Below are 107,349 nucleotides of genomic sequence, written 5' to 3' on the forward strand. Positions count from 1 at the left end.
TTCCTCTATGGGGAGCAATGCAACCGCTATGGGGGGCGCGTTGGATTCTGGGGTATCTACTACAAAATCGAGCTGAATATATACTCCTCGCTTAGCTAATATTGATGGCCCCGGCCGCCCCGGCCACGGTCACGTGCTGTTTCACCTCCAGGTTTCGCCCACTTGCGACGTGTCGCACATTGCACGTGACATTTCACCTCACGTTTTAAAGCTCCGCACGAGTGTCAACACCCGCGGATGTTTGCACAGGTACCTGCAGGAAAACATCCGCAGGTTTGACATCCGCGGATACAGGTATCCGTTTCCCACGGATGCCAAGAGTACAGGTATGACTCTAGAAGATCTTAATTTTCATTATCTTCTATATATTCCAGTCACTACAGTCTTCTTATGCCCTGTAGTGTCCATATCAGTATATTACTTGATACTATACTCTATATAAGCTCTTAATATTGTCAATATACCTCAGTATCCTAATATGTTATTCAAAATACCCGTGGATAACCCGTGCAGGTACCCGTATCCATGAGTACAGGTACCTGTTTCCCACGGATGCTGCAAATGCAGGTATTGGTTTTGAAGCCTAAATTACCCGCAGGTAGAGTACAGGTATTTATCCGTGACACTCGTGAGAAGCCTTATTACGTTTTATCCACCTCCCCGCGTTTGAGCTCGTGTTCCAACCGTGCACGACGTGTTCGAGCCGAAACGCGACGGCCATTGGGTGGTTTTGTGTTTCCTGGTCGGCCTACCGCCGGCCCGGTCGGGTCACGTGTCGGCCGACGCCCGGGCAGCCCAAGGCTGTCGTATTCGTCGTTCCAAGGTGTTTCCAACACCCGTCGCGTAGTGCGCGCGACATCAGTAGAGCAGATTAATGATCAATCAAACTCTAACCGATTCAAATCCTAACTTTTGTGTGTGTGTGTGTGTGTTCGGGGGTTCAAGTTGCAGGAAACAACTAACCAAATTCAGAGATGTTCAGGGACGTCTCCAGAGAGGTGGAGGTGTGAGGGTGTGCAGCCTGGGGCGCTGCAGTAGGCACGAGCCTTAACGGCAGTAGGCCTCACCCAAAGGAAGACCCAATGACGGGGGGCCGTGGTGGCGGAGTGGGGAGCGGAGCCATGGCGAGGCTTAGTTATTTGAACATAAGACCGAACACTGACGTAGGTTGGGGACACCCAAGAGGTCCAATGGGTAGAGGTTGCAGGGAGACCTCGATGAGCGACAGCCCAGAGAGGCTATAAGGCCATAGGCTCGAGGTCTCAGAGGAATGTGGTGCGTCCACATCCGGAGAGGTCTCCGATGGCATTAGTGATCCCTGATGGCATTAGTGATCCCTGATGGTGACTCCGGAGAGACTCCCAGAAAGGGGTGGCCATGGGAGTCAAAGGCTGGGGACCACTGGATGCGGGATGTGGTGGGAGAAGTGGAGGAGGAGTGTGAGGGTGCAGGGATACAGAGACGCGGGTGGAGACATGGAGACGCGAGTGGAGACACGGAGACGTGCGTGGAGATGTGGCGCTTGATGGGATCAAGTGACGGCATCAGGACTTCCCCTGACACAGGGGTCTGAGGAGGTATTTATAAAATAGGTTTTGATAACCTGTAAGGGCAACCCCAGAGGCCTGAGATCAAGGTCCTAGCAGGGGAGGATCCAAAGCGTGAACATTGGCAAGCAAATACAAACAAAGCTGACTTAGCGGGGGAGGATCCAAAGAGAAGAAACTCTAAGGGTCCATGTGCTAGGTAGCTGACTATATAGCTGCCACTGTTGAGCACAGAAGGCTTGTGAATTTCATAGGCAAGGTCCTAGGGTGACTATCAGGAGGGTGTTGACGGATCGGTGATTGTGCGGGTGAGATGGAAGATCTGAAACAAAACCACATTTCAATGATATTAATTCACCTATTGCTGATGCCAGTGCAGACAGGGATTTTTCTTGTTTGAGAGACATAGACTTTCAAGTCTATAGTGCATGCTTAACTAAATATGCCTTTTATTCTACACTCTCTGTGGGTATTTTGCTTACATGTCTATGGTCTACCAGCTTTTTATAACAGCCTGAGCCCTGCCTCAAATATTGTAGTCAAGGTCACAACTTATATACCAGGGGACACTGTGTTCAGCACATGGCACAGGCATGATAGAATAATTTTTGCTAGTTTTTGCAGTCTCAACCACTGGTATAGTGATGGTCAAGTCCGGTTTGGTCCGGTTCTTGGCCCTTTTTGGGCGAACACCGGACCGCCGGTTCGGTTCAAAATCGGATTTAGCCGAACGTGAACACCGACCGGCGGTTCGAACTGGCCCTGAACGGGCACCTTTTGGCCCAAAATGCCCAAACCTGGCTGAACCGAGGGCCAGGTTCGGTTCGGAAAGGCATTCGCCGAACCTGAACGCCCAACACGCGTTCAGTCTGGTCCGGTCTGGGTTCGAACCGAAATCCCAAACCAGACCTGGCCATCACTACACTAGTAGTGAGCTGTCAATATGACTACTGGTAAATAATGCCGTACCTGTCAGAATGTCTTTTTCTCTCTCTTTGTTTCTCCATGTTCCACCCAGGTTACAAGTCCAGCCTTGACTCTATGAGTATAGCTGTTTGAGGGCAAGAAGCTGATATAGCAACAGTCCCCTTCTCACGTTCATTTATGGGAGGGCTGTGGGAAGCACTCTGTGAGCCCCACGCACGTGTTTCACACTTGCCATGCTGACAACACTGCAAAGCGTCTACCAAAACCAGTTATGTTATATCCTAACAGGGCCATGTGCGCTGAGCGCCAGTGCGAGCACAGCAAGACCAACCCGTTCATCGCCATGAAGGAGAGAGAAAATGCATGATGCTCAATGTGTGTCGGCATCGAGTCGTGCTAGGCTGTTAACCCTGGGCAATCCACACTCCTTCCCTGATTGTCCATCTATTGTCTCCAAATTACCCATGTCATTTTCCGGAAGATTGTTAAGTGCCATGTCGACCAGAGGGACTAGAGTCGAAGTTGGAGTTGGAACAGAATCAAAGTGGGAATGCACTTGGGGGCAGAATACCACAGAAGGATGTTTGGGTGACCAGGGCTTCCAGTTGACCAAGACAAGACAAGACAAGAGAGAAGATGACACTGGAGATGAGAGACCAGCAATGTTAATTTACAAACTGAAGTATAAGATAATACATCAAAGTATTTACAATACAAGAAGTAACAGAAACGGAATAAGGGATAACAAAGTAAGTAACGAGTTTAGAACAAAGTCAAGTAAAGTGGAAGGAAGTTAGTTACATACAAGGAATAAGGCATAGATGATTACATAGATCATAAGTCGGAGTAATTGGAAATGCTCAGTAAATCTTCATTGTGTAAAAACCAGATACCGGAGACAGATTTCGAAATCAAATGCCGGAGTCGGCACGGATATAACAAAGATGGTGTTTATTGATATTACAGTATATTGCCCATACTCCAACACCAGTGTGTAGAAAGTAATTACAATCTGAAGCCCATGCACTTGTGTATGAACACAAAAGCAAGCCATCCTGAATATTGATGTCTAAATCTGTCAGTATATGGATAGACAAAGCATCCAATCCACCCAACACCTAACAACCCTGTACTGTCTGCCTCTCATAATATAGCCACCAGTCAAACCTATCATCCAGGAGATACTGTGTTCAGCCCACAACATAGGTATACCTCAGGAAGCAGTCATTTCCTTTTCCCTGTCCTTAGTTTTTGCATGTTCAGCTCTGTCAATCTCCCCAGAGTCCAAGTACCTATATAAAATGTGCAAGTGCAAAGCACAGACAATGCAGCAAATAGGAAAATGAGAAAATATGATGATGATGAGCCAGAGACCAACAAGTGAAAGCACCATAGTGCCAGATTAGATATCTACAATTCTAGATATGGACAAGCAGTCTCCTTTAATAAAACATTTCACCCACCCACCAGCCCTGTGCACTATCTGTCCCCATTATAGGCTTGTTGCTGGTATATATATTATGGTTAATTTGAAGCCTATATACTAAGGAAATAGTTGGTACAGAATGAATAATCATCAGGAAAACTCAATCGGCCTGGGCATCCGAGCCGTAGCTGTAAGTATTTGAAAAAAGTCCCCGGATATAACCAGGGGGTAACGTTTTCACAGGACCCGGATACAACCAGGCCGTGGTTCTGTCCAGCACAAATGCCTGTGCTGTCCAACCCTCGGCCTTTGTCGGCATCACTGCTGATCCATCATCATCACAATGATCACATGTGTTGATCATCGGGGGAGCCGTTGCTCACCCGCCATACTTCCCACCCATCATCACCCATCTGCCAAGCGCCACCGCTCAGCCGCCATTGATGGCGCATCAATATAACATAAGCACTGCTTGTTGCGCCTGCCCTGCTGCTTCAATGCATATATACTATGAAACTATTTGTATTATCTAGTTAGTTCCCTTGTGGATCAGCCTTGGCAGACATATTCCAGGGGCACAGGTTGCAAGGACAAGCACAATGGGAAAAAATGATGCAATATGCAGGTATTAGCACTTAATTCTCAGCTAAATGAATACCAGTGTAGTGTATGAGTAGCAGGAGCATGCAAGATAATATATAGTGCTGGAAAGGCACTTAGGAACAGGTGGGATTCAGCATTGGGTGTATATTGATGCAGGGTAACACGGTCACATGATCTGTATTACAAGCGTGTTTCTGACTGTATGTGGGGGACTTGTCACTACTATGAGGGATTAATATGCCTGTGGAGATATTTAAAAATGGATTGTACAGCCTGCTTAGCCCACAGCAGACCAGGCCTTCCAGTGGCCTGCACAATATTCTGTTTATTCTCCCCTTGTATAGATTGGGAAGATGACTCTTTATACCTTAGAAATGACATGAGGTGGAGAGTACTGCATAGTACCCCAGTTCAAACTCAAATTTGATCCCAAATACCAGTCAAGAGGCTGCAAGGAAAGCATAGTATGTTCTCCTGATGGCCCATCAAAATATTTCTCTTTCCTTCATTCTGGCTTGCCATAGTCCAAATCTGTGTTGGGAGACCATAGTCAGGTGTTCCTAGCCACAGAACCCAAAAGCAATGAAATTTATTGGTGGGACATAAATTGTAGCAAGTAAAAAGTGTCGGGCCATACATGTTTTTGAACTTCTTGCCTAGTGCTGGCCAAATATGATTATATTATTTTGTGGGCATAATATATTATAATCATATCATATTCAGAGCTCCGACACAATAATATATTTGTAGTATAGTATAATCATATTCAGCTGCAAAATATGAATATGTTATGAATATATTCAACTATAATCCTAGTATGCATATATGCTGCTCGAAAAAAAAATTAATACATAAGATACATGCTGGATTGTAAGGGCAACTTCGTTTTGGGCCTCTCTAATCCCAGCCTTGGATACATAGGACTCTCAAAATACAATCAGGGCATTGCCACTAGTATTAGGTTGACCATTAGACACTTCATTAGGGGTTCTATACTACATTTAATAGGGAATCCAAAGTGATCACTCCTGACCCTAGGAGTAATGTATAAATCAGCATATATAATAGATAATATGTGACATTTATCAGAAGTAGGGCTAACTCAGACTAAGATTAGTACTATGACTGACTACATGCACTGAGAAAATAGCTGTGATCATCCATCTTACTATAGTTGAATATTCTGTGACTATAATATAGTATAGTCATAACATAATATAATATATTCAAACATAATCATATTCAAGTGATCCACTAAGGGCATAATATATTCATAATATTCTGAATATATTCAATAATTAATCAAACATAATATAATTCTGGCCAGCACTATTCTTGCCTACTTTTCACAACCTTGCAAATTACTTCTTCCCTCCTGCCTTTAAAAATCCAAGAAAAATTAGGGACCATCCAAACACAGTTACTAACAAGCAGTACTCATTTCCAGGATCATTGGGCCAACGGGAATGTCATTACAGTCAATTTAATGGCTCCCACTTTTGGAGGCGAGTTCGCGACCTTTTGAGGCGAGTTCGCGACCACCCTTCAGTGCTGATTTCCGCGGTCCAAACACCGTCAATCACAGATGCGGCATTCGATCTGACATTGACATCTATTCAAATGTGGCCTAATGTCAACATGTACTCGACAGATCCCACATTTCCGACTCTTCTCCGACTGCTTCCCCAGCCCAGGAGCCAGCGCAAGGGCAGGCACAGCAGCCAGCGAATGGTTGAGTGCAGACGAGAGGGCGGCACCGCGGGCACCGCAGGGCGGGTTTGAATTTGATGGTCATTGGATGGCGAGCATGGAAGCAGGGAATGCCGAGGAGGTGGTGAGCTGTGGTGAGCAAGCGGCGTTGGTGCGGTCTGCGAACGGCATTAACGCGCACGGGAGGGTGAGCCCAATTGTGTGTAGCTGTGTTGCGGGAACCGCGAACCGCGAACCGGAGCGGCGGGCGGCGGGTTGACACCGAGCAGAGCGGGAGAGCGGACGGCCCATAAGTGCGGCAGGCGCTGCAATGAGCAACGCGGCCAGCTGCAGGCCAGCGCCGAGTGGGAGGGTCAGGCAGCTGGCCTGCTTCCGATGCGGAGGCACATGGACTCGGAGCTGGCCACGCTCGCAATATGGAGCCCGCGGAGGCAGGAGTCAAGAATGCGGCGGCGAGAAGAGCGCCGGCACCGTTGCCAAGGCCGCCGGGTTTGCGTAAAAGTAGTCGGTGGAGCACAAGTCATGTGCGACACGTAAGACGCGCCGAAGCGCCGAAGCAGCTGTTATGCTGCGTATAACCAGAACAACCAGTGCCTGGTTAGAACCAGCTGTTTGCGAAAGCGGCGGCGTGTCTGGGCACCCACCCATCATCCGTGATGGTTGTGGCATTGGCCGGACGGCCGAGGGTCGCCTGATGATGGTGCTGGTGATGCAGATCAGCTGCGTCGTGTGGGTGCCTGGCGACGCCAAGTGGATACAACCGGCGCCTGGTTGTATCCGGGTTCCGTGAAAACGTTACCCCCTGGTTGTATCCAGGGAATTTTCCAAAGGTGTCCAGCCACGGGTGGGCATCCTGGTGCCAAGGCTCCCAGGCCGGTCCCAGGCATGCCAGGCTGCCAAAGTCTGTCTGGCCCCATTATTGACATAGCAAGCGCCAGAATTTATTTTGGCGCCAGAATTCCTCCAGAATCTTAACAAGGTGGTTCCAATGCTCACCAATCCCACTAATTTTACTCCAAATTATGATAGAAAATAGATATATTTGACTGTTCTATAGTACATGTTGTAAAACTATACACATGTGCGAACAGCTGTCCCTCCACGCACTCCAACTCTCGAGCTGAACGCGCAACAATAGGCCCGCCGTCCCGATGCTGCGGAAACCTGACCTTCCCATTGTTCCTTGCTGTGGACACTGGGCGCTAGGCAATGGTGTGAACGGAAGTCGCGGGGTCGGCCGAGATCAGAGTGAGGCCATCTCGAAATTGGAGTGAGGCAGGGGGGACGGTGGCGGAGATGGAGGTGGAATTAGACGCGGGTAGTCGTCATGGATTCGTGTTGGCCCGATTGTGCGAGCGAGGGATAGAGTGAGTGAGAGCGACATACGTTCGTTGCAGATGGCCAGTCTACATTCAGAAGCTTCAATGAGGGAGCGGACAGCGAGAGGAGGCGCACCTTTGCCAATTTGTCGGTGGGAATGGAAGGCCACCATGACCAGCCCTTCCAGGAAGAGAGCAGCGAGCCAGACGACATGGGCCGCCAATGCACGAAAACAGGCCGGAAAGTGGGAACGCGAGAGTACACACACACACTCCACCTAGGTTCCCGTCTCCGTCTTTGCGCGCGGAGGATGAAGACGATGTGCTGGAATATGTTAGCACGAGAGAATGTCGGGCAAGGGTGGACATACGTGGCATAGACGGGCCATGCATCCGAGAGGCAATGGCCGAAAATGTTTGTGGTACTGCAGTACAGGTCAAAAGGAACATCCACAAGGAGCGCCTTACACAGTGGTGCGAGCAGTGGAGGTGGGGAAAATGGAGGGGCAGTGATGCTGGACTTAGAAGATTTTCGCTCCCTAAATACTGGCAGATTGCATCAACTTCTGGCACCAGCAATCACAGCCAAGCCAGCTATGGCCCAGCCGTGCCACATTGATGCCAGAATTCGCATGACATTTGCCAGGCGTGCCAACCACTCCAGGCGGATGGAGTTTTGCGGATGATCATGAATAATGGATGACCTGAGGCACTTGGCCTGAGTTCAGCACTGTTACACCATGTCACATGAGTCACACAATATAACAAAGGTAAATGGACCTATGCAAACTTGGGTGTAATAAGTCCATGAAAATGTCACTGATTTGAATGTATTAAATGACCATTTTTACCTGTTTTTCTCGCGGGAACGAGGCCCGGGTGTGGGCATTGAAGAAACTTTTCCTAATCGCAGGCTACAACGCAGAAACTTGAATCCGATTACACCGCTATATACACTACACCCGAATCCGCGAGCAAGTAAAATAAATATTTTTCAAGTGTCCGCGTTACGCGGCCTTGGTCTCCGCACTGAAGCTCCCCGGGCCGAAGCCGCGCGGGCCGAGCGCGCCGTCCACGACCTTCATCATCGCGAGCACCTTCTCGTCCTCCCACTTCCGGCCGACGACCTGCACCGCGACGGGCATGCCGGCCATCTTCTCCGCATTGTACGCGGGGCTTTTCGCGTGGTGCGCCGGCGCGAGCGGGGACCCGCCGAGGTAGAGCGCCTTGTACACCGTTGTCAGGGGCATGTCTTTGGGGGGAGACGTCCACTCTGGCGTGAGGGCATCGAGCGCGGGGTCGATGCGCGTGACGGGGAGTACGCCGACGGGCGAGTTCACGACGTTGTACAGCGCCGTGGCCGAGACTATTTGGAAGACGCCGGCCCATGAGCCGAGCGGGATGTGCGGTGTCGCAAGCATCGGCGCGATGATGCCGTCCAAGTTGTGTTTGTTCCAGATCTGGTAGTATGAGGAATGTGAATGAGAAGAGAGACAGCAAGCCAACCTCAGCGTAGAACTTTGTCACGTAGTCGTCCCGGATGGCAGTCCACTTGAACAGCTCCTCGACAGACTTCTCGCCGTTCGCCTTGAGGAGGCGGCCGAGCTGCGGGTCCTTGAACACGTTGTTTGCGGCCCAGACGATCATGTTACGGATGAACACTGTGTGACAGTGAGTCGCAATAGACATGTTGAACGGCAATAGTTACTCGGCAGCCGTGGCATGGACGCAATTGGCTTCATCGCGTCGTCGATGGGGTCGCTCCCCGGTCCGGCGAACAGCGTGCGGTACCCGTCGCCACCGCATAGTGCGAAGTAGATGTTCAGAGCCGTCTCCGCTGCACTCGTTCAGCAACACCTAAAGCGTACATAACCAACCACTTACGCGTGGGAATCTCAATCTCAACGCACTCATGCCCCTGCTTCCTCAGTGCCGCCACAGTCTCTTGGACCGCGCGTTTCGTCGCCGGGCTCGCTTTAACGTAGTAGTCCGTATAGTAGCCGAATCGCAACCTCTCCGGCAACTTAGGCTCCCGATAAGGGATCGGCGCGACGAGATGGCTGCGGCCCGGGACACCCAAGAGCAGTTTCGCGAATACCTCGAGGTCCTCGACGGTGCGCGCCATTGGGCCAGCCACCGAGATAATGCCGTCGAGGCCGGGGCACGGGTCAACCGCGCCAACATATGACACGCGCTGCATCGACGGCTTCAATGAGTATGTCCCGCAGGAGGCGGTCGGTACTCGGAGCGAGCCGCCAATGTCAGACCCGACACCAAATGCTGAGCCATCCATGGCCAGCAGCGCAGCCTCGCCGCCGGATGACCCGCCGGAAGAGTAGAATGCGTGGTAAGGGTTGTTGGTCGCGCCCCAGACGGGGTTCCCGCATTCGAGCGTGAACAGTGTTTGTGGGACGTTCGTTTTGATTATTGGGATGGCACCCGCAGCGCGTAGGACAGCGGTAACGTCGGAATCGGTCGCGGCAGGCTTATTGAGCAGCTTGCTGTACCCCATCGAAGAGTCGTACCCCCTGATATCGACTGTGGTGATTGATTAGCTTATAAAATGCGAAGACCTGGCTATGTCGTAGGCTTACATTGGTCCTGTCGAGTGTAAGTAATGCGCAAACGAAAGAGAGATGGCTAAAACACACCTTCATGCTCATCGGCACACCATGCAGCACACCCCTCAGCTTCCCCGTTTTCGCAAACTCATCATCAAGCGCTTTAGCCTCCGCCACCGCATCCTCGAAGAGAACTATAACAATTAGGTCTCACTCCTTAATCTAGCCAAAAAAAAAAGACGTACTCTCTGTGGCGCAATTTGTGGCCCCCTGTGCCACCGCCGCCCGTGCGATATACGCTTCCACCACCTGCGAGGCCGTCCACTCGCCTGCACCAATGCGCCGCACAATCTCTATCGCGCTCACCTTTAAGTATGGAGCATGGGAGGCGGAAGCAGCGGGCGCGAGAGAAATGGCTTTAGAGCGGGCAGCGAGCTTCGGGGCGGTGAGAGCCTTGAAGTCCGGCATCGAGTAAGTAATAAGTAGTTTGGGGGAGATAAGGGGAAAGGAGGGGAAGGGGAAGATGGGAAGTGGGCGTATAAGACAGCGAATTTGTGGCTCGACAGACGGCGATTAGGGTGGAAGCTCGGGGAGAAGATCCCGCCCGAGCGAGCCCTGGGCATCCGCATATCGTCGCACGACGGATGGTAACTGGGACGCGTCGCGAGTGAAACGCTGATAACGCGTAGCTAGTGGGCACTATAGATAGTTCCTAGTGTGCGATGCGATGCGACGCTGGTGACTGCCGGCGGACCAGCGTGGGGGATCCGACTATACAGAGCGGCGCTCGTGTCAGAGCGGTGTATTGGCTATCTATAGATAGCACGACTGTTGATATCATGATAGCCCTGTAACAGCCTATCAGCCCTTCGCTGTTGAAGAATTCGAAGCCCAAAGTGCTTACGCCGCAGGTAATCGTCACCGCCGTGGACGCAGATGCGGATACGCGGGAGGCTAGACAGCGGGGAAGCTAGCTGCAAAGAACCCAGGATCGTCTGTCGTTGAAGAGACGGACGGACAGATAACAGATAGCAGTTCGGCGATACTCTGCTGACAGGCCCAGCTGCCAACTATGGCAGCCATAAGCACAAACAACGATGTCGCAGATGCGCCATGGACACTAAGCGGAGTTTGTCAGCACACAACTAGTACTGAGCGGGCACTCACTCCGTAGAACACGAACTTCGGCGCCGTCCCCCTCATCGGCGCTTTCGTCGCTCCTTTCTGCGCCGTTGGGATGGGACGGAGGCAGAAGACGAAAAAACGTGGGAGCCCATCTGTCATTGAGTGACTGATCATCGTGATATGTGTGACCGCATGACTGATCACGTCAGCACTTCTTTTTCTTTGCCACGTCGACCGACCTTTCCCGCGACTCACGAGGGTTGGTGGACTTGCGCACGCTGTCCGCCGTCCGTTGGAACAGAGATGGGTATGATGGGCGGACCTCCGTGGTGGCGCGCTCCGACCACTCCCTTTACGAACTCACCACTTCAACTACTTGCCCCAGGCCTTCCTGAGCACCGGGGCCCGATGCTAGCGTGAACACCGCGCTTAAGCTTGTCCTATCTCCACAATTCGACCAGGCGACAATATACGATATGCCAAGCTGCGATACGTGTACCAACTTAGGTCAATGGGGAAGAGACTAGTACTGCAGCTCGCACGGGCCGATTTTCGGTACGTGTGTCGTCGGTGCTTATGCATCATTCGATGACTAAACTACTTCTGATTCCAGGTGCTTGATAGCTCGGACCCGGCGTCGCTCGGCGGGCTTTCGGCTATAAGAGAGCCGGGGGAACGAGCGGACGCGAACGAGGAGATCTCGAAGCACGAACAAAGACACAGAGTGGAACGAAGGAGGGGCAGAAGGCGTCCGACGATGCTTTGTCGAGTTGGCGTTGGTGACGGTTGGGCGGCGACTTCTCGGGAGCTCTCAGAAGGCTTCTCACTGAGTTAACCTCCATAAACCGTCCGCAAACCGCCGATCTCCAGCCAACGATGCTCGTGCCCTCTCGTCATCTCATTCATCGTCCATCTCATTCTGCACCAACTTCGACAATTGTTTGCGGCAAGGCAGATCACAGTTTTCGACGAGCCATGCGCTACGGTCTGCCACCGCTAGCCGACATGCCAGTCTGCCCAGCTGTTGCGCATTCGATTCGACACGGAGTACATGCCCATATAGAGTAAGGATCACCGAACTCTCCTCGACATCATTATTGGCCATAACTTCTGCCCAGTCTCCGCGTCCGAGTCAGGCCGGAGAAGCCCACGGAATATGGGCAAGTGGTCGCTGGGTTACTCTTCCAACGTCGACATTCGAGTTCACTTCAACCGCGCCCATCCGCTCTTCCTACAAATTTAAAACAATAATGTCGCTGTCGCTACGCCCGCCATCGTCTGACGACTGAAACGACGAGACACGGGCTGACCGGACAGCCCGACACTCACCCCATTCATTCTCGGATAGAATACCCTCGCAGACTCTATTCGTGGTATGCATCCGCCTCCGCGGCACGCCATGATCTGCAATTGACTGATGGCGCCAAATGTGGAGGTCGCTGACAGGTCGCGGCGAGACACTATCAGCGATGTGCCACAGCCTGACTTCCTATGTTCCATCCTTGCTTCGCGGCGCGTGGGCTCCTCTTATAGCACCCCCGCGCATCGCAAAACGAGCTTCCCCTTCGAGCTGCGTCCACATCCCGTCTCTCTTTTTCTCCCTCTTCGACTATTGGCATGTCCGCTGAGGCGTTTGACCCAAACCCGACACTGGGTGGGTTCTTTATCTCTGGCAGGCGGAAAGCCGGCGCGTGGGGACTGCAGGCTAAGCGATGTAATTTGCAGGCGCGCTCCTTGTCGGCACCTTGGCTGGCGCTGTACGTTCTCTCGTTATGGCTGTCTCGCCCACGCTGATCGAGCGCGCCCTAGATTCTTTTTGGTGTATGCCTCCTCTTCCTCCTGGGTCTTTGCAGGAGTGGCTACTGACCGAGGCTGGGTAGGTTACAACCGTCCAGGCGTACATCTATCATACGCGGTTCCCCGATGACCACTGGATGATCAAGGCCACCGTCGCATTTATCTGGTACATATCTACTCCACTTTCCCCTGTCCTGACGACAGATGCATATGGAACGCGCTATCTAACCGAGTTTCCAGGGCCGCCGAGGCCAGCCATGTCGGCGCTGTCTCGCACACACTGTACACCCTCCTCGTCACCGACTACGGCCACCCTGAGGCCCTCCTGGCTCGCCCACCGCGCTCCATCATCGGCTATATATTTATCACCGTCACCGTCGCTGTCACCGGTACGCCCATTACGCATTCACTCTCAGCTCAACGATGACGAATCCTCCACAGTCCAGATATTCTTCTCATACCGCATCTATGTGCTATCTAAGTCGCGCATCATCCCGTACATCACATATGCGCTCTCCTTCGTGCGCTTCGTGCTCGGCGTGTCGCTCTTCTCCGTCGGGCTCAGCGTGAAGAGCGTCACCGAGTTCGGAACCAAGTGGCAGTGGCTCGGGGTCACCATGTGGAGCCTGAGCGCCGCGGAGGACGTCACGATCACCGCTACACTCGTGTTCCTCCTCTGGCGCCAACGCGGGAAAGTGCACAAATCGTGAGCTCGGTGCTCTACTTCGTCTTCCGGGGGTTGACCGCGTGCAGGACGACTGCGTTCTTGGACAAGATCATCATGTGGGCCATTGGTGGGCCCCCATTCTTGTGCTCGGCCGCAGGCTAACCTGAGTGTAGAAACCGGCCTGATGACCTGCTCGCTCTCGTTGATCACCGTCATCCTCGTGCGTTACAATCTCTGACCTTTGGCGTTGGGACTCATTTGTGCCCGTTTATAGTTCCACAGACGGCCCAACGATTGTGCGTAAACTCCCGCTTTCGTCTCCTGATATTAACCCACTGATGACAGTTATCTGGATCGCATTCTCCACGATTGAGGCCCGGAGTACGTCTGCACCCTGCTTGTCTTTATTTCCGGCTGATCTTCTCTCCAGTGTTCTCCAACTCCTTGCTCGCGAGGTAACTACTCATCTGCGCGATTTGAACTACTCTAAGTCAGTCACCAGTCTCAACTCCCGCCACGTCCTCCGCGAGCTCCGCGAGGGCGGCTCGAAGAACGGAGGCGTCCTGTCGCTGACCAACACGGTGAATACTACTGTTGTCCATCCCCTTCAACTGACGCCGCGCAGAACTACATGCGGCCAACTTACGCGCCTGGACCGCCCACGATCTCCGTCGAGGTACACACGACGCACGACGTCGAGCGCGACCTCGACTCGGACAGCTCGATGCGCAAGGGCTCGGCGTACTGAGCGCGTCGATGCTGTGCGGGGGCAAAATCATACCCACGGGTTGACTGTTAGCCATGGACTGTGTTTAGTTGTTTATGTTTATTCGGATTGTAACTACTGGCGGCGGTAGGATAGGGTAGTCTGAGTGTGTAGATAAGTTATCGAAGTAACTATGTACCGGAGGGTTTGAATATTGTGGAACTTGGGTTGACCCCGGCCGGCTAAGTATATGTAATATATAAGTTCCTTGAGCCAGAACCCAACGAGTACAACGAAAAACTGGTGACCTTGCTTGTATTTCCCATTCAAGTCGTATCTCTCTCCCTCCACAGGTAAGATGTGGGTTCTTCCTGCGTTTCTCCGCTCATCGCATCGTTCGGTTTCCAGTCACCCTTGCCGGCCGGATCCGATCGTCATGATCAGCGGTAATTCGGCGCTGTAAATACCGCCCATCGCCAAGGTATTTTCATGGACATGAATCGGTGCATGTGGCCACGGCGCCACATTATGTATATCCATGTGATCGATTGTTAGATAGCTCTGATGCGAAAAGGACGGGTCGAACGTTCCACCTGACATTCATGGGAATCCACGCGGCGCCAGGGAGGCATTTGGAGGTATTTAAGAGAGGCTTCACCAACTTCGACCTTGCTGTCTCTCCCTCAATCACTTGTAAGCTATTTCTTAGTATGCCCTTTGAAGGTTTCACATGCCTTCAGAGCTATGGGATTTGGAAGCACACTTACCAATGGTATTCAAGATGTTTCTGGCTTTCTGCCTATCCTGGGAACTGATCAATGTGAAAAACATATTGGCTCAGCTCTGGAAAATGGCTATCTTTATGCTGCTGCAGCTCCACTATCTATATTTGGATGTCTTGGTATTGTCAAGGCCTCCCTGGCTATTTTGATTGCAAGCATCAACTGGCCTTTTCATGGTGCCAAAGTATTGCATGATGGAGGATTTGAACTGGTAGGCTCTGTAGCCTCTATGATTGGTATAAGCAGCAATATGCCACTCAACTACGAGGCTGAGATGCGTGTGACCAAATGCATATCTCAAGGCCAAGAGAACCCCAGAAACTCATATCATACCACAATATTTGCATTTGCAGAATGGAATATCTGCCTGACTGCGGTAGCTCTTGTGCTTTCCTGCTTTGCATGGACACCCTACATCCTGATTATCATTCACAATCATGGCAGGTTTCTGGCATGGGTTTTCCCAATGCTGCGTATCCTAGGTTCTCTTCTATGTGCTCTTTCAACACAGTTTGTACTGCAACAGCAGATTAAAATGATTCTTAGGAGAGACAAATCATCTATTGAGCTGCAACTATATAGGAAGCGGGCACTCTCAGAGCCTATTGGTGGATATGACCCCAAGTTACTGTGGGGCCTCCGTCTCTGTCTGGTAATTGGCAGTGTGTCCACCAGCATTGGATATATTGGATGTTTTAACCTTGTTCAGTCTGCAACATCACTGGAAACATTTTTGTGGTTGGGCTTAGAAGTGTTCTTATGTTTGCTGCGAATCTTGCTCTGGTCATTAAATCCTGAATGGGATGAAACTATGTTTTGTCTCTTGGAATTGCAATGGCCAGTCAAACCACTGATCACCACAACATGTAACATCAGATTTGAGGATATGCTGCCTAATCAGAACAACCCACAAGAGTTTGAGAGCATTCCTCAAGAGCACTTTCTTGATGCACTACAAAGCATACCCCACCTTTCAGAACAACAGAGAACATCCATATTAGTTTCTTCCATGACTTTGCATACATTATTGGCTACTTCAGGAGTTGTCAAGGTTTTGAATGGAAGGCAGGGCAGCTTAAGCAATTTAGGCATGACAATAGTTAGGGACAACACTTCCCTATATCTCTTGGTCACAATTGTAGAGAGCATAGCTAGCAGATCAGCAGAGAATGTTGTTCCCACAGGTTCTGTTATTGTCTACAAGCAAGGAGATGTGCAGCCCTATGGTATATTTGAAGCTAGATGTTGTGAAGTCTCTGGGCGTCTTCAGGTAAAGCTTACACCGCCAACGAGTTTCCGGCTATGACACAGCCGGAAAACTCCCGGTGGATACATCTGATGCCCAGCTGGTTCCCGGATCAGCGCCACATGGTTACCATGTTTGGTCGCAAATGGATCCACTCTGGGTCCAGAGTGTCTGGAAACCAGCTGGACATCCAGGGAGACACCCTATAGCATATTTGGTAGGGTATATATACAAGCCATCCGATGGTCTGACTCCATTAGCTGAATGCAAATGAACAAAAATTAGATATTATTACGGGGTACTACATATGTACATGGCCACTGTAATACTACCACACTCGCAGTGCTTGCAATGCTTACTCCGCCGCCAAGCGCAAGCAACGAGGCTGCTGAGGCCACAGCTGTTGTCGTCCTTGAAGTCGAGCACGAGGGCAACATAGTCGACACTGCGGCAGCGGCATGAGTTAGCAAGTTCCTCGAGCAAAGTGGCGGAGCTCACCGCCGAGATGATTGAGTTTCACGTGAAACGGCCAAGAGATCGGTGCGGGGGTAAGTTGACACTGGCCACCGTTCGTTGTTCCAGCACAGTGACCGGCCAGCGCGATGGGGACCGGCGCGGGCAGGTCCGGCATGACCCACACGAGCGCGATGAACACCCAGACGCCCGTCTCGATGAACATCCCCGCACCCGCGGACGACAAGTCCACATACTGTGCGTCCCATCATCAGCAGCGTGCCCACTGGGAAAGTGACGCTTACCAGAATTGCACCCTCTAACTCACGGCCCGCTCAAGGAATCCCACCAGTTGTTGCGAGGTTGCGGCCCTGGCATCTTGCAGAACCTAACTGCTTCTGTCAGGAGCGGTTAGCAGGGGAGGGAGGCACACACCCGATGACAGCCACATGCTTATATCCTCAAGCTCATCCAACACCTGCCGGCCAGCCCTTGGCCCGTGGGAGCGCGACAGCATGGGTGAGGTGGATGATGAGCTGAGTGGTGAGGTGGATGGTGAGGCGGGTGGTGAGGCAAGGGGGAGAAGAAGGGGGAAAAGAAGAAAAGAGGCTGAGTGTTACGGAAATGTGACGCCCGAGAATTTTCATGACCCAATATGGGAGCCGGATCAAATTACGGGCGCTCGATCGCTGATTCTAACTGTCAGGTACCACCTCAAGTCCAGTGTTGCCAGACCGGCCGGCCCTAAAGTCATCTTTTGTGGCTTTAATTCTTTATTGAATTTCTATAACATCTGTAGCTGTGGACATAATATATAGCAGGAAGGCTGGGTTACAGACAGACACAGCACGTGGATTCCAGCTGGAATTTCCAGCTGTGGGAATCTGCTGGGAATCAGGTGGAAACCAGCTGGAACCAGATGATAGGTTATGTGGACACCAGCTGGAATATTCAGCTATATCATAGCTGCGAACACTTTGGTGGTGTACAAATTGGTTAACATTCCCTGTTAGAGGGATCACAGAGGAAATCCTTGGCATCGTGAAGGATTCAGCAGGAGAAATTTCAAGTGCTCTTGAAGATCCATCTATTGAAAGCAAAAGAATGAATATCTCTCTGTCTGGAAAGTTCAAAAGTATGGATCTAGGTAGCATGATACCTATCTCAGTATAAAAAACTGCTTTTGTACATTTGACAATTAGTTACCTCATATACTGGGTTTTTAACCACATAAATTGTGTATGCAACTGCTTTCTGACTTTAATCAATAAGTATGAGGAGGGTGTCATACATGAGGCATGACATATATAAACTTTCATATCAATTTGGAGTCCATGTTGACTCTGTTTTCTCTTATAATCTGAAGTACTTACAGACAGTGCTCCCAGTGCCCTGGAATTCAGAGGTAAGGCTACAATACAATACTTAATATATTGACTTGTAACCCAATACAACCCATATATATATACAGGGTAGCAAAAATTTTCCGGGCGGCTTGATGAGGTAAGTCACCGCCGGCCGGTGACAGCCTGACGGGGCCGATGACAGAGGGGCCGGCCCAGTGAGCGAGCCGCGCATAAATGCCGTCCAGCACATCAGAACACATGCTCATAGGCCGCACATGTGTCTGCGGCTACTGCTGTGGTTCCGGGAGCCCGATTCACGTGCCAGACACGTGTCCGGGCATCCCGGATATGTCACGTGCCTGTTTCGAAACCGCGGTCGGGCCGCAGACATTTCAAAACTGACACCTGTTTCGAAACCGTTTCGAAACGGGTTTCGAAACAGGTTCAACTCACAGCACCCTATAGTATAGAGTATATACTCTATACTATTGAGTGTTCTCAGAGGTATATATAGGCAGTACTGTAGTATTTTACTTAGTTCACATGTCACACTTACCATAAAATTCGATGTCACACCATTTTGCTCAAATTTGTGTCCCATAAAGGCAATTCCTGACATTTCTGGGTGCAACCTCCTAATTACGCAATGATTCGAATTCAATTTTTTGTATCAAATGTCACGCCATTTTTGGTATTTGAATTGATATCAAACCCATGGATGTTTCCTTGCGGGTACCTGTGATGCTTTGCATTCCCATAGCTGCTCCTATCTCAGCAGATATTCAAACCCTATACTGTACTATTTTAATCAATTCGTCACCTGCCAACCTGCGTGACATGTGCGACGAACTTAAACTTTCGTCAGGCCTTCCCCATTAGGGAATTTTGGCGCCGGAGGCGCCGGATCGGACGGAAAATTACCATATATGGACCAATTTGGGGCCAATTTCTGCCGGATATGCGTGACTGACGAAAAAATTTCGTCGGCTTGAGCCCTGTGTGACGCGTGACTGACGAACTGATTAAAATACTACAGTATAGCAGCAATATTCCAGAGCCAGAGCCAGAAATAGAATGAATAGGATGCTCTCCAACAAGCTATAATATATATCCTGCAGGACAGTCACCCAATCTCAGAGATTTGTCTATGGTGCAAAAATCCTCAATGAGGAAAATTCTGCAATGCCAACTTGTGGAAAAGCAGAGAAAAATATATGGTTGTTTCCATCTTATAGTTGTTTCCATCTGTGTGTATCGATCATTCACCCTAAGCAGGTAGATTTTTAAGCTAATTAGGTCATTTGATAGTATGTGGTTGGTGTTAGCAATAAAAAGCAACCTGAGTATATATTAGGTTGAAAAATGAAATGACAAAATCTTCACAGAAAGCAGATATATACAATCCACCTATGTACAACCTAAAATAGGTGACCAATGCTGTACTGCCAAGCAGGCTGCAGTTTTCCCACTTCACTTTTTTTTTTTTTTTTGACAGCTTCAAGAATGAAACCTTCACCCAACCTTCACCAACTTAGCCAGCGGATCAGTTGACATATTGGGGGTTTCCCATAAAAACAGCGCCCCAAACCAGGACTTATTTGCGACAAATTTGGTGCCAAAAACAGTTACCCAACTGTACTCAAATCTACCAATATGATGTGCAAGTTACCAAATAAGGTAATTGCTGGTCACGTGCAGTCAAATCAGGGCCCTTGATTTATGCAAAAATTGGCTCCATTGTTTTGTACCTACATTTGTTACAAATAAGTCCTTCTCTGGGAGCCGTTTTTTGGTAAAAACCTCGAAGTGTGAAGCCCTATGTGGTAGCATTCATTTTAAATTGTTTTAAGACCGCCAGCCTGGGATTGTGCCGTCCTGCCGGTAACTTGAATTTGGCTCAAAAAACATCATTCACAACCACAAAACCATACAAAGATAACCAGCCCCCGGTTGAACGGGGCGCCCTATGCCTTCTGGGACATCACGATTTTGAGCAAGAGGGAAGCGGGATCTCTATCCAACACCCATCACAGACCACGTGCAGGGGCCCTCCCCCCCAAATGAGGACATATATCCGGGATGTGTCGCTACTGCTTACGCATGTCATGACAGACAGTTGATCGGTGGCCACTCTCTCTCACTCTCCCTGCTTGCTCCCTGTTTCCTTTCGTCTGAGTGAAGAAACATAGTTGATGTAATATATCCAAACATACCTAATTTCACTCAAGAATGAACTACGAACGATTGAATCCCTCTTAAATGTGTTTCGGCACTCGTCGGCACCGGAAATCTACAAGGGGAAATGTCTAAGTCACAAGATCTTATGTGGTTGCTTGATAGAGATCCCGCATCCCTCTTGATTTTGAGTTTCTGCTGGCAGGGTTCCACAGCCAAGCAATTGATAGCCGGCGCAATTCAGCCTGAGTACATGCGGGAGCCTCTCCGCGGAAGATGTTGCGTCTGAGTCCAAGTCGTAGATAAGCTGAACATATTATATGTCCCCCGGGCCCAAAGAGGGCTCAGATCCTCTAAAATACAAGGGAAATAGACGGTTTTCATATATCTGTCGAGATTGAAATTCATCCGGAACTGCCGTCTCGCTTAGCGTACTCCGTGACACCCGACATGATTTGATGCGGATGATCAATAACTGCTCTTGACCTTGTACCGCCATGATGCCACCGTTGTCGCTGAAGCCACAAGCCGAACAGTGCCCAGCACCCACTCGCTGGCCCGAGAGCGAAGTACTATCGAGCGCCCAAGGGGCCGCCGTCGCTTCCCACTTGATTCCGTGCGTTCTAGCGAGCAACGGGTCATGGCCCTTCCCTGACGTCCTCCCTGCCAGCTCATCCGAACACACATCCGACCTCCCGCCTCCCAGTCTCCCCGAACTGCCATTCGACGTTTGGTCGACGGTTTTTGAGATGCACAACGCCCATTGTCGTGCATCCGAGCCTCAGTCGCCATCCGAAGAGAGCATTGTCAAGACCCGCCGCGTTATGATGGCACACTACCCGCTCATGGCTGTCTCTCGCACATGGAGAGACATCGTCATGTGGACAGCCAGCCTGTGGGCGTGGATCATGATAGAGAACGACGTCGATGCAGCTGCTGCAAAGGCCGTCGTCCGAGTGGGGCGACATTTGCAGCGCTCGAAGCTGCACCCGCTGCACATCTTCCTGTCCACGAGCGACGACACTGCGGAATCCGCGCCGTCCAGCCTCATCGAACGCATCTTCCGCGAAGCCCATCGTTTCCACACGCTCGACCTCACCGATGTATCCACCAGTTGGCTGACAGAGTTGCGCCTCCCACAGCTGGAGTCGTTGGCGTTGCGACAGACGAACGGCAATCTTGGCACCGATCCAGGCTCCACGGAATTTTGGAATGCCGTCGAACTTGCACCACTCCGGCACTTGTCCCTACAAGGCATCTATAACGGCTTGTCACTCATTATCAAGCATACACTGTGTTCATCCACCCAAGGCCACTGTCATGTATCGCTCGACATGTTGCAAGCCCCCAACGTGGTTCTGGCGCAGGCACAGCTGGAGCCTACATTCGTCAACCTGCGCGACTTGTTAGCGCTTGAAAACAAAGCCTGGCAGCCACAGACACTCACCGTCCACGGCAAACACCGGGGGATCCTTCAAATCATTGATAAACTCCGTTTCAACAAGCTCAGCCATCTCGTGCTGGATGATATGGCCCCACCATCCCCATCTGGGATTTTCCTCCACGTGGATCGATTTCGCGTGAAGCTGGAGGACATCCTATCCCCGAAGTACGCCCGTCTCCAGCGGTTGTCGTTGGAAAACACCAACTTTACGCTGGACTGGCAGGGAACGATGTTGCCTGCTATCCTACGGCCGTTGACGCAGCTCCAGCGGCTCGACGTCTCCGACCACGTCGCCCCCTCGCCATCAGGCACTGGCACAATCCGAATGTGCCGCTTCCCGCTGGCAGGACTGCTGCTCGCAGCGGGGGACGATACCGGGCGGGGTGTGCCCGCTGCGGCATTCCTGCCCACACTGGATACACTCACGTACCGCGTGGGCGCACGCATTGCGAACCAAACAGCGATGTTCCCGCCCGAACTGGCCGCGGTATTTCTGCGCGATGCGACGACGACGGCGCTGAAGTCTGTCGCGGTGCTCGTGGATGGGTGGAAGCGCCTCCGAGAGCATGATGCTCCATCGGTGTCAGGGAACTCGACGAAGCCACGGAGAGTTATGCCTGGTTGGACCACCTTTGTGGTCAAGGGGCTTGAAGCGGCCGATTTGGGGGAATCACAATTCCCGCCATGGTTTACAGAAAGGCTCGATGAATGGAGGGGGGGCGCTGTGGAGGTTCGGTTCGAGTAGTTGACAAGGTTGATGCCTGATACTGTACTGGTAGGCTACGTAGCAAAAATAGCAGAATTCTGGAGGCCTTAAGATATATTGTTGAGATAACCAGAGTAGAGGTCAGCAATGCAGGTCATTAGAATGTAAATTCAATAGAGGGGTTTAAATATAGTATTAGGTAATAAGTTATACTAATAACTTATTACTTGTCATTCATATGCACTGCAGACATTGTTTACGTCTATGAAAGGGGCAGGTGACTACATTATTACTCTTATATTAAAACTTGCCTGCAAGAACTTAATGCACGGAGGAAGTCAATCTCATTTTTTTTTTCTCTCTCTCTTCTCTCTCTTCTAATCTCCAAGTTCTCCTACCCAAACAAGTTACCAAGGGCAAGATTTCTACTCTTCCTCCACTATTTGCTATTTCCAGATCATGGATTATGATTTTATCAAAACTATACGGAAATAACGATCCAAACAACCGATCGGCCGCCGACGCCGATCATCGCGTGATATAAAATTTCCTGTGACGGTGTGACGAACACGTTTTGCTCCTAACGCCCACATGGACAACCTGGCGGCCGAGCTGGTGGATCTCATATCCCGCTGCCTGGCGGTACACGATGTGTACTCCCTATGCCTCACAAATCAGCGTCTCTACGCGGTTTGCCAGCGCGCGCTCTACTACACCATTGTCGTCGATACGCGACGAGCGGCGCGGACGGTGCGCTGTCTGGAGTCGGTGGTGCGGTCGGCGCGGTACGCGGAATGTGTCAGAAATGTGTCTGTGTGCGTGACCGCATCTCACAATGCGGCGCCTGCTAAACGAGTCACAGTCCGTGTTTCTCTGTCGAAGACATGTTCGCTGCGTTCCCGCGTCTCACGCTGCGAGCCCTCCGGAGCTGCGCCCGCCTCGAACTCGTGTCCTGTTCCAATGCGGAGGACTTTGCCGCCATGCTCATCGGGGACGGGCTCTCTATTCCCACGCTGCAGGCCTGCGCAATGCCATACCTTGGCCCGGCATCGACCAAGTTTCTCCAGCGACATTCTGCGACATTGCGTCACCTACGCGTCATCACCAATAACACGCTCTTGCTGTCGCTCGGTAACCAGGACTCCGATATGGAGCTGCTGCAACTCCCCCTTGTCGAAACGTTCCTGGGGCCGCCGCTTCTGGCGAGCCTTTGGCTCCGCCACTCCCGTGCGATACATGTAGTTCTCACGTGCATGAGCAATGAGGCTGCGGGCCCGCTGCTCATCGGCGTCCCATCGAACGCTTTCACAAACCTGCTTTCACTCACAGCGCTCATGAGTAGCTGGGACGCGCTCCTCCTACCTGCGCTCGTTGCATGTGCGCCACGCCTCCAGGTCCTGGCACTCTTCTACAACGCGGAGTCTGGCACCGGTGACGGTGAGGGATACGATGCAAGTCCTTCTTTTCCGTGGCTCAAATCCCCCATGACGGCTAATACCTTGCAGGCGTTTCTCGAGTCGATGCCACTGCCCGGCTTTAGGGAGCTAGTGGCCATCCACATCAAGATCCTCCCGCCGGCCGCGGCAGCGCCGCTCTCCCACGCGGATTTGGCGTCTGCGGTGCTCGGCGAGCTGCACCGCGTGCGCCAGTGGGGCGGGGCGTGTCCGGCGCTGGCGTCGGCGAGCATGCGAAACGGGTGGCAGTGGATGTGCCTCGACAGCGCACTGCAGCTTTGGGTCATCCCCCTCAGCATCAACTTGACGCAGGACGCGCCGGCGGGCCGGGGTGTGGACGTCGTCGCCGAGGTTTTGCTGAGTGACGCGCAGCATGTCAGCGGTATGGCGAAACTCCTCGGGCAGGGCCCGGGCGCGACGGCGGCGGCGGTGGCGAAGGTGAAGAAGACGCTCCAACCCACGGAGCGTATGTTGGATGGCATCAACGAGAGGATCGTGTGGTGAATATTAGCATCGTGAGGGTCCAATCCCGTTTTGCTTCATGCTACGAGGCTAAAATCATACACAGTTTCACTGCCGGGTCTACAAAACCTGCGCATATCTTGCAAACGAAAATTACACTTTTTGTTGGATGTACGAGACGTCGGAACGAAGCGGAACGCATCGCAGGCGGGCCGGCGAGACCGCGCCAATCGGGTGCGTCCCGGTCTGATGCGGAGCTCACGGTGCAGGGGCACGCGTCGGACGTGCTGCGATCGCTGTCGGTGTCCTGAGTCTTGTTGTGTGTGCCACGACGTCAAGACGGGCTGCGCGTACTGTGCGGTCTCTGCTAAAAAGTGGCGGGCGAGTCCGGGGCAGCTCGTATCAAAATGTCAACGCCACAGGTCTTGGATGCTTGGCGACGGCGGCTGCAACTTGTGTAGGCCGGTACCGTAGAGGGTCAGAAACGCGGTCGCTCGCTGCTCGCGATAGGCTTGCGCCTTTGCTTCCTCTGTCAAATCAGCGTCAGCAAGTCTACTTGCTCCGAGCATGTCATCGACTCCGGACACGTCCGACTTGCGCGTAACGCACATTATGACGCGACAGGTCCCATCAGCGAACGCACCCGGCTATCTATAGCAAATCTGCATACGAGCCTCGTGCCAAGCGATCTCGGGATCGGCGAGAAACGGATGCACAGGCCAGGGCACGGTGCACGTGAGAACATGGTATAAATCTTTTTCGGGTGGCGACGCTGTGTGTGCCTTGCCTTCCGACGACCATGGACGCGCTGCCCCTCGAAATGCTCGACCTCGTATCGCGCCAGCTGCCGGTTGCGGACCTCTACGCCCTCTGCCGCACGAGTCGGCCCCTGCATGCCGTTGCCCGGAGGTTGCTCTACCAGACGGTTGTTGTGGACACCCGGAAGGCCGCGCGGACGATACGGTGTCTCCAAACTCTTGCTGGGTCCAGAGAATATGCGGTCTATGTGAAAGAATTGACTGTGTACGTACTTCGATGCTCCCCGCTGTGTTCATTGACCCGGAATCCACAGTGAGGAATGTGCCCCGGAAGGCGTCCACCCACTAAGCGGCTTCCGCCGCCTTGTGTTGCGGGCCCTCGGGAACTGCGCCCGGCTCGAGGTCCTCTGGTGTCCGGCCTGCGAGACGTTTACGTCGGTAATATCACAAGGCAACCTCGCCTTCCCCGCCCTTCAGACGTGTGCGCTGCCGTATATCGGTCGCGACACAACCGCCTTCCTCACGCGCCACGCCAACGGTCTGCGGCACGTGCGCGTCCTCACCGCCAGCCTCCTCGTGCTCAGCCTCGGCCTCTGCGACACTGAAATGCAGGCACTGCGTCTTCCCATTGTCGACACCTTCGTCGGGCCGCCGATCTTGGCGGAATTCTGGCTCCGCGACGCGCGGGTTCGACACCTTGTCCTGATGTGCATATGCGACGAAGCAGGCCCGTTCTTCCGGCGGGTACCCCCGCACAGTTTCGCCCAGCTGATATCGTTCTCGGCCGTTATTAACGCGTGGGACACGCATCTGATGCCGGAGCTCGGGCGCTGCGCACCAGACCTGGAGTTTATCCAGATATTCTGCAGTGAGTTGTCCTCGTGCGCGCCTGAATACGCGGTAAACAGCCTTCCTCCCCGTAAAGCATCGCCATCTGACACTTAATCCATAGCAATTCCTTGACTCCGTAGAAATCTCGCTCCCCGCGTTCGCCCAGCTGCGCGCTTTGCACATGCGCGTACTTGATAAACCCTCAAAACACGCCGATTTCACGCCGCTGTCCAAATTCTCCCCGTGCATATTCGGCGAGCTGCACCGCGTGCGCCGCTGGGGCGCCAGCTGCCCGACCCTCGCGTCGGTTATCCTACACAGCCAATGGCGCTGGAAGTGCCTAGATCGGGACCTGCAGTTATGGCTCCTCCCGCGCGGCGTGCATACTGAACTCGCGATGCACATGCACGTGAGCGTCGCGGCCGTGACGCAGCTGTTGATGACGGACGACCGGAACGCGAAGGGCATGACGCACCTTCGCCGCGGTGGGCTGCGCGCGTTGGGTAATGCCGCTAGCGCGGCGAATGCGTGGTTGGACCCGGTGGAGAAGACGGTCAAGCATGTGGAGGCGTTTTTCTGTTAGTCGCAGCGGACATTGTACAGTTGAGTGGTTTTGAGGGCTTACATGAACACCTCTTTGGAGTCTCCAGCCAGAGCTTAGCCGAGAATCTACTTCAACCTTCTACCAATAAGTTTCAAAAATAAATCCGTTGCCGAACAAGGGGAAAAGGACAGAGAAGGAAGTGAACTATGAGCTCAAAAAAAGTGAGGCCTGACAAGCTTTCTCACTGGTGTGAGAAAGAACAAGAAAAGCAAGAGCCCTTCAAACTGCTCTAACTGCAACCAAAGGCTACAGCACAACCAGAGAGGGAGAAGAAGAGGAAGACTTTAGGAAACTCTGCTGTGGGGGAAACTATATGATATGATATGGAAACTAAACTAAAGACAGGCTTATATACCCTACTAAATAGGAGCTAGGAGAAGGAACAGGAACAGGAACTAGAAGGAAACATATAGAAACTAAGGAACACATAAAGGGAGAGATCAGGAACAACTACCAAATATGGACAAACAAGACCAAACAAGCAACAACAAGCCAAAGGCTTGTCAGGCCTCTCTACATCGCCATAGACCATCTGAGCCTATCTGGAAGGATTTCTTTTGCATTTTTTATCTATTCTTTGGCGTGCTGTGAGTCGGGATTCGGCGACAACTCAGCAATGTTGAAGATTTGATGCCCAATATTAATTGCAATATGTCATTCTTTGCCAATTTAAAATGAAGAATCCGGGACCTCCCTGATTCTACCTCAGGCTACTCTTCACTATACTAGTAGCACTCAGATTGGGCAACAAATAAATAGCATAATGCCTGATTATCCACCTTACCTTTGGTAATAAATTAGGATAAAATTTATCTGTGCAATATCATTGATAGACTGATATTTACATCACAATTTCTCGATGAATTTGGCTGAAACTAAACAGAATAATACATAATTATCTCGGGGTGCCCCTCGTCGCGCCTTCTTCAGGTGCGGCAACCCAAACCATCTTGCCTGGGATTGCCCCCCCCCCTGCCGATGTTCGCTCAATGGACATCCTCGACAAGGTGATCCAACAACTCAGTGACGAGATGTTAGCGGAGTTGATCACCCGCTACATGGACACAGCTGCCCTGTCAGAGATGCCGGAGTCGATGCCCAGAGAGGATTTTGTCCCCCACGTGTAAAGTTTTTTTCAGTTTATGCTGATAGCAGGAAGAATTATGTATTGTTCTGCTTTATTGGAGCCAAATCCACCAAGAAATGCAGTGTAAATATCAGTGTATAAATTGCTCGCTAGAACGCACAGAATCAAGTGGGAAGCGACGGTGGCCCCTTGGGCGCTCGATAGTACTTTGCTCTTGGGCCAGCGAGCGGGTGCTGGGCACTGTTCGGCTTGTGGCTTCAGCGACAACGGTGGCATCATGGCGGACAAGGTCAAGAGCAGTTATGAATCATGCACATCAATTCATCTCGGGTGTCACGGCGTACACTAAGCGAGACAGCAGTTCCGGATGAATTTCACAAGGGGGGTTCAAGATTCACAACATGGATATAGGGTCGGAAAGTTTTTTTCCGTCCCTCTGGGGCCCCCCCTCCTGCCATATATAGTAATATATTCTCACAATCAACATCATGTTACCACTGATGTAATCAAAAATTGGGATAAAAAATTCAACCTTTGTGAAACCTTTTTTTGCAAATTTTTTTATATATGTCTATGTGTGTATGTGTAGGTATGTATGTACCTGGAACATTCCAACACACATGGCAAGCTATATCAACTCTTCAACATGTTCACCCCTCATCAATTGCCAGACAATGGGCCTATGACAGAGTGGGCTGTCCAAGCTCATGGTCCTGAAAGTATATAGATATAAATATGAGGGTTGTGAACTACAGAAATTAGAGTGTTCACACTCTCTTTTCAGTGTCTTTACACCCATATAAGGCTCAAATCTTTCATATATAAAAGAAAACCCAATTTTTCTGGGCAACCTGGGGCATCTAGACAATCTGGGAGATCTGTCCCCAATAGTGGAATGAATTGCCATTCAAGTTGTCTATGACTACTGTCCTATTTCAAACAAGTGTCCGCGTTACGCGCTACATTGACCAAAAAAGTCCTGGTCAAAAATCACCATAAATCAAAAGAAAAATATTTGGTCCCAAATTTCGAAAAAGTGCCGGACACTTGATTGAAATAGGACAGTATCTGTGAATGTCTAGGGGACCCTGGAGAGCGGGCTGGAAAAGTGCTGTGCAGTGTGAGTATCTGGAAGTGGTCTAAATTCGGACCTGGCCTCTGGGAATCTGCCAGTGGGAGATCTGCAGGGTCCAGGTACAGATCATCCAGAATCCTTGTCTCTTTTACAGACCCAATATCGTGGCGGTCGTAAACTCCCTACGAGAAAATAGGGTCTGTTGGTTACCACGCTGATGTGAGGCTGTCAAGCGTTATTAGATAATATCAGTCAGCTGATCTGTCAATCACTCAGTTATCAACGTGTTTTGCAACGCGTTTGAGTGCATTAGAGGTGGCTTGAGCCTACAATTAGTGGCTAGAGGATGTATATTCCCGAGCTTTATACCAAATACTTGCTGCAAAAGCCTTCCAGAGGTGTCTGGCCATATTTAGCATCCATCATCAAGTTAGTCATGATCGTGTCGATAGGCACGTGACTAGTCCTCTCAAGTCCAATTCTTACTATTTCTGCAATTTTGAGAGATGTAAAACTGGGGAGTAGGCCTGTAGAGTAAAATTTCAACAGCTCTAACTTGATTGACACGTCCATTTTATCCACGTCGCGTGGGGCCCAGCATATCGAGAGGCACGTGCATTTCCAAAACGGGTGATTATATAATAACGCAGGATCCCGGTTGTTGGGACGTGGTTACCACCAGACTACCAGAATCCCCCAGAAAAAATTGGTGACGCCAACTCGCGTCCGCCGCCCAGCCTGGTCCAGCGGCACCGTGCCGCGTCGAACGCACGTCCCACAGCTCTGAAGTCTGGACAAGTGTGTGCCAGTGGGGGCTTCAAGTTATTGCCTTGGCCAAATCGGCACCGGCGGCCAGATAACGATTCACGAAACGACAATGACAGCAGCAATACAGTAAGTACGGGGCAAGGCATATGCTACACGATGGGGGATACGGACTCTCGGGGGTATACCAGGCATTAATATATTCAACAGCAAAGCCCTGCTCACTGCACGAGCGCAATATTCAGCGCGCCCAGCATGACCTCCCACGCGACGTCGAGCGCGGCCCAGAGCCCCGCATCACAGATCCCCAGCGCGACGAGCGTCTGCCAGAGCGCGCGCACGTGCGCGGCGCGGCGCAGCAGCGCGGCGGGGCTGCTGTTGCTCGCCGCGCAGAGGTGCGCCGCGAGCACGTGCAGCGTGGGGCGGTCCGCGAGCGCGGCTTCTAGGGCAGGAAGGGGGTCAGCGTCGGCGAGGCGGGTCAGGAACGCGGCGGGGAGGCCGGGGAGGAGGGCGGCGAGCACGGCGTCGAGGCGGGGGTTGTACAGCCAGTGGTGCACGATGGCGAAGGCGGGGACGGAGGGGAGCGGGAGTGGGAGGAGCGGGAGGGCGACGGTGTCTGATTCGGAGTCTGGGCTAGGGGCGGGCAGCGGCGCGAGCTTCGTGCAATGTGCAGCCAGGAGGACGGAGTGAATAGGGAAGACACTCGCGCTCCCATCTGAGCCCTTCCCCGCCTCGCTCACCGCCAACGTATGCGTGGGCAGCGCCACCTCCACACCGTCCACATCCACGGGCCGGATCGGCACGGTGACGCGCGCGGGGAGGCCGGCCAGCGGGAGCGCCTGCGGCAGGCCGGCCAGCAGCGCGATCCCCGCGCGCATCGTGGGGGCCTGCGCGCCCAGCGCGTGGCGGATGAACGCGTCCGGCACGTCCTCAGCCCAGAGCTCGGGCGCCGCGGCCGCCAGCGCAGCGCGCGAGATCACGTCGAACGCGGGGCGCGCGAGCGTCCGCGGGAGCTGCAGCGCGGGGGTCGTCGTCGTGGTGGCGGAGGAAGAGGAAGAAGGGCGGAGGTGTGACATCGTGAATGACGTGGCGTGACGGTCGGTGACGAGCGGGAGCGGGAGTGGGTGCGCGAGCATGTTTTCGTGCGGGGAGCGGTAAGGTGGGGGCGTCTGCACCCAGGCGAGGTGTCTTTATATATCCGTCGCCGCTTCCTATTCCGGCGCCAAAGGCACTCCCAAAACGAAAAAAAGGACACAAGGCGATCAGGCTGATGGCCCGCTCGCCCGGGGCGGAGTTGCCTTATCCGGACAACGCGTGGCGTGACTCGTCTTTTTTGCGCTGTCTCCTTCCGTGACTCCACCCACCGACGCCGCCCCGCCGCATAATGACCCCCGGCGCCTGTTGCGGGGCACATCTGCGCTCATCGCCAGCCCCGGGGAGGCGCCCTTGTACGCAACGATTGCATCGATACGGCCGCGTCGTTCGGCGGCACTGGACCCACACAACACCACGAGGTCGGCCCTGCCTGACTCGCATTGTATTCATCGTCTTCTGTCATTGTATTTCAGGCATTGTATTCCTTCCTGTCTATGTTTCTCCGTCAACAACCGCCCTTCTTCCGCCGCCCCGCCTTCCATTCCCCCGCCCAATCCGTCCTCGTCTCTAGGATTAGCGTGCTGTGCGCGTCGTTATCCTTATCGCTCTGCATTCAATCGGCGGAAGCTCTCGCGCCCCCCGGGCCGCGTCAATGGCGGCGTCATCCTGACTCTCAAGAAGCAACAGCTCTGCTCCTTTGGGCGATTAGGCGCGCGGCCGTCATGATCAGCTCCTGGGTCGCGGCGAGAGAAAGGCTAACCGCCCTTAGCCTCTCTCCGCCCGTGGATCCTATTTGCGGTGCAGATTCGATCCCGCACCGTGCACCGTGGCGCTGGCAAAGACGCTGGCGCGCTTCGGCGCTTCGCGGGCGTCTGTGCATACTCCAAGTTCTTGCCTCGATCCAGCCAAGCTCTTTCCCTGCTCGACACACCACCCTATCTCGCGCCCCTCGTGGCGACCCTCTCGCTTCGACCCAGGGCCCAGGCGCGGCACCTTGCGCGGCACGCGGCACGCGGCACGCCACACAACGCACCCCCGGGCCCATCGATATGGTATCCCGTGGGCCGTCACTGGTCAGGGCCGCGCATATTAATATCCGCGCGGACATTGGCAGCCCATCACGGCGTCTGCCACTCAGGGCTACGCCGCGCGGCACGTACTGGTAAGTTATTGTGTCCTCGTTGTGGGGCCGCCGCGTGCCCCTCCCCAAAGTCTCCCACAGGTTGTGACGCAATAAAGGGCAAAGAGGGCGAGAGACAGGACTTTGCGGTATCCTTGGGGCGTCTATCAGAGCGATAGAGGTACCGACCGTACTGTGACTGAGGTGGCTTGTGTCTAATGAGGTGGCTTGTGTCTTCGCGACTCGGATCCGCGGGAAGCTTAAGCTTTCCCCTGCCCCTCCGTCCTCCTCAAGTCAACCGACCCTGGACAGTGGACCTTTCTGTGTCCCCGGCCCCGGCCTCGTGGCAGCTACGCCACACAGAAGCCGATGCCGATACCGATAGTATGCGCATTGCGCGGTAAGTATGCCAGTGGGCCGGATTGGCGTCGTATCACCGCGTCTGTCACCCAGATTCGCTCTGCGGCTTATTGTCTTGCGGGTTGTGGGCCCGCCGCGTGGCGTTGCGTACAGATTAACCGCTCACGGGGCATGGATCCAGTCAAGTTGTGTGCCTCTTTTTCACAACTGGTATATCCCTCTAATTCCTCTAGTTCTCAATCCCCTATGCCTATATATATACTGTCAGGCCTATGAGATTGGCTAGGCCATTATGTGACAAGTCACAACACCATCATAAGGCTGGTGAACATACTAACAACTTGATATGGCCTGACATGTGTGTTCGAAGGTTGCAGGTAAAGCTCCGCACGAGTGTCAATATCCGCGGATGTTTGCACAGGTACCTGCAGGAAAACATCTGCAGGTTCGACATCCGCGGATACAGGTATCCGTTTCCCACAGATGCCAAGAGTACAGGTATGACTTTGGAAGATCATAGTATTTATTATCTTATATATGTTTCAGTCAATACAGTCTTCTTATGTGCTATAGTGTCTATAGCAGTGCATTACTTGATACTACATCCTATATAAGCTGCTTATAATATACATATACCTCAGTATCTTAATGTTTTATAGGAAATACCCGTGGATAACCCGTGCAGATACCCGTATCCGTGAGTACAGGTACCCATTTCCCACGGATGTTGCAAATGCAGGTATTGGTTTTGAAGCCCAAATTACCCGCAGGTAGAGTACAGGTATCTATCCGTGACACTCGTGAGAAGCCTTAGTTGCAGGTACATACATACCTGTATACACATACATACCTGTATACACATACATAATTTTTTTCAAAAAACAAATTTTCACAAAGATTGAATTTTTGATGCCACTGTTGATTGCATCAGTGATCACATGATGAGCAGGAGGGGGGAGAGGGGTGAGGGTCGGAAAAAAGCTTTCCACCCCTATATCTGTGATTTGAATGATAAACCCTCCTTGACTCAGGCCCTGCCTTATGTTGAACTGAATCAGCACTTTGGAAAGCTTCAGGCGGCGCAGATCATTATATACTAGTAGACAGAGTCAATAAGGGAGATTGAATGGCAAATGTGGGCTGTGGAACTACAGACAGCCAGCAGTGCAGTGTGCACGTGGCCCTGCTCCATTACGGAAACTCAAAATTGTGATGTCCCAGCAGGTATAGGGTGCCCTGTTCAACCGGGGGCTGGGTATCTTTGCATGATTGTGTGGTTTTGAATGATATTTTTTGAGCCAAATCACTGGGAGGACGGTATGACCTGGCGGTATACCAGCCTAGCTGGGAGTGCTTGAGATATGCAAAATTAAATTGCGCAATGTTGACTGTTTCGCAAGCATTTTGACACAAAATTTCAAATTGACATGTGATAGCTTTTCACACCAAGAAAGGGCAATACGCTGACAGCCATGAGCGGGAACATGTCATCCAGTATCGAAATGAAGTGTCAAACCCTGGGTTTAAAAACCCTTTTTCTTTGCCCTTTGAACCTTTTATTCTGGCCCTGGTTGATAAGATAAGACAAGGAGAAGATAAGATGGTAATTGGATCATCAGATGTCGATGCTGATGTTGATTGACAGCGTGGAGTTGGGCATGAGGCAAACAGCACGTAAAGGCATGGCTAAAGTATGACGTCATTGCCTCTCGTATTAGGCATGGTAAACACATGGTAGTAGTGTATATAAGTAGAGTAGATTTTGTCTTGTACCCCAGTCTTCGAATTCCATCATCTTTACGATATCTTTTCAAACTGGCATCCTCTGAATTGGTGTTGTTTGTGACATGAAGTGTATCTTCCCGGGAAGCTGTGTGCGTTCACTGATTGCACAGCATATTATGAGGACAATGGGACACTGGTGCTGCCTCAGCTGCCCACTGATGAGCTTGTAAATGGAGCACATCTCAAAACTAAAACTAAATGAAAGGGGCTAAATAATTTATTTTTAATGCTCCAAATACTTGAGAACATTCCATACTTTCTGGAAGACTGATTCTATTATTATATTAGTCTAGGAATGTCTAGAGACCTAGAAAGGCCTGGAATATCAGTTCTGGACCGCCCTAGTAGCACAGCCGCAGAACTCCAGCCTAAGTCTGAACCAGAACAAAGGCTGAGTAGTATATAAGGGGCTCACACATAGTAGATAGAGGAATAGTGAACACCCTAGGAAACTATTAGTTGTGATGCTACTACTATCACACTAGTTAGTTTTGCTGTGGGTATGACTCGGAACAGTGATTTATGTCAGAAGACTGTGACAGTGGTGTCACAATTAGTGGTTTTGCTGAGGTTACCAACCTTTAGCAATCCTGTGTATAGTAAGACACAGATATAGTGAACTTGTGCATAGTAAGGTACAACCAGTGAATTTGTGTATAGTAAAACACAACTATAGTGAACCCAGTGCATGGTAAGGCACATTCAGTGAATTTGTGTATAGTAAGATACAACTATAGTAGATTGGCTACAGTAACAGTCAATTTACTTACCTGGTAGTTGAGTATTGGTGCTCTTCTGCTAAAAACCCTCAACAAACTTTAACTCTCCTGTTATTCTTTGTTCATCTTTGAAAGTTCTCTTTCATTACAACATTCAACTTTTTAAGTTCCACCAGGGGCACATCTGAATCAGTTAGTTATTTCCTGCAGCTCAAATCCCAAACACAAGCACACATATTTTGGATTTAATTTAATTGGTTATATTCAATATCTAGCTACCTAGCTTATTTCCTCCATGTATTACCACAGACAAGCCTGTTCATGTCATAATTGGGGCACCTCGTGTTGAGGTGTCGGAGCTGGCTGGCCTACCTACGCCCACGCCGGGCTGTCGCTGGGCGATCTGCGGTGTCCAGCGACACATCTTTGATGTGCGGGAGGCCATAGAGCGGTTTATTGAAGCGCCAGAATGGCTACAAGCCTGCGGGACAGTGGGCTACCCAAGGCCTGCGCCTAACCGGCGGGTACCCGTACCCATCCCTGTGGGTATAGGCCAAGTGTGGGTGCGGGTACGGGCCACCCCGGCCAAGTCTGTGGGTGTGTGACAATCACTACCCATGTACCCTTGGGTCAGCTACCCATGAACGACAGCACTCAAGCCGACAACGACATCGTCTGCATCAACGAGCTGCAGCCCTACTTCATTTTTTCCCGACCCAACCATCGGAGTAGCTTCCGGGACTGCAGCATCATTGTCGCTCTCATCGGAAATGACGATTGGAGCAGGAGCCGTAGCCGGGGTGGATGTGGGAGCGGTCGCGGGAAGGTTTTCGGCGGTGAAAAGGTTGTCAACTGAGCGCCAGTTCATGATGGGCCCAGTCTTTTTTGCCGCTGCTTTTGCTGTTGGACGTGGGACGTACTCGGGGCGACGGCGAAGGTCTTGATGAACCTGGGTCATCGCAATCGTGGTCTGTGCATCTTGACGGCTTCGATCTTTAGAGTTGATCTTGGTAATAAAAGACATTGTTCGTTCCTCTGGCATCGACGTTGGGAGGATGGAGACAATCTTAGATGCGACAAACTGTTGGTGTAGTCAATCACTGGACACGCAATTGTACAAGAAAGATGATTACCGCAAAGATGGCAGCATCTGGGTCCGCCATAAGTGCCGTATAATAGTCGAGCAAGCAAGTCCATGCAGGATTGCGTGCATTGAAAGGAGCCCGCTGCCTGGTAAAGCGTTCACATTGGGACTTGAACGCATCAGTAATTTCGGTGCTGTCGTTATAGCGATCGAAAACGGGGTGGTAACGACCACTGTTCATCTCCTCGTAGAGAAGGTCAAGCATGAATTGACCGCACTCCACGTAAGCCGGTATTTCCGCACGCAGGTCACTGTCCGAAAGGACATCAGAATTACCAGTGTTTTGCGGAATTGATGACGCGGAGTTGTCCAGCTGATTAGCTACGCCGGAACGGAGGATTGAGCTTTGGACTAAATCTGCCGATGAGGTCAGTATTTCAATACAGGCCTTGTCGCGACAAACCGGGATCCAAGAAGAAGCCAGTGAGGTAGACGGAGTTACAACCGAGCATCTGCTCCACGCGAGCATTGACGGCTCCCCGAATCTCTTGTTGAACGCTGACCGGGATTCCCACTACATTTTCTTCGAAGACCGTCTTCAAAACCGCCGTAATGGCGACGTAGAATTTCCACACATCACCGACAGTGGTGTGAGAGCTCTCGAGACACTTGATGGCGCGCGCAATGGGCTCCAGCACCGAGATCAGCTGCTTGAGATGCATTTCGAAAGTTAATATCTCGGGCAAGCTGCGCATCCATGCCAACTTCGACAGTTCCTGTCCGGAAATCAGCTAAATACCGAGCATAGACGGCAAAAACTTACCTCAGAGCCGGTCGTGTGGATGATATCAAGATGGAACAGCATGCGGATGGCCTCGAAACAACGAATGAGCGAATATGCTGTGTAATACATCGTGCCAAAGCGTGTTTTCCCGATTTTTTCGAGGCCTTTGTTGATGTAAAGCACGACACGCAGCGCAGACAGATGGGTAGCTGCATACGTAGACTGCGAGAAGAAGGTAATAAGTAACCGCATGCGCTCAATGACCTGCACAATTTGAGTAAATATTATACAAACTAAGACGACGCACAGGTTTGAAGTGCTCGATACGACAGATATCCTTGATAAGATTTGACAGGTGGTGTGGCGGGTCGAAAAGGGAAAGGATGGCAGGGTGATCTTGCTGAATGAGCTCGCGGGCAACACGGACATTACCCGCATTGTCGGATACCACTGCAGCAAAGTTCTCGACGCCAATTTGACTCATAACCTGGCGAACGCAAGTTAGAACGAAGAATTAGACAGCGTGACAGGTTCTTACCTTCAGTAGAACATCACGGATGTGTTTACCGGTATGAGACACACCAGAAGCCTCGTCACCCCGGATGAGGTACGACTCACGCGAGATGGGGTTTGTGATGTGAATATTGTACACCTGCTGTCCTGCCATGGTTCCGCCGTCTGTTGAGATAGTCAAGTTGGAGACGACTCGTAACGACTCAATGTTGTCAGCCGTTATTCGCGCTGCCTCACGCTGGATATATGAAGCCATCGTCGATGCACTGTAGATACCGTGATTTGGGGCGAGTCGAGTGAAGAACAGGCGAGCAGATGGGCGATCAATGGAACGAAGTGATAACCCGGCATCGCAGACCCAGTTCAGGCATGCGAGGTTGTTCTCCCGCCTGCGCAACTGGTCCGCCTTCTTCTTGTCAGCCTTTCCAGCCTCCTCGAATGCCGCAAAGAAGTTCTTCTTGCCCACCCCCCCGGCCGCTGTGCCAGTGGCCGCTGCAATAACTGTCGAGAGGGCGCCTTGTTTGAGGTTTCGTTTCGCCTCCGCTTGAAGCTCGTCTGAGATACCGTGACAGTGGTTGGCAGCATGCTCGTAGACACGATCACTCTTGCGAGGATATGACCAGCTCTCTTTGCAGCCAGTACCGACGCATCGGTCGCGCCTCTTGCCAGTAGATATGGTCTCGCAGGGAATAAGGAATGTGTCGAGTATCGAATTGGTTGGGGCGCCTTTCTTGCTGCGTTCGGGAAGCTCGATATCGCGAAGGTCGTTGAAGTCCCAATGGACCTTAAAACAACTCAGCGTGAATACGACGAGCATGAGGGCCACGCACCGATCCCTGCTGGGTCACCGCTTTTACCCGGTCTGCAGTCGCGTCACGACGGGCTTTCTCCCGATTTTCTGCGGTTTTCTGATGCTTCGTTGCTTCCTTCTCCGCCAGCTCGTCTTGCATAGCACGTTTGCGTGCAGTGCCAGCTCCTTTTCGCGGCAACTACGTTGGATAGCCGCTCAGATAAAGAGAAGTTGTTAGAGCTTGATAACGCACCGGAACATTCGCGTTCGCGAAGGCTGCCTTCGCCGCACACGTTAGATCGTCCACCCACTTTACCAGCAAGATATTATCCCCCCCACTCCCGCTAATATTCTGTCGAATGACCGTGGCAACAGCTTCAAGGTGAGGGCCACGCGACTTGAAGGTGATGACGGTATTGTTTGCGCGGAAGCCGAAGGACACCTCGAGGTCGCGATTGAGTGCACTTTTCTCGGAACCAAGGTCGTTTACGACTTCTGGGTCTGGCACGTAGTCGATGAAGTTGTGTGCGGTCCCAACAGGTATGGTATTGGGAAGATGATTGAGTAGATGCTTGAGGTTCTCAATCTCATTGTTGTAGTAGAGATAGCCGGTAAGTTGAATGCCATTGGCTCCCGAAGTCTTCGAAGCCGATGGCATGGCGTCGCGAAATGAAGGAAAATTTTAAGGGGTGACGTGATTGACATTGAGTGACGTGTGTGCCGTGCTGCCGGAAGATCTTCCCACGGCTGTCCTGTATTGAAACAGGTGATTTTCCCCAACCGTCAAAAAACCTGGTTTTGAAACAGCTGTTTCAAAACGGGCTTTGAAACACGGGTTGAATCCTGCACCCTAAGTTTGAAGGGCTCTTGCATCTCTTGTTCTTTCTCACACCAGTGAGAAAGCTTGCAACAACCCATGAGTTAATATTGGTCCACACCATGAAGGCCCATACCTTTGCAAATACAAAAATTTTGTTCCTACACCAAACTGCACACCAGATGCATATCGCCGTGTCGAACGGCTGCCGCCTGGGGCGGAGGCGGAGGATACGCCTGGCCTACCCGCAGCACTCGCAGGATGGAATGAGCAACAATACAGTACGTGGAGCACTAGGCACTGGACACTCGGAGGGGCAAGAGACAACGTACATGTACAATCAAATTAATACATCAAGATTACGCGATTCCGACGTTCCGGTATATACCCCACGGCGCCGGTCCTACACAATTCATGCTCAATCATACGCATATTCGTACAATTATCCGTCTGAGTCGCGATGCGCATCAAGTACGCTCAGACGCGCATCTCCTTGACGGGCTGCGCGATGCGGCCGCCCGCCGCCGCGCCGAGGCCCTTGACGGCGTAGTTGGGGCCGGCGCCGTGGCCCGGGTGGCTGCGCGTGCGCTTGCGGGCGTGCTCCGGCTTAATATTATGCGCGTCGGGGTGCGGGGGCGCGTCGTAGTTGTGCGTGTGCGACGGGGAGTGCGGGTGGGGCTGCTCCGTGGGAGAGTGCCCGGGGGCGGACGGGCGGGGGTAGTCGTCCGCGGGCTCGGCCTCGGCGTCGTTAGTGGGAATGGCGGGGGCTTGGCTGCGGGGAGTCAGTGAGCATGCAGGGGAGAGGAGAGAGGAGGACGACGCACGGCGCGTGGTGCGGGCGGTGCTGCTTGCCCGAGATCGAGTGCCGGCGGCCACCGACCTTGACTAGCTGTCGTCAGCGGACTGCACCGAGCTACGCAGAGGGGGATGCTCACTGGCGGGGGGGTGCGTTGCGATGAATGCGGCGACGTCAGCCATGTTCGCTGGCGGCTGGCGGCTGGCGGGTGTAGTGGGGAGTGTGGGTGTGGTGGTGGTGCGGGGAAGAAACGCGGTATGCTTGGCACCCTGGGAGCCGCGCGGAGCTTTATATAGCGCGGGTCATGTGGCGCGTGGAGCGCGCGAGTGACGCACGCAGGGGGCTCGGCGGTGGCGCGGATGCTCGAGAAGAGGAAGAGACGCGGACGGTGCGCGGCCGGGGGGCTAGAACGGGCCTCGACCGCGTCGCGCGCTGTGATGAGCGTGGGATCACGAATGATGGGAGGGCTCGGGCGAGGTCGGAGGCGACCCGGATGCTGCCGGCGGGCCTAGACCGGGAGTCCGGGTTTGCACCTCGCGTCGAGAAAGCTTTGCCGCGCTTCCGGGACGGTTAAGTCTCGGGCTCGGACTGCACGGCGCCGATGGCGACGCCACGTTGCGTGTCCACAACGCATATCGTGCCGGCCCCGGCCCCGGGGAACCGGGAGGCACACAACCAACACACAACTCAACTTGAATCCGTGCCTAGTGAACGGTCAACTGGCAATCCGCACGCGACCACGCGGCGGGCCCACAACCCGCAGACAATAAGCCGTGGAGCAAATCCGGGTGGCAGACGCCGTGATGTGCGTCCGCGTCCCGGACCGTAATGTGTGTATCGTCTGCATATGGCATATCGTCGATCGATAGACACACCGTATCGCGTGCCGGGCCCGGGCTTCTGTGCGGCGTCAGGGTACTGTAAGGGTCGGGAAAGGTTTCAAGGTGATTAAAGATTTCGAGGTTGGGTCCTTGGAGTTGGGAGGACGATGCCGGGCTTGAAGATCGCCATAGGCGTTGTTAGCCCTGGAAGCGACCACAGACTACAGGTCTGCAAAGCCGGTGCCTTGCCAATAACCCAGTCCGTCGAAAAAACGGCACGCGGCGGCCCTACAACGGGGCCAATTACAAGTCAATGGGCAGAAGTGCGTCGGAGTCTGGGTGGCAGACGCCGTGATGGGGCGCGACCAAGTATTAGCCGGCATCCGCCCTGAGTGTATCGATGGGGGGGTATCCGGAAATGGGTGCGTTATGCGTTGTGTGGCCCGGGGGCGGCCACGAGGGGACGCCTGCGGGAAACGGGGGTGGTCACTGCCAGGCGGCCGCGGAGGAAAAAGGAAGAGGCTTGCGCACTGGCAGGCGCCCGCGAAGTCACTGGCAGCGTGCGGGATCGAATCTGCATCCAGGTTCTGCACCGCTAGGCAAAGCTAACGCGGCCGCGGCGTAGGGACGTAGGCTGATCATGACGGCCCGGCGCCTAATCCGCACGGCCACGCCCAAAGGAGCAGAGCTGTTGACTCCAGAGTCAGGATGACCGTGACGCCGGCGGCGGAGGCGGAGGCGGAGGCGCCGATTGAATGCGCGATAAGGATGACGACGCGCGCAGAGACGAGGCCGGATTGGGACGGGGAATGGAAGGATGGGTGTTGACGTAGGCGGCGGAAGAAGGGCGGTCGTTGACGGAGACGGAGAAACATAGACAGATCTGTGGGAATACAAGGAATACAATGCCCTGCCAGGAATACAAGGAATACAATGCGTGGCGAGTCAGGCAGGGGCGTGGTGTTGTGTGGGTCCAGCAAGGGTCCAGTGCCGCCGAAAGACGCCGCCGTATCGATGCATCGATCGCTGTGTGGCGCAGGGGGTGGGAGTCCCACTCAAAATGGGCGCGGGTGTGCCCAGCATAAGCGCCGGGGGGTGTTGTGCGGCGGGGCGGCGTCGGTGGGTGTGAAAGCAGCGCAAAAAAGACGAGTCAGCACACGCCACGCGTTGTCCCAATAAGGCAACTCCGTCCCGGGGGAGCGGGCCATCAGCGTGATCGCCTTGTGGCCTTTTTTCGTTTTAGGAGTGCCTTTGGCGCCGGAATGGGACGCGGCGACGGATATATAAAGACGCATCGCCTGGGTGCAGACGCCCCCACCTTACCGCTCCCCGCACGAAAACATGCTCGCGCACCCGCTCCCGCTGCCCATCAACGACCGTCACGCCCCGTCATTCGCCATGTCACACCTCCGCCGCCCTTCTTCCTCTTCCTCCGCCACCACGACGACGACCCCCGCGCTGCAGCTCCCGCGGACGCTCGCGCGCCCCGCGTTCGACGTGATCTCGCGCGCTGCGCTGGCGGCCGCGGCGCCCGAGCTCGCGGCCGAGGACGTGCCGGACGCGTTCATCCGCCACGCGCTGGGCGCGCAGGCCCCCACGATGCGCGCGGGGATCGCGCTGCTCGCCGACCTGCCGCAGGCGCTCCCGCTGGCCGGCCTCCCCGCGCGCGTGACTGTTCCGATCCGGCCCGTGGATGTGGACGGCGTCGAGCTCGCACTGCCGACGCATGCGTTGGCGGTGAGCGAGGCGGGGAAGGGCCCCGGCACGGACGGGCTCGCGGCGGTGTACCCGATCCACGCCGTCCTCCTCGCCGCGCACTGCACGAAGCTCGCGCCGCTGCCTGCACCCAGCCCCGAATCCGAATCAGCCACCGTCGCCCTCCCGCTCCTCCCCGCTCCCGCTCCCCTCCGTCCCCGCCTTCGCCATCCTCCACCACTGGCTGTACAACCCCCGCCTCGACGCCGTGCTCTCCGCCCTCCTCCCCGCCGGCCTCCCCGCCGCCTTCCTGGCCCGCCTCGCCGACGCCGACCCCCTGCCCGCGCTGGAGGCCGCCCTCGCGGACCGCCCCACGCTGCACGTGCTCGCGGCGCACCTCTGCGCCGCGAGCAACAGCAGCCCCGCCGCGCTCCTGCGCCGCGCCGCCCACGTGCGCGCGCTCTGGCAGACGCTCGTCGCGCTGGGGGTCTGTGATGCGGGGATGTGGGCCGCACTCGACGTCGCGTGGGAGGTCGTGCTCGGCGCGCTGAACCTCGCGCTCGTGCAGTGATGTTGATGCACTGAAAATGTGTGGTATACCCGACAGTCCATATCCCCCATCGTGTAGCATATGCCTTGCCCCGTACTTACTGTATTGCTGCTGTCATCGTCGTTTCGTGAATCGTTGTCTGTCCTGCTGATGCCGATTTGGCCAGGGCAATTAGCCCCCGACAAGTGTTCAGACCTGACAGGCGTTCGACGCGGCGCTGTGCTTCCGGAGTCTTGACTGGGCCAGTACGAGCAGTACCGGCGACGGCGAAACGGAAGTTCGCCACCAGTCGTATTGGTACGGTGCAAAAGGCGAGGGATAACGAAATCAGTGGGAGTGGGACTGGTCAAGTCCGCATCACTCCCACTGATCAGGCCCAGTCCCACTGATCAGGCTCGCTTACCATCTGATCAGTGGGATTGATGCCTTTGGCCTTGACACCGCGTGACGCCGGAGATCAAGCAAAGCGCTGCCTCCGCGGCGAGCGGCAGCCCGCGGCAGCGTGGGGTCCGGGGCGAAGCCCTGGTCGGGGTCCGGGGTGGAAAACCCCGGCCGTCGCGCCCAGTGTGGAACCAGATGGTTGAACCCGGGAACGGCGGAAAAGGGGAAGAAGGGGGGGACAATGCTCCGCGCAGCGGGCCCCGCGGCGAGCAAAGCCCCCGGCAGGGTGGGTCCAGGGCAAGGCCCTGGTCGGGGTCCGGGGTGGAAAACCCCGGCCGCCGCGGCCGGCGCCGCAACTGGTAGACCCGCGACAATCCCGTTGATCAGTGGGACTCGTGCATGTGTCACATTTGACTGCACGAATCCCACTGATGGGACATGAATCAGTGGGACTGGGCAGGATCAGTGGGATTGGCCCAGTCCCAGTCCCACTGATTTCGTATACACTCGCAAAAGGCATATCATCTTTTTTTTGCTCTCACATTGGTACCGCTCTTCAAGTTAACGATCTTGCCGCCTCGTGGACTAATCACACTGTCAAGTTTCAAATTTCAACTCGCGGTGGTAGGGCTCCAACCATTTCCATGTACATACATTTATACACGGTTATAACCGTTTTTATGTTCATATTCAAGTAGAGGGGGCAAAGAGGGGGGAATACAAGCCGGTACCAGTACTTGGAGACACAATATATATATGATCAAGGGCAGATGAAATAGACAGAGAGGGAGAGAGCAACGCACGACGATCCACCTTCAATCGGGGTTTTTTTTCTTGAAAATGCATGGTTCAAGTTCCTGCTTTGTGGACCCACAGTCAGTCCTGCACTCGTGAACGGTGGCCTGAGCCCACAAACCATGAGGTTCTCCATGCTCAGTTCTGCTGTTCTGCCCCGGCCCGGCAGCAACGGGGCTCGAGGACTTACAAGCCTGAGGTCGTGCCATCCTGCCACTGGCAGTGATTTGGGCCAAAAAACATGATTCAAAACTACGAAATTATTGCACATAACTATAACCAGCCCCCGGTAGAACAGGGAGCCCTTGGCCAATCCTTTTCAAATCTTCGCAACGAGGGAGGGCCGTGCGCACACCGCACCGCTGGCTGTCTGTGATGCCACATACTGTCGTATTTTACTTGTTTCGAATGAGTCAGAATGTCACGTGTCACACCACTCATATTATACAAAAAAATTTCGTATGTCACAGCAGTTTCCAAATTTCCAAACAAAAAAAATCCCACTCATCACGGAATGGCACACAGGTGCATAATGACCCTAATAAATATCTGGTCAGACTGGTCTATTATTATCTATATGGATTGGAACCAAACTCAGTAAACAATACTTAGTACACACTTAGGTGTTGGCATGGTCAATAGCCCTAAATATAATGTTTTATGGTACTGAGTGCAAAACATCTTGGTATCCCAATTAGGATTAGTCACATTTTACAGCTTTTGTTACTAAATTGTGACTTTAACAGCTACAGCAGTGACCCCAGAAATGCAAATGTGGAGCAAATAAATTGCTAAGGCCAGTGCCAAACATGTGCATACATTTGCACGACATCTGCTTAATATAAGAGTAATAAGATGCCTCCAAAGATGGCTCAGATTTTCTAGGGTACAGTTTTCAACAATGATCCATTGGTCAAGATCCACAAACTGATTCACAAACTGATTTATCAGTTTTGCCTATAGTCTCCCGAGAATGTCGGCTTAGGGCTTATGTCTGTGACTAGGGAAAACAATCTACTAAAAAAATTTTAAGCACTCCTAGAGGGACCGACCGACTGTGACATGCGTGACAATTTCCTATTTTGGGAGGTGATCTCCAGGGTCACATGGTCCAGCCAGCAGATGAGGCACCACAAGTATGAGACCAAGTTTAAGTACAGCTAGGAGTGACTTGTTAGTGCTATATGCATTGAATAGACTCAACCTTGTTTTCAAATTTCAATGGTCAAATGTAGGATTTGACATGCTCAGGGTCACAAATCAGTGACTAAAGTGACCAGATCTGGTAATTCACTAATGGGAAGGCTGCGACTGGGAGTACAACTTCATACACACAGACTAATCAGTGTCTACCAGTTAAAGAGAATGTCTAATGAGCTATGTAAGTACACCACCAAACCATCAGCATACCAGGCTGATGTCAAGCCCAGACATCAGCGGGATGTAGGCACTGGTGTTGGCATGATGCCTGCCTGTGATCAGTGTGCCATCGGACCAGGAATATCACATTGATATCCCGAAACTGTATGTGGCACATCACAGCACAATATTCTGCCAACTGTTTCCCTCGATGTCCAGAAGATGACTGATGCACAAGGCACTTGGCGTTGTTTGGCACTGAGAACCAAATCACATCATCAAACTTCTGTGACATTGACAGCAAAAATTTTGTCTGGTCACAGGACTCTCTCTTTTCTATTTCCTCCCCATCTTAGTTGTCGCCGCCGTATCGGTGTGCTGGCTGTCCTTGTCTCTGCTGCGGGGGCTGTCTGCGCCGGGCTCCTCGCGCTTCTCTGCGTTATGACAAGCACAAGGGTGTGTTACCGCTGGTGATTACTCTCTCTACTCACCAGCAACAGATGCAGATGGTGAAGGGATACCAGTCTCTCACCACAGCAAGACCACTCTGAGTCCACCCTGCTTGCGCCAGATCTGGGCGGCTTCTATCACCCTCGCGGCCGTTATGAACTGCACCGTTTGTGAGTGCTAAGTCCTTGCTGATCGTCGAGGTTCTCCGTTGCGGGTGAGTGTCATTGTTCCTCTTTCGAAACACCAACGGCTTGCTAACTGCTACGTCAGATTGGAGCGCAACATTCGCTCATTCCTCGTTGGCGTCCCCTCTGGCCACAGCAAGTCTGCGCAGGCCTCCGACTTCACCCATGAGCTCCCTCTCCCACCAGGTATACCCTGTTCTTTCCAAAAGATGTGGGCTACTGCCACACCCTGTAATACAAAAGATGTTGGGAACAGCTAGGCTGTAAAATAAGAATCGATTTTTATAGCATTAAATAGGTAGATATGACTAATATAACACCATATATAGTAAGCTAATCACCTTTTCTTCAGGCCGATGATGCGGATAAACATTAGGACAAGACGGTAATACAGAATAATGAAATTGATGGAATGATATGTTACATCTCATGTAACACCATAGATCCATCAAAACCATTAATCTTCATCAAAAATGCTTCCACATAGCAAGACATAGCTAGATGCCATCAATCCCATCATGATCCATGGCCCAGAAAGCTTAAAATAAATTAAAAAGTCGAAAAATATTAGAATAAACCTGAATTTCTAGCCCTTGCCAACAACTAAAGAATGATGGTAATATAGCTAACAACAATAATTTTCGGAGAGCAGCTCAGATAACAATGCCAGAAAGGAAAAGGAAGTCATACAAATGAGCGCAAGGCGCGCAGGTGCGCGACAACATCCTGCTTGCTGAGAAATAGTAACTATAATTTGAGATGTGTGAGAAAGGCAGTCAAGCCTTGAGTCCTAATCTTTCAAATGATGTGCTTAGAAGGGCGCAGGGTTTGTGGTATAAGGGCACAGTCACACACCGGACTTCCTCCTATCTCAACTCCTTCGAGGTTAACTGAGGGGGGAAGCCGACAAGCTAATTAGTTATAACAGCAAAGGGAATGAGTCAAGCATTGCGGGTCCACCAGGAGATATGGTGAGGAAGGGTGGGCAGCGCAGTCTGAGGCATGACGGCAGAAGGAGAAAAAAATGGGCTGATGTTAGATGGATCAAAGATTGCTATCACACCATTTGTCACACCGAGCAAATAGAATACAGTAAAACCAGTCATTTATTTTCACAACAAAAGATAAAAAGTCTAAGGGAGTGTTTGCCACTCTAGTGCATTCTTACGCCTCAGCGCCCGACAGGAGAACAAAAGAATCTGCTCATGTTGTGAGGTGGCTGCCCCGACTCGATTTGAACTAGGTATGCATCCACTATCCAGTCTCCTGCATGTCATGTAGACTAATAGCACGAGTGGATAAAGTAGCTAGCTGAGCTTCTCATAAGTATTTCTTGTCTTAGACAACACTTATCTGAAGCCTAGACCAAAACACATCAGGGAATCCGCCAGGTAACTAGTGCTGGCCTTGAATATTATATTACGTCTGATCATTATGCCATATTATTATTATTATTATTATTATTATTATTATGATTATATTATGCCTAGGGGCTGGAACAAATATTATATTCTTCTATATTATATTGTATTACAATATTATTATATTATTATTATGGCTCCAGCATAATGTATTAGACAGTTTGCAAGGTACCTGGTGGCCGAAATGCATTGCAATCACCAGTGGCTCCAGTGGCTCCACGGTGATGTCACACAGCTCAGAACAAGACTAAATTGTCATGAACAACACCAATTCAGAGGATGCCAGTTAGCCAGTGAAGGCAAGCAAGAAGCACCGTGAAAAGATATCGTAAAGATGATGCAATTCGAAGACTGGGGTACAAGACACAATCTACTCTACTTATATACACTACTACCATGTGTTTACCATGCCTAATACAAGAGGCAATGACGTCATACTTTATTCATGCCTTTACGTGCTGTTTGCCTCATGTCCAACTCCACGCTGTCAATCAACATCAGCATCCACATCTGATGATCCAATCACCATCTTATCGTCCATCTTATCTCCTCCTTGTCTTATCTTATCAACCAGGGCCAAAATACAAGGTTTAAAGGGCTGTCAGGGGAAACCCTGATGCCGTCACTTGATCCCATCAAGCGCCGCGTCTCCGCTCACGTCTCCGCGTCTCCACTCGCGTCTCCGTGTCTCCACCCAAGTCTCTGTATTCCTGCACCCTGACGCTCCTCCTCCACTTCTCCCACCACATCCCGCATCCAGTGATCCCCAACCTCCGACTCCCATGGCCACCCCTTTCTGGGAGTCTCTCCGGAGTCACCATCAGGGATCACTAATGCCATCGGAGACCTCTCCAGATGTGGCCGCACCACTTTCCTCTGCGACCTCGAGCCTATGGCCTTATAGCCTCTCTGGGCTGTCGCTCATCGAGGTCTCCCTGCAACCTCTACCCGTTGGACCTCTTGGGTGTCCCCAACCTATGTCAGCGTTTGGGCTTACGTTCGGATGGCTGAGCCCCGCCATGGCTCCGCCCCCCACTCCGCCACCACGGCCCCCGTCATCGGGTCTTCCTTTGGGTGAGGCCTACTGCCGTTAAGGCTCGTGCCTACTGCAGCACCCCAGGCTGCACGCCCTCACACCTCCACCTCTCTGGAGACGTCCGGGGACGTCTCCGAGTGACCCTCCTGTCGCTACCCTCCAGTGGTCATGGCTGGCCGCCATTCCCATTGGTCCTTTCCGACACTCTCCGGCCCTTGGGCGAGACCGACTCCTTCCCTCTCCGCTCCATGCCCCCCCCTCTCCGTTTCTGGCCGTCACGTCACGGTCACACACCCGGAATCGATTCCGATTCCGATTCCGATTCCGGTTGTCACGGTCACGGTCACAAGCGGAGACGCCCAGAGGCAGTCTGGACCCCCCGAAGCCCTTCCTGGGCCTTCTAAGGATGCCTGGGCTCTTCCCTTGGCATCATGGTCCCAAACCTGCCTCTCCGGAGCTTTGAGGGCTACTCGACACTCACCTAGGGTCCATTAGCGACACCTGACTTCTCCCATGCGTCATTCGTCGCTATGCAGTCACTCTATCATTACTCCGGTCACTGGTATATAGTAGTGCACCTGAGCAGAGGGCTCCTTGGCTTGTTCTCTAAGGATTCCCCCTCTGCTCAGGTGAGTCTGTAGCGTCCCTTCCTGTTGTAGTAGTTTCACTAAGGATTCCCCCTCTGCTCAGGACTCTGATTTCGAGCCTCGCGAGGTTGCCCTTACAAGGGCGAAGAAAAAGGGTTTTTGAACCCAGGGTTTGACAATGCCCTCTACATAATCAGACCCATTGAATATGAGTGATTATGAATATCAATATAATATATTATACCCTGGCCATAATTGATTATATTCAAAATATACCAGCAAGCCCTTCAGAGTCTTTGCAATATCAATGACTCTCAGCAGTAAATCAGCCAGGATGACATCTGCGTCCAGCCCTGACAGAAGGCTGAAGTTGACCTTTACATTATTGCCCCAGACTTTGATGACACTTTGGGCTGGTAAAGGTATCATGATTAACCTAGAGTTTTGTTTAGATCAATACTTTGTTGTGGGATATCCAGGCTATGTTATTAATCTTAGTCATTGCTGCAAGGAGCATCTCTGTAGAGTGCCTGTTCCCCAGCATCAAGCATGGGATGACAGATATATATGCTTGAATAACTGCAAAACTGGTGACAGAACCAATCATAACCAAGGAGTGGTTGAATAAACCGCAAGATAAGGTGGATTATATGCACTATGTACAGACTTGTGAAGCTTGAATATAATTGAATATACTCATAATATATTCATATTCTGAGCTCAATTATGATTATGAACATGAATACAATTATTCATATGCCCCACTAAGGAGAATATATTATGAATATGAATAAATTATGAAATTTTCGTATTCATAATCATAATTGGACAGCACTAAATCATAATTCCAAAAGAAATTAAGCCTGGCTGGGGGGACCAGCTGACCGGCGTCCACGGGCGCTCCAGGACACAGTCAGACGCCTGCGTGTGCGCCGTATTCCACGCTTGTGTCGTTTCCACAGGCATCATATCAGGCGACCAGACGATACAGTAGTCAGATGTCATGAGGTAGTTAATTGTTGAAGAGGTCGATAGGAAGCTCGAAAGATGCCGGTCGTAGTGCAGCGGACTATGAGGGAGTAAGTTTTGCGGTGGACTGTAGAGTGTAGTGACCAAGAAGAAGCCACGTCATCCTGAGAAAATTTACGTATCCCATCAATTGATCACCAGAGGCATCAACCGCTCTTGTCCGCAACGACCACCTCGACTTTACCGCTCGCTGGTACTTGGCCGCGCCATTATCGCATATGTCCCCAAAGTCGATACAGAAGTCCAAAACCGCTGTACCCAAGCCGAAATACGGTCTACGGTCACGCACAAGCGGGGGTGGCTGGCAGGACAAAGAGACGGCGGCGCGATTGAAGATGCCTAGGTCGGTCGGTTCCGCATTGAAGCTCTTCACAAAGATCCTTCGAATCTAACCGCAGCACAGAGGGACACCGCCGACGACTCGACGGGGCTACTTAGCACTGTCTCGCGCCGACCGTGCCCAGGCGCGTTTTCTGTACCACGAATGCGGCTTGGGCACCAGCGACATCGCGTTTCTTCTCAAGTTCACGTGGCAATCCGTGCGCGTTGTGGTTCGCGGCCTATATCCGGGTATAGCAGGGGAGGAGCAGCACGACAAGGATTACCTCGATGCCCAGTTCTGCGCGGAAGCTCTCCGGTTGAAGGTGCGTGCCTCCCACAGCCAACGGTCACTTACAAACGGCGGAAATGTAGGACATTCCCGATGGAGAACGCTTGCCGGTATACTTCCTGGACGGAGCGCCTCGTTTGCGAAGCCTCCGTGCCGAGGAAGACCCATTTAGTGAGTCCCTGGGCCTCTGTTTCCTTAATAATGCATAATTCGTCCGAAGCTACAGGCAGCCTCCGTAGAGGAGATACCATCCGCCCAGGAAGATGAAAATGTGGCCACAACAGAAGAGCTGAACCGGTCCAGACAGCCCTCGAGCTCCCCACCAGACTTCGCCAGCAGCAGCGCCGACACGTCCTCCCTGCTCCCGTCCTCTCCGGAGCCCCGGACCGCCCTTGATGAATTCCTCGAAAGCGGGGTATCACCACACATATCGCTCTCCCCTTACCGCACGCTTTTCGCTCTGATGGGCATCGGCATGAACGAGATGACCGCCATGTCCCTCTGGACACGCGCAGAAGTCGCCGAAGTCCTCAACCGCCTGCTCGCCCGGTGGCCCGCACCTGCAGGGCGCCGCGAAATCGCGGCAGCGGCTGAGCCGGGCCTCTCCGCGTTCCAGCTAATCGCGCTGGAGAAGGCCGTCCTCGCGCTAAACCACGCGGACCGGCTCCTCATTTCTGCCGGGCTGTTCCGCTGGTGTGTCCATCGAACGCCACCGCGACGAGTTTTTGGCCGCGGGGCTCACTGCCATCGACGGGCTGCGCGCAATGGCGGCATGGGAGGACGATGATATTCTCGACACGCTGCGTCGCTTATTCGAAGGTGTTATGGATCCGTTCGTTCGAGTTGTTGGTCGCAGAAATGGGTGTGCGGCGCCGAGTATATACGAGAGTAGTGGGACTGGGACTGGGACAATGGGACTCGAGTCCCACTTTTCCCAGTCCCAGTCCCATCCCCGAGGGCCCGGAGTGGGACTCAGTGAATCAATATCATCCGCGTTGAGGGATCGAGACATGTCGCATCACGTCGGTTGCGGCGCCGGCCGCGACGGCCGGGGTTTTCCACCCCGGACCCCGACCAGGGCCTTGCCCTGGACCCACCCTGCCGGGGGCTTCCGCTCGCCGCGTGGCCCGCTGCGCGGTGACATGAGAATGTGCGGGCGACACGTGGCACCACACATCTTGGCTCTTACCCTCATGGAGCTGCCAGCTGAGCTCATCGACGCCATCGTTTGCGACGTGAAGAGAAAGGACGATCTCAGGTCGCTGTGTCTCGCCGCATCGTGCTTTCGGTTCCCCTGTCAACAGCGCCTCTTCGGCACGCTCAGTATTTCAAGTTGGGAGGGTAGAAGGGGGACAAGCTATGCGCGGGCAGCCGTGCAATTCGAGCGCTACCCCCACCTTGCTGCGCTCGTAGGCGAACTCAGAGTCTCGCTCAAGAATCCTCGAGCTTATCACAGTCCGTATACCTCCGCCCACGACTCGGACCACGATGCGGCCCGGCTCGCCACGCTTTTTGCACGCTTTACCGGCGTGTACTCGCTAACCATATCCGGTGACGATGGTGCGTGGTTCACTATGGCCGCCATCAACAGGGCTTTCGCTGATTGGCTGGTGCTCATTCCACCCGGCACACTGCGGAAGGTCCGCTTCTCACATATCTGGGTCGTCCCGCGCCGCATCATTCGTTCCGTCTTCCGCGCGCTGGCGCCGCACTCGCATGTCGATTTCGACGTTGTGACGATTGAGGATATTGCGTGCGATGACCACCCCCCATATACAACGCATTCCTGCGAATTCGAGTTCAGGGACTGTCTCCGCATGGACGCCCTTGCTCAGCCGGAGTTCTTGCCATCCATGCGCGCTCTCCGGAAGCTTGTCGTCCCGGTCAACGACCGCCTCGGTTTTTCGGAGGCGCTGCGCATCTGCCAGGCCGCAGCCGGAAATCTGGAACATCTGCATCTCAGGGTGACTAGTACGTGGCCTTGTCTTTCTCTCAGCACGCACTGCTGATACGCTGACAGGGGCTACCGTTCTGGGGTATGATAATCCACAGACTATCGCATTACCGCAGTGTCTCTCCGCGCTCAGCCAAGTCACGCTCACCTTCTTCTCGCTCGACTACGAGCTCCAGCTAGACAAACACTTCACCTGGGTGTTCACCACCATCGTCGCTCCGCTCCTCCAGCGCAGCGTCACCCCCGCCTTGACCACCTTCGCTCTGCCCGTTGCGATCTACGAGGAGCTTGCGCAGACTATGGATCACCTCATAGAGGTGCTTCGCGACGAGACGGCAGCAGTGTGCCTATGCCTACTCGACAGCATCCTCACGGGTCGAGACATCCGGTTGGTATTGGTCCTCCATGTGCGCAACTCGCAGCAGGTCAGTGGAGATGAGCGAAAGACGCTTGTACAGGAGCTCGGAGAGCGTCTGCCGGGACTGGCTGAGAAGTGTTTGCTGGATATGGTGCTCGCGCCGTTCAAAGCTCTTGATTAAAACCATTTACTAGCACCGCTGAAATATACTAAGATTTGAACTCGGATGTTGGATTGGGCGTCCTAGCCAATAGGCCAGTTGTGCGATCCGATTCATCCGAACACAGGCAGTGTCTGGCATATGGATCTACCGAAACTAGTACTATTAAAAGGGCTCCCCACGCAGTTGCCAGAACAAGACATATGCAGTGCGTCAACATTATGATAGGAAGGCATAGTAGAGGTGGTGCCAGGTGGAGGCTGGCACCACATTCCAGGGTATTACGGAGATCAATCCCGTGGAGTGGGAATCTTGGTGCCTCTTGACAGATCCTGCACTGCTGGACACCCAGATATGCTATCTACTCTGTAGTCCGCGCTCCCTGGGGCCCGGCGCACTGGCACCTGTGATTTTGTTCCTCTAATCTGGTGCAGTGGTTGTGGGTTCTGCAACCGGGTCGTAATCTTCGAGAAGTCGATGGACAGCTTGGATCAAGGGTCATGGAAACTTGGAACAACTATTTCTGAAATCATGACTCCGATGTTTTGCTTTTAACTGTTAATGACAAAAAAAATTTATGGGAGCTCGAGGTTCTATTGTACCTGCCCCTTTTAACTTCTATCCCCCATACCAGGTAACTGAATCTTCATTGGTAGATTGTTCAACTCCGAGTCCTATGCTTGAAGCTGTAGGGCTTGGTTTGTAAAAATTTTGGAGGTTATCAAACAGTTTGATAAAAATAGCCTCTGAAACCCTGTTTATAAACCAGTTTTTAGGTTTTATAAACCAACTGAGCCGATATGACCGGAGAGATCAAAATTGCCTTTTTAGGAAATTTTTTGCAGCAAATTTTGGTGTTTTAACTTCATGACTTTGAGATTCATAGACATTAGGGGTTGAAACAGCAAGATTATATCAACTATCACTTGTAAGTTTGCATAACATGAATTAGTTATATATAACATGTACAATTTACTTATCAGCAGATTTTAGATCCCCTGTCATGAATTCTTTAGAACACTTAAAAATCATGATAACCTTGATAATAATTAATCTGTATGGTTAGTACAGTATAGTCACACAGCCAAGCTCCCAATACTTACTAGGATTAATCATGATCAACATGGGAATATTAGCCAAAAGTGGGTTGAGATGCAGTATATAGAAGCAATATTGGTGTAAAGTAAGTCTGGTTTGCTAGCTTCTTTCCTATTTGGGTGCTTACTAATATAAAACCCTAAAACAGGGGGTTACCAACCAGGCTGTTTATAAACATATGAAACAGGGGTGTTTATAAACCAGTTTACAAACACCCCTATATAAACCAAGCCCTATGAAGCTGTGCTCAGCTTAGATCCTCCGCAGCTCCAATCAATCTTGTGACTATAACAGCAATAGCTGATGCGGGTTCCCAACTTAAATTAGGAAGACACACCTGTATATTTAAGGGCCATGGTTGCTTCATCATGCCTAAAAGCTCCTCCTGCCAGACCATCCTAATGTCTGAGTCACAGATTGTACCACCTCTTGATAGGATAACCGGGTATGTATAACTTTCAGCTCTGCCTTGGAGTTCAGACTTTGTTAGTGCATTGCTAATTGGCACCTGGGTCAATTCTGTAAGGAATCCATTTAAGATTACACTCTGGAGTGCTGATTTATTACCAGCTCCTTTATAGTGTTGAGCTTGGCCAGGTGACCTACTATTTCCACTACTTCCCCGGGGACAAAGGGTACATCAAGGCAGTGGTTCTCAGCACCTGGATCATTGATACGATGGCCATGATAAGCAACTATGCAGGGGTTTATCTCTACACTATTACCCATGCATTTGATCCGCAATATCTTACTCAGCAGAACCTGGTATGGCATGATTATAATATTTCAGGCAACATAATGATCATTGGTTCCACAGAGTTTCATACTGCTTCTATTCTCAATTGGGCTTGTATCTGCGCAAGTGCAACTATTCTTGGTTGTTAGGTACTGGAGATTGTAGGCCTTTCAGAAAATTTCATGGTGTTTCAAACTGATTAATAACATATATGATCAGCACTAACAATGTGGTTGTCTCTCTATTCCTATGTGCTCTTATCCTTGTTACAGTATGTTGAACATAGACTGACTATATTCAGAGCCTCACTTTTGCATATAGCTTGGAGCATGCTTTGCCAGTTCCAGCATTATTGCTCTTCATCCATCATATGTGAATCGGAACAAAGCCAAGCTTCCTGCTATGTGTGTTGATTTATATTTGTCATCAATATAATAATAATTGATGGCATTGTCATGGTTGCCAGAATCTGGATGGTAACACAGGCTGTAACAGACATGCTTATTGCAACCACTCTTCTTTGGCAATTTCATCAAGTTAAAAGTAGTTCCAAAGAAACACGGAGGTATGTCACTGGTTATATATTAGTTAGATATACTTAATGTTCTCAATAGTTTGCTCACTCGACTTTCAATCCTAACAATACAAACTGGATCAGTCACTGCTACTGTAGCACTTGCTGCCCTGATATCCTATTTATGTGCTGAAGAGAGCAATGGTAATATGGAATGTATCTGGGGGAGTTACCATGGCTGACTTCCTACTCCTTTTAGTTTCCACATGCATTGCCGATTTGTTAAGCCGAGTCTATGTTATAACAATGGCATGTCACTTTGTGGACATTTCACAATCTAAGTTTATCCCTAGCTCACAAATCTCAACATACGCACATTTCTTCATGGATCACAAAGGACTAGTATCAGTTCAGGGGAAATCACTGGTATTAAAGGATACACTGATCCAGGGACTAAGGCTGGTGGGCCACAGCTGCCAGACAAAGATCAAAGTACAATTTGTATGATGATTTCCACTTAACTTGTCATATTGTTTCATTTCCAACAGACTTTCATCAGAGCTCCACTGGGACCATAAATGATTCTACATTATGAAAACTCCAAGTTAATGTTGATACTCATGTGAATTTTCAAGTGGAACAAGATCCGACTATATAAAATTAGGCACAATTATCTATAGAGCCATTAAATATAAAGTTCCGCACAAGTGTTTGATGCGCTGCGAACGAGCTCGAGAGCGCGAGCTAACCCCAAAAGGATCAGCATCACAACTCCCAGTGTCCAACAACTGTAAGTATGTGCGAGGGTCAGACCATACCCAGGACAAAGGGAAGGGGCAGGGATGGATGTGTTGTATGAGTGTGCAGTAGAGGCGAGGGTGGCGAGGGACATGAGCGCAACGACGGCGCGGGAAGACATATACGAGGACGGCGGACACTTAGATCATAAAGCGAGGGTGCTAAAAACTTGTAGAACTATGGAATACAGGGCTTTATATACTGGGAATAAAATGAAATGACTCCAAGGGCGAGTCAGACCGAGTTCCGGGGCCGCGCCTGATGAGTCAGTCGGGCGGCGACACGTCGCCGTTGACGGTTGAGCGCGTGAACGCGCTTACGCAGCACCGGAATGTCTTGCTCCGCGCTCAGCCGGAGTGGAGTCTCAACAGTGCCAATACCCGTGGAAATATCTTTTTCCTACAGATACCAAGAGTATAGATATGACTTTGGAAGATCACAATCTCCATTTAAATAACTCACCTGTGTGCCAGTCCCCACTGTGAGTTATCAGGTCCATTATACTGCATGAGATCTTAAGACCTAATAGGTTCATGGTGTTTTTATCGTTTACCATAATAATGAATAACTTCTGGATATAAGGATGAATAATGTTGAGTTTATCACTTGTTTTTTGTCTAAGTCCATTCTAGTATGAATAATAATGAATAATTTGAGGGGTATAAGACTTGGACTTGACAACTAACACTGGTATGTGATGTCACAAAGGGGTTTCTTAGAAATTGCAGTGTGAATGTATCATGCCATGAGTAATGATGAATAAGTGAACCTCACAGTGTGACAAATTACCAAACAATGAAATCTTCGCCATTTGACAGGAGAATCATCAGAGAATGTCACAGATCGTCACAAACCAAAGTTGTATGTTTTGTCTATTCGAACAACTTTCATTAAAGTAACATATAGTCACAGCTGAATGGTTATGCCAGCATAAGCTAATCACTAGCTGATATATAACTAATGAGATGATATTTTGATAACTCGACAGGCTACACAGTTGATTGAAGTACTACTAAGGATACCTGAATGGTAGGGTCTATATTCTCAATAATTTAATCTTATTTGTGTATCCACACTACCTAATAATTATTCATAAGACATTTTGATCTAGCCATATCACCACCAACTCTTCATCGATTGAGATGATTGTTTTACTAGTAGGTGTCAGGGGAACCCCACCTTGGCATCTGTCCATCGCATCTCGGCATCAGACACCTGTCCATCAATTACCTACGTGATGCACAAGCGACCGTTGTTTTGTCCACCGATAAAAATCAATGTAGGTAATGCATCAGGATCTGCAAGAAGATCCTCCTGGGACCTGGCATGCGACATGCCGACGACTTCGAGGACCTGATGGACCTCGCCGGATTCGAAGACGCGCTGGTCAAGGTGACCAAGTTCCGCCACGGACTTGACCCCTTGATCAATAACGGAATCACGTCCTCGAACGACCCCCCGGACCTCCGGGATTACCTTAGCTGGCGCACCCGGGCCTTCCGTCAATACGAGGGCCTGGTCCGGGCCAAGCTGATCAAGTCAGCCACCCCCAAGACACCAGGCGGTTTGATTCGGACTCCGTTTCCGGTCAACCACATCCCGGCTCCGGCCCCTTTCCGCCTGGTGGCTCCTGTCGTGCCACCCGTGCCCCCGCTCCGGCGCCTCCAGCTCCCATCCCTATGGAGTTGGATCGCACCAGGGCTCGGGGTGCCCCTCGTTGCGCCTTGCGCCTGCTTCAGGTGCGGCGACCCAAACCATCTTGCCCGGGATGTATGATGAATGCAGTTCCTTGCCCTACAATGAGCCCGAAACGAAAGACACACCCTCTCCTGCCCCCCGCCTCGACTCCGTCTCCGACTCCGCCTGCGACTCCGGTCATCGTCCTTCGCCGCCTCACTGCCTGGGAAAAGAAACTGCCCAAGCAGTATACTGTTGCCGCTGCCCCTGGGGCGAACTCCCTCCACCTCTCGTTGGAGCTAGAGTCCACCACCAGTGCGTTGAAGCTCTCGCTCTCTGGGCTTGTCGACTGCGGTGCCACCTCCGACTTCATTGACACGAACTATGTCGCTCGGAATGGCATTCCGGTCCGCACTCTTGATCAGCCGATCCCGGTCTTCAATGTCGACGGCACCCCTAACGACACTGGCTCCATCAAACAGATCGTGGGCTCCACCCGTAGCTGTAAGAATTAGCCTCCTGGCTTAGGTGCACCTAGGAAATGCATTGCCTAGGATAGTAAATGCACCTAGCCTAGGTGTACCCAGTGATCTAGGCTAGAATCACTTGAGGGTGTCTAGATCAATATAGCATCAATGATGGAATAAACTGTTATCTAATACATATAATATTAATAATAATGCATATATAATACTTTAAACTCCTTTTCTTCAGGCCGATGACCCGGTATATAGTTGGGAAGGCCTGTATCAATAATAATCCTAATTTGGACACAAATGATGGATCATGATATAGCCATCAAAATTACTGATGGCAATCAAAAATGGTTCCACATTGAAAACAATAAATAGATAGGGGCACTGGCTTAGGTAACAGAATACCAGATAAAGCATAATAATATATATTTCTATGAGAATAATGCTTTGGCCTAGGGAGAAGTGCTAGGCTAAAGTTCTAGGTGTACATAGCCCCCTGGCTGTACTTAGTAGCCTAGGCAATGTATTTCCTAAGTACACCTACTGGCTTTAGGCTAAATACTACCACTACGGCTCCGTGGACTTGGTCCTGCACTACAAGGGCCATGCCGAACGAGTTCAACTGGCCGTCACCCATCTTGGCAAGCAAGACCTCATCCTGGGGTACTCCTGGTTGCGGAAACATAACCCAGAGATCAACTGGGAAACCAAGGAGGTCAAGATGACACGGTGCCCCCACAATTGCTTGACCTGCCGTGAGGAAGAGCACGTCGAGTGGACTGAGCTGCGGCGACTCTGGTTGCTCCAGAAGCGTCTCTGCTCCGGCCCGTTCCCCTCGGTTTGCACTATGGACCTCTGGCCCTGAGGACGGAGACGATTCCGATTCCGGCCTCGATTCCGACCTGCCTGATCTGACGCCGGACTCGGACTCGGATGACGAAGATGACCAGCTTGAAGATGGTGACTGCATCTTCTACACCTCATTCCGTCCTTCAGAGGAGATACACGCAGGTAGCACCGTCTCACCACCTGTGGATTCCGCATATCCTCTCTAATTAGAATGACCATTACCCCCCACTGGTCATTCTAATTAGAGAGGATGGCTCTGAAATCCTACGCTGTGATAAATACTCCAATAAAGCTGCTATAGAGTGCATAAATCCCAGGCTCTAAGGTAACTTAGGCTTATTGGTTAGCATAAGACACTCGGACTTGAAATTTAACACTGGTATGTGACGTCACAAAGTGTTTTGTTAATAGTTATACTACAAGTATATCATGCTATGAATGATGTTGAATAATTGAACCCCTACTTGTGTTCATTTCAGCGCCTGAGTCACGCTGTTACACAAGGTCACGTAGTGTGACAAATTTCCAAAAAAGGAAATTTTCACCATTTGACAGTACAATCATCAGAGAATGTCACAGATCATCACAAAACCAAAGTTGTATGTTTTGTTCATACGAACAACTTTCATTAAGTAAGCTATAGTCACAGCTGAATGGTTATGCCAGCATAACCCAATCACTTACTGATCTACAACTGATGAGCCTCTATCTCTATAACTACTTGGGGTAAATGTATGATTCACATACCACTAGGAAGGATTTCAACAGTACCATACATTGACCAGAATATTTGATCACTATCATACTATATCATCACTGGATTCACTCTTCACTCATAACAAAGGGAATATCTGACACTCCAACCAATGCAGTAGGTAATGTATATGTTCAGATACTTCAAACCAGACCTCTAGTATTTCAGTTTCAAATCCTAAGTGAATGAGATACTAAGAATGCAATGTATCCACTTATCAGCGATATCAAGTCATCAGTGTGCTTGATCAAATTTGAAGCAGAAAAGCTATAGAAAAGTGGTATAACAGTATATTCTAAAGGTATGAGACCATATTCACATCAGATCATATCAAGACAATATGACTAACTGCCTACTAGTAAAACAATCATCTGAATCTCTGAAGAACTGATGGAGATATGGCTAGATCAAAATGTGTGATGGATAATCACTGTTAGGTAGTGTTAATACACAAATAAGATTGAATTGATAAGAATATAGACCTTACCATTCAGGTACCCTTAGTAGTCCTTCAATCATATATATCAGCTAGTGATTGGCTTCTCGAATGATTCTCCTGTTAAATAGCGAAAATTTCCTTTTTTGGCATGTGTCACGCTATGTGACACTATATAACAGCGTGACTCAGGCACTGAAATGAACACAAGTCACCAGGGGTTCAATTATTCAACATCATTCATAGCATGATATACTTGTAGTAATAGTATAACGACTAACAAACCACTTTGTGACGTCACATACCAGTTCAAGTCCGAGTCTTATGCTAACTAATTAAGTTACCTTAGAGCTTGGGATTTATGCACTCTATAGCAGCTTTATTGGAGTATTTATCACAGCGTAGGGTTTCAGAGCCATCCTCTCTAGTTAGAATGACCAGTGGGGGGTAATGGTCATTCTAATTAGAGAGGATATGCGGAATCCACAGGTGAGGTGAGACGGTTGAGGATGAATTTCAGTCTGACAGATGTATGATGGTGAAAAACTGTCCATTTTCCCTTTCATTTTGAAAGATCTGAGCCATTTTGGGGGTATATTCAGCTAATCTATGACTGTACTATACCTAGAAACTCAATATCTTTCGCACAGAGGCTGAAATCAGCTTACCGGAGAGTGGGAATTGCGCCGGCCATCTCGGAGATAGGCGGGTCCTTGAACTTGGCAACAGACCTTGATGTCCGCGTGCGTGGGCCAAGCGTCGGCTATTCACCGGAATGATGTATGAGGCCCGGATGGCATCAGATACCACAAGCCGTTGAATGCCGGCTCTCAGCCCGCTTTGCACGTGCCCTTTTGAATCTTCTTAGGATCTTCCAGTAACATGGCCGGTTAGCAACGGGTTAGTGTCCGGAGACACTCCCCAGGTGCCGCAGCCCATGAAGTGCCCACACCATTTGTAGTGTATGTGCCAGCTGGTGCATCAATAAATCAATGGTGTTTCATCAAAACACTGATTTGTGCTTCAATGAGGTACAGAGAGTGTAGAGAAGGTCCATACAGGTATTTACTTACTCAGTCTACTGTCTAAAGCCTCAAAAACACTCAAAAAAGTGGTGATGTCCACTTGTCAATCCGCCAAGCATCACCTGCATCAGTAAAACTACAGGTTGGTCTTAGGCATCTTTGAGATCTTGGGCAAGATCTCAAAGATGCCTAAGAGATCACCCCGTCTATATATATAGTCAAAAAAAACGGCACAGGAAAATACTCTAAGAAAACTTTTGTCATCTGCACCATTTGCCCCGTCATTGCTGTCTCATTCTCATCGGTAGAACGGGCGGTGACCTCGTGATATTGGCGTGATGCATTGATGCCGATGACTCATAACCGCCCTTTACTTTCTACCACCACGATGCCACCACAAGCTACGACCTCGCTGAAGCCACAAACCGACCGAAGCCCAGCACATGCACGCTCGCCCGAGCGCGGAGTAGTATCGAGTGCTCAAGGGGCCACTTCTCACTCGAATCCGTGCGTTTTAGCCAGTAATCGGTTATAGCCCTTCTCTGACGTCCTACTCGCCAGCTCTTCCGAATGCACATCCGAACGTCGCTCTCCCCGTCCTCCCGCACTCCCGTTCGAAGTTTGGTCGATGATTTTCGAGATGCACAACGCCCATTGTCGCGCGTCACCATCCGCCAGCGAAGAGAGCAAGACCCGACGCGTTATGATGGCACACTACCCCCTCATGGCCGTGTCTCGCACATGGAAAGACGTTGTCATGTCGACGACCAGCCTCTGGGCGTGGATCATGATAGAGATGGGTTGGAACCGACGGAACGACGCGGCTCAGGCTGTGGTAGAGACCGTTGTCAGCCGCCATTTGCAGCGCTCGAAGTTGCACCCACTGCACATCTTTCTGTCCAATCGCGGCAAATATGTGGAATCCAAGCAGTCCAGCCTCATCCACCGCATCTTCCGCGAAGCCCATCGCTTCCAAACGCTCGATCTGACCAATGTATCGACCATTTGGCTGAAAGACTTCCGCGTCCCTCAGCTGGAGTTCTTGGCGTTAAGAGAGACAGGTGATAACTTGAAGCTTAGAACTTATACAAGATCCAGGGTCTTCTGGAATGCTATCGAACTGGCCCCGCTACGGCGTTTTTCTGTGCAATGCATCTACCACGACAGTCTGCTCATTATCAGACACACACTGGGCTCGCTCGACGACCGCGGCCATCGCCACATATATCTGGACGTGTTGGAAGCTCCCGACTCGCCTATATTAGAGGCAGAACTGGTACCCAAATTCGTCAAGCTGAGCGACTTGCTGGTGTTTGGCAACACACAGCCGCACTCGCTGACCCTCCACGGCAAACACCGAGCAGTGCTCCGAATCATTTCGCGGTTCAATTCTACAAAGCTCGAACAGCTTGTTCTGAAAGACTCCGCCCCTAGCTCCTGGATGGGCCACCTCGAGTCCTGGGGTCGCGCGGCGCTGATAGACATTCACAAATACTCTCATCTTCAGCGGCTTTCACTAGAAAACATCAATTTTTCTGGCGACTGGCAAGGTAACACTTTGGCTGTGCTGTTACGCCCCTTGGCGCAGTTACAGCGGCTCGACGTCTCCGACTACTTCGCCTTCACGCATCCAGGCTCGTTCGAAGCCTGCCGCTTCCCGCTTACTGGACTGCTCCTCGGGGCGGAGGACGATAACAGGCAGGGTGTGGTCCCTATGGGCCCTCGTGTGCCATTCCTACCCGCACTGGACACCCTCACGTACCGCGTTGACTCGCGCATTGGCCCGCACCATGCGGCGACGTTCCCGCCCGACTTGGCGGCGGCCTTTCTGCGCGATGCGACGACGACGGTGCTGAAGTCGATCGCGGCCCTCGTCGAAGGGTGGAAGCGCCTCCGGACGGAAGCTGATGCTCCAGTTTTGGGAGATTTGATAAAGCAACGGGAGGTGATGCCTGGTTGGACGACCTTTGTGATCACGGGGCTTGAGGCGGTCGATTTTGGGGAATCGCACTTTCCGTGGTTCGGCGAAAAGCTAGATGAATGGAGGGGCGGTGTCGTGGAGGTTCGATTCGAATAGTAACCCGACGGACAGGATTTATCCTATGTAGCAGGACGTGGCGGGACTTTGTAGGTATTTTAGATATATATAGTAGAAATAATCAGCGTACTAGTAGACTCAGGATTGTCGGCCAACGGAAGGAAATAGAGAGGTTGAGCTACGACCACATCATATATGTTATAATTTATTACATAAACGATGGCCCATTATTATCCTTCAAGTTCACATTACAGTAACTGCACATATTATTTCAATAATATTTGGGTCGATGAAAAGTGACAGGCGCCTGCTAGCTAACATCTGCAGCAAACACCAAAGCCTTGCACAGACCCAATCTGACCGTTTGGCGCACTTTACTGTGCTCTTGATACCCGTATCGATATCATTGGTATATACAACGGCGAGTACTAGTAACTCCACGTACATTTTCACCCGCCCCCGTTAAGCCTCCCAATCCGCGCTCACCAAACCAAGAAAACGCTCCCGAAAGATCCTCCATTATAAATACCCCCTATATCAGGATGCTGTCCTTGAGATGCCGCCGGAATATCTCTTCATGTACCGTGCCGATGATCTTCGCGGTCGAACGGGTGTCGACGGCGGTTGTCTCGTAGTAGAAGAACGCGCGCGGCTGCGGCGAGAGGCGTTTCTGCACAATTGCTCAGCATCGTGTTTGGGAATGAAAGAAAAACAACGCACATGATACGCCCTGAACTTCTCCTTGAAGTCTATATTCATCAGGGTTAAGATTAATATCATGTCTTAATGGGAGAGAGACCACGTACACCCCGTCGCGCCAGCATAGGTGTTCGGCCGGTCTGCGAAGCTTGTGACATACTCGCGCACGATTAGCCCTGCCTTGAGCTTGGCTTTGAGGATGTCCATCTGAGTATCGGATCAGCGAATAGGAATATTAGCACCACAAGTAAGGCGAACGCACCTTGTTAAAGAACAAGATGATGGAACACGCCTCGAGCAGCTTGTTAGAGCATATCTCCTTCCAGAGCACGACGCTGTCTTCGAGGCGGTTGACGCGCGTGTCCTCCTCGAGCACCTCGTAGAACGAGAGCGGCGTGAGGAAGACGATCGCCTGGACTGTGGACCGTCAGGGGATAAACACGAGGCGAGAGGAGCGCACCCATATCGAAGAACGGGATCCTATGAAATCATAAGCGTTAGTCGCCGGTCTATCCCGGGTAGGTCGACACGGACCATGCGGCACGTGACCCGCGCGAGCCGGGGACATCGTATATCCAGAAGTCCTTGACACCTTTTGTCCCTGGCGCCGCGGCCTCTTTCTCGAAGAAATGCTCTTCGACGCCTAGCGTCTTAATCCGTGCGCGTAAAATATCCGCTGTTCAACGTCAGAATCGCGGGCCCAGAAGAGCACTGAATGACACACAGTCTGTAGGCACGAAATCGAGCGCCGTGACGCGATGTATGTCGTCCATGAAACTGGGTATGATTAGCGAATTTGAAACTGACATATATCGGAAGCGCGCTTACTACCCGCCACCGTCCTTAAGGCTGATCCCGCGCTTCTCGAGGAGCTCGCGGACGGCGGTGTCCGCCCAGAGGGCTTCAATTTCCTCCCTTAGCTCGTGCACGATGGCAGCGGCGGCACGTGCTTCGTCGCTCTCCGCGAGCACGCGCTTCCACGCTCCGCCTGGGCGGACAAGGGCCTCGCCGGGGTCGGTAAAGTGAGGCGACACTGCGATCAGCGACACGAGCGTCTCCTCCTGGTGAAGCAGCGGTTGGAGCTCAGTACATAGCTGGGCGTGTTGGGGAGAGACCAGAGTAAACTCGGGCGCGGCAAGCTCGGCTTGGATCGTGTTAACGGTCGTGCGGATCGAGCTGCGAAGGCTGAGAATGAAGAAAGCGACAGAGAAGGAGGCGCACCTGATGAGGTTGAGCAATACCACAATCTTCCACGCCGCGCGCTCGCTGTCAAAGTACTCGGGCGTAAACCGAAGTCGGAAATCTGGGGCATAGCCATTAACCAGTGTAACCCTTTGCCCGTGTATACTCACTCTTGAGGACCGTACTCTGCATAAACATCAGCGCCTATGTAGACAAGCACAAGAGCTCCGCGCACCTTTCCCGACTCGCTTTGCCCTGCGACCTGCATCAGCAGCGCACTTCTGTATACCCACACAACGCACCAAGTAGAAGAATCTTGACGTCCTCTTTTTTCTTATCCAGCGCCCGCTTCTCCTGGAGGAGCGCCTCGTCAATTGCACGGCTCGTCTGAGCCGCGGTGGCCGCTAGCGCCAGCCTCTCCGTCCTTTCCTGCATACTCTCATTCGGTGGCGGGGCGAGTGCCAGCGTGAGCGGGTCCGTGTCCGACTGGCGCCGGCGGCTGGCCTTGCTCGCCTTCGGGCCCGCGCTGCCGGCGGGCGACGAGGGCGCCTTCGTGGACGAGGCGGCGGACATCGAGGTGAGAGAGAGGGAGTGACAGGCGTGGGAGCGCGGCCTCTAATCACGCTGTGCCAACTGCCAGCGGTTGCCAGCTATCGCCGTCCGCGGGAACGATCTGCCGCTTACAGCCCTTCTTCGCGCTCCGCAGCGGGAAGCCTAGAAACGCAGCGATGACTGGAACGCAGACAGATGGACGCAGCTGGACAGGTACCCATGGCCAAGTGGAGTGCAAACCGCGCTCTCCAGCCGCTGAGGTAGCGCGGGTGGAGATTTAGCGCGCTGTCAACGTCGTCGAGCTGAACGGGAGAACCAAATAGCCGCGATCGATCCATCGCCGTAAGTATCTGATTTGATTTGATCGGGATTCAAGCACGTACGCCACAACCAAACGATGACGAATCTGGGAGAGATGTTCAGTGCTGTTGAGGTATCAAAGAGCAAGCACCTAAGTACAGTACATATCAGCTGCAATGTTCAATTTGGCCACAGGCCAAATTTTATGTGACTTGGTAGCCAATTGGGAAATTCACTGTACTGCAGTTGCGGAAAATTTGGAAATCTTCCAAGTTGGGAATAAACAAATTGGCTGTTACCTGTGACCCATATATTTTGGCCAAATATATGATGTGACCATTGATGAGGGTACAAGTGGAGGTCAAATGAGACTGAAAACCCCAAAGCCAGTGTTGCCTCTAATGATAAGGGTTAGCTTGAAATTCAGGGTTATTTTCATTTTTTAAGTTAAGGCCTTGAATTGGGCTGGGAACTTTTCTAAGGCCTTATCTAGCATTATCTATCTGTGTGACCTGGTGTGACATGCATGATAGAGCCAGACATCAATCATTATCAGCTGCACTAACAGGGGAAGGGTGTCCAATGGAGCTTCTGCAGGCTGAGAATGGTGATGAGAACTGGATGCTGGTGCTCTTGAGGGCTCTGGTGACAATTTTGAGAGATAAAAAGTTGAAAATAGGTTTTTCTTTTTGAGGAAATAATCCTTAGAATCACACCCTAAATAAGGGTAAATAAGTATCTAAGACCCTTTAATTCAAAAGTGACCTTTATTTTAGGTCTGTTATATCCCGTGCATCTTCGGACGCTCCAAGGTTATCCTTGGAGAGCAACAGGGTTTTTATGCGATGAAGGTATCTGAGCGTTTCCCTTCAAACAGTTAATCTGCACACAGACTCCCTCAGACCTGTTCGGCTCATCCGACCATCAACTCAGATCTTTACCCATTTGGACTTTCCTTTGTTTACTTACATCCTTTAGGTGTTCGCCTTGTTTCCTTTGCCTCGTATACTGTAGTATTTTACTCAGTTCGTATGTCACGCGTCACACAGGCTATAAAATTCGAAATTTTTCCGCATGTCACACCATTTTGCTCAAATTCCTGTCCCAAAAAGGTAATTTATGACATTTCCGGGCGCCTCCGGCGCCAAGAACTTCCTAATTAGGAAATAATTCGAATTCCAATTTTCGTATCAGATGTCACACCATTTTTGGCATTCGAATTGAGTAAAATACTACAGTATGTCTTCTTGTTCCCCTTACTTACTATGCCTTTGTACTTAACCCGCAGGGAGATCTGATGTGGTCATATGCCTTATGTTTACCACTTAGTATAAATACTCGTACTCTACACTCCTGTACTTCAGTTTCGTTATTAACATTTCTTGCCTTGCTCCCCGCTCTCGTCCGACTCCCTCCACATTCTAAGCCTTTACCACCTTCGGCTTCTCCGAACGTATCCATTGGAGTTCATGTATTTGTTTAGACTTACTTTCGGCCTGCAAGATGTGTAGTCGCTCACTTTGATATAGTGTTGTGATAGCCACTCGGTTTTGCTTTGGACTTTCTGTTACTTACATTTGGTTCTTGCACGGCACTTAACAGGGTCTTATAAACACCACTGCCCAAAACAAAACAATAATGAACTGTTCTGCTTGAGAGATTCACAAACTGATTTAAGTTTGTGCTAATGGACTGTCAAGAATGAGAATAATTGTCACATAAACCTGAGGGCTCTCATGTCAAACCGGATGTGTTGGGCTGGCCTCTTTTCTGGCAATAAACTTAAAGCCAACAGTACATAGCAGTATGCGACTAGATCCAACTCGTGTTCCGAGGCGTCGATCCCCACCGAGGACAAACGATGAGGGCCGGCGATCACTTCCACGTCCGAATCCGAACCCGAGTCGGAAGGTAGGAAAAGCAGGGTCGAAACAGGCGGGGCACCATCACGCTCCACGTTGACCTCCATCGAAGGCAAGGACCGCGCCCGCACCACAGGGGTGGGGGAAACGCGCTCCACGATCAAGGCCGCCGTGTTAGCGAAATGCGTAGTCAGAGATAATTGATAATTGATAGACGTAGCGTAGAGTGTACGATTTGGCGTTATCAATTGATAATGTGTTTAGGGTTCAGTTCAGTTCATGCGACGACACCCAAATATCAAACAATCCTCCAAGTCAGTTGATTGAGTCTTCTCTTAGAATAAGAGAAGATGAGATAACAAAACAGTAAAGCTACTGTGAAAAGAAAATAAAAATGGTAATCTTGGTATAACCTCAGATTCAAGGCTTTCTCCGTATAACCTCAGAGTAAGGCCTCTGTTTAACCCCAGAGTCCAGGCTTCTCCGTATAACCTCAGAGCAAGGCTTCTGTTAACCTACAGAGTAAAGGGTTCTCCGTATAACCTCGGATAAAGGCTTCTGTATACCCACAGAGTAAGGGGATCTCCGTATAACCTCGGATTAAGGCTTCTGTAATAACCACAGAGTAAGGTGTAGTGAATGACAGTGTCAATTCAGGTAGTATCTGATACAAAAGAGGATGTGTAACTACTAGGGAAGTGAGCTGTATTTATACCTTTGGGCAGAGTCATGCTGAGTCATCATGAGTCAGTATGACTCTCCAAAGTTTGAATTGTTTGTTCAATTGTTCTGAATTGCACAGTCAATGCACAGTCAAGAACAATTGAAATGAGTCATTCCAAGTCAAGAGTTTATTACTAAACTCTATTGTTCCTGCATGCACAGTCAAATGCACAGTTTGCACAGTCAATGCACAGTCAATGCACAGTTTGCACAGTAATGCACAGTTGATGCACAGTATGCACAGTTGATGCACAGCTATGCACAGTCATGCACAGTCATGCACAGTTGATGCACAGTCAGAAACAATTATGGTGAGTCATTCTAAGTCAGATGTTAGAATGAATCACAAAAAGACTTCTTGTTCTGGATTGCAGAGTCAATAACACTTTGATCACAGCATATTCAATGCATTTCGGAAAATTGATATGATCAATGATGTGATCAAAGTGATACAAACAATAAATAAGCACTTTTTCCCAAAAAGGAAATATTTAAGTACATTGAGGCTCCAATATAAATAGATTCCATCACACGCCGTCTCGGAACTCTCCGGATCACTCTCGGGACTTGGGAATCGATCGTCCAACCAAGCCGCCAGGGGGAGAAAGCTGAACGAGACACCCGCTTCCACCAGGACATGCACCCAATTTTGCGAGCAAAACCTGGGCCACTGCCCACCATGCGTTGCGCGCAAAAACTGGGGGAGACTATAGCAGGATTGTGACATCCTCTGTGACAATTGATATATCTTGTATATCTTTTTGAAGTTGAACGATATGACTAATCTAACTAATGTTACTACATAAATAAATCAACAAATCACTATTTTTTCAGGCTGAAGACCCGGATAAACATCAGGGTGGCTATGTGACCCATAAAAGGGATATTGATTGAAATAAAGGTCAAATTGATAGTTCATCATATAATAGATATAATTATTGATCTCCATCAAAAATCGTTCCACATTGATTAATTTATCTTGATGCCATCAGCAAACATTAGATAACCTACCAAAACAATGAAATACTAATAAAATAATCTTTTTGTTTAATGTGACACAAGTGACAAAATGACCTCCATGCTTTGTCATGGGGGACTGCCCAATTTTTGCGCACAATGCCCGTAAGCAACTGCCCAGGTTTTGCGAGCAAATCTGAGTGAATGGGCTGCTTCCGCCTCATCCAACGATGGGCCACCCGAGAACACGAACTCCTCCCGAGGATCAGGCAGGGAAACCACTCGGACAAATGAGGACCACTGGTCGGCCTGGAGGAATGGCAGCACGAGAGAAGGGGGAAGAGGGCCCAGCAGACGGGCCAACACACCGGGATGAGCTATGCTCTCTCGCGGGAACACGCGAAAGGCGGCTGCGTTGTCACAAACAACACCAATTCAGAGGATGCTAGTTGGCCAGTGAAGGCAAGCAAGAAGCACCGTGAAAAGATATCGTAAAGATGATGCAATTCGAAGACTGGGGTACAAGACGAAATCTACTCTACTTATATACACTACTACCATGTGTTTACCATGCCTAATACGAGAGGCAATGACGTCATACTTTAGCCATGCCGTTTACGTGCTGTTTGCCTCATGTCCAACTCCACGCTGTCAATCAACATCAGCATCGACATCTGATGATCCAATCACCATCTTATCGTCCATCTTATCTCCTCCTTGTCTTATCTTATCAACCAGGGCCAGAATAAAAGGTTTAAAAGGCGAAGAAAAAGGGTTTTTGAACCCAGGGTTTGACATGCGTGGGCTAGGATGAGGAACCGATCCGAAACAAAGGCGGGGAGGCCGACAGAGGATGCGCAAGACAAAGCGTGAAGGATGAGGCGCTGAACGGGAACCGTGAGCACACGGCCAAAGCAGATACGAAGGTGAACCTACCACCCAGCGCCACAGGCGGGGAAAGAACGAATTACTGGGGGCAGAAGTATCGGCAGAAAGAAGATAGGCGAGAAGACCACGGCCGAGCTGCCCAAACAAGGGGCGAATATCCTGGAGGTAGGAATGAGCACGGGTCAACCCGCGGGTGACCGGAGGCTGACTGTGACCGGAGGCTGACTCGGACCCGGACCTGCACAGCCACTGACCTGTGACCCGCGGGTCCGGGTCCGGATCACCCGCCGGGTGAGAAGGTGAAGGGCGACACAAATTTGTCGGGAAAAAAGGAAAGGGGGCAGAGTTGAACCAGGGACCTCTTGATGAAGTGCAGCCCAGCAGGGTGGCAGAAATCAGGCATAAACCAGCTAGACTGAATAGGCACGGGTCAAATCTAAGCTGACCCGTACCCGTACCCGTACGGGTCAAACCCGCCAACCCGCGCGGGTCAGCCGGACCCGTGCTCATCCCTACCTGGAGGGAGCCGTCTCCGCGACGCCAGACGAAAGAGGATGGGAACGCATCAAATAAGACGCCAAAGTAGAGATGGTGGGGCCCGAACACAATCGGCTGCCATAGACCAGCTTTCATCAGGCGGTCAAACTCGCCTTGCCACAACATTTGACGAGAAGACGATGGGAGCGGAGGAGTCGCAGGGGAGGCTGTAGGAGCGGAAGCTTGGTGCGAGCGGACCAAGGGGGCCAAACAAGGGAGCAGTTTGGAAGAATATTCGGCGGCTTGGGATGGGGGCAAGCCATCCAATGGACGAAAAGGCTCGAACGACTCCCGGTACGATGGGTCTCGCCCTTGCGCAACAAGCCGGAACGCAGGAAACTCGACGAGAGACATCGGGGCAAAAACGCACGAACAAACGACCAGGCTCCGAAGACGGGGGAACCATCTGAGAGCCAAGAGGGGGCAATAGTCCAGAGCGGTACAAGTTGGGGGATTCCATGAGGAGAAGATGGAAGGAGGAGGCCGGCCCTTATATGGGAGAACAAACACGTTCTATATCAAACTCGACAGAGGCGCGCAGCACAGCCTACTCGCAACCAATACGAACAAAGGACGTGTAACTGAATTGAAAAACGCCAACGCAGCACCGCACATGACCGCGGTGAAACACTTGATGGACATGAAGAATTGATCTGCGCACGCCACGAGGCAACAGAAGCCGCGGGAGATTAAAACGCGCAGCTGAAGCTTAGCTTAAGCTTATGGGCTGAATGGAACTTGCGATTGGAAGGACGAGCTAAAGTCAAATTAACCCGAGAAACCGGGGCGACCGAGCCACGCTGACTCGAGACAAATCGTTCCTAGGGAGGGGGTGATGTCACGGATAAGACCCGGCCCGTCCGCTCCGGCGCTGGTGTCGGGCCATCGCGGGCCCGTAGCACGCAGCACGTGACGACGGGGAACATGCACCCTAGTAGGAGGAACGCACACGTGGGAAGCACGTGACCGAGAACGACGTGTCGAGCCGTCGCCGAGCCCAACTTCGACACAAGGGGACTGGGGAGGAGTGCTAGGAGGTTAGGAGTAGCGCCTGGCCCGCAAGGGGACGTACGATCGTCCCCTCTGCGGCCAGGAATGGGAGCGAGGAGGAGGAGGTGAGGCCAGGGTGTCCGATCACCCCCCTTTGCGGGCCCGCGTATATAAGGCGCGATAGTGTACCCTGTACTCTATCGCTTAGAACAACTTGTTAAAGCAACAACTCAGGTGCCATACCAACTATAATATGATGACTACTTTCCACCTGCTAGAGCCTTCTTAGTTGTTTATTGTTTGCCAGTCAGCCAAACAAAATGATTATTTAAACATTTATTATCGTTTACAAATGATTTCAAACTAAAATGATTGGAGTTCTTTGGAAGAGGGTGATGTATGGTGTGGTCACCGTGTAGACGAGAAGTAGACAAATGCTTGCCAGTGCGAGGGTGAAATGGTGGTATATGTGTGAACACGCAAGGATTGGAGGTAACAGAAGGCGCCATGTCACTGCGTAAAGATTGGGGATGAAACAAGCTGTCAGGGTTATTGCTTCAAAGAACAGAGGACCAGGAGCCGCCACAGCTGGCCCACACGTCCGAGGGCATGAGTGCAAGAAGTTAGAGGTGGTCAGGGAAACGCACCTTGAAAGCCAATTTCTTCCGCCCTTTTAACACACCACTAGAATTACCATCCTCTTCTTCTCGCGCCAGCCTCCGCGGCAAGAACGTTTGTATCAACCTGGGACCTGTCTCTGGAAGCTATTCGTGACTGTGGTCCGGGTGGGTAACAGAGACTTGCCTGAGAGCGCGGACATATTCCAGAGGCTTCAGGGGGGAGGCACGCGTGAGGGTGAGAGGAGGGATGCCCGCTCGACCGAGTTCAGAGTCGTACGCAGTTTTTCGCTGGACTTTCAACTAAAAAGAGCAGGATGTGATCAGGAGGGAAGAGCTGTCACAGTCCATCCTTCTTGACGTCGACACTCTTCGTCAATGCGGCTGGCACTCTTCCAGCGCTCCACGTTTACCTTGAGGACAAGCATCGCAGTCCCAGGGCAACCACGATGCCGCCTCAATCGGATTTAGAAGCCATGACGCAATGAGGCTTCTCTTCTCGACCACCACGATGTCGTAGCGAGTCCGATATCATTCTCTCCTCGGTGCGTCACCGTCGACCGCAGGGCTTTCATAGCCTCACCCGTGCGCTTGCAGAACTAGATGAATGTCTCTATCGACAGTACACACATTCCAGCTCCCCGGCCTCCCCGTGAAGCTTGCGCTGGGCCACCGCTACGACGGGTGGTACCTTCTCTTCGCCCGCCCCTACCCCACTGCCGACAGCCGCGAAGTCGCGCGAATCGATGCACCAGCCCCCAAATCCCGCCCCTCGCCGACCCGCCATGCCAAACGCTTCTGGTTCTCCTCCTCGGCGCAAAGCGGCTGGGAGAGCACGAAGTTCCCGACACTCCTCGACCTTCTCCTTGCATTGGATGTTCGACAGCAACCGCTGTTTGCCGTCCTCGACCACGATAGTGAGAGCGGGAGCTCGCATGTATTGGTGTTACTGCGAGAGGAGAAGCTCGCCCATTTCTGCGAGGGCTGCACGGAGTGGGAGACTGCAGAGGACAACTCCCTGCGGTGGTACATGGTCCGGACCTCGGGCGATGCGTTGCCAGGGTATCTGTGTCCCTCGGTGAGCATTTTCTTCGTCGCTCTATTCTCCCTTCTTAACCAAGGCACAGTGCCATGCAAAAGACTGGTGCGGAGCGCAATTTGCTCGCTACTTGCGACGAATGGTGTCTTAAGACCACTGATATGCTCTTGTGTAATACATTAGTACAGATGCCGTCCCTAAATAAACCCCGCGTCGTCGATTATATCACCGCCCCGCGCACCCGCAGTCGCCGTATTAACGGTCTCGCTCGTATATCTACAAAGCGGAACCAAGTCCGTTGAGGCGTCAGCACAACCAACGAACCCATGCAGCACGCCGATTCACATCACGTCTAGCTCCTTGAGATGGCTTCTGATTATCTGCTCCTGCACCTCCGCCAGGATAATAGATGTAGATTTGGTGTCGATCGCCTCCGTTTCGTAGAAGATGAATGGTCGTGACTCCGGTGAGAATTTGCGCTTTCGGGCTGCTCAGACAGGCAAAAGTGATAGGACGGGGAACGAACATGATATGCACAGAACTTGTCCCGGAAATCTACAAGAATATCAGCTGGGTAACAACCAAACGGAATAAAAGCGCACATTTGGTAACAGAGGCGACGTTGTTCGGCCGGTCCCCAAAGCTGGGGACATACTTCTTTACTTGTACTCCGGCTTTAATGTGCGCCGTTAAGATATCTTTCTAATCACCGCTTGGCAAAGATCGTGCGCAAATGAATACGCACTTTATTGAATAACAATATAAACGCGGTCTTCGCGAGCAGCTGATTGCTGACGATCTCGCGCCACAGCTCGAGCGAGTCTTGCACTCGATTGACCTTGGCGTCCTCGTCGAGCGACTGCCAGAAGGCGAGCGGCGCGAGAAACAGGATCGCCTGTACATCGTCGAAGTACGGTATCCACGTCGACCGCTGCAATCGTTAGGCGTCAAAGCGGGAAGTAGTGGAGGATGCACCTGGTTACTGCTCCCACACACGTCCGTTATGAAGAACTCGGTCCCGGCGCGGAAGCCAGACTCAGTAACAAATCTGTGCTCTTCCACACCTAGTGTTTTTATACGCGCACGCATAATGTCGCCTAGGGCATTCATTAGTCGGAGCTGAATCAAGTAAAACCACGCACGATCCGTGGGGACATAGTCGACTGACGCGACTCTTCCTGTGTCGTCCAAAAAGCTGCACGGCCAATCAGCGAGAAAAAAAAGGGGGGGGTGGTATGCGTACAAGCCAGACTCGTCCTGCAAATGCACCCCATGACTCGCCAGCAAGTCACGCACAACAGGATCCTCCCATAGCGCACATATTTCCTCGCGGCACGCGGCAAGTACCTGCGTAACTTGGCCCGGATCTTGGCTGCTGCTGCTCCCGCTCCCACTAGCATTTGCCTCCGCCTCCGATTCCGTCTCGGGAACCGGCGATCGCCCGCCCAGCGACGCCAGCCGCTCTTTCCATCCACCGCCAGGCCGCACGGTGACGGTATACCCGTTGGTGCCGGCAGCCGCCCCACTCTCCATGAGGATGCTTATCGAGGTTTCGAAAGCGAGCAGCGGGGAAAGGGAAAGCGCCCGTCGGCGGTGGTCGCTAGTCAGCATTGAGCCAGGGGTCGTTGCGCGGTCTTCCGGAAGTGGGTCGACGGGGCTGGCGCTGGACGCCTCCTCTTGGAGGATCATGAGTATTTTCTTGATCGAGCTATCCCTAGTTTAGGTCGGGCGGAGCAAAGGGTGTGGACGACGCACCCGATGAGATTCAGCTGGATGACAGTCTTCCATAGCAGCCGCTCCGACTCGAAGTACTTGGGCGTGAAGGCGAGTCGAAAGTCTACGCAGGAATCAGAGCAGGAAGGAAGAGAAGAAACCACGAGCGCACTCCGCAGCACTGAGCTCTAATCGAGCGACGTTTCAGCAAGCGCCTAAGCCAGGATATTCAAAACCGACCTTTCCTGACTCCGATTGGCCTTCAAACGCGTCAGTGGTAGCATAAGCTGAGGAAAGGATGCGCACCCAGCAACAGGATCTTCACCGCCCGCTTTTTCCTCTCCAACGCCTTCTTTGTCTCGACCAGCCCCGCATCGATTGCCTTGGACACTCGGGTCGCCTCTCTGGCCGCTTCCAATCGCGCTTGCTTCTCAGCCTCAGTCTCGTTTGTCGGAGGCTGAAGCGGGACGCTTAACGGGTCGAATGAGCTCTCACTGTTGCGTGGCGGCTTCGACGTCGGCATGCAGCGCAAGAGTGGGAGAAAGGAGGCGGCGGCGGACGAGAAGAAAGAAGGAGAAGCGACCACAGCTCCCGGATGGAGGTATGGGAAAAGCCAGTCATGGGCCCTGCCAAACCGTGGCTTCTTGACAGCGCGCCATCATCTCGTGGCGCAGAAGCTGCTGATCTCCCCCTCAACTTCACGTTGTATCCAGCACGCCCCACAGCCCGTGATGCACATTAGCGCGCCTGGCGCTTCGTCTGTGGCGGCCAAGCAGCAGGTCTTGCGGCCCAGTGGACCCGAGCTAGCGCTCCGCCAGTGCGGCGGAGATATATTTTTATCCCATGACACTCTCGGCATCCGGGACGTTTGCCCGACCTCCGAGTGTGTCAGTGTTACGATCAGCTTACGATACCAATACGATACAGACAAATTTTAAGCGATCGCCGCTACTGTATGCCCCGGCCAGCCCACATTACTATCCGTTAGCTTCAGTATCCTTGCCCGCCCTTCCGCCGCCCGGGCGCCTATTTCGCGGGCCCATCCATAGCCATGCACGTTTGCAGTACATCGCGATGTACTGATATCTGCCAAATGCACTACAGCCTTTTCGTCCGAGGAACGCCTCACGGGAAGACAAGTCCATCGGCGCCGATGCCGAAGGCCGCATAGCCCGATCAAGAGCTACCGATCGCCACGACAACGTGACATATAGACACCTAGGCGTTTGCCACGGTGATGGCCGAAGTTCCATATATCCTGCGCAACAACCAGCAACGCTCACAACGAGGCGAAAGGAGACGTGCCTGGAGGATTGTCGCTGCCGGTCCTCGGGAGTTCTTCGGAACAGCGAAAGCACATGACATGTGCTTTCAGTGTTTGTTTTCGCTGTTGCCGATGTTCGGATCCGTGTTCATGCCGCACCCGTGTCCCTTTGTACCCCTATAAAAACTAAAACAGAAAGCCCGCAAGCCGCAGCCCACATCGCTCTCGTCTCGATATGCAATCCCCACTTGTCCGCCTTGCCCTGCTGCTTCTCGCTGTGGTCAGCGTCCACGCCGCTGCCGCCCCCGCCCCCATTACACACGACGCCCGGACCATCGTCGAACGGCAGTGCACCTGCCACTGGGTCGGTGGAGAACAAATCTGTGGCGGTCCCAAGTGCGCGTAGTCGAATTGCACCAGGCTTGCCTGCATCGTGAGTTGTCTCTCGACCTAAACGCAGTAGGCTGGCTGACTCCTGCCGATAGAACAGACAAACCACATGATTTTTTTTCCTGACAAGCAATCAGTACTTAGACCTGTTCGAACATTTGTTTTTGAAAGAAAGCGTGTTGTCCTCTGAGGGGGCCCAGTAAACATTTGTCGATGCCATAATCCGAGTTTGCAACATCATGGATCATAGATATCATACACAGACTTATCTGTAGGTCATACACGCTGGCCATGCATCCGCCAAATGCCCTCTTATCTTGCGCTCTTATCTTTCGAAGAAAAGGGACACAAGTGCAAGCGGCGAGTGAACACCGCGTAAGCCGCACGAGGGCTGCCGATCGCGACGCCAACGTGGCATATAACATGTAAACAACCTGAACCAACCATTTCAACAACAAGGCTAAGGGAAAGGGTTCGTGTAAGATTGTCTCTGCTGCGGTTTCATCAAGTCCTGCCGCGTCGTCCGTGTCCCTATAAAACCGACGCAGGAAACCACTCAAGCACAACCCAGCATCGCTCTCAATTGCAACAACAGGCAACAACATGCAATCCACACTCACCCGCCTTGCCCTGCTGCTCCTCGCCGTGGCCAGCGCCCACGCCGCCGCCACTCCCGTCACACACGACGCCCGGGTCCTCGTCGAACGGCAGTGCAGCTGCCGCTGGGTCGGGGGCGAACAAGTCTGCACCGGGTCCAAGTGCCCCTAGTGAACTCGAACGCAGCTTGCCTACGTGGCACCCGTCGTCGTCGTGAGTCACGTTCAACTTCTCCGAGTCGATCCGAATGCGGTCTGACACCTGTTGACAGCACCCACAATCATTTCCGTCAGAAACACCCAATACTTATTTTTCTGTTTAATTATGATTATGTTCAATTATTGTCCCTTTTGTCAAGTTTTGTTGACTCACCTTGAAATAACTCATGTGAGTGTACATTGTAGGCAAATGTAAATGGTCTACGTGTGTAAGGGCAACCCCGGAGGCCTGAGATCAAGGTCCTAGCAGGGGAGGATCCAAAGCGTGAACATTGGTAAGGCAAATAGACCTAGCAGTAAAAACTTTTTGTATATAAAAGATTTGGGCCTTGTATGGGTGTAAAGACAATGAAAATATAGTGTATACACTCTAATTTCCATAGTTCACAACTCTCATACACATATATTCAGGCCCATGACTCCCACTCTGTCATAGGCCTAGTGTTGTCTAGGGCCGGGCTGCCCTGCCAAGCCCCACTTAGGGCCGGGCTTTCCAGGGCTGGGGCTTGACTGTAAGTCAAGCCCTGGCCCCAGGCCCTGCCCTGTCCTGGTCAGTGGCTGGTTTGAGTGGTACTTATCACCAAAACAGGACATGTGACTGATGCTAACTCACTAAATCAGTCACATCAACTTTATTCTTGGTCCCATATTGACTATTACAGCTTGTTTTGTATACCATATCAGGGAAAATGGTCAGCCATCACAGCCATCACTAGATTGTGATGGAACTGGAAGCTTCTGAGCGTCACATTCGTCACATTTTGTGACGCCGGGTCACTCTGCCGGCCATCAGGGCCTGGCAGGGCTTAGCCCTAGGGCCAAGGGCTTCACCACAGTCAAGCCCCGGCCCTGGGCCCTGACAGGCCCTACCCAAGCCCAGCCCTGGGCCGGGCCTGGGAGGTCCGGGCTGGGCAGGGCTTGAGGGCTTAGGCCCGGCCCTGGACAACACTACATAGGCCCATCATCAGGTAATTGATGAGAGGTGAACATGTTAAAGATTTGATATAGCTTGCTATGTGTGTTTGAAGGTTCCAGGTACACACATACATATATATACACATACACACATACACATACACATACACATATGTAAAAAAAATTGCAAAAAAAAAGTTTCACCAAGCTTGAATTTTTTATCCCACTTTTTGATCACATCAGTGGTCACATGATGCGAATCGTGGGAACATATTACCTGATATGGCAGGAGGGGGTGGAGGGGCGGTCCCCCAGGGGTCAGAGAAAAACTTTCTGACCCTATATCCATATCCATGATTCGAGACTTGAACCCCCCTTGATTTTAGTTTCGGGCTGACTCCCGCCAATAGAAGATGTTGAAAGAATAGAAACAAATTCAATGTCCATTATGGAGCAAGCCCTCCAGTATTTATACTACATGGTAATTTCTAGCATGTTCTACAAAATCTGAGTCAATGGAATCTTGAAGAAAGTGCCCGACGCTGCGCGTTGGTGATGGCGCCGGAGCGTGGCCGGCGCTGACATCATTGTCTCGGCGATGGCTCGCGTTCGCCACCATCATATCTTCAACACTCCCCCTTGAACCGAGTCGAGCCGAGTGCTCCGAATTGCTCAATAGCAACGAGACTTGATCCAGGCTTGGTGTAGTGGCGTGTCCGCGGGCCAATCACAATGTTGTCCATCGTGATGTCCAAGTTGATTGCCTTCGGTGCAATGTGGGGTGGTGAATTGCGCGTTGGACTGGGTTGGCGCGAAGATGTCGGTGTGAGTGTACTCGGCGCGATAAGCGGTGGGGGTAAGCGGGGTCGGCGATCCAGGCTTGATCTCCGGATGTGGTCCATCAGTCCGTTGCTCCCCCTTGCTCTGTAGTCTGGGGGCAGTCCAGTAGCCATCGTCGTCGTTCATGTTGGGTAGATAAACTGGGGTAACGTTCCCGAAGGCAAAGACGTTGCCAACGTTGCAACAATGAGCTAGCCGTTGCCCAGTCGTCTGATGGGTGATTTTGACGTCGCCTGATGACGCCGAAATCGATGTTGTAGCCGGCGTGGTGGAGTTGTCCCATCCAGATGATGTTGTGGGGTGAGTCGGGCACATGCAGGATGTGCAATAGGTATTAAATTTTTAGCAACGTCACGTGCTTTCCCAAAGTGGTAATAACATCACATGGGCCCGACGCCCGCCCAGCCCCGACCATCACAATGGGTGACTGGTGAGTCACACCTCATTTTCTTCCTCTCTCCCTCATCCACACCGCCAATTGCCATATGGATCCCCTCCCACCACCCCACTTCCCTATCCAACCAGTCTCTCCCCCCACCAATCCCCTCGCCCCCAGACAACAGGATGCTTTCGTATCCAACACACTTGGCGCCCGGCGCAGCAGTGCCAACCCGGCGCCCGATGCTCTATCTTGTTTTAGGTGGCTTTTGGGTGGCTTCAAGATGTCGGGGTTGGGGTGGCATAGTCCCGTTGTGCCCAGTGTGCTGAGACTGGAACAAAACACTGCATGGGACTTGTCGTGGGCGGGGGTGCAGCGCGCCTGGCTGCTTCGGACAGTCTGCTGTTTTGGCGGGCCCGGGCCTCCGGGGTCGGAGGCCGGCGAGGTGAAGAGGAAGCCGGAGCTTGAGCGTGGCAGTGGCAATGGCAATGGGCACTGGGAGAGGAGAATTGGGGATTAGGAGTGGATGGCCAATGGCGGGACAGTGTGGTAGCTGGGCTCGGCCGCGTGTGGTAGTTGGTCTGATCTAGTGATGTGTGACTACTGTGACATGATGTGACTACGGCCCGACGCCGGCCTCCCATCACAGGTGCCCCCCATTTAAAATGGCGTCGTCCCCGACGCCTGTGTCCCCTCGATACGCTTTAACTCCACCTCCATGTCCGCGACCCTCTTCCGCTCGGCCCTCTCGCGCTCCCTCTCCTTCGTCGCCTTCTCCGTCTCGTTGTAGCCTAGCACCGTTTGTTCCTTTTGTACACTCTTCCTGAATCCATCTTGTTCCTTCTCTAGTTCCGTTCCCTTCCTCGGCGTGAACGTTCTGAGTCTTCTCGGGCTGTAGTGGCCTGATACTGCTACCCCGTCCAGTGTGTCCAGTTCGTAGGAGTTTACCCTCCTCGTCCTTACTCTGTATGGGTCGCTCCACGGCCCTTGTATCTTGCGGTCCGCACCTAGCGTTTTCATCCTCGCTGTGTCGTAGACCTGCACCAGTTCGCCGATGTCGAATCCTACTTCCCCTGCCCTTGATTTCCTCACAGCTTTGTCGAACAGCGCCTTCCTTTTGTTTGCGTGTGTGAGCCGGTTGTCGTACGCGTCGAGGCGCTGTTGTTCTGCATAGCGCATGTGAGTATGGATTTCACTTTTGGTTGGCCGCGTCGTCGCTACCAGAGCCGGTGTTGGTGTTGTGTTGACCGGTTTGGCAAATAGGATTTCCTTTGGCGTGAATCTAATAGACGGCAGTATCCGCTGGTTTAGTATGTGTAAGGCTTGCCTGAAGTGCTTCGGCCATGTTGCCGGCAAATCCTCCGCCTTGACGTTTCGCCACCCGTCCTCCCCTAGTTTTGGCGCGCATAGCCTAGCAAGCACGAAGATCAATAGCTTGTTGGTACCTTCTACTAGACCGTTGACCCATGGCGAGTACTTTGGTACTGGCATGAACTGTGTCCCCCACTTGTCGCATGTCGCCTTGACGGCCTTGTTGACAAAGTGTGAGCCGTTGTCGACCATCAGGGTTTCCGCCGGCATATAGTCCCTGAACAAATTATCCAGTACCTCCACCGTGTTCCCTCCCGTTCCCGCCCCCTTGTACATCTCCCCCCAAACGTGTTGTGACGCCACGTCTATGTACAACCCCGTCGTCTTGAATCCATCCACGCCCAGGGGTAATGTCATATAGTCGGCCGCAATCAACTCGAATGGGTGTCGTCTGACAATCGGCCTCAACAGCGCGTGAATAGCGGTTGGTCCGAAATTCTTGCACTGCGCGCACTCCCTTATTGCGGCTACAATCGAGTCGTCCAGCTTAGGGCTATGAAATCTATCCATGAGCGCTATTTTGATGTGATCGCGATGAAAGTGTCCCCCCTTTTTTGTGTGCTATAGCCGCCTCCTTCTTTGCCTCCTCTTTGGTGATGCATTCTCGTCTCGGCCTTGCCCTGCCCCCCCGTTGCACCCCCCAGTCTCCACAGTTTGCCGTCCTCTATGAAGTACTGTGATGCGCGGTGTCGTGCCCTTTTTTGCGCTCGCGTTCGCTCGTTCCGAAATCCAGTTCTGTAATAGCGTTGATTACCTCTAAGTAAACAGGTTCTTTCTTGAACCGTTCCCTCAGTTCCGCCGTCCCTTGCGGGACTGGCATTACCAGGTAGTTTCCATCCTCCGCGTTTACTGTGAACACATCGTTTACGATCCTCGCCCGTGCTTCCCAATCTGGAGAAACTGTCCATTCGCTTCCGTCCTGGTTCCCTTTCGGTTTCCCTTCGTCCGCCTGCGACAGTGCGTCCGCAACTACATTATTTTTCCCTTTGATGTGTTCCGCTCCTACGATGTTGTAGCCCATAATGCCATCCCTCCATCGTGTGTGCGTAACGTTAAGTTTTTCGTTAACCATGATGTCTCGCAAAGCTTGGCAATCGGTTTCGAGTTTGATGGGCTGACCCCAGATGATGTCCGAGAACTTATCTAAGGAGAATTTTAGCGCTGCGAACTCGAGAAGGTGTGGCTGGTATCGTTCTTCCGACGTCGAGGTTCGTTTTGACGCAAATGCTATCGGGTGTCTTCTCACGACCTCCTTCCCTCCTGGCATCGTTGTTGTCATTTTCTGCGACAGCATCCCGGCAAAGGCCTCCTTGCTCCCATCCGTTGTGACTATAAACGGGTAACGGTCCACCTCGTCGTAGTTCGGCGCGCGTAATACCGGTTCCCGAAGTAGTATGTCTTTGAGGTTTATGAACGCCTTGGCATGTTGCTCCGTCCAGACCGGCGCTAACTTGAAGGCTTTCATTGTCGCTTGGTATACCGGTTTCTTCGCACCTGTGGGAATCTTCACTTTAGCTAGCAGGTCTCTCAACGGTTTTTCCAACTTAGCGTAGTTTTTGATTAAATCCCTGAAGTACCCAGTTAGACCCAAGAAAGCACTGAGGTTTGCCGCGTCCTCTGGTTTCTCCCAACACACTATTGCCGTGAGTTTTGCCGGATCCGGTGACACCCCGTTTGGCCCGACTCTTGCTCCCGCGAATATTGCCTCCGTCATGAACAGCTTCGTCTTGGCGGCTGACAGTGATAGTTTTTCCTTGCGTAGCCTGTTGAATATCAGCCTCAATTTGTCCATCATTTCTTCGAAGGTTTCTGCCGCCGAGCCGCTGTCGTCCACAAACAGCTCCATTACCCTGTTGACCAGCAGGTCCGAAAGCTTGGTTGCTGCCATGTGTGCAAATTCTGTTGGTGCATCTGTCAGCCCGAACGGCATGCGCATGTACGCGTAGTAGCCCTGTCCTGGTACAAACATCACGATGTAGGGTTGTACATCTTCCACTATTTGTACTGCAAAGAATCCCGATGCAAAATCGAACACGGACACGTACCTATGCCCCGACAACCTTCGTTGCTTTTCGCGAATATCTCCTTGCGGCATTGGAACGACTTTGAGCAGCTCATTGAGCTCGTGGAAGTTTTGGCAGATCCGCCATTTCGGTTGTTTCTTGGCTTCGGGCTTCCGCTCCGTTTGTTCCGTTTTTGATGGCAGATCGTAGACTGGCGGTAGTCCTTCCCTTATGCACTCGTCGTTGAGTACGTGTTGAAGCTCCTCCAACGTCAGTCCCCCCCCTTCATGCTCCTTTTGCGCCAGTTTTATCGGCGACACGCATTTGACATCCCTGGGATGTATAGGCCTGATTATCCCGGCTTCTTCCAGCACCTTAACTTGCTCTCTCAAGTATTGCGCCTGCGGTTGCGATAGCGGCTTCTGGTGGATTTTGGTGCTGAATTGGTGGTCCTTTGGGATGTGTGGTGCGTACTCTGCACCGTCCACCGCTTGTACTTCACTCACTGCTAGAGCGAAGATGTCTGCGAACTCTGTTACTAGTTCTTCGACTTTTTTCCTCTCCTCTGCTGTTATATCGCTTCCGATTTGAACCGCCTTCAATATGCGTTCGACTCTTGCTGGGTTGAAGGGTTTGGTTTTGCGGGTGAAGACGTTTGGTTGTTCCAGGTTCTGCGTTGTCTCCTTGTTCTGGATCTCCACGGTGTGTACTCCTTCTGTTTCCTTCGTTCCTTCCTGGTTGTCCATTCCCAGTGCCCTCATCGCTTCCTCTGCAATCGCCTTCGCTGCTTCCACCTCCGTTTCTCCCTCTGTTCCTTCCTCCTCTTCACTCTCCTCCTCCCACTCTATCCATTCCTCCTCGTTCGCCTCTTCCTCCTCTTCATTCTCGTTTTCGGACTCCTCGCTCTGTACCGCGTGCATGTCATCCGTGTAGAATATATTGTCGTTCACTTGCCTTGTCTCGCCCGTCTTGGCCATTGGTTCGCTCTCTGTCCCCTCCAACTTGACCCTTCGCAGTTTTGCCTGGTTAGTTAGCGTTGCTCTCATTCTTCCCACTTGCAGCTCGATCATATCGTTTTTGTAGTCGTGTATTGCTCCGAACAGTGCCTGCAACGGTTTCCCTAACAAAACCTCCCATCCTCCCCCGCTGTCGAACACCTCAAGCGATATTGGCGCTTGGACTCCTTTGATTGTCGCTGTTCCGGTCCATCTGCACACCGAGGGTATGAGCTGGCCACTCACCATTCTCAGGATCGTCATCGATGGGCTTCCCGAACCGAGATGCTTTAGATTCTTCTCCCATAGTTTCTTGTCTAGCGCTCCAACCAGGGCGCCTCCATCGAATAGCATTCTGACTTTGACTTCACCGCTTGTTCCCCTTAGTGTCGCTGAATGCTCAAACGGGCTACATCCTTCACCTGCTTCCGTCGCCGCTCTGTACATGTCAATAACGTTGATTTGTTGTCTCGAAGGTATAGGAGCCATAGGCGTTATATTTTTACAAATGCAACTAGCTGCAGCTAGCATAACAGTTGTCAAATACACTGAGCAGGGCTTTTTGTCACATATGTCACATTCCTTTAAAGGCTTATTCTATTTATTTAAGACTACTATTATGGTAATTGATGATGGAACTGATGGCATCTATATAATGTCATCAATGTGGAAACATTTTTGATGGCCATCACAAGTTTTGATGATTGTAACCAGCTACATCATTTCTGTCCAAATTGGGACTATTAATTATTTTCTATATATATAGTCTTCCAAATTATATAACGGGTCTTCGGCCTGAAGAAAAGGAACTTAACATTCATTTATTAAGTATAACAATTATTAATACTGATGTTATATCAAAGTTTGATCAGTCTTATAGGGGAACAGAAGACAAATGCACTAACTGCACTCAGGCCTCAGTGGAGCTAGTGGATTTGACATCAGGTTGACTCAGTGCACTCAGTGCAGTTGTCAAATGTACACAACTACAGGTGGGTATACACGTCATTCGTACGTTGCTGGGACCGAGGCATTTCTTTGGCCGCGTTTCCCGGGCTGACTGTTGGCCTTTCACAGAGCCAGCCCTCCACCAAAACCCTCTCCTTGCTGCGCCTTGCTGAATTCCTCAAAGGTGTACTCCAAGTAGTTGACTCCCGCTATGTTCCGTCTGGGAGGCGCTCGTGCTCGTCCTAGGTGTTTGCTACAGATCGCCCTGAAGGCACGCTCGTTTCGCGGTATGGGTTCTGACTTGCAACTCCCTTCGTTTGCTCGATGGGGCGGAATAGTTACTTGTCCGCATTGATAGCATTCACCTGAGCAAAGGTCCGCTGTTCCCGGACTGAGCGGGTACCCGATTTCTTCCAGGGCCGGTCTTGTTTCGCCGCCATACTGTTGGTTCCACAGCTCGATCAGCCTGTTGTAGTACTTCCTTCCGCTCTCGTCGTCTGGCGCCGGCTTCATCTTCCCCACCATCTCTCTTAGTTTGAGCAAGCCTTCTTCCGATAAAGCTTCGCCTCTCTGGCCCGGGTTGAACAAATTCCCTTGCCCGCCTCCGCTTGCCCCAAAGACGTCTCCCGCTGGCTTGCTTTGCACACCTCTCGGCGTATTCAAATTCGTTGCGACCAGTCTCACCGCCATTTTCGAGACTGGCATTGCTGGGGTTGCTGCTTTTCTTTGGAGCTCCGCTATCTTCTCGTCCCTGTCTTTATCCTTCTGCTGTTTCTCTTTCGCCTCTTTCACCTCCTCTCGCAACTTTGCTCTGTCGACGTCTTTGATTGCCTTGGTGAAATCAACCCAGTTGTTTGGTTCTCTCGGCAGGTTTTTTCTTAGTGGCTCCGGTATCGCGTCCCGTACTTGGTAGATGTAGCTTGATGTTTTCTCGACACCCGCCTTCCTTGCCAATTCCAGCAATTTTTGGGCGTACTTGACGTGCGTTGCCACCTCTTGGCCCGCTACTTCGACCGTTCCTCCCAACTCGTGCAGCGTAAGCCTTAGCCCAACAAGCTTCTCTTGATATTCTTGTTTAGTTGGTTCTGCTTCTTCGTCGGTTGGGAATTGCGCCAGGAACTCCTTCGTGAAGTCCGCGAATTTCGCGATGGGGTTGGTCTTCTGCCGCTCTGTCCACCATTTCGCTGCCGGTGTACGTGTGGGAAAATGGTCCCCCACGGCGTCCAGTCGGTCGCTATCCGTGTCTCTCTTGAGATCTCGGCTTCGGATTCGAAATTTCCGTATGAACTCCTCGGAGTTGACCTTGTTTTTCTCGTCTCTCTCGTCCCCGTAGAACGCAGGTACCGTGTTTGCTTCTGACATCGTGGCTGCGCTGATGGTATTTTGCTGTGTTGTCTGTGCGGCAATACTCGTGTTTCGTGGTATAGGTGCCGGTGATGTGGGTGGTGTGATTGTTGTCTGCCTAGATGCTGAAGAGGTTGGCGCTGTAGTTACTGTTTCGGAGTCGTCGTCTGCCGTTTCCTCTCGATAGATTTTGATCCCTCTGACTTGTGCTGCCCAGTCTAAGCTTGGCGTCGGAGATGTCTTCGTATATCTTCCCTTCTCGTCTCTTTCTCTCTGCTTTGCCAGTTTCTTCTCTTCTGCTCTGCTACAACTGCTGCTTTTGACTTCGGATGCCGCTCTCGTCACCACAATGTGGTAGCTGGGCTCGGCCGCGTGTGGTAGTTGGTCTGATCTAGTGATGTGTGACTACTGTGACATGATGTGACTACGGCTCGACGCCGGCCTCCCATCACAACAGCGAGCAAAGCATGCCGGCGCTCGCTACTTGTCGGCCGTTGAGCGCTGCGTCAAGCTTGCCTGTTAACCGCCTAGAGTTGGCATGTGTAGTTCAAGATACTAGTAATAATAAATATTTACAATGCATTCTCAGTCAACTCGCGACAATACTATGCCACTGTGTGAAGCGCATCAATCCCGACATAAGGCGGCATCACGTGCATGAATTTCCTTTTTGGATGCTGTGCATCCGCGTGACATTGCTAAAATTTGCGCAACTATGTGCAATAGTGTTACAGTCTTGATTTAAGTTCCAATTCTGAACTGCAACTTCACAGTTCCTTCTCCGGGTGCTGCAAGTTGTCCAATACCAAAAACTTGATGTCCGTCAAGTGCCGTGTAGGGGTGAAATAAAGATTTGTCGTTTGTGATGTGAACGCGATATCTTTATCGTCTTCTCGGGCCACATGTGCTGTCTGCTGGCCGTTCTGCCCGCCATTCTGGGCCTGGTACCGCATAGCGCGTGCGTAATTCTCCACGCGTCCCAGGGCTTTCGTGCTGAATAGGGTGTGCCCCGTTTCTTCAGGCGGAGTGCACCGGTGGTGCAGGGCGGTCTGAAACTATTTGGGTCGGGGTCCGGCCGTACGCGGGGAGAGGCGGTGAGTTGTTGAGGCGTTGGCGCTTCGCGGCGGGTCCGGCACCATGGGCCGGGCAGGCGTGTTCCATGTGCCGATGGTGCTCGTCCAGGGAGACCCGCCAGGGAGTGCCCCACTTCAGAGCGGGCTCCTTTCTTCCGTACAGGACGCGGTTGAAGACCACGGGTTGGGTTTCGAGGGTACGCCCGTATAGGTAGGCAAGGGAGGCGATGACGATAGCCACTATCATGGCCGCGATGACGGTGGTAGTGTCCATTCTGTTGCGGGTGTAGGGGGATCGCTTAGATTCTGTCAGACTTCGGGTCGGGCTGTGCAAGGACTCCTCCTAAGAACGCGCGCCCGGAACAGAACAGACGGATAGTCAGGCCCGCAAGTACAGCGGGCGGGGTAGATCGAAACCAAAAGGGCCCATGAACTTGGTCCCTTATCGCTGTCGGTGGTCGAAGGTTCGAATCGGGTCGTGTTGGGCCCGATGAGTCGATAATGCCTCCTTGCACGGAGTAAGGTAGTTCTTTAGATGATCTAAGCGATAGAGTACAGGGTACACTTTCGCGCCTTATATACGCGGGCCCGCAAAGGGGGTGATCGGACACCCTGGCCTCTCCTCCTCCTCCTTGCTCCCGTTCCTGGCCGCAGAGGGGACGATCGTACATCCCTTGCGGGCCAGGCGCTACTCCTAACCTTCTAGCACTCCTCCCCAGTCCCTTTGTGTCGAGTTGGGCTCGGTGACGGCTCGATGCATCGTTCTCGGTCACGTGCTTCCCACGTGTGCGTTCCTCCTACTGGGGCGCATGTTCCCCGTCGTCACGTGCTGCGTGCTACGGGCCCGCAATGGCCTGACACCAGCGCCGGAGCGGATGGGCCGGGTCTTATCCGTGACAGAGAGGGACAGGTGCGAGACATTCAGCGTGCGCTTGAGAATCGCAAGCATGTACTGGCCATACCCACCCTCCACGCGCAACTTCTTGAAAGTTGACATACCGACCGAAATCGTCGCTTTTGCTGAGAGTGATTGCAAGCCGCCGGGCCTGGGCGGCCGATCGAATGACTGCGACCTCATAGAGCCAAGGAATTCCGACACGCCACCACGACCTGCACGGCCACATAGGCAGCCACGGACTGCTCAAAGCTTGCGAAAGTGTCATCGTAAACACTGCCGAACTTATCATCGTCTATGTGGAGCACTTGCTTTAAGATGATTTCGTCCGGGAGGCAGTCGCCATTCGTCCGCTGACCGCCAGCAAAATCTGTATCCATATGGTCGTTTGTCGTAAGAGGGTCACGCATGAGTCAGCTTGACTCGCCCACAGAAAATAGCATCAATGAGTGATGAATGTCGGTGTACAAAAGGGTATGAAGGTATAATGAGAATATATAGACAAATGTGGAAGAGGCAAGCAAAGCAAATAGGCAAAATAAAGTCGACATGAGGGGAGAAGTAGTAATACATCAGTAAAACAGCAAGCTGGTCTTTCACTACTTTGGTCTTTCCCCGCAGTCTTTGGTCTTTTATATCAGATCTTTCATCTTTCGCAGCTAGTCTTTTGGCTTTGATGTAGTCTTTTATCGTTCGAACATTTTGCTTGTCAAGTATTATAATTTCATTCGGAAACTGTAGCTACATATTCCTTTCTCTTCAAGGAAGTTTCCCCCTTGGTCTTCAACAAGATACAAGTTGCACTAGCAAAGGACTTGGACTTGTGCTCGGAGTGGTCAGCCGCAGCAAGTGCTCCACATCAATCAATCACATCACCTGTCATCACGCGTGTAGAAACAGGCTGGCTGGATGGAAGAGGGAACGAAGAAGCACTAGATTATGTAACTACAATACATCAAATATAAACTGGAAGTCCAGACAGAGAGGGGTAGGCGAGTGTGTGGATCTGCTCTCAACACTCCCACTGAGACACATACGAGACTCCCACTGGAGCAAACAGCCGTCTAGAAAGCGTACGTGTCAACCACGGCAGCGGTAGTTGACGTAAAGCGGGGGTCGGGGATAAGTGGACCAGGCTACGTGCAGTTGCGCTGGTAGTGCCCCTTCTGGCGGCACTTGAAACAAGTGATGCGCGAAAGGTCTGTCGACGTGGCGTAGACCTCCGTAGCAGGCGCCAGTGATGGAGGAGTGACACCGAGATTGAATTCCTGACGTTGCTCCTCCGCAATGAGACGATTTACAACAAAGTCCAGGTCGTCGTTCTTCGGGTGGGCATCGAGTGCGATGATGAGCGTGTCATACACGTCGGGGAGGGACATGAGAAGGGTAGCAATAATCTGCGCATCGGAGGGCTTGTCGTTAAACAGACGACCGAGCCGTTCCGCTTGTCCGCGCACCGCCGCAATGTGGGCGCGCATGGACGAGGCAGTGTCAGGTTTACGCAGGCCATAGAAGACGCGCCAGGCGCCAGTGACCGTTCCAAGTCCCGTGGTTTGATGGATCTCCTGCAGGCGCGACCACATGCCTGCTAGATCGACTTCAAACTTATGGACATGTGCAAACTGGGATGGGTCGAGGCGGCTAAGGATGACGGAGACAGCGATGTCGCGCTTGGCATGCCAAGCCTTCACTGGCTTGCTGCCATCAGAACCAAGGGGCCGTGTTTCCGTGCCCAGGACAATATCAAGAACTCCTTTCTTTCGGAGCTCAACACGGGTATCGAAAAGCCAGTCGTCGAAGGCAACGTTGTCGGAGAGCTTCAGTTTCGACGCCGAGTCGGTGACAGCTCTAATCGTGGCGGCGTCCATCAGGAAATAACAACAAGCGACGAGTGGGCTGCAGGACAATACGGGGCCAGTCAACGTGAGAAGAGGCGGGGACAGGAGTCGGCGGGGTCGGGTGACGTTAATACGGGTATAGAGGCCAAGTCGGGTTACAAGTCGGGGTATGGGGTCGTCGCAGTCCCTCGGCGGGTCGACAGTTACTGGTTCCGGTTACGAGGCGGGGTCACGGAAGGGTACCGGGTAGGGTTACGAGAGGTGAGTGCGGCGTCAGAGGAAAGATCCGGGGCCCATAACCTGTAGAAACAGGCTGGCTGGATGGAAGCGGGAACGAAGAAGCACTAGATTATGTAACTACAATACGTCAAATATAAACTGGAAGTCCAGACAGAGAGGGGTAGGCAAGTGTGTGGATCTGCTCTCAACAACGCGAAAATGGCGCCATCGATCGCCCATCGATGGCACCACTTTTCTTTTCTCTTCCCTCCATCTTCCCAGCCAGCGCGCAACTGGCTGCTCAATGCTCCTCTTCACAGCCGCCCACCTGATTCAAGCATGCTCCCAATGCTGCTCCATCGAAGCCCCAAGCTCGCAAGCCTCATCAGGCTCATGTCTCTCACAAGCAGCAGCAAGCATGTCAAGTACCTCACAAAGCCGCAAGCACGTCAAGTGCCTCAAGCAACATCAGTAGTCCTTCAAACTGTGCAAGATACCTACCAATATCTCAAGACTATCCTTCCTCGTCAATACCATCTCCCTACAATACTCAGACGCTCGGACTTGAATGCACATGGATGATGAGGTGAGATATGGTGGGCGATAGGCTGGGATTCCGACTGGTAAGTTGTCCTACTTCTCCATTCATGCCTGCATTCATATCCTCACAGCTGGCTATCTGAAGACTGCTAACACTACTGGGGAATTGTGCTGGGAAGTTGCGGGGGATTTGGCCGGGGGAGTAACCTCGGAGGCTGGGCTAGACTAGAAGAAATAGTAGATTGCGATGTTTGTAGATATCCAATTATGTCTTTCTGTATCTTTCATTGTGTCTTATGAGAAGTATACTAATCTTTCAGCGCTCTTTCATAAGACTTGTGGATCTTTCGCAAGACAATGTGGTCTTGCGGCAAGATAGATGAACCTACTTATGAAAGACATCATGTCTTTGGTCTTTTTCGTCTTTCCCATCTTTCGAAAGACCGGAAAGACAAACATGCTGTTTTACTGATGTAAGTATGCATAACTGCGAGGAGGAAATGGGCGTTGGTGCATCGTTGCAGCTCGGAAGACGAAAGACGTGGGAAGCTTCAAAGTGCGGAAGAGTAAGCCAACTCCATTTCAAGAGCGAAATGCAGATCTTTACTTTGTCCATCGAGCTATGTAAACTAAGTCAGTCAAATAGCTTTCAGGACAGGCCTAATATAACGACAAGGCAAGACGACATTTAGACTGTGACGACCCAAGTCCGGTGAGTTATTGTGAGTAGGGAGCTGTAAGTAGTTATATAGCACAGCCGCAATTCAAAAATGTTTAGGTGGGAAACGTTAGTGGGAATATATAAAGTTTTTTCTTGGCCCAAAAACTCATTGCAAAACATTAAATATTTTGGTCCTAAAAATCCTGTTGCCCCAGCCAAGTCAACATTTTTTGGACAGAAAAACTCAAAGTTTTTTACACAATAAAAAATTAATTACAAAATTTTATATATTCCCACTAACATTTCCCACCTAAACATTTTTGAATCACGGCTGTGCTATTGAGCTCTGGACCCGAGATAAAAGGCTGACCGGCGTACCTGGAGAACATGGCGCAGGCGAATAGTAGACTCGTCACTGCTATATTGATGCCACACCAGCTCACTCAGCCCCAATTTGTTAACATTTGTTAACGGTTTCTTCCGAAGCAGGCGTAATGGCGGAGGACTGTCGTTAGGATATAAGCCTAGGGGGTCATGTAGGGAGGAAGAGAAGGCGATATATCGTGGTGTTTGTGGCGAACCAGGTCTTGCTACAATACAGCTTTCAATTTGGCAGGAGGGAAAGGACGGGGCAGCACATACCATTGAGGCCCAAAAGTCAGGAGTCCACCCCGTCTGCGCTAGGGGGGAGCTACCGACATGAATGAGTAAGCATAGCTGTATGGGAGTGGATACTACGCACCTTCACAAGCGTCTGCGCTCCGAAGTCCGGACGTCTGGCCTCAGCACGATTACGCCGTATCTAGCGAGAAGTTAGCGTCGTAGTGCGTTGGGGATAGCTTACTTACGGGAGTGCTATCGACGCCATTGCAGGAGCTAGACCAGCAGGAAAGAAGAAGGAAGAAAAAAAACGATGGTCACGCTTGTCACGCAGGTCACTTAGCTTGACTTATGACCCGAACACTCAGGCTATGGACGCTGCTGCCTGTGGACCCACTACAGGGTTTGAGAGAAATACCAACCATTCCGAGCTCTATATCTGGCCCCACCCCCACCGGTGTCCAACGAATCTCCGACAAACCGCCTCTCCCCCGACATATATTGTCCAATCTGCCATCTCTGCCACACCCGACAGATCGGCGACAGTTTTCTGCTGTCTTTAGAACGCAGAAGAGAAGCGCGATGTATGTTCTTGGAGCGAAAACACTCGACAAATCTCACATTTACAGGAAAGGCATCTCTTGTCTTCATGTGGATCCGAAACACGTCGCGTTGCTACAACGCTAATCCCGCCTTGTTCTGCTCTTGCTCCCGTCCTCCAGCACGTCTCTCCCTCCCCGTTGTCTTTTCATTCTACGAGCGTAACCCGACTGGACACTGAGGCTTCCGACTCTTTGCATCATTGGCGACCGCCGGCGCCACGTGTAAGTGCGGTATCAAAACACGCCGCGGCCTCGTGTGCTGAATTCCTCGAATAGCCTTCCAAGACTCATGTATACCGCGAGGTCGACACTCTCTTACTGCGTCCAGCCCACCATCCAAAACAATAAGCTCGTCATCCATAATCTATCACCAGCGCAATGGCCACGCACTACCAGCGCCAGGGTCAAAACCAAAGTCGAGCTGCGGGTGCGTGCTGCAGTAGCCATCTTCGCCTAAAGGATGACGCGTCCGCTTCCAGCGACTGCAGGCTCCTCCGGGCGTTACAACCACACAACGAGCCACTCCCAAATCGACTTCCCCTCAGGTTCCCGGCCGCTGCGGGCACAGACGCCACTCACCTCTGTTCCGTTGCGTGACGACTTTGACGCGATTACAACCACGCACAGATGGTCGCGATACACGCGCCCAACGACGGCCGACCCGACATCGGAGGGCTTTTTGGCGCAGCTGGAGGCGGTAACGGCTACGCGAGCGAGCACGGTGATACCCAGACACCACCGGCGGCGGAATACGATGCCTACATTGAGTGAAATTTCGCTTGATATCAGCCAAAATCGACACGCACAAGGTTTACGACGGACGCGGGGGCGCGACCGGATAAAGAGCGGCCAGGTCCAGCCCACACTCGAGTCAGTCTTCTTTTGAAATTTACTTGTTTTCGGCTTTCGGCGCACTTTACTGAAGCCGGGATTTAGAGAAACTGGACTCGACTATGAGATGGTGGAAAATAATATTATCGAGGAGGGGCCCGAGCGCACCGTCTCAATATCCAAGTGGCGCGAACAAGTCATTAGAGAGACCGACGACGACGATGCGATGAGCGTATATTATGTGGACGTGGAAGGAATGGTGCAGAAGGACCGAGGATACTCGACGCGGAGAACACGGTCGGATGAAAATCGCCCGAGACAAGGAGTACGTTTCAAAGCTCTTTTCAGCTTGGCAATCTAACTCACGGTAGGAAACGACACCCGACCATTCCCGGTCCCGCCCGCGAACGCGCACCGAATCGACGCCGCGCGAAAGCGGGACGCTCATCCAGCCGGACCCATTCGCCCTTCCGTCCCCCACCGCGCCATTTCGCGTCCGCGCAAAACAGCCCCCCGACACCGGCAACCACTCGAGCATCAGCAGCATCCAGCTCGCGCCGCCCAAAGCGAAAGACTCGCTCTCCCCGTCGCCGGTCGCGCCCGCCTCGCCCGCGCTACCGTCGCTCGAGACGGTTCTGCGCACGTGCCAGCCGTCGCTGCTGCATATCCTCCCGGTGCTGCAGGCGGTGGGGATAACAACATCAGAAAACCTGCGGGCGCTCGCGCTGCTCACAGAGGAGATGCGCAATCGGGAGGTAAGGGTGGAGGTGTTGCGGATGGGTGTCAGCCTGCTTGAGTGGGCGGTGTTGTTAGATAGAGTACAAAGGGGCTTGTAAATGGGGTTGCTTAACTTACTAGTAGACGAGGTATGTACTAAGTAGTAGTGTGATTGACGAGAGGTCACTTTCGGGCGTGCCCGATGGGCGTGGGCCTGCGCCAACGGGCGTGGATGGGCGTGGGCGTGGGATTTGGCTGACGATCAAAGCCCACGCCCGTCCATCAGGCGTGCCACGCCCATTGGTCGGCTTGGCACGCCCGTTTATCCCGCTTGGCGCCAGACAAACGGGCGTGGGCTTCTATATACCCACTTGTTACAGAGTTTTAACGGAGCTGCAAGGCTTCACACCACACCATCGTCAGTCGGCGGCGAGATCTGCGAACCGTGCGAGCTGGTGGCCAGTGGCCACCGACCATACGCCGGCCGGACCGTGCCGGACCCGACCCGCGACCGACGCAGAGTCGAACGCCGACGGCGCAGCTGACGACGACGAAGAGCACCAGCGGTAACGTGTCGCCGGTGCGCCGGGAAAGAGACCGAGCCATAGCCCGGGCGGGAGAGTAAGCTGCGGCGGCCACTGTCCGGCCTGGAGGCTGGCTCAGGGGCGGGCGCTGGTGCAGCATCGACCACGGCCACGGCCAGTAACTCTTGGCGGGCCCAACGCACCCTTGAGCTCGTGTTCAGCACCCGAGACAGCTTGGCCAAGCCATCTTGGCACCGTGGTTGACGACGATCAGCACATTTTGATGTGTTTTGATTGAAGCCTCCACGGTGATGCGGACAGGTGACCACCACATACTGTAGCATTTTATTCAATTCGGCGGTCACGCGTCACACCGGCCTTAAAATGCCGAATTTTTTTCGGCGGTCACACTCGACAGCCCAGATGCTGAATTCCCTCAGCTGATTTACTATTTTTGGGTGGCGCGGCCCGGCGGGCCGCGCCGTAATCTGCCCAAAATTTTCGGCGGTCACACTTGGAGCCGCCGGACGCCGAAAATTTCATTTCGGCGCCGATGTCACACCAATTTCGAGCGCCGAATTGAATAAAATGCTACAGTAACGGTCGTCGAGGCGTCGCGGTCGCCGCCATAGTACGGGACATAGCCTCCGCGGAGGGTCCCACGCCCGCCCACGCCACGCCCACGCCATCACGGGCGTGCCCGCCCGTTGGCGCAGGCCCACGCCGTTTGGCCACGCCCATGTGCGAGGTCTCTGTGATTGACGAAGTGTGTGATTGACATGTGTGGTGTGACCGACAATTCTTCTCTTCTGATCTTGACCGCGACCATGGCCGACGAATAACCGAGCCCGCCGATTGTTTTCTCGCCATTCTCCGGTGAAAGCCGTGTGGCCATCCGCCATCTACTCGAATGTTGCTCAAATCGACTGCAAGTGTTGCCTGCCAGTGGCTCGGAATCGACTTCAATCGAGCAGTCCAAACGTTAGAACGTTAGAACTTAAGTCGGGCCTCCACTTTGCCAGTGCCGGCGACAGAACTTCCGCCTGGCTCCCATTCCACCCGTCAGGCAAGGCCGGCACGATATCATGGGACGGCCGCGATTTCCGGTGGTATCCACCGAATCGAAGCAGCCCACGGGCGCCAGACTTCGACGAGCGGCTTAGTCGGATTCGCGCGCTGCTGGATATATATCCAGCTTGAGCTCCCACCAGCCCTTTCCCCCGGGTCCATTGCCCTCGCACCTTGCCATGCGCTCAGTCAAACGCGTATTACGGAAATTCCGATCTCATGGCGACTTGAAGCACAATACGGACGACGAATCTGGCGGGTCCGCTCGGCCCCCGATTCCGTTCCCCGTGCCGGCGGACAGCGAGGCGCCCCGCCGTGGAGAAGATAGATCGAACGCGCCGTTTATGCCTGACGCGAGCGCCCCGACTACCAGTCAGCCAAGCGCCGGTGCCGGTATCCCAAATGCGCCGACGCAGGGTCCGGATTCAAAATCACCCCCAGTTGGGCCGCCTGCACTTACCATCCAAACAGCTGGTAATACCGAGCAGGGAAAAGGTTTCTCTATTGTCCATATCTTTCTGCTGATGCTGACATTGTGTTCACAGATGCACCACTTGTGCCGCGAATTGAGATGCCAGCACCGGGGGTGGCAGAACATCCGGCTAAGGCAGGACCACAGGCTGCTGGAATACCAAGACCAAGTAGCGGTATGTTCCTCACGGTCAACCAACAGCTTGAACAGGGCCAAAATCAACAAAAGAAATTGGGTGGACGGATTGAGGATGGTATTGGTATGTGGTCTACCCCTGTGATACCTATTTTGACACCTAATTGGACAGATAATGCTGCAAACTCCAAAGACATAGCAGGATTTCTCGATGTCGCAAAGGGCATTGTTGATAACGAAACCGTCCGTGCCATGGGATCAGCATTTCTTGAGGGAATGCCTGCTATGATGAAGACACTGGAAGCAATCTCCAAAGCACATCCTTTTGTGCAATGTTTGTGTATCACTCTCATAAAGATAATAATGCTAACCATCTATTCTAGTGGCATTTCTGCCATTCAAGTTTGCATATAACCAAGAACGAACTCGACATGACAATGAAAAGTAAGGAATTTACTGATTTTATCTGATCAACATTGCATAATCAATATTAGAGTTCGGATTTCAGTATTTGAATCAATCAAGGATACAATGCATGTCATTATTGAGCATGTCATTTCACATAGTTATATTTCTCCCCAAGCTAACATGGATTACAGAGTAGATGACATTGGTACAACAATCACTGTCAACCGACAGGGTCCAGATGGCAAACAGTATGAATCTCGTCTCGTTGAAGTGTGCAAGGCAATTGGACGGGACATTGAGAAATCTTATAATAGTGGGTGCTCCAGTATGATTGGCCATTATGAAGGCTAACTATTCAAGCCTTGGATGCAATGCAAAAACAGTCCAAGATTGTGAAATTCCTTAATGCTCAATTCTGGCATGAACAACTAGCAGATTTGAAGACAAGATTTGCAACACGTAAAAAAGAGCTTAGTCTGGCATTAGGTCTGAAGGTCTCCAAGGATGTTGCTGATATAAAGTCAATGTATGTCTTGTATTGCTCAAATGTTGGATGTCCGGGAAGCTGAGAGTAATAATATAGGCTTCAACATTTCATGCAAGAGTTTCAGACCTATCGAACAGCACAGGAGGCCCAAATGCACAGTCTTATGAAGTTGTATAATGCAAACCCTAAGGACATTCTTACAGATGAAGCACTGTGTTACAAGCTGCTAGACTTGGAAGATGAAGGAACTGACCACAAGATTAATGCCACTTATGTTCCATCATCCAGTATAACTGCCACCACAGCTGTATCATCCTCAAATAGCAAGGAAGATGAACAGAAGAAACGAAGGCTGAAGGCTTTGCGCAAAGAATTCCAATTAGATGTAAAAACTGTCATCAGAGATAACTTACAGGATTTTTCTAAACGGCTGGCCTTTGGCCTGGAGAAACTAGGTGGAGAGCTGAAGGAGGATATGAACAAGGGATTTGATAAATTGGAAGCTGCTATTCAAGGTCCTGCAAGAAAGGTCAAAGACAGGGTAAGCTTTGAGTTGAATGTTCAAGTTTATATTATTCTAAGACTGAGAGCAGATGATGCGGCATATCTGGATGGATCAAGTATGTATATATGAAACAGAAAAGAGACTGTCATGCACCAACTAACCTTTCTAGGGCTTTAAAGGAAGTGTTGCAACACCAGTTCTTGTTCATGCACTTCGGGACTATCTTATTGACCAGATTGAACTTGTTGAACCCAATCATTCCCAGTATATTGCTATGTCAACATCTATGACACCAGGTCCTAGCCCAAATATCATCTCTGAGCCTATTATTTCCCCTGAAGATCATTGGGTTTTGGATCATCTTCAGATTCAACGTCTTCAGCGTCTTCAAGGTATTTCTTTGTAACTACTTATTCATATGGCTGACCATCCTTTAGAAGTCTTGGATCCAGATGCTTCAGGACGAAGCTCAATTGCTGAAGTAAATTTATTTGTTCAGGCAAAATATCCTAAATGGAGGTAAGCCCTCTGATGATGATTTACTTTAACCTTTAAATCATTTTGTAGCATGCCTCGTTGGATTTCATACTGGTGCATTGGCTGGCAAATATATGCCACCCGTTATTGTACTCAGATTGATGAAATCTTCAACCAAATGCTGCTTGTCAGAGAAGAAATCAAAATCAAGATGCCTGGTAACAGATGGGCAGTAGATAATTATTTGAGCACAGTCTGGCCAATTGTTGCTGGAATTACTAGTGCAGTTGGTCACTTCCAGGGATCTGAATGGCTAGCATCACAATTCACAGATTATATTGATGCACAAGAGGAGAAATTCTTGATAGCACTTGATAAATTCAACTATGACATTGATGCCACTCAAACAGTACAAGAAATCACAGAGACAGAACCAGTTGAACGGGTAAGTAGCTACCAAACCAATGCCAAAAGGGAAACTTTGCTTATTCAACTTTCTAGTGGATCTTGATACTTATATCACTCATCCTACGCCGGCATTTAATGAAGTTCCATCTCTGCCTAACTATAGAGATGAGTGATGATGAGCTCTGGGATGACTCTTGTACACTGCAGTATGTTTTGGAGGTTGCATGGCAAAGATATCAGGATTTACATGGTAAGTAATTTTCAACACAGGCAATGTCTGCATATGTCTGATCACTGAGCTCAGACCATTATGAACATCAACATTTCATCAATGTTGAACAAACAAAGTTTCAGTTGGTTCTCATGTGGACTTGTGAGTTCATATGCACCATCTTCTGAGTCTATGCTCAAAAGTATTTTCTAGTTCAAAAGTAAGTTCAACAATATGAATGATAAAATGACTGATAATACTTATCAAATAGATTACTTTCTGTGGAAAGAATGGAAAAATGATGACTACTATAAAGAAAATCAGATTATCACTGTCAGGGGAACCTCCCTTTCGGCCCCTCGGAGACGATTCCGATTCCGGTCCGACTCCGGTTCCGACTCCGGTGATCGCATCACCGCCTCCGTCAGGCGCATCGCCGCCCGCGCCTGGCGATCCCCCTGGGACCTGGCCTGCGACATGGCGCAGGCATACTGCACGGAGCAACGATCAACCTTGGCGCGTCAAGAGCGCAGTATATAGTTCCGCTACCTAGCAGGCGGACCCTTAGAGTTTCTTCTCTTTGGATCCTCCCCTGCTAGGTCAGCCTCACTTGTATTTGCTTACTTCTATTCACTCTTTGGATCCTCCCCTGCTAGGACCTTGATCTCAGGCCTCCGGGGTTGCCCTTACAGCAGAAGAAACTCTCTACGGGATCAACCGGACAAGATTGCTAGGTTCGGCGCTGACTCAGGCTCGGAATACGAGTCCGTTCCGCCCTCGTCACCGCCCCTACCACTTGTCCCCTCCTCCTCTGTCACTCCTGTCGTCCCCGCACCTGTCATGCCTTCCGGAGCTACTCCTGACGCTGACACTCGGCTGGATGCACTCGAGGCGAAAATCGACCGCCTAACTGAGGCCCTTACTCTTCTCACCACCCAGGCTTCCGCTGCCGCTGCCGCCGCTAATACTGCTGGCGGACCCCAAACAACACCACCCCCGGAGACGTCGATTCCGACTCCGACTCCGGTTCAGGGCGATTCCGAAGCCCTCTTTGGCGACATCAACCTCGCCTCAAAATTGGTCTTGCGACCAAACCCTCCGTTCACCTTCAACGGCGATCGGAAACGCGGCCGCGCGTTCCTTTACGCGGTCCGCACCTACGCCCGCCTTGCCCCTGAGGCCTTTGTGGTCAACGGAGAGGCGAGTGAGGAAAAGGCCGTCCGCTATGCCATGTCGTTTATGGCAGAAGGACCCGCTCAGCAATGGGCGGAGCGCCACGGAAGCAAAGCCCCGTTTCCGTCCTGGGGCTTGTTCGTTTCCGAGTTTCGACTCCGGTTCGTCGAGGAGAACGAGCAAGATCATGCTCTCTCCAAACTGGAGACTTCCGCCTATCACATGGGCACAAAGGATGTCTACCAGTACACCGACGACTTCGAGGACCTGATGGACCTCGCCGGATTCGAAGACGCGTTGGTCAAGGTGACCAAGTTCCGCCACGGACTTGACCCCTTGATCAACAACGGAATCACGTCCTCGAACGACCCCCCAGACCTCCGGGACTACCTTAGCTGGCGCACCCGGGCCTTCCGTCAATACGAGGCCCTGGTCCAGGCCAAGCTGATCAAGTCAGCCGCCCCCAAGACGCCTGGCGGTTTGATTCGGACTCCGTTTCCGGTCAACCGCATCCCGGCTCCGGCCCCTTTCCGCCCGGTGGCTCCAGTCGTGCCACCCGCGGCCCGCGCCCCCGCTCCGGCGCCTCCGGCTCCCGTCCCCATGGAGTTGGATCGCACTAGGGCTCGGGGTGCCCCTCGTCGCGCCTGCTTCAGGTGCGGCGACCCAAACCATCTCGCCCGGGATTGCCCCCTCCCCGCGGACGTCCGCTCAATGGACATCCTCGACGAGGTGATCCAACAACTCGGTGACGAGATGTTAGCGGAGTTGATCGCCCGCTACTCGGACACAGCTGCGCTGCCGGAAACGGCTGCGGAGTCGATGGCCGGAGAGGATTTTGTCCCCCGCGACGAGTGACTGGTGTGCCCTCGTTCGCGTCCATAAATCGTTTCGCTTGTTTGTATGACGAATCAATTCCTTTGCCCTACAACGAGCCTGAAACGAAAGACATACCCTCCCCTGCCCCCATTTCGACTCCGTCTCCGACTCCACCCGCGACTCCGGTTGTCGTCCTTCGCCGCCTCACTGCCTGGGAAAAGAAATTGCCCAAGCAGTACACTGTCGCTGCCTCCCCTGGAGTGAACTCCCTCCACCTCCCGTTGGAGCTAGAGTCCACCACCAGTGCGTTGAAGCTCTCCCTTTCTGGGCTTGTTGACTGTGGTGCCACCTCCGACTTCATCGACACGAACTACGTCGCTCGGAATGGCATTCCGGTCCGCACCCTGGCGCAGCCGATTCCGGTCTTCAACGTCGATGGCACTCCGAATGATGCTGGCTCCATCAACCAGATCGCGGACTTGGTCCTACGCTACAAAGGCCATTCCGAGCGCGTTCAACTCGCCGTCACCCATCTTGGTAAACAAGACCTCATCCTGGGGTACTCTTGGCTGCGGAAGCATAACCCAGAGATCGATTGGGAAACCAAGGAGGTCAAGATGACACGGTGCCCCCGCGGCTGCTCCACTTGCCGCGAGGAAGAACGCGTTGAACGGACTGAGCTACGGCGACTCCGGCTGCTCCAGAAGCGACTCCGCTCCGGCCCGTTCCCCTCGGTCTGCGCCATGGACCTTTCTGGGTCTGACGACGGAGAGGATTCCGTCTCCGGTGACGACTCCGGCCTGCCTGATCTGACGCCGGACTCTGACGACGACGATGACGATGGTCAGCTTGAAGATGGTGACCGCATCTTCTACACCTCCTTCCGTCCCTCGGAGGAGATACGCGCTGGCAGTACTGTCTCGCAGCGCCTGGCTGAAGCCTTCGCCAGGAACTCCGCTCCCCCGCCCTCCGAGATCCCGGACTGGGCTAAAGAGTTCCAGGACGTCTTCAACAAGGAGTCTTTCGACACGCTCCCGGAACGGAGAACCTGGGACCACGCCATCGAACTCGTCCCCGACGCTAAGCCGGCCAACTGCAAGGTGTACCCCATCTCGCCCCTCGAGCAACGCGAGCTCGACGCGTTCATCGAGGAAGGGCTGTCGACGGGCCGGATTCGCCCCTCCAAGTCTCCGATGGCGTCTCCGGTCTTCTTCGTCAAGAAGAAGGACGGCGGACTCCGCTTTGTCCAGGACTATCGGGCCCTCAACGCGATGACCGTCAAAAACCGGTACCCCCTTCCGCTGATCAACGACCTCATCAACCGGCTCAAAGGCGCTCGTTACTTCACCAAACTCGACGTTCGTTGGGGCTTCAACAACGTCCGGATCAAAGAAGGTGATGAGTGGAAGGCAGCTTTCCGGACTAACCGAGGCCCGTTCGAGCCCTTGGTGATGTACCCGGCCTGACAAACTCTCCCGCGACGTTCCAAACGATGATGAATGACATTTTCCAGGACCTCATCCTTTCCGGAGACGTCATGATCTACCTGGACGACATCCTGATCGCCCATTCCGACCTCCGGAAACACCGACAGATCGTCCAGGAGGTCTTGCGCCGACTCCAGAGCATAAGTTGTACCTCCGAGCGGAGAAGTGCGACTTCGAAAAATCGTCAATCGAATACCTCGGAGTCATCATCTCCCACAACCACGTCGAAATGGACCCCGTCAAGGTCGCAGGCGTCTCCGCCTGGCCGACTCCGGAAAACAAGAAGGATGTTCAGCAGTTCCTTGGGTTCGCTAATTTCTACCGCAGGTTCATTCGCGACTTCTCGGCCCTCTGGCGTCCTCTCTTTGCGCTCACCAAGAAGGACCAGCAATGGACTTGGGGCGACGCGGAGGCCTCCGCGTTCCAAGCGATCAAGGACGCGGTCACCTCGGAACCGGTCCTGGCGATTCCGGACGACGCACGGCCTTTCCGACTCGAGGCGGACAGCTCTGATTATGCGACGGGGGCGGTTCTTTCACAATCCGCCCCGGACGGGAAGTGGCACCCTGTAGCATTCTATTCCAAAAGCTTAAATGATGTCCAGCGCAACTACGAAATCCACGACAAGGAGATGCTCGCGATCATCCCGCACTCGAGGAGTATAGACACTTCCTCGAGGGTGCCGCGCATCCCGTCGAGATTTGGACTGACCATAAGAATTTGGAGTACTTCAGGAAGACGCAGCACCTCAACCGGAGACAGGCCCGCTGGTCCCTCTACCTCTCCCGGTTCGACTTCACGCTGCACCACAAGCCCGGTCGCGACATGGGCCGACCTGACGCCCTCTCTCGGAGACCCGACCACGGAATCGATTCCGACAACTCCGACGTCGTCCTTCTGCGGCCCGAACTCTTCCACGTCCGCGCACTCGAGGGTGTTTCCGTTCCGGTCCCGGTTCCGAACTTCTTCGCGACATTCGCGATGCCCTCTCCAGTGAGCCTGACCTGGAGGAGCCCGTCGCACTAGCGGCCCGGCAACTCCTAAAGGTCCAAGGTCAAGCTCGAGGCCCCCGCTCCTCACGCTCCGACGAGTGGGCCGTCTCCGGTGGTCTTCTCCACTTTCGTGGGAAGATTGTCGTGCCCAAGGACAAGGACCTCCGGAGGCGCATCATCGAGCTCTGCCATGACACTCGAGTCGCCGGACATGCCGGTCGCTTCAAGACCTTGGAGTTGGTCTCCCGGAACTACTGGTGGCCTCAGATGTCTCGCCATATCGGCCGGTACGTCGCGACCTGCGACTTGTGCTGTCGCACCAAGGCGCTCCGGAGACTGCCCCACGGAGAGCTACACCCGACGGAAACGCCCCGGAGCGCTGGCATACCGTCTCCGTCGACTTCATTGTCGAGCTCCCGAGGCCCATGGGTACGATGCGATCATGGTCGTCGTGGACACCCTTGGGAAGCGAGCCCACTTCTCCGAGTGCCATACCACAGTCGACGCAGTAGGAGCAGCCCGCCTCTACTACCGGAATGTCTGGCGCCATCACGGGACTCCGGAGAAGTACGTCTCCGACCGTGGCTCACAGTTCATCGCAGACTTCACCCGAGAACTCTGGCGTCTAATCGGCATCAAGCCAGCCACGTCCACCGCGTATCATCCGCAGACGGACGGTCAGACAGAGCGCGTCAACCAGGAGTTGGAGCAGTACCTGCGGATCTTCACCAACTATCAGCAGGACGACTGGGATGAGCTGATTCCGGCCGCGGAGTTCGCTTACAACAACCACGTCCACTCATCCACGCAGCAAGTCCCCTTCATGACGGACACGGGACGGCTTCCGCGCATGGGCTTTGAACCCGGAGCCCGTTCCGCTATGGAGTCTGTGAACGAGTTCCGCGACCGAATTGCCACTGGGGTTGCCGAAGCCAAGGCCGCTCACTAAGGCCAAGGAAGAGTATAAGCGCTACTACGACCGGAGACGCACTCCGTCTCCGGAGTTCAAGGTTGGCGACCGTGTTTGGCTGGATGCCTCTGACATCAGGACGACTCGCCCCTCGGAGAAGTTCTCCCACCGCCGCCTCGGTCCGTTCAAGATAGTCGCGGAGATCAGCAAAGGTGCCTACAAGCTCGACCTCCCTCCGCGCTACTCGAAGCTCCACCCGGTCTTCCCCGTCGTCAAGCTCGAGCTCGCCCAAGACGACCCCTTCGACGGACGCCCCGGCTACGACCAGCCCCCTCCGGACCTCGAGGACGGAGTCCCGGAGTGGGAAGTAGAGGAAATCTTGGACGCAAGGGTGAGGTATAAACGGCTGAATTACTCGTCAGATGGAAAGGCTACGACGCGTCGCACAACCAGTGGGTCCGCTTCGACCGTGTCGCGCCCGGACAAAATCGGAGTTCTACCGTAAGTACCCTGGCAAACCACGGCACATCGCCTCCGCGACCTTCGACTCGATTCCGTTCCGGTCTATGTGTCGGGACGCCGCATTCAAAGGGGGGTGATGTCAGGGGAACCTCCCTTTCGGCCCCTCGGAGACGATTCCGATTCCGGTCCGACTCGGTTCCGACTCCGGTGATCGCATCACCGCCTCCGTCAGGCGCATCGCCGCCCGCGCCTGGCGATCCCCCTGGGACCTGGCCTGCGACATGGCGCAGGCATACTGCACGGAGCAACGATCAACCTTGGCGCGTCAAGAGCGCAGTATATAGTTCCGCTACCTAGCAGGCGGACCCTTAGAGTTTCTTCTCTTTGGATCCTCCCCTGCTAGGTCAGCCTCACTTGTATTTGCTTACTTCTATTCACTCTTTGGATCCTCCCCTGCTAGGACCTTGATCTCAGGCCTCCGGGGTTGCCCTTACAATCACATACAGCACCTACTCAACAATACAGGACACAACCTTCCAACTTCCAGATTTCCAGGGAATCCTGATACATCCTCCAGCCCAACAGCCTAGTAGCTCATTGCTATCATTTTACTACTCCCCTGGAGCAAATAAAAATGCCATGACATCAAATCTTCTTGAAGAGTTACATCAAGATATACCAACTATGTAAGTGGCAAACAGTCATAACAAGAAACAAGATGCTCAATAATTATAGGAGCCTGGACCAGCAAATGGATCCCAGTCCCACCAGGTAACAAATGAGCTACAAAATGTCATAAAACATTTACTAACAATAATATAGTGCTCATTTGCCTATCTCACCAGCTGAGCCACAATATTCCAGTTGGGCAACAAATATGTATGAGTCTTATTGGGTAATATATACTTCCACTAATCTATCATAGCATGGGGGACTGGTATGGCTTTTTTATAGGTGCAGATAATAAACCATGCAGTGGAATGTTTTGTCTAAACCTTTGCCTATTACTGAATTCTGAAGATTCCAATTCTGCCAATATAACAGGAACTGGGCCTTCGAGTGGAATAGTCCATGTTGGCTATACTCAGGAGATAGGGATAATTCAGGGAACAGCTACATTCTCACAGGAGTCCTCTGGCATACACCTGGTCTTTAGTCTCCAGTTTCAAGCTGAGGATTTCCATTATGAGACTTCTTTAAAACCAGGTTTTGAACTGGATTTTATGACTGGAACCTGTCAGAGTATGTCTAATCCATACTCTGGAACCAACACTTTCCTGGCAAAGAAATTGCCTTTTGATTTTATCCTATCTCACAGACCCCTGGTACAGAGGAAGCTCACTACACAAGAGGCATGGAATTTGCTCAAAGATAGTATCTTTGCCAAATTTAAGCGACAGACACTTGGCATTTCTTATATTGCAGAGCGGCTCAATAAGGTCAAAAGATGCATGCAGCTTCTCTACAGGTGTAAAAATCCTGCTGAAGTAGAAGAGCTCAAGAATCTTCAGCAAATATTCACACCAACAGAATACTTGGAAATTACTTTGCTGTCAGAGTGGTATGTTAGGGCAAGTAATCCACATCAGTAAGTTGCAGAACTTTCTTAGTTAATAACTACAGTGTTGAATCACCATAGGCCACTTCTCTGTGATGGATGTCGAGAGTATATTGGACGCTCAAGAGTCATTTGTTTTGATTGCCAAGTCAAGGATAATAGTGTGGAATTTGACTCTAGAGAACAATGTATCCAAGTTCAAACTCTTGCAGAGGATCCTAGAGGAAGACCAGTACATTCAACAAATCATCTACTATTGAAGACCCGAGACCGTCTTTTACTATATTCTTATCCAGCTATCAAAGGACGTGCACAAAGCCGTGCAGCTTTTGCAGGTCATCTTTGGAAGTTTGCAAATGGGGACAATAAACAGGAGCAACTCCAGAAGTTGCTTGACATTGATAATCCCTCTACAGGTGTTATACCTGATTTAAGAGACAGTAAAAGGTCTCATTTGGCTATGCTTAGCAAAGAAGGGAATATATCACCATTGATTGGAACCCTGCCACCCTTGGCCACTAATGATCTGCAAGAAAAAGAGACACTTGACAAAGTATTAAATTCCAGTGATAGTGCCAAGATCAAATCTGCAGAGACTAGTAGTCAAGTTGAAGAAGTCTCACCTTCAAGTGACATTCCAGAATCTGTTTCTGAACAGAATGTTGAGATCAGTCTTAAATGCTTGATATGTCATGTTCAAGTCTCAAAACCATGCTGGTACTGTAT

The 107,349-nt window shown here is 52.0% G+C and overlaps 10 protein-coding genes across 10 annotated transcripts; 6 read left to right on the forward strand and 4 right to left on the reverse strand.

Moving 5' to 3' along the window:
• Nucleotides 1-8,539: 8,539 nt before the first annotated feature.
• On the reverse strand, nt 8,540-10,561 carry MIND_00403400 (uncharacterized protein; the record flags this gene model as incomplete). The annotated part of the gene is made up of 7 exons (XM_037360859.1): nt 8,540-8,992; nt 9,039-9,193; nt 9,241-9,369; nt 9,417-10,070; nt 10,127-10,133; nt 10,184-10,287; nt 10,339-10,561. The coding sequence occupies 7 exons, from the start codon at nt 10,559-10,561 to the stop codon at nt 8,540-8,542; spliced, it is 1,725 nt and encodes a 574-aa protein (XP_037223744.1).
• A 2,274-nt stretch (nt 10,562-12,835) lies between these two features.
• Nucleotides 12,836-14,430, forward strand: MIND_00403500 (uncharacterized protein; the record flags this gene model as incomplete). The annotated part of the gene is made up of 12 exons (XM_037360860.1): nt 12,836-12,872; nt 12,944-12,975; nt 13,099-13,181; nt 13,256-13,404; nt 13,457-13,721; nt 13,769-13,809; nt 13,856-13,902; nt 13,957-13,978; nt 14,028-14,063; nt 14,113-14,137; nt 14,185-14,263; nt 14,308-14,430. The coding sequence occupies 12 exons, from the start codon at nt 12,836-12,838 to the stop codon at nt 14,428-14,430; spliced, it is 939 nt and encodes a 312-aa protein (XP_037223745.1).
• Nucleotides 14,431-29,797: 15,367 nt separating this feature from the next.
• Nucleotides 29,798-30,712, reverse strand: MIND_00403600 (Clampless protein 1; the record flags this gene model as incomplete). The annotated part of the gene is made up of 1 exon (XM_037360861.1): nt 29,798-30,712. One exon carries the CDS (start codon nt 30,710-30,712, stop codon nt 29,798-29,800), a length of 915 nt encoding a protein of 304 aa, XP_037223746.1.
• Nucleotides 30,713-35,289: 4,577 nt separating this feature from the next.
• MIND_00403700 (DUF659 domain-containing protein) lies at nt 35,290-38,484 on the reverse strand (the record flags this gene model as incomplete). The annotated part of the gene is made up of 8 exons (XM_037360862.1): nt 35,290-35,736; nt 35,789-36,156; nt 36,203-36,515; nt 36,563-36,787; nt 36,831-37,010; nt 37,062-37,820; nt 37,867-38,025; nt 38,080-38,484. 8 exons carry the CDS (start codon nt 38,482-38,484, stop codon nt 35,290-35,292), a joined length of 2,856 nt encoding a protein of 951 aa, XP_037223747.1.
• A 3,117-nt stretch (nt 38,485-41,601) lies between these two features.
• On the forward strand, nt 41,602-42,450 carry MIND_00403800 (uncharacterized protein; the record flags this gene model as incomplete). Its single annotated transcript, XM_037360863.1, has 1 exon — nt 41,602-42,450. One exon carries the CDS (start codon nt 41,602-41,604, stop codon nt 42,448-42,450), a length of 849 nt encoding a protein of 282 aa, XP_037223748.1.
• Nucleotides 42,451-51,122: 8,672 nt separating this feature from the next.
• MIND_00403900 (uncharacterized protein) lies at nt 51,123-52,851 on the forward strand (the record flags this gene model as incomplete). The annotated part of the gene is made up of 2 exons (XM_037360864.1): nt 51,123-52,329; nt 52,379-52,851. 2 exons carry the CDS (start codon nt 51,123-51,125, stop codon nt 52,849-52,851), a joined length of 1,680 nt encoding a protein of 559 aa, XP_037223749.1.
• Nucleotides 52,852-61,569: 8,718 nt separating this feature from the next.
• MIND_00404000 (uncharacterized protein) lies at nt 61,570-63,270 on the forward strand (the record flags this gene model as incomplete). Its single annotated transcript, XM_037360865.1, has 2 exons — nt 61,570-61,700; nt 61,755-63,270. The coding sequence occupies exons 1-2, from the start codon at nt 61,582-61,584 to the stop codon at nt 63,268-63,270; spliced, it is 1,635 nt and encodes a 544-aa protein (XP_037223750.1). The 5' UTR covers nt 61,570-61,581.
• Nucleotides 63,271-63,763: 493 nt separating this feature from the next.
• MIND_00404100 (uncharacterized protein) lies at nt 63,764-65,685 on the reverse strand (the record flags this gene model as incomplete). The annotated part of the gene is made up of 12 exons (XM_037360866.1): nt 63,764-63,901; nt 63,952-63,980; nt 64,038-64,137; nt 64,193-64,347; nt 64,391-64,410; nt 64,465-64,606; nt 64,655-64,707; nt 64,759-65,106; nt 65,152-65,233; nt 65,283-65,298; nt 65,348-65,367; nt 65,415-65,685. 12 exons carry the CDS (start codon nt 65,683-65,685, stop codon nt 63,764-63,766), a joined length of 1,374 nt encoding a protein of 457 aa, XP_037223751.1.
• A 7,460-nt stretch (nt 65,686-73,145) lies between these two features.
• MIND_00404200 (uncharacterized protein) lies at nt 73,146-73,728 on the forward strand (the record flags this gene model as incomplete). Its single annotated transcript, XM_037360867.1, has 2 exons — nt 73,146-73,616; nt 73,666-73,728. 2 exons carry the CDS (start codon nt 73,146-73,148, stop codon nt 73,726-73,728), a joined length of 534 nt encoding a protein of 177 aa, XP_037223752.1.
• A 19,632-nt stretch (nt 73,729-93,360) lies between these two features.
• On the forward strand, nt 93,361-94,649 carry MIND_00404400 (uncharacterized protein; the record flags this gene model as incomplete). The annotated part of the gene is made up of 4 exons (XM_037360868.1): nt 93,361-93,409; nt 93,462-93,852; nt 93,919-94,138; nt 94,185-94,649. 4 exons carry the CDS (start codon nt 93,361-93,363, stop codon nt 94,647-94,649), a joined length of 1,125 nt encoding a protein of 374 aa, XP_037223753.1.
• Between the last annotated feature and the right edge of the window lie 12,700 nt (nt 94,650-107,349).

This window comes from Mycena indigotica (assembly GCF_014461135.1).
Source record: "Mycena indigotica strain 171206Taipei chromosome Unknown Mind.scaff0003, whole genome shotgun sequence".
Lineage (NCBI taxonomy): Eukaryota > Fungi > Basidiomycota > Agaricomycetes > Agaricales > Mycenaceae > Mycena > Mycena indigotica.